Below are 117,500 nucleotides of genomic sequence, written 5' to 3'. Positions count from 1 at the left end.
GACCTTTCAGAAACAAAGGGCACAGGGTCAGCTGAAAGCTTAGTCGTTCCCACCTGCCACACACACACACACACACACACACACACACACACACACACACACACACACACACACACACACACACATCTGTTTACCATCAACAGAGATAACCTCCTGACCTGAGTAGTCCAGAAAACCCACAAGAAAAAAAGAGTAAGACAGACACAAATCAAACAAGAGATAGCAAGAAGGAAAAATGTATTCATATTTGTTTTTACAGTTTAAATTTTCTATTTGCACTCTACTGCCTTAAAATTGCCTTATTTTTGGTATATTTTGTATATTTGTATAAATTATTATTGTTTTTATTATTTTTATTTTTTTTATTAGGCTATGTTACATTTTTTTAACATAGCCCTCCCTCTTATCCCTCGCTCATATCTGTCTTCCTCCCCACAGTGATGAGGAATAATGTCTGAGGTAACAGCACACATTAATCAGGACCAACAAAGCACAAGCAGACATTCCTGCCCATCTGTCATCGAGCCGTCGCTCTCTGTTTATAGGAGAGGGGGCTGATCCTCTTGTCTCACAGTTTTGTCCCATCTGGTAAGAGGAAACATGGAGCAGCATCCACGTGTACATGTGTACGCCAGATCATCATCTACAGCACTGTTAATATGTCAGATCAATAAGCTGCAATTAAAGTGTGGTGACACATGTTTCTCTGAGTGTGAAACCCACCTCCAGGAACTGGGCGCTGACTTTAAACTCGGGCGGCTGGCTGCCGGCCTGCTGGGCGCGCTCCCTCCGGCTCTGGATCCCCTCGAACAGATGATGAACGGCCCGCGGGATGATGCCCTGCTCCTGCTGGCTCAGGCCTACATCAAAGCCCGTCCCCATGGTGTAGGTCTTTCCCGAACCCGTCTAAAACAAATGAAGTCAGAAATCCTTTCTCAGGGTCCTCCAGACATCACACATCTGTCTCTGTTTCACTGTTTGTGGGAATGTCCACTGATAATCTGCTTCTGGGAGAAGGTGTTGGACTCGTGCAGTCGCCTCTTAACCCTAAACTGTGTATTCTTAACATCTATCCTGATGATTTTGCACTTTCAAATAATGTCAAGTATCTATTCGATGTTTGTTTCCTGGAGGCCAAACGATGCATTGCTTGCTCATGGAAGAAACAGACAACCTGTGGAGTCTCTCAGTGGTTGAAAGGAATGACTCTCTTTCCTCTTCTTAAAAGGATAAGCTGTTTCTCAAAAAACAAACTTGACAAGTTTTGGAATGTATGGACTATTTTTGATAACTTCCTGTGAGGGTAGGAGAAGACATCACACATCTTACATTTTGTGTGATGGGGTGTTGTTGATTTGTTTTTGAAGTGTGGGTATATTCTTGTGTTTTACACATGTATAAAAAACATGCCGTGCCCATACTAATTAGATAAGCTAATCCTATTTCTATGTTATAAGCATGACATTGTACAATATTACAGTTTGTTCTGTTTTAACAACAAAGTATATTGGACAAAAATGGCTGACTGTAAGGTTCCACATGTTTGCAGCTGAAAGATCCAATGACACATAAGTTGAACATTGTTCTCTTCCATGAGAGCTTTATGTTATTGAAACATGTGTATCACTGATGGGATAAAGAACAGACTAAGTTAGGTATTTTATTTGCTCCCATGTTAGTTTTTTTAGTGTCACTTCGAGAACTTACTGTAAGAAGAAAAACAAAACTCTCATAGAACCACATGGTCATAAAAACATTTGGATACAGCCTATTCACTACATACAAAAGATAAATAACAAAACCTATGAAACCTTAGTGTATGTCCTTAGACAATAAATCTACGGCTCTGTGTCGTACCTGCCCATATGCGAACACGGTGGCGTTGTAGCCCTCCAGGCAGCCCTCGATGAGCTTGTACACGCAGGCCTGGTAGATGTGCTGCTGCTCGGAGTTGATGTCAAACACAAAGTCGTACGTGAATGCTTTGTCCTTTCCCAGCAGGACTTGCGGTTCTCCAGGTGTGACCAGCGTGCACACATGGCAGCCCTCGATCTTCTCCTTGGCCATCTGAGGACGAATCCTGGGAAGAAAAGAGCGAAAGAATGTGTCAGTGGGACGATTACATCGCCATATATCAAAAATTATACGGTTTTTAACGATGTGCACATTAAGCATGACAATGTGATTCACACAGTACAAGACACACGCTCTGCTTTGACCTCAAGATCATTTCAAGTGCAAACTAGAAACCGTGAGAATATGACAGCACATAATGACCGCCGGATAATGGAAAAGACGCCCGCCGCTAAGCTATGACTGTTTATTCATAATCCTGAAAGACACTGCAAAGACATTAAGAACATGTTGTTGTTGTGAATCTGAGCTCACTTTACGTGTATGGAGTGTGTTGTTAAAACATTACTGTTTACCTCCATCATCACTGCTCACACAAAACGCAAGTCAGATCACGTCAGTCCTCACAAAGAGGGGATTACAGCGAGGCAAAGTTACGCTGATTTTCTTCAGTCAGCTGACCACGAAACTGTAAATCTCACAATCCACTTTTTAAACATTCAAAACTGTATGCAGCAAGTACATAGATCAGTGCTTCCCAAAGTGTGGGCCACGGCCCCCTGATGGGCCGTGTGGGTACTGCAGATGGGCCCCGAAAAGCCCTCCACCAATTTTAAAAATAAAATAAATATCACAATAATGATGATTAAGCATGAGTCAACCCTTTAAGTGATTAGTAAGGCCTGTAATGACTTTTCATGGACATAATGTTCAGTAAACATTGGTGTCTATCTTTGCCATAATATCATGTTGTCATGTCCAATAATTTACCCTTACTGAAAGTTATAGCAATAGTCATATAAAAAAAAAAAAAAAAAAAATTATAATGGGCCCGGAGTCATTTTGTATTTCAAAGCAGGCCGCGGCAGTCTTAAGTTTGGGAAAGGATGACATAGATATTTTCTGCTTTTATTCCATGTGCCGTTACTTTCCATCCCGAGTAACCACAATGCAACTTCATCTGAATACACTAAACTGTAGATTCAGGTTTGTTGGTAAACTCTAGCCATGAGGAGGGGGCTACAGAGGTCTGGTAAGCTCACTTTTATCTTGACTCCTCATCACACCTTTTCTCCCATTTTAAAACATTACAACGTCAACCTTGCCAGCAGCAACTCAAGTGACATCACTTGTATGTTTCCTCCTGGAGTGATCCTTTAGAGTTGATGATTTAGACAAAGTCAAACATTCTGAATGCTTTCTCTTCTGTCTTTTGGTCAAATAATTTTAAAATGTTCTGCACTGAGAAAAGCAAACTGTCTATGGTTGAGATATGTACAGACAGACACCCTTTTATATCTTTCATTTGAAAGCCCGAGAGTGTAAGAAAGTCATTAAACGTTGGTCATATTACTCGTGATTACCCGTTCAGACCAAACCATTACGTTTAACTGCAGGAGGAGAAGAACAGACCTCGTCAAATCTATCGTCCAATACTTCAAAAACAAACAAGATGTTCATACAACTTTACAGAGTGGAACTAAACAGAAATGTTAAACTGAAACATAAACCCTGAGGACAAATACAAAAACACATCAATGGCAGCACTAGAAAATCCGCAATGAGGCAGGGAAAGGCACAGTTCTGTTCTGGAGAGAAACTGGAGCAAGCTGAGCCACCGGTGATGATAAGGCAGACTCTGGCTGATAACTCATTATTACATCAGCTGTTAATCCTGCAGCGCGGGACTCACAGTCCTCTGTCCTGACAGGTAGTTCACTACAGTCAATTGCTTTCACCTGACTTCCCAGTTGTAAAATAATCCCTGATTAGATGAGTCCAAAAGGCGAGCAGATTGAACATCTTTGAACTTGGTGACAGAATGACGGCAGAGTGTTTTAAATTTAGTGTCATTGGAAGTTGTTTTCCAGCAGAATGGCAGAAAGTCTTGCGAGCACCATGGCTCATTAGCAGAGATCCACTTAAAGAAGTGACACTTTTTATATGCTTCTGCTGCAGCACTGATAAAAAATGTAAGAAAACTGAATTCTACAGTTCATTTAGCAGTATAAACAAACCTGCAGATCTGTGACACAGCCCTGTGTTAATCTTGAGCTTTCAGAGGTACAATATGGACAGAGTGGGGAGCTAATCACTTTAAGCTGCAGAAAAAAGCCATGAGCAAGCAGTATGTCCTGCTAAACCCCCCCTCTGGTTCAATCTTTAGGGGACGCAAATCAACCCTCCTGCACACAGAGACAGCCCCCAAAGACTCCCCATGGAATGCTTGAAACCAAGACACACACACACATATACTGTAAACAGAGAAATCCCCAACCACATCCAGCTGCTGTCAAATCACAAAGACCCATTACTGTACACACACAGAACTCAAACCTACTGTACTATCGTCAGTTCACACATGGTTCTTCTCAAGCATGCCTTGAGAACCACACCCACCACAAACACTCAAAATAATCCCTCCACCACACGCCGATAAGCAGCAGAAACACACACACACACACACACACACACACACACACACACACACACACACACACACACACACACACACACACACACACACACACACACACACACACACACACACACACACACACACACACACACACACACACACACACACACACACAGCTGACGACAGCAGTTTTTGGCCCTCTGTCAGGCCCGGTTGCATCACTATAGAGGGTCTTCCAGGAAGTGTTAAAAGGCTGTAAAACAGAAACGGCGTGCTAACCCCCTGTCACGTTTTTAACGACAGGCAGTGAGACAGTCAGAGAGCAGCCTGCAGACAGATGAGACACTTTAATTACTGGAGGTGACCTTGACACTGAGGGTAATGCATCCAAAACCACAGGTCCCATATGTGTGCTGTTTAAGCCAATTATTAACATAAAGTGGATGTGGAAGAGGAAGAGGAAGAGTGATCCAGAGCCGCAAAATGAACTCGTCAGAGGAGTGTGAGTAGCTGATTAATAAAGACGCTGGAGGTCACTACTCTCTCTTTCTCTCTGTTTATACTCGATTCTATCTAATGTGTGTGATATTTATAAGTCTGAAGGGTAAGGTGTAACACTGAAAAAGAAAGAAAGAAAGAAAGAATATAAATGTTCAATCCTAGAAAAAAATACCAAAAGAAAGTTTCTGAATGAAGATTTAAAAAAAAAATACCTAACGTTTATGAAAGAGATATTTTATAGGTTTTGGAAAAATCTGAAACTTCTGTTGACAGAAAGCTTCTGAGATGGTTTTCTAGAGTTTTCTGTGATTTTTCACACTTAAATGTAGAAATCAAGTATCTCCTCTGAAAATAACTCTGTGAGTCATGACTGTCTACAATGGGTGTAACACCTGAGTCCCACTGTCTGTGATGTTTTCAGAGTTTTCAGAGTCCTATCTTCAGTTTGTTTACATCGTTGGGACGGCCGGCTGACTCCTCCCCTCACGTATAAAAGTAGTTTAATTGAGGGACTAGAGAAAAGAAGAATAACATACTGTACTCACTGCTTAACTGTGTTTCTAGATCACGCTCATTTCAGGTAAATTTACATGCAGTGTGAAGATACCAGCATAATAAAGATCGCTAGCATTAGCATGCTAACACAACAATGCACTGCGAGTTGTTTTGGTTTCATGCTGGTGCTCAAGGGCGACATCTGCTGGATCAAAAAAATCACATGTATTGGTGAGAAAACTTTATCAAAGGAACGTAACAAAGAAAAACTCCAACAATATTACATTCATTTACAGTGGACATGTGTCCTACAGTCATGTAGTTCAATTCTTTTCCAAACTTAGTTCCCCAACTCAGCGTTTTTTGGACACCAATTCAGCAATTTGGTACATTCTGGATTTTATTCCAGATACAGAAAAATAAGTTTGTTCATCTAATTTATCATCAGTTTCAGATATTTGTGATTAGTAATAAGATTTTTTTGCATGTTGACTCTAAACTATGATGATGGACATTGCAAACATTATGTAAACATCAAGTAAGCATTGTCAGTGGGTGAAGTTGGGATGCTAGCATGAGCATCTGGCAATACAGTACCTCAGGAGCATACAGCAGTGTAGAGTGGATGGCATGGCTAAAGGTTTGAAGTCTTGTTGAATTATTTTAACCATGGCCTTAAGTGGCTTTCATTGTATGTAAGAAAGTTGGACCTTCAGCAGGTTTTTAACAGTCCTATAACTACAGCTCATCAGACCCTGAAATACATATTACTAATGTGTTAATATGTTGGTTGAAAAGTAAAGACCTCAACAGTTGCGTGAACATTTTAAGAGATGTATCAAACAGTTACACTGATGAGTGGTCGAAGCTTGTAAAATGTGCGATTTAGTGTTTTTCTCAAGGCCTCTGGGGAGTCGGGCAAGGCAATAGTCAATAGTCAGACATTTTCATACTCTCAACAATAACTGATTGATTAAAGACAGACAGAAAAAAACTTTACTTCAGCTGCTGCCCTACATATGAGCAAATATGTTTCTGCATTTGGTGCTCTACCTCCTTCTTCTGAGTGTCTACCCCCTTATCACAGAGAAGAGAAACCTTCCCATGACAGTATGACAGGATTCAGGAAAGACATGAAATCACAATACACAAACATTCACAAACAAAAACAATGACAGCCTGTCAGGGAACCACAGGAAGAAGAAATGGACCAGCTATAAATAATCAAGACACGCACGCACGCACGCACGCACTCACACACACGCTCACTCGCTCGCTCACTTGCGCACGCACGCACGCACGCACGGGGCTCAGCTGGTAGATGGATGTTTAAGCCAGCTGCACCAACAAAAGATGGGATCCATAACATTGATCCATCAAATGACTCTCTCACACCCACACACACACACACACACACACACACACACACACACACACACACACACACACACACACACACACACACACACACACACACACACACACACACACACACACACACACACACACACACACACACACACACACACAAACACACACACACACACACACACACACACACACACACACACACAGACTAAGACAACAGACTCACTAAAAGGCATTTAGCAGCTAAAAATAGACAAAAGGAGCACGATGAAATGTGTGTATGAAACAGAAGGAGAGAGAAACACAGAGAGGCAGACTGTGGATCCCTGATGCAGGAAATGTAGATGTCTATATTGCCTCCTCTTTGAACACTTAGAGGAATATGGTTAAAATGCCATCAGGACAAAACAGTCCCTGGAACCAAGACTGCTGTCTTGAAAATGTTTGAAGTCTTTGAAGGTGTGACAAAGCTAAATATGATCTTCTCTGCGTAGTTTGATTTTCAGTTGGATTTTCTTATTAATGCAGGGTCTTCTTTGAACAGGGCGGGCGAACTGGGGCAGTGATTTATTCGGGACGGGAGGGGGGGTAATTCCAACAGAATGTTATATTGATGAGGATACTATATTTATTGTGACACTAAAAAGGCTGTTTTCATGCTGCCTCACTTGCCATGCTGTAAAGAATGCTCTCGCAAATTAAGAAATTAATTCATACGTTCAACAATATTTTCACTGTGGACAGAGATTTAGAACACTAACAGAAATAAACAGCTTTCCAGTTGTTATTGTTCTCCCTGAGTTGGCTCATTTGAAGAGAGTTTGGTTTCCCTGGGAACTGCACACACTGCTCTGGGACTTCTAATGTGTAATGACTGCTTGTGTGTTCCTGTTTTGGCTTAACACCAGGAAAGTGTAATATGTGTCAAGTGGTGTTCAAATTGCAAATTGCAAAATGCTATTATTACCCAATATATATATATTATATATATTATACCCACCTTAAGATTCAACCATTGACCTGCCATCCAATCAAACTCCAGGAAATAGCCAGGACCAAATGCCAGAGTACCAATAAAATCGTCCCACTGTGATCGCCGCCAATAACAGCGAGTGCCAGTAATGCCTGTGTGTGCATTATTATGTGTGTGTGTTTATGCTCACTGAACCTTCAAAGAACAGGCGGCTGATGGCCAAAGAGCTCATTTCCTTAATGTAAACACTTGAGTACACACACACACACACACACACACACACACACACACACACACACACACACACACACACACACACACACACACACACACACACACACACACACACACACACACACACACACACACACACACACACACACACACACACACACACAGAGTTAATTGTATTCTCTCGAGCTGTGAGTGTTTCTCTTGTCTTTCCTCTGGCACAGAGCCAACAGAGAAAGCTACTTCCTGTAACACTCTGACCATTTATCTACTCATCTTTAAAGAATGAATAAATCAGAGGATATAATACCAACATGACTCCTCCCTCTTCCACTGTGTTTTATGCTTTATCATCACTAAACAGGAAAACATGACTTTTCTCCTCTTTTATCACTGTGCTTGTGTCCTCCTCCTCCTCTTCACACCTTGGCCTGGTTTGTCCCTCACTTTGTTGCCAGTGAAAACACACCATCAGGACAAAAGCCTGAATGGCAGACGCAGCACAGGGGCCCTGTTCCATTTCCTTTCCCCCCTCCCCCGATAACAGCACAGACTAATTGTTTGTGTGGCTGTTTCATTGCTGCCTTACTTCCTCCCCTGCCTGCTTCTCTTTCTTTCTAACGATCAAATATTGCCTTCATAATGGAAACAACGCATATCCATCAGTGTCTTTTTACCTAACAACTGTTTTAAATGCAAACACTCAGACCCCCCCCCCCCCCCCCAACAGGAACCAATAACTGTTGACAAAAAGCTCAGTAGTGAGCATAGCATCCAGGAAAAGCTGAGCTGACAGGTAGACAATGAACGCTCTACAGGTGACTGACTGTGCTGCACAGGGAACGATCAGCAGATGGAAGAGAAGTGTAAACATGGTTCTCTACACAATAAAGCCTGCATAGGGAGGCTGTGAATTAGAATTGATTTTGTGCTTTAAGCATCAGGGTTAACCAGGCAGGGACTGCACTGATCTCAGATCATTGCCTAAATCCCCCACGATATCCTCTCAATGCTGAGGATCAGAGAACAAAGTGTCCTGATTCATGAGGACACAATCTTCTTGTTTACTTTCACTTTCACCTCTGCAGGCTCCCCAAAACAAAAGAGCAGTTTACTATCTTTCAGCTTATTGTTTTGGTTCATGCAACTTATTTGCACTGCCAGCAATTTTGAAGTAGAAATGCTCTAAAACAAGTTTGTTTTATACTACAAGCTCTATAACAAATTCAAGCTATTAAAATCAAGTAGATAGCTGGATCACTGTATTTGGCACTGACCAAAATTGAACAATAAACATAATCAGACTTGCATTTGTCAGCTGGCCCAAAAACTCAACATGAATTGCTTTGTATTTTCTGAATGCATAAGAAAGCAACTGTTTCCAAACACATTCACTGTATTATCATTTTAAGGTGACAGTATATACACATTGTGTTACTTCAGCTTGTTCAGCTGCCCCTCAAGTGGACAAAAAAAACACCTTTTTAATATCTCCAAGAACATAAAAAAATGGCAATCTTTGTTTTAAATTCTGCTTGCAATTTCTAGTTTGGCAAAAATAATTTGGTAACTACATTTCTATCTCTAAAATTATAGATGCCCTGTAGGTGTCTGTACTGTAATATCCCAAAACAAATCTCTGTCCTATGTTGATGCCGTCCTCCCTTCCCTTAAATGGGCTGACAAGGTTGTTATAAAAACTTGTGTGACCTGATATCCCTCTTTTGTCACGACACTCACAGAAAGAGAGACAACTGTACAACCTGTCATCACATCCTTTCTATTCCCTACCTCTTTTCAAACACCTCATTTCCTCTATGCAAAGAGTCCATAGTGTGGAGAGACTGCCTGCTCAATACAAAAATCAACATTTTCTAATGGTTCAATAATGCACAACAAAGTCTACAATGGAAGAATCATTAATTATGGGAAGCCTGCCTCTTGGGTAATGTAATAAAGACTCCAGATTGAGCACATACAACATGACTAGATCAAACACATACCCACAAAAACCTTTGAGAAAACATACACAACTCAAAACAATTCTAAATAATGCTTCTGAAAAAACTTGTAAAGGTGTTTCCCTCTAATTCCATGCCTGTCTGTGCCTGTCGGTTGTTTTTCCAAACTGCTTCAGGATGCATCCCCTGCTGACTTCTCTGCACCACACAGCCCTGCCACACCATCAGCTGCCAGGGTGTTGGCTCCACACACACACACACATCACAGGCTCCACTTCTCGTAAACCCTAATGGTACTCAGCAGTGAAATAATGCACAAACATCTCCAGCAGGGATCCATTTATGAAACAAATCACTCAGGCTAATCTTCAAATGAGAAGGAATACAAGTTTTCTTGAAACGCTGCCAAACTCAAAGCCTTGAATATTCATAAGAATACAGCATACAGATGCCCAGTGACCACATTTAAACCTATAGGATAAACTTACAACAAAACCACAGTAACGTAGCATAACATGACTAGAACTATCTTCCTCTTTCCGAGAGAGATTAACTTCAAGCAGCCAGCGAAGCAGAGATTACATAAACAGCAGGACAGTGTCTCCATCTGGATGATCTGTGTGTGTTTGCTTGTACCGTACCTCGATTAGTGCTTTGTCATCCTCATGAGTTCAGATTAGGATTAAGAAAAAAATGACACAGCAATCTGTGTTTGGGGGTTGTTGTCTACACTGGAAGAATCAGAATCAGCTATTTTATTCTCAAATGTTCTATAACAGTAACATTTCCCAATAGGTGTAAAAAGAAGGGATGTGTATGTGTGGTGTTAAAAAGCATTTTTAGAAGACAGGTTAAAATACATTTAAAAAATAATCTTACATTTCCAGGAATAAAAACAGACAGCTTTACTGAACTTGAATGTGTTGTTTTTTTCTGGCATTGCACTGCCAAAGGGAGCATGCCCATGCCCTGTTCCCATAGCAACAAGAACAAAATAACTCAAGTTTACAACCAAACCTTAAAAAATATAATTAAAAAATACTAAAGGCAAACTACAATGAGACTTCTGACTGGAAATGACTCCGGGTGAACATCATTTCAACAAATAGACAAGGCAGTCAGGGTCAGTTAAAATGATTGATTAGGAAATGGTTCATTTCAGAGATAATAGGACAGAGACAGTTGAGGACACTGACCTCTGGCCAGATTGAAACATCTTTGACAACATCTTTGACCCTTTTTGGAAATCATTTAATCGGCTACATGAATGGTCTCCTTCTTGGTTGCTTAACAGTTGTGTTTTATTCCTTCAAATCCATGCTCTCTTTTTAAAGAGTGTCACTCTATGGAGGTATTTAGGAATGTCCTGCCAGCAGCATATGATGGCATCCTTTGTCACACTGTTCACTGCACATCCAATACAACACCTCTGACAGACACCCAGGTGGAGCCTGTTATGCTCTTTTGTCTGCTCATTGACGTTTCTTTGTACCTGTCTCTTGAAAGAGTCAGAATAAATAGAAAGAAAGTGTGAACACAAAAAAAAGATGGAAAATGAGAACGAGAACAAAGAGGGGGATTGGCCCGCGGCAATTCATGAAGATTGTCACGTTTGACATGAAAAGCCCTGAGAACTCAGGAAATTGGCTCGGCCTATTCTGGGTTAGGAGCTCTGGGTATATCAGTGACTGTGGGGATGAAATGAGAGACGCCCAGAGGTGCAGCGATGGAGGGAGGGGCAGGCAGACCAGTGGCTGATAAGGTCAAAACTGGAAGGAAAAAAAAAAATCACAAATGATTCACAAAACATAAAGGATGTGAAAAATACATTTGTTTCAAGATCAATGATTAAGATTAAGTTTATTATGTAATAAATGAATATTTGTTCTCCATAATCTTGGAATTTCCTTTTTTTGTAAATAGCTGATTTATACCTGCCATGCATAATCTCAGGAGTAAAAACTAAAAAAAACATGAAACTCTTTTTTAAAACATGACTTGAAATGTCACTACATACAGTATTCTAACATAATAAGAGTATACAGCCAAGCTAGCAGCTCTGTGCTCATGCTAATGCTAACAGGAACAATGTTGACCATGGTTTAAAGTCTCAGTTTAAAAGACACTACATGCATTCACTCTTCCAAACAAACTTTACACTAATGTTGTTGCCCTGCAGGCCCATCGTCCTTTGAGTGCATCTTAACACATTCAAACACTGATCAGGAGCAACTCACTAACATCTCCTATCTTACATCTTTCATTAATGAAAACCTATCATGTACTGCAACACTCAAACACATACCCAGAGCAGCAGCAGCAGGGCACTATTTCTGATGATTGAGCCACAGTAGGCATTTCTGTTCCTGCTGCTCATTTAATCAGTCGTCACATTGATTTTCTGAATGAGCTGTCTGCAGTGATTCTGCTCATAAAAAAAACCAGCCACTGTCTCTACCTCTGATTGACATTCTCATCTCTCCATCTGTTTGCTGCTCCACACAATCCATCTAAGAAACCCCACCCCAATGTATTTTAGAGTGCTCCTACAGTAATCAGTTAAGTATGTGTGGGCATTGAAATAACTGCACACAAATTCCCATAATGCATCAGGAAGAAGGCCATTCACTATAAAATCTGTCTATCCCTTTTGGCGTCCAATCCTCCACATGGGACAAACATCCCAGCAGGGTAACGGGCTGTTAGCCACACATTCATACACACACTAGTCCAGAGTTCACATCCAGGTCCAACACTCTTAGGGGTTGGCAGAAATAAGCACAGGGCACCTGACTGCGCCGTGTCCCTGGCAGACTAAGGCCGTGTTAGCCATGAATTAAACACTAAGGCCTCAGATGAAAGTGAATGACTTCAGAAGTTGCTTTAGCTGGTGTTGACCCCCCTCTCCTGCAGAGTTCAGAAAGTAAATGTCTGTCTCTGGTGGGAGCTTTTAGAAGAGGATGCATTAATAAGGAACACTCGGATGGACTGAGGCAGCGATGCATAGAGAAGAGGAAAGCTGACAAAGTGTACAATATGTAAATGTGAAAGTAAGGGGAATATTACACAAGCAGGAAATGTATGAGAATATGTAGAGGAGTGGGATAGCGGCCACAAGAGGCTGCATGACGCTGGGCATGGACAGCTGGCTTCCCCAGGTAGTGGCAGGCAGACTCAGTCGACACCTTCTGCCACTCCTATTTGGTGTCTGTCACCACACTGATGAACATGTGCCAATTCTCCCAGAGCTTCATGCCTGCTGCAATGTGTCTGTAAGGCCACCAGGGTGAGGACCACTGCTCTTACTATAAGTTAGTGATGAAGAAATATGGATGTTTTTTGTATGCAGGCTAGAGCTGAAATGATTCTTTAATTTTTCACACAATAGACGACGGTTTTCAATTTACCCATTAAATTCATCATTTTTTCTGTCAAACTTTCAACATTTGTGGCTGCTAAGGTAGTGGATATTTAGTGTTTGTCTCTGGTATTCATTCTCGTCTCATGTGGTAGTACATGAATACTTTTAGGTGACAATTTCACATTAGATCTTTTTGCTAAACTTCTTATAAAACGGTTTAAGTTCAAAATCCAAATCCTGCAAACACATCAAGATCTCCTTGACAATGTAAGCTTAAAAAAAACATGAGGTTAAGCTCTTTAAATGTATGAAAGGATTTTGGATTCCGTTTGAATAAAACAAGACAATGACGACTCTCTCTGGCCTCAGGGAAATTTTGATGGACATTTCCCATCAGATTGTTTGATCTGATGAACAATATTTTCCACTTTCATTACAATAATTCAACACTATGAATTTAGCCTCTGACAAACCGATTGGTATTCTTCACTTTTTATGATATGGACTTAACCTCTCCACTCAAAGAATATTTCCTGCTCCCATAGACTTGGCTGCAATGCAATTTCGCACTCTCATCTGGTGCTGCCGCAGCAGTCTTCACCACCGCAGTCACACATAGATGCAATATGCAATACATGCAAACCCCCTCTTCATAGCCTTTGTATCAACCTTATCTATGGACAAGCCTCACAGACTGGCAGCCCTGTAGCCCGAGGCTCTGCTGACGATTGGTAACCAGCGATAAACTAGATCAGGGCTCACATGTATTGTGCTCATTGGTTTGACTGGGTGTGTTAAGCATGAGCTGGAGAACAAATGAGCGAACTGGTTCATCCATGTTGACATGAGCGTTTTTTTAACTGAGCCGGACTTTAAAAAACGAAGCTGTCCTACATCGTTTGGAAAGGGCCCGGTCAACTGTTCAAGAAAAATCAACTAACTGAGATGCAATCTCACATCATCTCCGTCTGGAATTTAGCTCATAAGAAATAAAAGTGTCTTCATAAGTATAAGGTCTCTAGAAATATGTACCGGTGGCCTCATTGATTTCCTTTGCTATTGCTGTGGCTCTTCCAAGTACCGTAAAAGATAAAGTGTGAAGTCAGGCCCAGACTGAAGAGAGTGGGTAATTTGGTACACAGGGTTTTCCATTTCACATATTTTGTGGGACAGAAATGTGTGGGAATGTGTCACATGGCTACACACGACATTTGATTACTACACACAATGTGGTGAATACATCAGCTGTGAGAGATGTTAGCCATTGGCTTTAAACACTGCACTTGTAATAGGCCCACATAACACATAATCAAACAAACCTACTGACAGTTTCCAGACAACTTGAGGACATTAAGGTCCTGACATTTTCCACAATTTCCTTTTATACTTGTCCCACACATCGGGATATTGTGCATATTAGACATGCAATGACAACTCTAAATACTAATGTTTGGAGTCACTGAGTTTTGCAGTAACAGAAGTCTTTGGTAATGGGGACTGCTTCTGGTTTCCTATCATTCACATAAGGACAATTCCAGAAGGTCAATAGGAGAAAACGTGTAAAACGGCAACTATACTAAAGAGCGTTAATAAAGCAAAACTCCGCTCAACGTGAACGGCATTGCCTGCCCACTTTCTTGTGATGAATGTTGGAGACCATTACTACCTGCTGCGTACAGAAGCATAGACGCCTCAAGCATTCAACAGACAACACACTCTTTACCATATTATGTAAAATTCTTCAATATAAAGATGTGATTTTGGTATTCACCTTGAAATATAACCCATTTTAAGGATGGTAAGAAGTGTGCTATAACAAGAGTGAATCAGGAAATGTAAATCCAGCACAGTCCTAATCATCGCAGTATTGATAGCATGAACTGTATCTTTATTTTTTTTAAAACTTGCACACAGCTGTCAAAGCCTAATAATCATCACTCAATTTCAGATGAGCATCTCTCATTGTTACAAGGGCACATCAGTTCGCATCAATAGATCTGATTCTGGGTCAATCCACACCCCACTTCCTCACCCCCCCTCATTTCCCCCTCTCTCTCCCCCTTCGTCTGCTCTGTCTGCTGCTCGATGGGGGGAGGTAAAGGCAAAAGAAAGAACCAAATTAGCTTCTTTCCTATATGACAGATGGCCTTGTCAAGGTCAGAAAGATGCCACTCAATTTATGATTTACTCCAATTAACTTGGAAAATGAACTAGCTGTTAAAAAAGGATTTGTGTTGCTTTTTGTGGACACTGTATTTTTTTTTTTAACCAAAATGCCTTTAAGCAACACAATCCAGTCAAATTAGAACATTACCACACAAACACAAAATATCTGAAGGTACATATGAAGTGATGTTTTTTGTTTCATACCTGAATATCACACAGGAATTTAAATTACTTATTAATCATGATACTTGTGCATATGCCTTAAAAAATAAACACGTCAGCCTTGTGTATGTGTTCACCTTTATCTCCACATACCCTGCTCAGCTGCAGACTGTCTGCCATGACTCTGCTTGTCTGTCTGCGTCCCTGGAGGGCTGGTTAGCATTATCACCAGCCCAGCCTCCTGCTCTGTCGGACGGTATTCAGCATGAGTGCTAATGCAGCAAGCCACAATGTCTGTACGTCGGAGGGAATGCTAAATTAGCCAGGGGTTGATGACATTTTTTTTCTTCAAAAGCCTATATCCTTGAAATGATGTTAATTAATCTAATTAGTAGTAGAGATTACAAGATAATATAGACTACAGTTTTGGCTATCTTAAACTGCTAGTCTAACTGGCAGAAGTAAAGACAATAATCCTTTTGTACCATTCAGAGCCTTAGAATGATTCCACTGTTATTTAGAAACAGTTAATATCAATGTAGCAGCTGTGGTCCTAACCTGGTTGGATCGATAAGATACTAACATCAATCTAGGTCCTAAAAGAGTATGCACCTTGAATGACTCACAAAAGGAGCTGGTGTTGGTTTGAACAGTTGACACTTTCTAATGCCTTTCTCAGCATCAATAAACATTTAAAGTAGTGCTGTGTGTATAAACATAGAAAAAATAGAGTTCTGTGAAAATAAAACAAAACCAAAAGAAATTGTCCTTTCGAGTTGGACTCCCAGCTCGAATGCTCCTCTATAAAGAGTATGCAGTAAATATAACACTACTATATCACTTACCAAAGAAAACTGAAGCATCAACTTCTCGGATGGTCTGTTAACCGCACAGGAAGCCATGTATGTTGTCGGATATGTGTTAAACAAACTCTCCAAACGAAGTAAAAAAGAGGAGAAATCAGACGGATCAAGCTGTTAGCCTCCTGACCTCCTGACCTGACAGACAGATGCAGCGCGCAGAGCTGTCAATCAAATCTGACACAACCAAATATGGGCATAGTCGTTTTCCTTAATAGAATAAAATCCGATGAGTTATAAAAAAATTCCCCCCCCCCACAGTGTGAGGAGAAGGGGCCGTCAACTTCTCAGATACATCTCGTTTTTTGAACCAGGCTGTAAACATTTTGATTCCTGTGGTAAAAACGGGCTTTTTTGGCTGTGGGCTTATGGCACTTCCGGCGCTTCTGCAGCCAGCCTCAAGCGGAACCTCGAGGAACTGCAGTTTTTGGTACTTCCGCATAGCCTTCATTTTTCGAGACCGGAGGTTGCCCCTTGGTTACATCAACTTTCAACCTGCTTAGCATACCTTCTCAGCAGCTATATGATGTAAATAAGTAAGTGTTTAATTAGCTTCTTTCCCCTGCAGTACAGAATCGGCTTAGCCTCTAGCTTAGCCATGCATGAACAGTCTAGCTAGCCAGTATCCTACAGCTAGACTTCCCTATTTTTCATTGTGACGTAAAATGTCTTATCCGTGTGTAATTATTTTAAACAAGCAGAAATAGAGTTTCAAAGAAGAATGTACTATGTTAGCTACTCTTCACAGCTAAATGCAGAGCTGTGGTATGAGCTAAATGCCAACAAGTGCATGGTAATGTGCTTACAGTGGCGGTTTTAACAAGATGATGCTTAGCTGGTATAATGTTTCATTGTGTTAGTTTAGTGTGCTAGCATGCTAAGATGCTAATAAACCCTTAACCCAGAGTACAGCTAAGGCTGCTGAGAATGTTGGTTTTGATAGCTATTTAAAACCTTAAGTACTGGACAAAAAATATTGTTATGGTCAAACCAAATTTAGTAAATACATTTGTGACCCTACAGTTAATTTTTGTGCTGAATTCAGCTGATTTAAATCCTTCTGTCTTACTCTTCGTTCACAAACAATAAGACAAACAAACTCAGAGACACAAACTCCAGCAGTGATTAAGCTACTTAGCACTGAAGGTGATTATGGACCAGCTGGTCTCACACACACACACAAACAACCAACCAACCCCCTCATATCTACACAGTATGAACTCAATATATGCCTTAAATTGGACTTCCAAAAAACATGAAACATGTTTGTGCAACTGAAATCGTACCAAGTCGATATTTCTCGAAGTCCAACTAAACACCTAGATAATAAATTGGGGTATAGAGTTACTCTTGCTTTTATCAATTTCAATCGGCCCCAAACTGGCCAAGGTGTTTTGCACATCCACCACACTTCCCGCACAAGGCTCTGAGCCACAAGTTGAATAGCATGAATGTGTAGAAGAAAGCCGGGAAAACAAGATAAATGTATTGTGTTGAGTATGTGACAACCACGAGGTCGCCCTGACTGGTGTGTAGTTTGTTTCTAACCCCGTGTTTCTATGTGGCCTGCAGATCATGAGTGGAGCGAGGGGTCGTTAGACTAATGAAGCACACCTGGCTATTGTTCTGTTCCAACGTTACAATTCACAGAGTCCGTGCTCGGCCGTCCTCTGTGTTTCCCCACAAAACAGGATATCTGATCATAAATACTGAACACGTTTAACATTTACGATTTCAAATCTGCCAACGAACACACCAGCTCCCTACCTGAACACACACACACACACACACTGTTACACTCATCCATACACACATTAAATTACTGATCTTTCAGATTTATATAATTTTCTGACTTTTTGATTGAGTTAATGGCAAAAAATAAAAACACTTAAACCGCTGACGTTTGTGTGAGCTTTGTTACAAATAGGAGCCGATTTGTAACAAATTGGGGCTCAAAGGGTCAAACCAGGTTTGCGCCAAAGTCTGCCTTGAGTAGGTAAATCAAACTCTTCGATGTTTTCAAGGACTGGTTAATGTTGATAGTGGTTTGAAAAGAACACCACTGTTTAAATGTATGATCTAGTCTTTTTTAACAATAGCTATTCCAGCTTTTTGTGGCTATTCAATGTCTAATGTTCCAAAGATTTACCTGATTTCTCCAGATAAATCTAAACTCAGTGGCTCTCTTGGTATAACTTATTAATACCTTTAATGCAGTTCTGAAAACCAGTCATACTTTAAATTAATCTCCTTAGTGTGTGTGTGTATGAATAAATCACCCCGAAGTATTGATTAAAGCAGTATATCCGTGTGTTCAGAAACGTCAGTCCTCAACACAGTCGGGTGGAATTGGCCGGATATAGAAACGTCAGACCGGTTGGCAGGCATCTCCTTTTAACTCAGGCTTTCATTGGCTACTATAAGCTTTAAACAGTGTGTCAAGGTTTTTAAATGGCCAAGTGAGTTGTCATTGAAAGGTCAGCGGAACAGGATGTTTAAATCTTTCATTTGGATCGCTGCCAGTGCAGCAGGACTGTTTTTTTGGTTTGAATATTATGGTCAGGAGGAGGGTACAGTAAATCTTCAAATGATAAGTCAAAAGTTCGTAAATATTGTTTTGGCGGTGGTCTGATGGATGTGTAGATTGTGGCTCCTGTGGTGGATATTCAAATATAATTTAACGAGGGGGCAAAACCTGACAAATCCGGTTCAACTTATAGTCTTAAAAAGTCTTTACACCACAAGTTGGACATACAGTATTTCCCTCACATCTTAAATCGATTCCTGAAGCACTGGGCGCTGTAAGACGGCCAGTGATTCTGTGGCAGAGCTTAACTGTGCTCTGTTTCTTAAAGTGTCCATCTGAAGTGGATTTATTCATATTTTCAATGTTTATCCTCCTGAATTCAATTTAAGGGAAATGTATTCAGTCTTGCATGCCCTTCGAGGTTGACAAAATTGGATTCAGGCAGAACAGGAAGTGCACACATTATGGACAAGACAAAAGATGGGGAGAATTGAAAATGTGTGCACTTGTCTCTTGTGTGTTTGTGCTGTCAGTCAGTACAAGTCCAGTCACTGTTATAGCTCGATTAGACCTTTTAAAAAGACTTGATTCAGTGAGGGAAAGATGGATTAAAAAAGGAATCAAAGACATAAAGCGATAAATAAAATAGAGACACAGGAAGACAGGTTCTTTCTCCCCCCCACTCTTACTCGTTTTACTGGCAGGTCATCTTTTATTTCTAGTTTGTGGATTAAAAAAAAAGCAGAGACAATGTAATTTTATAATGCTGAGAAAGAAGATTCAACATCAACTCTATAAAGTCTAGACACAACACCTGAGGGCTCCATCTCTCTGCCTCCTCCTCCCTCCACGGGAATATGGCGGCCACGTGCAGCTGTGCCCGAATTATTCATACACGCAACGCTCACACACACACACACACACACACACACACACACACACACACACACACACACACACACACACACACACACACACACACACACACACACACACACCACACACACACACACACACACACACACACACACACACACACACACACACACACACACAGCATGTTTGGCTAGGAGCTCATATTTGCACGCAACAGTGGTCCAAAGTGGACAAAAGACGACACACTTGCTCCTTTTTTCCCAGTCTGCCGCCAGACACCCCCAATCCCACCACCCCAACCCCACCCTCACTCTCCTCTGTCTCTTTTCCTCTTTGATTTGACTTGTTTTTGTTGTGTTGAATTGAATTGCAGGAAGCTTTGCTCCTTTCTGAAGTTGGAGAGCAGTTTATAAAAACAAAGCAGACGTCTGAAATGCACTCTACAAAGCGCGTTCTCTTTCTCGTCAAACGTGCTCACTGAAAAATATCGCCTTTTCTTCATCCCCCATTTTACCCTCCAATTCTCTGCCCTTGCTAAGTGTGTCTTTATCTTTTTTGGTGTGTGAGTGCAAACTCAGCAGAGAGCACAAAGACCTGCAGTGACATCAGACTCATTCACAGTGTGTCCTCTGTCCCCCCCCCCCCCACACACACACACAGTGATTTCTAAGTGACCACAACAATGTCAACACAAACAAATTGGCTATGTAACTCATAAAAAATAAGCCGACCACAGACATGTTTTAAACTCTCAATAAAGCTAAAGAATGTGAAAATTTAACATTGCTGTGATTAAAAATAAATAAATAAAATTTAAGTCCCAGCAGCGCGACTGATTATGAAAAAAAAGAACTGTTTAGAGGCCAGCTCCAGCTGACTTATGATGAAGCCCCGATTACAGAATAAATGCAAATGTTCAGACTGAAGAGCCTTTCATTTCTTTCTGGATGAATGCAAATAAACACAGGATTGTATGTTTCTGTGTGTGTGTGCACGTGCAGGAGTGGGCGAACAGAAGAGGAGTGAGTAGAGGGGGAGAGAGAGAGAGCTGGTGAAATTCCAGCTTTTTTGGTCACAGTTTCACGCTTTATTTTGCTCACAGTGCAGACAAGCTTGAGCAAGAGAAAATAAAAAGGATGAGGCAAGCATTTAGAGGGCAGTCTGAGATGACGTGCCGTTACTTAGTTAGCAAACCGGATCAATGTGGATATACATTTTTTGGTCAGGCCGCAGAACACAAAAAGATATACCATATTTGAAGGATTTAATTCAGAGGTCGCATTTTCTCTCTGTTTTATAGACTCACTGATGATTCAGTATTAACTGAATCGTGTCAGCAAGCTCATCAGCAGATGACAAAGCAGGAAGTGAACAGGAAGTGTGGATAGTACAGCGAGAGCCTCTCAGGAAGTCATTCTGCAACAGCAGCAACAACATTTGGGAGGTTGTTTCACTTTACAGGGAGAAGTTCATCAACTGAACAGCTACACAAAGCCCATGCCATGTCCCTAATATTTCGATTGTATTTGTTTATACATTCTTAAGTTATGGGGCATCTATTCCATCCTGTGATCTATATAACCAGCACCACTATCCTGCTTCTGAATGGCTGTACACCTGCCATCAGATGTGTCATTAAGAGGGGATGTGTTGTTGGTATAACCAGGATTAAGAAGTGTAGCCTGGCAACCTCAGTCACTTCTTTGTCCAGCAGACCTTTTCACCTCCTTGGCCACGATCTGATTGTAAGCGTGATTATGCAACGTGTACTAGCAGGCCCTGAACTAAACACCTGGTGTTACTCTGGAAAACAACAACATCATGCCTATAGAGGGGGAATGGAAGGGTAACATTCAAGACGATACAAAAACAAACGATTAAAAATATCACAAAACAGCTATTCTGGAATCATTTCTATATTGCAAAACAATCAGAATATGTCATGAGATCTCGGCCTGGGAATCGTTGGGTGTCTCACGATTCGATTTCAATTCAGAATCTATTTTCAATTCAAAACGATTCTGGATTCATAGATCCATTGTTACAAAGTCTATTTCTGAATAAGTTCATAATTCAGGATCTACTCAAGTCATTTGTGAAACTGTCTGAATTTCTTGCTGCCCCATTTGGCATTCCCCTGGGTTAAAAAAGCTAGCCTTAGCACTTAGCAGGGAGTGACTAATTAGCCCCAAAAAACATTTTTGGAAGTTATTAATCTATTTAAAATCTCAGAAGATAAGAATCTCGATATTTTTTCCCACCTCTAATGAGATCTGATTATATGAAGAATTTGAAAGTGCAGGATTCCTTCATGTTGATTTATTCCCTCTACTTTGGTGTTAGTTTGACCTCTTATCACACTTCATCCTTTAACCCTCTTATCACCGCTGTCCAACATTATATCTTCTTCCTCTTTTTTATTCATGATGTCAACTTCAATGTCAATGGCCAATTGACCTCTAGTCAAGTTACCATAATTCCTAAGTGCCACTGTGAGGGCTCAGAAAGTAGGGACGCAGTGAGTCAAATTGCAAGGGGAATCTGATTAGAGCACCATATTTGTTTTTATTGAAATAACGACGTTTGGCACCAGTGACACAATAATCGTATCACATGATGACAATATATTACTGCATCGATCATTTACTCTTAATAATGAATGTAACTTACATCAATATGTTATGAGGTCAAACATGGACCCATAATGTTCCTGTTACTAAGCAGTTCTGGAGAGACAGCTTCTTGAACACTGCTGCCACAAAAGACATTCACATACAAGTGTTAGATGAAAGAGGCTAGAAGAACAAGAAGAGAAAGCATGTGACTAGCAGGCCGGTGTTTGGAGGAAGTGATGCCCAGGCTGTGGACAGGCAATTTGGGCGTGTGCTCGGTCGGGTTTTTCCTGCTCCTCTTCCTTTGGTTCAGGCTAAAAATCACTGATTAGAAGCAACTTCAGTGCCGAGTCGTATCAACAAAGTCAAACAGCTTTCACTTTTCACTACAGCTGGGGGCTGAGGGTTGGGACTAGGTGTAAGAATGCACCCATGGGGAGATTAAATACAGCACTAACCTGTGACCAGTACGGCTGTAGGACGATCGCATGCTCACAAAGACAAACATAAACACACGATTTCCCCACCAGCCATTTTTAAAAGGCAACCCCCCCGGGGAGGTGTGTAACCCAGACAGAGCCTGTGTGGCAAACTGTTACAGGAAACAGGCGAGACTGGTAGCCGACACAGGACATACGTCCAACAACAAAAAGCTTTTTTTTTTTTCAAAACCTCCCAAATAAAGCCTTTGTGTACCAGCTGTGAGGGGGGGGGGGGGGGGCCTTCCGCAATCGTATTCTGCTGCTTCTGGTTTGTTTTGAAGCCGGTGATTTGGTCATGAGATGGCAAAAGTCTGCAGTCCTGTTACACATGACTTATGAATTTTTTTTTTGTATTTTCTGCAAAGCTGTATTTCTGACACGTTGAGCAGAGAGATAGAAGATAATGTTTTTCTCAACTGAGCTCCCATCGCCTTTGAGCCAAAACAGTCTGCGTCATAACGGTCCAAAACACACCACATTTATTCATGTTTCAGGTCAGGAAGAACACAGATTATTTTGTGCTCCATTTACACAAGATCAGCTGATTCTTATGGGGAAAGAGATCAAATCGGAGCGAGGGGAAAGCCTCTCGGATGAGTCTGTTATAGATGAGACATCAGGCAGCAGTCACAGGGTCACACAGCTCTATCTTTGTGCCTGTGTGTGTGCACTGATGTGGAGGCTGATTTTGCACTTTGTTGGACGTCAAGAGTTGTGGGTCGGTCTGAAATGAGTAAGTGGCAAAGCTGCAGAAAAAATAAAACAGCAGAAGAAGGATCGATACGCAAATGGAAACACATAACTCTCATGTCAAGTTACACCTGATTAATGAGCACACACAAAAGCTGAGTTATAGACATTTATAGAGGCACATATGCAAGCTTCGAGTTGGCCCTAACGTAAAGCTTTTTAATCTGGGGGAAAACTCAGCACTCAACATTAGACTGACAAAAGGAGGAGGAGGAAGTGAAACTGCACGCATGTCTTTCCGAGATGAAGAGTGTGTGTGGGGGTTCAAATGTGTGAGTTAGAGAAAATGTAGGAGTCTTCTCCTTCTTATAGCGTGTTTGCATCAGACTAAGCTTATCTTTTAAGTGAGTGCAGATGTATAAAAAAGAAACAGCCAAGCCAGACACAATTTAATGATTGCCACTTAGCAGGGAGTTACTTTACACGTTTAACTTGACTGCAAAGCAGTGTGTGTGTGTGTGTGTGTGTGTGTGTGTGTGTGTGTGTGTGTGTGTGTGTGTGTGTGTGTTTTCCCTTGGTCCAAAAGCAGGCTTGTAGGTCATGTCACTTGTTATATGGACATTGTTTAGGGAAGGCTCTGCAGACATTCAGGAAGTGGATGCCGGCGACATAGACTACGTGTGTGTGTGTGTGTATGTGTGTGTGTGTGTGTGTGTGTGTGTGTGTGTGTGTGTGTGTGTGTGTGTGTGTGTGTGTGTGTGTGTGTATGTGTGTGTGTGTGCATTTCTCAGCCCTCACAATAACCCCACTGCCCTCTAAATACATACTCACATGCACCCACAAACTATGAGTTGGGGTCTGCCTGCGGGGCTGCACAACATGGGAGCAATTAAACACCATCCTCTCTTATCAGCAGCCGACTTTCTCAGGGAATACGGGAGAGAGAAAAAAAAGATGTAAAGGGGTCGTTGGGAAAACCGTCGCTTATATAGCAGGAAGTTATTCCTCACTGTGTGTTTATTTATGGGCTTCCCATTTCCTGTCAAAATTACAGACTCTCTTGGTGGCACTCAAGAGGGCATGTAAATCCACACACAGATCAGACATGATAAAATAGGGGTAGAAATGTATTAAACATGAAAGAAAAAGAACAGCTCAATGATCAATGGCAATATTATCCTTACTCGTGGTTTACATTTATTTAATCGCTGGTGCCATATGGATTCCTTTATTTTTTTTAAACAACTTGTTACAGATGTCCGGTGGTGCTTATGATTGATGGTAATGTGAATGGAAGTTAATTAGCCAAAGAAGAATCTGACGCTGGGATAAAGAAGAAGAAAAAGACAGACGTGAAAGAAAGTTGGAAAAGGTGAAACTGTTACCAATATGCAGTGAATAATAGAGTATTCCCGCACTTTTGCTTTTAAGGGTTATTTTGTCATCTTCCACTGATCAGATATCAATGTAGCATCATATGATTGGTGTGCCATTTCAGTTATCGAAGTATCGCTGTATCATGATATTACCTTTAACATGGGCCAATTTGCGTATTGTATTTTGAGATACCCTGGTTTACCCATCCCTAGTTCTGTCTGAAGTGATTTAAAGTTACTCTTGTGAATGAAAATGGGGACCCAACATTAAAGGGGACATATTATTAAAAAAATCCACTTGTTCAGAGTTTTTAAACATATGTTTGGGTAACCTGAGTGTCTACTGATCCACAAAATGTGAAATAAACCCATCCAGTCCTTTGTTTGTGGTCTGCATAAGTCTTACAATACAGAGAAAAATGCTCCGTTTCAAATTGGCTCTCCTTGTGATGTCACAGTGGGATTCTGGTAAAAAAAAAAAAACCCTGATATCTCCACCCATGGACTCCACCCCCAGCCTAGAGCAAAACTTTTGCGCAGGTCCGCCATTTTTATTCTCGCTACAGAGGAGTGATGTCTACTGGTAAAACTCAGGGGGGTCATTGCATTTAAAGAGACACACACCAAAACGGAGCGTTCTGAGAGAGCTGGTTTATACCAGGGTCACAAATCTCCTCTGGTGCTTGATTCATGTTATATTTTGATAAAAGCACAGCACAGATGTTTCATTTAAACCACAGGGGGACTGTTTGAAAAGGTGGAGGAGGGGTATAATATGTCCTCTTTAACCAACCAATGACAAAGCACTTAACAAAAGCAGCAAGAAAAAAACCTGGGGCAGAACCTGATTCATTGGTGGGCATCCTTCTGCCACATACATAAATGTGGGTTTAGTGGATGATAGCGATGAAAATATGCTCGTACACACTGACGATCTTGTTGCATCGCTAAATAAGATAGAAACAGTTGAAGACGCAGGCCCATGATTAAATGTTCATAGATACATCTGTCACCTTCACTCATTCACTTACACTCTGTCAACAAGCCTCTCTGCAGCGTCCCAGACTTTAAATCAATAACTTCAGCTGAGCAGCAGGCACCAGCTGTCTCTCTCTAACCCTCTTTTCACCTTTTCTCTTTGCTTTTGTTGTCAGCGCCACCCACCCCACTTCCTGTTACAGTTTGACGCTGTGCACAGTCACAAAGGAGATTCACTACTCAGCGACTGATTGACAAGTGACTCTTAAATTCTCCCCCAGGGGAAACAGGGCCATCGGTTGGAAGGTTCATGTTAAAAGGCTACTGCCACACAGAGCCGACCCCCAACCCTCAACCCCCAATAAGTTGAAGCCACGTCGGGCCTGAATGATGAGTATTTAAATTTCACTGCTACAGTTTTGACCATTCATGTGTACAATACTGTGCTTCTAACAACATCTACTTGTAAAGGACCCCATAGTGTGACCAAGTGGGACCAGCTCATGTGACAGAGTCTGGGAGGGTCTGGACAAGCCCCTCAGCATCACAATCTGCTAAATGGGCATGAATACAGGCGCAGCCTCCATCACACTCACACCACAGCCATGCTTTCCAGTTTCAGCGGCATCCAGAGCCAGCACATGCACATTTCTATGATCTCTTTAAATCAGCTTTGAGTCTTGGCACACATAATCAATGGGCTGCTAAATATCTCCTGATGTGGATCCAAAAGCTTCTGTCCTGCTTGCCTGAGCTTTTTGGGTGCATTTTCAACAAAGGCAGTGAATGACACAGCTCTGAAGGAGAGCATGTCTTTGTGCCTACTCTTCTGCAGAAGCAGGATTAAAAAAAAGGCAAAATGCTCTGAAAAAGGTGATTCAGCCATACATATAAGAAGTTCACTTAACATTGGTAGATTATGGTGAAACTGCATGTAAATGCATGTGAGAATAAATAATACTAACATTGGTTTTGGGGAGAAACGCCCATTCTCCTCCCTGCACCTGGCTGCAGCTGTCCTTGTCACTTCACCCTGTGTCACATACTGAGTTCTTCACACACACACACAGTGGACTCATGCTGTGGAGAACTTATGCCCCCTCCATACATGCAAACATCATCATATGCAGATATCGCGGTTTGCCTTATCAATACTGTGCAGAGCACCACCACCCATGTATTACAAAAAAAGGTGTATTACTCTTCTCTGTTCCGGATATACAGCATGATTAAAGCAGGGGCATGCATGAAATAATATATGTGTGAAAGGAAGCATTTAATTGATCGCCAGCAGGCACAGACACAATGTGGTCTGCTAAGGTCGGCAGATTTCTAGCAAACAGACGCCGCAGACTTACCTCAACGCAACCTTCACGGAGCAGTCGCCCTGGCTCGCCATTATCTCTTTCAAAAGGTTCACCGACGGTCTGTGGAGTATTCCGGCTGTGTTGAGTTTTTTTCCAGTGTCTGGTAAACTGTGCGGCTCTGCAGCGGTGCAGGGAGCCCCTAAGGTCAGCGGGAGCAAGACCTGCCCGCGGTGCGCTGCCTCAGCCGGACTCCTCCTGTCTGCTTGTCCTCCGCTGCGGCGGTCATGTCTGGCTCACCCCGGTGTTCGTCACATCACAGAGTGTAAACCCGCCGTGTGTGTTTGTGTGTGTGTCCGTGCTCTGTCTCTGCAGCTACATCCTGTGTGAAGAGAGTGTAAGTGAAGCATAGAAGCCACACCGCTGCTCTGAAAGAGACACACGATCACGTTGACGGAGCGCTCAGACAGTAAACTCCAAGAGGTACTGATGCATTCATGGGATGTAGGAAATATTGGTATCACATTTGGAAGCGTTCTTGCAGGCAGCTGTGGGCAGTGGCGATTCTAGACCACTAAACTGGGGCCAGTTGTTTTGTCAGAGGGAAACATTAAACCCAAGTGAAAAATAGACAAAGATGATCGCTTTAAAAAAAAAAAAAAAAAAAAAGCCAAATAATAACGCACATCATAAAATACCATGATTTATATTTGTTTCAATAACAGTATTTAATTCTAAATTGTGAGTCCGGTTGTTGAGTCAAATACTAGGGGGGGCTCTTCCTTTTGGAGGGGTGGCCACAGGGGGGACCAAGCTCAGTGTTACAGGGGCACTGGCCCCTGTTGGCCCCTGCCTAGAACCACCCATGGCTGTGGCCTCAAAAAATCACTAAAAAGTCACAACTTAAAGTCCACTGAGGGATCTGTAGATAGGTCTACCAAGAAATAACAACAGCTGCCATACTCAACATCATTACAGGCCTACCTCTGCTTCTCAGTAACATTTTGCAAAAGCTACTCCATGGGTTTGAAATAATCTCTCACTCAGAGGGTTATTCCAGATATTAACATCACTTCAATAAAGTATGGGGACCCAAAAGAGACATTATTCATTAGCATTGTTTGCCTTTTTGCATAATTTAACTAGCAACTCTTTCTGACACATTCATCTGAATTTGAGGTGATAAAACAGTGGACTACCTGTAGTAGCCTAATACTGCAATAAGGCAGGTAAGCCTATAAAGTGGAAGAGTAGAAGAGTGGGCTAAATGTAGGCTACAAAACAATACTTGAGTAAATATATTATGTTAAATTACTCAACACCACACAATTTTCCCCTTAAATGCACTCTTTTTTGACTGTACAATAATACGAGGAGTCATTGAACGCAGCATAGTCACATTGATTGATTCGCTGTTCGGCCAACTGCTGAACTCGCCCCTCCTCTATTAAAACAAAAACATCCAATCAACGATGTCGATGGACTCGTGTGGCCCCGCCCAGCGTCACACCCACTGTAAAGATTACAAACCTGCAGCACACACCGACTGCCAGCGGCGACATCTGAGGTCCGTTAAACTGAACAGAGGAGGGCTGTTCCCGTGATGACGGAGAGGAGGGGCCACCACTTTACACACCTTGAGGTCAAAGAGCTGAGGTTATCATGTCCATGCGGAGGATGGAGTTTGATCTGGGTTAGATGGGAAGTAGCAGTCTGCTCACTTCCTCCTCTTGCTGAGTCATAATTCTTCAAAAGAGGAAATTGTAAACATTTCTCTTTGTGGAACTAATATTAGTCTTTTTTTACCATTCTGTCTCAGTTTTCTCTCTCTATACAGTCAACTATATATAGGCCTATACTCATCATTGATTCTGGGTCCACTGTTCTCCTCCAGTTTAGTTTCCTCTAGCATGCTACTGATAAAGCCAGGTTTATGTTTGACTGCTTAAAATGATCTATGCAAAGTGTTCAGTGCTACAGCTCAGTTTGTGATGGCAGACTTTCAACTGGCAGGATTCAAATCTACAGCCGCATGGAGGAAACTCAAATTTCTCCAAATCCATCTCTTCCTCCTCATATATGTGACTCATATTCTGACATGAACAGGTCAAACAGTTTGCCAATGACAGTCACATCAGAACTGCAGCAAACAGATTTCCCAATATGGTGCAAACACAGTCCAGTTATTGATTTCATAACTCTAGACAACAAGTTAGTTGTTCATACATTTTTTTTATGTATGACCATAAAGAAACCAGCAGCTGTTCAATGGTAATATATAAGAAAAGGAATTCTGACTGGATGTAGAGAAAAAGTATCTCCACTGTCACATTCACTTTTATGTAATGAAGCATAGTCTGCCAACGGCTGCATGAGCTATAAAGCCATTCTGTGTGCACAAAGGAGCTTATGACTTTAACCATGTGTTTGTGTGTCCGTGTCCCGAGGAGCAGGTGACGATGTAAGTGCTTCACACACTATGTTCCCCAGCAGCAGCAACTGGAATCTACACAAGATTAACATCCAGATATGAGGATAAAGCTACAATCCTGCTAGATCTGCTGGGAACCAGCCACTGACTTCCACAACTCGGATGACAAAAACACACAAACAAGGGTGGTTCACACTTAAACACACTCACCTTTCCATGTGGGCTTTTTAAGACCAGCTCACACAAACTGTTACTTAATGAGGCTGCACTGTTCTCCTAGGCATGTGTTAAGTCCCTTTCATTCCTCTTCAGGCCTGTGTACGCTTTTTCTTTTTTTAAATCCTCTCTGCCTGAGATCTCTCTACCTCCTCCTCAGCACATTCAAATGTAAAATTCAGATTTCATAACAGTACTGTGTGTTTTTTTAAACCCTTAAGATATCTTAATATTGCAATTGCCAAACTGTAGCATAATCCCTCTATTTAGGGCTGCATATAGTCAAAAAAGCACCCTAATTACATAAGAGGCGTTCAAATACAATCACTCCCTCAGCCCTCAGGTTCCTCTGACAGTCACAGTGAAGTCAGAATTAGTTCTGCTGCTTGGATTCGGCATTTTTCTTCACACACACACACACACACACACACACACACACACACACACACACACACACACACACACACACACACACACACACACACACAAATACAGTTTATGGGCCCTCTTCTCATTTCTGCATTAGGCCTATGTGGTTATATTTTGAACTAATACATAAAATGACTAATAACCTTAATGTACCTTGATTTTTCTGTAGCTGTTTTTAAAGTGCTATTACATCATTTTGAAATGAGGTATTTATTTTATGGCTACAATGATGGAAATAACATTTAAAACACAAATGATGCTCCAAAACAAAAAGTATTACACAATGTGCTGCTACACATTCTTACCTGCTAAACCTTGTATACCAGCCTTGTTTATTGATTGAACTATTCCACATGACTGAATGTCCAACGCTATATGCATGTCAGTGGAAAAGTGGAGAAACGAGACAGAGGGAGTCAGATGGAAGATGAAACTTCTCCCTAATGTATTCTCCATCTTATTCTTTGATATGTCTATAATCCCTCAAATGTGTTTTTCTATTTTTGACTTTGAAGTTCCATAAACTAATCCTCGATTCTTTACCGTAACAAAAGTGTGTGAATTGGCCAGGATTAGATGAACACGCATTTGACTATTCACAGGCTGGTACTGAAAGAGGTGCATCACAAAAAATGAAACATTATGCAGTTCAATTATGTTCAGTTATTTCACTCGAGTTCATCTGCTATGGGAATTCATGTTCGAGTCTAATAAGTGAGAGCACAGATGTTTGATGGTGTGTGTCTGTGTGTTTGCATGGGTGTAACACAGGAGCTACTTATAAGTGATTTAGATTTATGTGCGTCAGCTGCAGTGGTACACAGTAGAGCATGTCCTTGGCTGTTCTTGGAGGTGCTGGACCCGCTGAGGTGCTTTGTCCAATCAACCTGCAAAGTGTGCATTCACAGCAGTGGAAATAGTGATGGTATTCAGATTGCAGGCAACTTAATGGCTATAGCCTGTTAGCTTAGTTTAGCATAAAGACTGGAAAGGGGGAAACAACTAGCTGGTTTGGTACAAAAAAAGACCCCTACCATTTAGACTTTAGGCTCACTCAATATCTCGTATTCTTTAACCCTGGAGTTTTGTCAGATCTGTGATAGTAGCTGTACAGCTCTGACTGCACCGAGCAAAAAAGGTGACCTTGGGGACCTGTCTTATCCCTTAGTTTGTGAGCTGAAGTACTGAAAACGCAGGTGCCAGTTCGTTGGGATTAACACAACACATCTTCATGATGGTTTTAAAATTCAATTTTCTTGAAACTACAAGAGAGGACTGTTGATTCAACTGCAGGGTCATTTTCAAGAATAGGTTTGTCATGCTGTTCTTAACATGAATAAAAGTTGTTTCTGTAATTCAGCCTTTATTCATTGGTGTAAATGGAATTGAGTTTAAGGGGTAGGCTACTGCTAGTGTCATTAAGTTAGGTTTGAACTGGAGTGACGCAGAGATCAAAAAGCAGCACTGACACATGCCATGTCACATGGAAGTGCCAATTTGGAAACAGCGGCATATTACACTTTATGTTGTGGAACATGGAAGTGCTGATCTGCGAACAGCGGCGTGCCGCTGGTATGTCACGTGTGCCATGGCCTGTGTCATTGCCGCTTTTCAATCTTGGCGCTACTGTTGAATTGAGTGAACGGGAGTGTGAGAGATTTTTTTTCAAAATTAGGCCCTATGTTCCCACATTTCCTTTTTCGTAAATTTGTATCAGATTTTATCCCCCTTTCTCCCAATTTGGTAGCCAATTACACCCAACCTATTATCCAGTCGCAATGGACTACAGATGGAATGTAGCTTTTAGCTAAATCTGGTGCGCCCATCTCTTTGTTTATTGAAAACATTTAATGTAAGTGCACATTGTCCTTTTAAATAAACAAACTAAACTAAGTAGCACAGAGGCCTCGCATTGACTAGCTTCCTGTCAGATCAGTTGAATGAAGCACAGCAACTGGACGCAAACCATAGTTTGCAGTGCATCAATACCTGTGGAGAGCCGGCTTGACATAGAGAGGGGGAGCTCCTGGGATGCTTGGAGTCACTTTCCAGCCCTCTGGAGGCATCGTAGGCTCATGGAGGAAACGTTAAGGAAGGCTTACACGACCTAATTTTTGTTTGCATCAGCCTCTTATCTAGAAAAAAAAAACATGACTTGTATCAATCTTTTCTTTTAAAGTTATATTTTCAGGCCTAATTTAACTTGCCTTTATTTGTTACGACAGCGAAGAGAGAGGAAATGTTGGAAGAAGAGATCGGGGGATGACATGCAGCAACGAAAATGGGAGGTTCAACATAACCACTATGGCTATCGCCCCGTCGTATAAATATTTTATCCAACTTGTCTCTCTCTAATTTTTAATTACTTGTAGCTGATATTATCTGTAGGCTCATTGAGTTCCCCTTTAACTTAGCTAGCTAGCTGTTTCCCCTTGTTTATTGACTTTATGTTAAGCTAATCAGCTGCTCATGCTATCCTCCTATAGCATTAGATATGAGTGGTATATTTTATCCAACACCAGCCAAGTGTATTTATTTAACCAAAATATTACACATTTTTAATATAAATATAGACTATACTAATTTTTAACAGCTAAAGCTAACACACTCATAAGATGTACAGACATTTGAAAACGATGTTTCCAGGTCTATCAAACCTGTCATGTCCCTTATAGCTTAACATAAAGAAAACTTACAGAAACTCTTTTATTCCCACTGCAATACTCATTTTAAACAAGGCTAAATAAGCAATGTTTTGTAAATGCTGTGCATATGTGTTTTTACCTATTTAGGGTACTTTGAGCTATTTATGACCTAATGGGAGTGTTAGTGTGAATGTTTGTATGTTTTCATGTTGAGCCTCAACAAAAGGTAATTTTCTGTCACAATGTGATAGACAATTAAGTTTTTTGAATCTTTGAATCTTCAATATTAAGAAATAGAAATGTACTGAAAGGATAAACATGATCCCCTGAGTTTGGCTCATGTGTGAGTCTATATGTAGATTGTTCATGTGTCTGAATGCAGATCACTGTCATTGAGGGATGCAACTGCAGTGAGAGATCATCAGTAATGTAGAAATGAACATGAGCCCTTCTCGAGCAGACCTACATTCCAGCTTCCATCCCCAGGGCACAGGCTGACCCACACTTTGCTCCCTTTTGGCCCAGACTCTAAAGCGCCCTGCTGGGCTGCGACCGTGCTGAGGCTGAGGGTGGAGACTGTTGGCTGGTCTAGGGTGCTGCAGCCTCAGGGTTGTTCAGAGAGGTATAGTGACATTCATTGACTGATTTACTGCTGCATCACAGGACATGAGGTCCTGTGAGTGTGTGTGGGGGAGACGATAGAAGGAGAACAACAAAGAGTGGTTGTTCCTCGGCCCCGAGCCTGAAGCCTATTACATTTATTCACACATTCCCAGAAGACTAATAGAGTCCATCTGTGATAGCAACCCCAACTCCACCCCTGTAAAGTGTATCATATAACCCAAAATAAACATTTTAAGGTGTTTAAAACATCATATTATTAAAAGTTTTTCACATTTTGTATTTTAGTTTAAAAAAAACAAAACATTTCCTGGTATATAAATGAACAGAATTTTCGTATGAATAAGGGAATTATTTTCAGTAACATTCATGTCATGAAATTTGTATAACTGGCTGTTTCCTCTTATCTCTATTTCTGTGTAATTTTCCCCCCGTTACCTATCCTCTCATCTGGTGTCCCGTTTCTATGGAGACAGCCTCTAAAGGAGGCAGGCAGAAAAGGGACAGGAAGAGGTGCTGAAATGGCAGAAAAGCCTCTTTGTGCTCCGAGAGGCTCTCAGAGTAAACAGGCCTAAAGAGAGTATAAAGGGTTAATCACACACACATGCACACACTACTTCCACCTCAGGCTAAATGGAAGATACTATGAGAAGTATCACTGGACTAGAAGCAATAACGAAAGCTGTATGGAAAACACGGAAAAAAAAGACGATTTTTTTAGTATACAGAACATGAACAGACCAGGTTAGGTCTATTGAAAGGTTGACATCACCATTAAAGATGATTTATCTACTTATGGAGCGTATAACATTACATGACATTATACAATCGTAGGACAAACTCTCACATCCACACACGCACGCACGCACGCACGCACGCACGCACGCACGCACGCACGCACGCACGCACGCACGCACACACACACACACACACACACACACACACATAGACATACAATCTCACTCCATTCTCTGAGAAAATTGGATTGCTCCTTGTGAATAACTTGATTATAAACAGCCTCCATCTCACTCATGGGGCTGTATCACTTAATAAAGCTAAGTGCATTGACACACTAACTGCCCACACCTACACACACACAAAGACACACACATTGCTGCAGATCGATGAATCTCTTCCATGTAACCTATCAACAGTAACAAAAAAAGGAGTTCTTTAATGGGACTAAAACAAAGATTAAAAAGATATCACAGGCACATCTCTCATTTTAACTCTAGGTTCTACAATTCTACAATTCTACAATTCACTTAGCAGACGCTTTTCTTCAAAGCGACGTACATCAGAGAGTAAGTACAACACAAGCAAGGATCTAGAAAAAAGGGAACAATGTCAGTAAGAGCAAACGATCAGCTTTGAGTCTGATTGGACACACAGGTGCTGACAGGAACAGAGGCAAAGCACAACATTGAGGGCAGTTCTTGAGAGCTCTAATCAGTATAGAAACCATCTTATAAGTCATCGTTATCAAACAAAAACCATCGTCATTCCCAACATCATCATCAACAATATGGAGACCATCATCATTAAGTTAGTAGGTACAGAGGAGACAGAGGAGAAGAGTCTAGTCGGCTAGTCAGTATGCAGACAGCTCGGGTCTTTGGACATTAAAATATTTGCTTATCTCAAAGCTTCCAGATATGTCAGTATTACGTACGTGAAATGGCTCTATTATGTTATCAATAAAATCATGTTTTTAAAGACAATTAGTAGGCCTATGGCAGCCAACACAAACAAAAGCATTAAAAATTGTAGAATATTCATGAATTGGGTTCATTACAAATTACAGCTTTTGTTGTAAGTTCATCGAGTGACAACATTTACAGCCCACATGTGACTGTTACACAAAGCACCACAAACATGCTGTCCCCCCATCTCATTGTCTTAAATTATTGTGACATTTTGGCTGAAATGAATACAGTATGAGAGGTGATATCCTGCTGTTTTTTAATCTCTGGTGATGAGGATCTTTGAGAGTACAACAAACATCTGTTTAAAAGAAAATGAGGGTATGACACAAGAAGCTAACATCCTATTACACTAGTCTATGGGTTTATAGGCCACAATATTTAAAATATTCGACCACTATCTGCATTGATGTAAGCCCTAAAGTTAAGTCATGCAGCATATTAAGACTCAGACCCTCTGAATTAAACACGTTTAGACCGATTGCTCTGAGTTTTTATGAAATGTTTTGAGTTTGTCTGACATAAAGTCTGAAATAACAGTCAGGTTTAACAAACTGCATACGGAGCAAAGAGATGTGTTGAGGATGCAACGGTCACATTTCTTAACCGAGTTTATAAACCCCTGGACTGCATACATAAACAATATTAAAGATGGCCAGAATAGGACTTGATATTGACAAGCAGCTTGGTATTAAACAACCCAAACTTCTGTTTGTGTAAAGAGCGATTAGGGGGGAAGCTTGAAACAAACAGATTATAGTAATCTGTGATAAAGTGATGAAGTAACACTGAAGCTCAGTAGCTCCCTCTAGTGCTAGACTGTAGTAAATACTGAGGATGTATTTAGTCCCTTGTGGGGTTTCTGTCCATCAGTGGCTCAGTCACTTGTTAGAACAAGGCTGCTGTGACTAAACTCCCTCTAACTGTCCTAAGGACTCAGTTTTCAGTAATGACACAAGTGTATGGAGAGTAATCATAGTCTTTTCTTTGACTTAGGTAACAAAATCAACAATCCCACCTGTGTGAATAGGACGTCCTAAAGTTATAGGTATTATGCAACATTCTGAATATTTACAGCAAAAATCAAATATACCTTTTGTGAATATATTATGGAGTAATGACTCCCTAAACTAGAGAGTTCAAACTAGAGAGTGGGGGATTACATGCAGCAAAGGCTCCCAGGTCAGATCCAACCCACAGCAGCTGTGATGAGAACTATAGCCTCTGTACTCGGAGCAGGCGGCATTAGTTTTCATGGAAAACACAGAGTTCTAAGTACAGAACCTGGTGGATTTGTATAGAGAGCTTTTTAATGAGCAGTTATCAGAGTTTATTATGAGTCATGAGACATAACATGATGCATCTGTTGTTTTTTTCCACTGTAAAGGAGACTCCAGTGTGCTGTGTTAGTCTAATGGATACCGACCCAGTGCTGGTGCTGGTCCATGGTCCACATCCACTGTACATAAAATACACACTATTGATAAATGTTTTGGGTCAGATTTAGAAAATTTAAGCCAATCATAAAATGTTATTAGCCATTAAAACATGGCCTGACCCAACAATCTGTCTGCATATAAGACTACTTGTTCTTAACTACAACGACAAAATAAACAAATATGGAATCAGTCTCTTAAGGAACAGGTTGAAATCCTGACTTTAAAAGTGAAAGGAGGCCTGGCTTGCTACTTGGAGATGCTAGCTGTGTTTTGGATCTGTTGGCCATTAAACATTCATGATGTGGAGACTGCAGTCTCCCCTAGAAAGGAAACACTACCTGCTGATCAGAGGGGTCAGAAACATCCAGCCACAGTAACAAGCAGATTGATGTATGGAGACTAAAGACTGTGGAGGGGAACTTCTTTTCATGTTTGATTCAGCAGTGTGAGGAGAGAGTTAGGGCTGTGTTCAAAAAGTGCCATCAGTTGTCCTTTTTTTTAAACAAGGATCTTCAAGTCTTTACCTTTTGGCGTATTAGCTCCTCAACACAGGAAAACAGTGGGAAAGAAGGCTTTCAACCCATAATTAGAAACTTTAAGATCCCCTCCCGCCATGCTGCCGGCTCAGGAGGCCGCCAAAATCTACCACACCAACTATGTGCGTAACAGCCGGGCGATGGGCGTGCTGTGGCAGGTCTTCACCGTCACCTTCGCGGTCATCACCGTGGTGGTTTTCATCCAGCCGTACTGGATCGGGGACAGCGTGAACACCCCGCAGGCCGGTTACTTCGGCCTTTTCCACTACTGCATCGGGAACGCGCTCACCTCGGAGCTCACGTGCAAAGGGAGCGCGCTGGACTTCGGCTCCATCCCGTCCGGAGCTTTTAAAACGGCCATGTTCTTCGTGGGGATCTCCATGCTGCTGGTGGTGGGCAGCATTGTCTGCTTCAGCCTCTTCTTCTTCTTCAACGCGGGCAGCGTCTACAAGATCTGCGCCTGGATGCAGCTGGCCTCCAGTGAGCACCAAAAGTTTAGCTGTGAAGGCTGTGTGGCGGTCACTGTAGGAATATAGGAACACGATGTGAGGGTTGATACACATGTTATCATTTAATTTATTGATTATCTGCAAAATATAGACAAATTCCTAAATAGAGAGTCTAAAATAATCCTGATATAAAACAGACAAATTGTGAGAAAATGTAATCGTTTCCCAAAGTTACAGCCTATCCTATTTACAAGGCCTATTTAAAACATGGCAAATATAGATATAGAAATATAGATATCCCCACATTTCAGAAGTCTAAATTTCTTATTGAAAAGTGAATTAGAAATAGCCTACTGTCTTTTAGAAATACTTGGTGATTAGTTTACTTTCATTTGACATATCCAGTAATCAAGCAATAACAACAGTTCTCGATGATTTATTTGCATTTCATCTCATAGAATGACCTCTTAAAGTACATTTGAAATAAGCTTTCAGAAAAGTAAAAAAAAAAAAAGCTAATTTGTTTAAAGGCTACAAAAATAGCGTATAAGCTAACTTCCTTTGGTCATTAATATGAAATTATTATTAACTTGATTTTAAATGATCGGTTCAATGTGTATGTGAGTATGGCTTTATCTCTCTTTGCTCCTCCATCTTTACACAAGCACTCTTGTGGGGGGGCATCTTACTACTTAACACTACTTTACTGTTACCAAAATGTCTGATTGTGACCCTTGAATTTGTTAGCTCAAACTCATTTTAGTTTCTGGGTTTGATCAGTTTTTTTTCATCTTACATCACAAAGCTTTTCTTGTGACTGAAAGTTAAAGAAACACTGTAAAGCGTATATTTTATTAATGTTATAGTAATTAATGACACTTCTACAATCCAACACATGCACACCATCCAGTCAAATCCCTTTGGGTTGAAATAGTGTAATGTACAAACATACTGTAGGTATACAACTAATTTAGATTATTGTATAGGCATATAGTGTATGTGCGCAGTTCAGACAGAAAGTCTGTCATCCATCAGAGCGCACACACACACACACACACACACACACACACACACACACACACACACACACACACACACACACACACACACACACACACACACACACACACACACACACACACACACACACACACACACACTGAACAGCAGGTGTGCAGAGAATGGAAAAGGAGAGGAGAAAGTGTAACAGGGCACCTCGGGGTTAATCTCATTATTTGTCTAATCTGAGGCTTGTCCTTTCACTTGCAGGTGCTTCTGTTCAGAATCAGGTTTTATGTCAGTGTGTGTGAGTATTTCTGTCTGTTGGACTAAATCTAAGACATGGTCTTTCATGGATATTTGTCTGGTGTAGGGTCATAAGGGTTACTTTTGTGTCATACAGTGGTTTGACAGAGCAAGTGGATTCATTATTTTACTTTAATAATGTAAATGTTGTGCTACTATACACCAACAGCACTTCATTTGAGAAGAACATATTGAACTTTTACTCCACTAAATATATGTGACAGCTGTAGTTAGGTTTGTCATTGAATATTTTATTCTGCCTCAGGGAATTAAAAGCTTTTCTTTTAAAGTCTGTGATTGAAACTCAACACATATGAATGACTTTGAGTCATTGTTTACGGGTTGTCGACATTTCACTTCCTGATGTGTTATGAAATTTAAGATTATCAAGATTGAAATTATAGTTTAAGACTTGAGTGAGTGTGAGAACTTTGAGAAAGTAAAAGGTTGAGTGAGGCATGAAAAGTGAAAGTGATTCCTGTGTGTGTGTGTGTGTGTGTGTGTGTTAATTACTATCTGGTCACATACTGTAATAGTACACAGGGCTCTTAATGCTAATATGGCTGTCTATTAACAGAGTCAATAATAGATGAACAAGCTCATCTATGTGGAGTCAAATTGCTCTGAAACTGCTTGGCAACACACATTTGTGTGTGTGTGTGTGTGTGTGTGTGTGTGTATTTTGTTGGATTGTGGATTTGGAGGAGTTGGTTTGTGATATTGCACCACCAATATTATTATTGGTATATTGGTATATATATAATATTATAATTATTTCAGCAGTGGTTTTGGAGGAGTTGGTTTGGAGCAGAAAGATGCTCTTGTTAAAGCTCACATATTGTGCAAAATACACTTTACTATGTTTTTTGGTCACTAATATGTGCCTGTCTACAAACCCTCTAATTATGAGAAAGTCCATCCTCTCCGTCTTTTGCCTGCTCCACTTTTTATAAAATGTGTGCTCAAACAGGCCATTTGGCGATTTTCCCTTCATGACATCACAAAGGGCAATAACCCCTCCCCCAGGTGGGTGACACTCCCACAGCTAGGTGTTCGGTTCTTCCCTCTGAGTCTGCCTTCTCACCGTAAACAATTGGGCATGGAGTGAGAAACCCCGAGCCCTTCCAGAGAGGGGGCGTGGTCAGACACAGCTCATTTGCATTTAAAGCAATACAGACACAGAAACAGCCTGTTCTGAGCAGGGCTGAAATAGAGGGGTTTATAGGCATAAATACAGGATTGGAGTGGATTTTTAGCAAGAAACTTCACAGACATGTTTTGGAGACCTCTGAAACTTGTATGTGACATTTAAGTGAAAACGGAATAAAAATCAAACACATTTCTGTTAATTCCCTCAGGTTTCCTAAATCTAAATCTTGAAAGTTAGCTGTATGAATGACTGAAAGTTGACACCGTGCCATATGTGGTGCATCTCTCGCTCTCAGGCACCTGCATGGTGATCGGCTGTATGATCTATCCTGACGGCTGGGACTCGGACGAGGTGAAGCGCATGTGTGGCCAACGGACCGACAAATACACCCTGGGCAACTGCACGGTGCGCTGGGCCTACATCCTGGCCATCATCAGCATCATGGACTCGCTCATCCTCTCCTTCCTGGCCTTCAGCCTGGGCAGCCGACAAGACAAGCTGCTGCCCGAGGACTTCCAGGTGGAGGGGAAAGGTAGGAGAGTGAAAATACACATTCCTTGTATTTTGTATAACAAAGTTGGTTGGTCTTCTCTGGCACAGAGGTGTGATAAACACCTGTTTCTTTTTATCTATGAATCTCTTAGATAAACAGTGACAGCTAAATGTTGGCATCGAAAATAACATTTGGAATTGAAAACACACCTCAACTGAAATAAAGAAAGATTGGCATTGAAACACTTGTAAAAATGTGCATTGGCACTGAAACAGATATTGGCGCTGAAAAAAGTTTCAATGAAGAGCAAAGAACATGCATTAAAAAATATTTTATTTTATTTTAACAGCTTTTGCATTCTGGTGTGTTTTTCAGTGACTCTCTTCTGATGTTTTCTTCTCTTCTGATGACAGATTTTTTACGTTGTGTGCGGTTTTCGGTTTCAGTTCTCTGTCACCTTTCTGGCGTGGAGGGGAGGGTTTGATGGGAGGGGGCAATGAGAGCGTAATTTACATATAATCTGCATATCAACGATATATCATGTATATATATAAATATCTATATAGATATATATATATATACTGTATATATCTCCAGCTTATCTGTTTCAGTGCCAATACACATTTTTACAATACAAGTGTTTCAATGCCAATCTTTCTTTATTTCAGTTTCAGGTGTGTTTTCAATTCCAAATATTATTTTCGATGCCAACATTTAGCTGTCACTTATAGTGCACCTCCTTATATAACGTCTATGCTGAACTGGTCCACTGGACCGTACCATACTCGCTCTACTGCCCGTCTATTGCTTCAAGTCCCACAGGTTCACTCTGAATAGGAAAATCTGCTTTTAGCGTCTTTGCCCCAAACATGTGGAACCTTGTGCAAAATACTCTTAAGATTGGCACTCTGATGTCTCTTAGACAAATTGAGTAATTTATCTGAAACCTCAGTGTGTGATTGTATTTTATAAACACAAATACACACAAATTGTGAATGTTCTTAACTGTTGCAAATGTTGTAAATTGTTTGTTTTGTATCTGAACATCATTGTAAATGAGGGAAAAGACAAGACAAAAAAAGACAAAGGCTTCATAAGGGTATCTAGCTGTAGAGAAGTGAAGGCGATGGTGTTTCAACCAAGATGAAAAAAATGCAAGAGGAAGGTTAAAGGTTTGAAAGGGTTTGCTGTATAACTTAACTTCTTTAGCTGGAGATTTTCTTTTTAAAGTTGAGAAGCAGAGGATGGGCAGCCTTGAAACCTAAAGGACCCCAGAAAAACAATTTTAACATTGACAATTTTTACTTTAAAGGTCCTCTAATATTCCCAGACAACTCACTATGGCGTTGACATTTCCAATTCAAAGTGAAATAAATGGATAACAATTACTCACACTTTGAAAAGAGAAGGCCTGTATTTTTCAACCCAGGACAAGTTTATTTATATTTAGCAGTTTACACATCTAAACATAGAGCCATGGTAGAAAAATAGGTGACAGGGTATCCTCTTTAACTAACTACAACTAACTTGCCATGAAATATGGTGAAGACAACCATTGTCATCAGAGGATGATTGTAAAACAGTCCTGACTTTTTATCAAGTCAAACTTTTGGCATACTAAACTTATGTAATATATATTCAACCTGCTAAACAGGGACATGTTAGCATGATTATTGTGAGTCTGTTATTAAAATGAAAATGTCTACTATGATATTTTTTGTGTGGAAATGCTGCAGCTGGATTACTGATACACTGACACAGAGCATTCTCTGAAATAACAATGACATATTGTTCTCTCTGTTGCCTTCCTCTCCAGATAATGCTTAGTCCCCGTGTGGACAACAAGAGCAATGACGTACAAGACTTGGAGGTGAACTTCTGTCTTCAGGGACTCAAAGGGTTTTTTTACGGTTTTGATAATTAACAATTGTAAATTACAATCTCAACATGTTGGTTTTTTTTTTTACAAGGAGCTCCTTCTGACTGGGAGTCTTAGGACCACTGTTTTTAGGTCCTAGTTACTTTGGAGAGATACATTTAATCAACTATTACTGTAACTGGCATTTGTGACATAACCCAGAAAACTTTATTTCTTTTGCACTGTTCCGACAGCATTCACCTGAATATGTATTTATAAACGAGGGTTCATCATTTGACATTCTAACCAATATTGAGATGTATTTAAGGAGTAATCAGTTCTCAAAATAAACATTTTTAGATCACGAGTGTTCATGTTTCAACCTGTGCATATTTTGTGGTGGTAAATTGCAGAGATGATTAAAGAGACAAATACTTTCGAATTAGATTTTGAAAAAATGTTTATTATTGCCTACAAAAAAAGACAAATTAAAAGGGGAGACATGGACAGACGACTTTGTAGAAAAAACAGGCAAAATGGTTCAAAGGGATTTTTTAAAGCATCACTACAGATTCTGTTTTTAGTACAATCTATTATTCTTAGACACGACGCCACAATGTGCAGTGAAAGAACGTGAAATGAAGCTCAGATTTTTTTTTTCTTCTCATGGCTCGAAATTAGCTTTAACATTCTTCAAGGCATCTTCAAAAAGTGTCAAATAAAAAAGCAAATATTTTGGGAAACTTGCAAGTCTCTTCTAGAAACCGTGCAAATCTTTCTCTGCAGAGAGGAAGAGCCTGAAGGGACTTCCTGTTGGTACACGGAACATTTAGATAAAAGTGGGAAATGACATGAAGCCTTTATGAACATCCCGGAATGACACCACGAGTCCTGCAGACTCTGAATGTACAGCAGGAGTTTATCATACTATAATGTGCCAAGTCTTTTTTTGACAACTCAAGAAAATGCTGAGGCTAAAAAACGAGATTACAGATGAGAACAGTTTGATTTCTGATTTCTCTCAGAAGATCCAGTTACTATTATAATTTCTTATAATGCTGTTTTTTTCTGTATATAAATGTACAAAAGATTTCCAGATTAAGCCATGTTGACAGTAATGAGATCATTTCAAGTCTCTTACCATGCCCGTTAGCAATATGCAGTTAACAACTGTGAGCACTTGGTAAACACTTGACGGCTAAAAAGGGCTCGCTCAGCTATCATAGGTGGTAGAACAGAGACATATTTGGCTCACGTATGACCTAAATGATTAAATGTAGAAAAGTGCAATTCCTTTTATGTGTAGCTAAAAATAACTAATGTGCTTCTGAGAAAGAGCTGGAGTCAGAAAAACAATTGAGTGAGGTGGATAAGTTCTAAGCAGCCAGTAAAAAAAAAAAAAAAAAAAAGTCATAAATAAAGGGGGAAGCCCAAGAGTTCCTTCTATCACCAGTGTTATCCAGAACAAGACCAAGACTCGGCAGCAGCCTCTCTTTATATTGTGTTCATGAACGTGTGTGTGTGTGTGTGTGTGTGTGTGTGTGTGTGTGGGGCGGCCTCTCAGGACTACAACAGGAGGATGCAGGCACAATGCAGTCACAGGTTCTTGCAGACATGAATGTGTTTGCTAACGGGATGTTTTGAAGCACAGGATCGTCCTTTCACAATGCGAGGGTGACAGTGTGCACGGGTGGCCTCTAGGACGTGAGCCATGGGTGGATGAGGCACTGGGCCGCTGTGGCCCTCCTTTCAGGCACCAGGTCCAGCATTGGCAGCAGGAAGCTGCTGAAGTTGTGTGCCTCGTCTTTGGACCACTCGTACTTTTCCACCAACACTTCAAATAATCCCCATGGCTTCAGCTTGGTGATGTGACGCAGGTCGCCTTGGAGGAATACAACGTTTAAATAAGAACACTTGAGTGTCAAAATAAATCAAACAATTTGTGTTGTGTAAGGGTGGACTAGATGTGAGCTACATAAAGCGTGTGGCCGGCTGTTTACCTTTCTTGGTGAAAAACTCCTTAGAGTATTTGCCTGCCAAAGTCAGCTTCCGAGGAACTTTACCGAGCAGCTCTATGATCAGCGCGATGTGATCTACAGTGATGGGAAACAAAAGTCAGACAGTCCATAAAGACACTGAAACATTAACAAAGTGCACGTTAGTGTGTCCACTGTATGAATCCCCCAGTTAAAACTTGTGGTGTGGTGTTTGGGGAAAGGTGACCCAGAGGAAACTGACCTTCATCTCTGGAGTAGTCTTCTCCAGAGTGGGGCTCAAACAGATAATCCCCAGTGGCAAGCTCGAAGGCCTGTAGTAAAACATGTTCATTATTATTATAGCCCGAGAAGGCATGATTGTTATTTATAATTTGTCTGTTACAGTCTGTCATGCCAAAACCAGGAAACACTTTCATATATATAAACACATATATACATATACATATATACATATATATATATATATATATATGTGTGTGGTCATACATACACATCTCTTATCCACCTGTATTACTGTCTAAATCTGTATAGTATGTTCATATCACCTCAATAAGTTATCGACCTGTACAATATGTCCATATTCTGTTTATTATCTGTAATCTATATATATCTATATATTTATAGCATCCCATTAATCCACCCATCCATGTATACCCAATAATTCACTTTTTTTTTGTCTACATCTGTAAATTCTGTAATTACTTGTACATAGCACAGATTGTTGCACCTTCTGCTTATTGCACTTCTGGTGAGATTTCGTTACTCTATACTTGTGTATGTGTAATGACAATAAAGTTGATTCTCATCTCATCTGTGTTGTATCTCATGTCTTTATGACCTGTGTTCAAATGGACATTATAAACATTTCTGCCTCCTGCAGTTTTACTTCTGATGTAGATCATGCACAGAAAAAACAAAAGACATCACATGTGGTTAGAAATTCAACATGTTTTCAACCAACAATCAAAATGTAACAAATTGACTTGAAGCTTAAATACTATAACAGTTTCTGACACTGCGTCTTCATAGTGGTACAGTGACTGTGTATGTGCATTTTACCATGCAGGCTGTGCTCCAGATATCTGCTGGTGTACTGTAGCCAGCTCCCGTTAGCACCTCTAGAGAACGATACTGTCGTGTCTGGATGTCGTCTGTGAAATGTTTGTGCTGAAAGATAAAAAATAAAAAGAGAAATGCTGAGTAACAACCTGAGGGCGAGGGGGGGGGGGGGGGGTGTTGTGTGCGTTTACAAAGTACTGCTGACTGATTTAAAGCCCAGTGGGGATTTGAATCCTAATAGGATCCCTTCATTGACATTCAAAAAAAGTGGTATTTTTGCACTCACCACCCAGCAGGCGTTTCCGAGGTCAGCGATCTTAACCTGAAGCTTGTCAGCATTGAGAGGCTCCAAGGGGTTTACTAACAAATTGCCTGATGAGCATGTTGAAGAGAGGAGAGGCAGAGGAGGGCGAGATAGACGAGCAGAGGCAACAATGTTAGAAAACCTCTGACACCGGAGAGACAAGGAAACTCTAAGACACTCACAACTTTCCGGTTTGAGCTGAATGATGAAGTGAGGCATAAAGGGATGCATATGATTTATTTATGTTTGTTGCATTCATAACATAATATTTAAGAGTAATTGTTATTGATGTATGAGACTTTTCTCTTCTGATACAGTCAGTCACTTTTTCTGATAACAGTAGAGCCCACTCTGACTAAGTGAAAACTCAGTTTTATTTCCTCAATTAAAACTTGCATGTTGTGTTTCTGGACAAATTAAAGCAAACTTTTGCTCAGAAGATGATCAATTACATGTCCGAGCTTGTTCATATTATGCTATTAAATGTGAATCAGCTGTCTAAACAGGTATTATTCAGTCCAAAGTTTGTTATACTTTAATGAATCAAGCTTCCTGTGGCGTCATTAAATGACTGAAATAAACAGTTACATAAAATGAATACTGCTTTCATTTAACTTACCACACTGGCTGTCTTCTTCTTCTTCCTCTCTTTTGGTCTCCCCTTGAGTGTCCATCTCCTCCTCCTTCTTCTCCTCCTTGTCTGTCTCCGTCAGCTCTACACTGACAGATTCAGGACAGAGAGAGGCCGGGAGCTGCTGAGGGTCGGCGTCTTGGTCCTCTGGTGAACCGTTACAAGTCTGATGTTCCTCTTTGTTACCTAACGTGTCCGGGGAGTCTGTGTTACTGTCAGGTTGGTTGGCATTCTCTTGGTCCTCCTGCTCCTCCGTCGACTTCTTGGTCCCTTGTTTCTCTGGACTGGTCTCGCTCTCCGGTGGGGAGGCAGAGCCGTTGCAGTTCACCTCCATCTTGTTCTCCTCCACCACAACCTCACTGTTTTCATTCAGCTCGGGCGTCTGCAGGGGCTGCTCATCAGGAGGGGAGTCTGAAAAACACAGATTGTGAGTTATTCAACTGCTTTATTAATTTCTGCATCAAGTTTATCCTGATAGTCGAGCCCAACTGATATGGGACTTTACCAATGTGAAAAATGAATTGATTTTACACCAGTATGAAGTTGCTCAGAAGGCTCAAAGAATATTTAGTCAAATGATACATAATCAACTTATTTAAGAATAGATCTTTGTCTGATCAGCTGTGGTGCTCTGCTACATGTGCTGCACGCAGTAGTCAGGACTACTGGAGCATCTTGAGATTAGACTATGAGAAAAGTAGAACTTGTGGAGGAAGTACTGAGAAGTTGTACTTGAGAAACCAGAGTTTAGTAATACCTTTATCTAAAACATCTTAAAGGTTTTGCACTGCACTGCACTGCACTGAAAAACACTTCAGTAAAAGTACAAACACGTTTAAGTACTAAGGATAAGTCATAAGACAGAATGACCCATTTCAGAATATTGAGTATTATATTTAAAGGCTTTATATGCGATTTTTTGATCCAGCAGATGTCGCCCTTGAGCACCAGCATGAAACCAAAACAACTTGCGCTGCATTGTTGTGTTAGCATGCTAATGCTAGCGATCTTTATTATGCTCGTATCTTCACACTGCATGTAAATTTACCTGAAATGAGCGTGATCTAGAAACACAGTTAAGCAGTGAGTACAGTATGTTATTCTTCTTTTCTCTAGTCCCTCAATTAAACAAGTTTTATACGCAAGGGGAGGAGTCAGCCGGCCGTCCTGGCGATGTAAACAAACTGAAGATAGGACTCTGAAAACATCACAGACAGTGGGAGTCGGGTGTTACACCCATTGTAGACAGTCATGACTTACAGAGTTATTTTCAGAGGATATACTTGATTTCTATTACTTTTAGGTGTGGAAAATCACATATAAAGCCTTTAATTCAAACTCTAGACAAATAAACATGTCTTTCACTTCTGTTCAAAAACTGAGTTGTATACATTTGAATTCCTTCAGCATACAATAAATCTGTAGAAGCAATGAAACGCTTTAATCCTTGAGGGCTCTGAGTGCTGTAATTTAAGGAGTTGTTGCCCTCTGCTGGACAAACTGTGTGATGACACCATTTCTACATCACCCAAAGTATTATTTTCAGCATTTGTTTTTTCTATCTTAAAATAAAATACATATTGAAAAAATATGATATACATCTTTGATAAGATCACACCATCCAATAATATTGGCCACCATAAGTATTATTCTGTCTTCACTTAAATGCACAGTATGTAAAATCCACCGCCAGGGAGCTCTCAAAACAATAACAAAAGATGACGTCGAGACTAGCGGGGAATCATGGGAGTTCTCTATTTGACAATACACGTCCCGTTACAACTATAAAATTATGAATTTCTCTGGTTTTGATAACTGTTGGAAATATTTGAGGTACTCGACAAAAAATTAGGTTTAACATTTTGTAATTTTGTATTAATTTAGGTATTTTAATGTAAACATTGTAATACAATTCTACATACCGGTACTTCTAATATGAATCAAATATGCCTTGTCATTGATTAGCCTTCATTTCCGAAGTGATCGACTGTGCTCCAGTCAACACAGGATCTGGCTGCTTGTTTACCTGTGACAGTATGGCTAGAGATGTCCTGCAGGGTAGCTGACATGGAGAGTGTGGCTGAGGAGGGGGTATCTTCAGTGGCCTCTGTTGTCGTCTCCTCCTCATCCTCCTCTTCTCCTTCAGGTACTGCTCCTCCCTCCATGTCCTGTATCCTCTTCTCTAGAAGCTCTGCCTGCTTCTTTTGCTTCTTCTTCATCTTCTTCTTTTTGTTCTTGGACATTTTTGCCATCTTAGAAAATAGAACAAGAGGAGAGAGAATAAGAACAACATGTTTTAACCTGACATGCCTCTAAATGCATTTGTACGGTGTTCCTAAAAACAGAACTTACTGGTTTAGGTGCTGGGGCTGTGCTCACTGTTGGAAAGAGGAAAAATCAGAGGGTTACATTAGTTGATGATATGCATATGCTTTGCCTTTCTATAATTAGTATTCTGTTCGGGTGGCTGAGTTGATTCACTATGAGCTGCTTTAATAGAGCGGCTCTGCTGTGGCACCCAGCTCGTGGGAGTCACACACTCCTCTGATCAAGCTGGTTATTTCCATAACCGATCCAGCGGTGACTCATACCAACACAGATAAACACAGCTAAACGCTCCTCCTTTATTAGAAACCTTCCAAGCTTTATAGTCCAAACTCTCACATCAAATACACAGAGGATTAAATCACAGAACTGAAACGTTTGTAAATGACTGTTCTATGGGCTGTGTTTGCCTCTGGACATTACAATCTTTAAAACGATTAAAGACATTTAGTCAAATCAGCCGGTTGGTAATGTTCGCAGTGATTGAGTGATTTAATTTGAAAACCACAGAGTGAATAACATTTCAGTCTAACACTGAGGCTCAGGACTTTCCAACCCTTATGTCATCAGCAACTTGCCGATCAAACTACAAAAGCTGCTCAGTGGAGTGCTGATGAAAGCAAAGGTTGTGACCTGCAGAGCCCGAGGGAGGCGCAGCGCCAGACTTTTGCCACTGTGTCGCTTCAGCGGCCATTTTCTTGACATAGGGCTCGTTGACAGTCAGCAGAATGTTCTCTGGTTTGATGTCTGTGTGGATGATCTTGCACTTGGTGTGGAGGTAGTCTAAACCCTGCAGGACCTGCAGAGAAGAGTGAGAGTTACAAAAAGGCGTTCAGTGATCTTACTCCTGGATATGCCAAATAATCAGAACATAAACTCATAATGTAAAGAAAAATTCTGTCTGTTTAGACGTGCAGTACCTGTTGAATGATGCTCTTAACACAAGGTTGGGGAAGGCCTTGATAATTGGACTTGATGATCCACTTCAGGAGGTGATACCCAAGCACCTCAAATACCATGCACACATCTGAGGACAGACAGGGTCAAGGACCAACAGCACAATACTTCTCTGACCATCTACAATGCACCATCAGCAATTCATTTTATTATATATACAAATAAAACCTACACAAAACTACACATTTTCCTTTGAGAGAAAACACCATATTACTGCTTTGAAACTTAAACTTGTATGTTAGAAACATAACTTCAATTCCCATCAGGCAACTCTACAATTCACTTAGCAGACGCTTTTATCCAAAGCGACGTACATCAGAGAGTAAGCACAACACAAGCAAGGATCTAGAAAAAAAGGGAACAATGTCAGTAAGAGCAAACGATCAGCTTTGAGTCTGATTGGACACACAGGTGCTGACAGGAAGTGACCAGAGGCAAAGCACAACATTGAGGACAGTTCTTGAGAGCTCTAATCAGTATAGAAACCATCTTATAAGTCATCGTTATCAAACAAAAACCATCGTCATTCCCATCATCATCATCAACAATATGGAGACCATCATCATTAAGTTAGTAGGTATTCATGAAAGAGCTGGGTCTTTAGCTTTTTCTTAAAGGTGCAGAGGGACTCTACAGATCCAATGGAGTTGGCAAGCTCGACACCTCATGCAACCATGTGAAAAAAGTTTTTTTAATTCAACCAATTAGTCTTAATGCACCACACATCCTTGCTTATAACCTACTTAATGCACATAGTTGGACTTCGGTGACCTTGGAAAAGCTCCACAGTCATAAAACTGATTTGCTCCGACTGTGAACAGTCCTTCAATAAATGTAACTCGATTAACCTGAGGATATCTGGGCTTGTTGCCTGAACACGCAGCGACAGAGTGGATGGCGTGGGAGAGAGAGATAGAGAGAGTGTTAGTGCATCAGGGACGGGCGACACTTTCAGACGTGCCAAAGCCAACAGCTAAGCGAACGTAGGATAAACATCTGTGAACCACTTATAGCAGCAGCGGGTGTGAATAGGGGGGGTGTAATAGAATTGCTGGAGACATTAGACTGCTAACTGACGGGCAAACTGTCACGTCACTGCAGAATATATTTAAACTCATAACTCTGGTAGAAAGGAGGCGGAGAAATGTTAAACGTCAAAGAAAAGACTAATGTGGCCTTCAAAGCAATAGAACGGATGAGCTTATTTACTGTTTAACCCGCAGCGTCTTTCCTTTGCACATACAACACAAAAGTAGTGATTTGGCCTGGAATGAGTGTAATCAGTATGTCAAATCCATCACAATGAGACAGAAACAGCTGGGGATAGGAAATGGAAAGAAGCCAAGCACGTTGGGCCCTGTTGCCAACGGTTTACTTCCTTCACAGAAAGACTGCACCAGAAAACCTTTTATGTTAACTTTCACTTGGCACAGCCGGGTGAGAACGTATCTTTTTAAGGACAATCAGTGGAAAGTTTCAGCTCAGTTTGTAAAAAAAGTTTCTTCCTCAACAAAGGATACGAGTGCCGTTCATGCCAGAAATTTTGAAGTCGTCTAGAAGTTGCACTACTCTCTCTCGGTTGGGGTCACTGGGATCTGTATTTCTCACCTAGAACACAAACATGCACACAACCAAAAATAAATAAGCAAGGTTATGAAAGTAGCGAGTGCTGGATTATCTGGAGAATAAGCCAATATAAAAACATGTCACGAAGGGATGCGCCCTTACCGATTTGAGCAGCTTGATCTCATCCAGAGCCGTCTCTGTGTAGTGCTCAGCACTTTTCACAACTTTCATGGCCACAAAGCGCTTTTCCCTGAAACAGAACAACAGAAACACTGTGAATGAGCTCATCAGACACTAATTAACTTTTCTTTAAAATTGTCTTATTTAATGTTCTACATGGCTTACAATATCGTCAAACCTTTAAGGCCATTTATTTATAGAAACTGTAAGAATGACTTCTTATATGTCTGCTCTGCATCTTTTTACAAAGATCATTCAGCATATAATCTATAAAAACACACAGGTAATACATACATCAGCAGAAGCAAGACATTCCTGGTCTTAACTATTGACCATTATATATTTCTGCATGCACACTCCTTACCCTTAAGCTACAGCTAAAGACCCTCACACTATTTTAGATGCTTATTTTATATAGAAATAAAAGCACACTTCACTGTGATATTGTAGCAGCCATTGCTTTGTAAAACTATAAATCTGTACATCGCAGTCTAAATGTCACACAGTGAAGTTCAGGAGTCAACTTACTGGATGTCCCAGGCCAGCCACACGGTGGAGAAATGCCCCCAGCCCAGTTTACGGATCACATGATATCTCCCATTGAACAGATCCCCAATCTTCACATGGTGATATCCACCTGAACAAAAACACATGCACAAAAGTCATGAAGTTTAGTAATAGTTTATTCACGGTGTGTTTGTATAAAAATGAAAAAAAGAACAAGTGTGATTTCTGAAGAGCATAAAATTGCGGTGAGCCCTACCTCTGCAGTAGTCGTTGGGGTCCTCCTGCTCGTCGTCATCAGAGCCCAGAATCTCTTCATCCTGCTCTGGGAGCGGAGAGTCTGCCTGGCCCGGCTGAGAGCCACTTCCATGACCATGAGGCTCTGACCTGAGTGAGAGAGAGAGAGAGAGAGAGAGAGAGAGAGAGAGAGAGAGAGAGAGAGAGAGAGAGAGAGAGAGAGAGAGAGACAGAGAGAGACAGAGAGAGAGACAGAGAGAGAGAACAGTTTCAGTAAGAAAGAGAAGACACAAAGATACAAAAATGTGTGACACTGAGAAAAAATTATACACATTTGAGATTGTGGTGTCCATGAATGACATTTAGAACACAAAAAAAGGTAAAGAAGCAGACGACAATGTTTCACTCATCAGCAATGTAGTGGATTAGGAATCATTGTTATATTACTAAGAGTACCAGTGGGCAAAGATCAGGACCCCATTAACAACATTTTCTTTGGGAACAAAGCAGTGACATGAGTGGGGGGGAGCATATGGGAGAAAAACCTGACACTTTCAGGGCTGAAAGGCGTAACCATGCTCCCAAATTGATAAGAGAGATCAGAGAATTGACACCCTGGCGTGAGATAAATCACTATCAGTCACTGTTACATGACTATTAACATGTCAGAAGTAAAAGCTATTTTCCAGGATGAATCAATGTATTAGTGGAATCACTGACAGCATGCACTGCGGGTATATGCAAAATACAAAGTCAGAAAGCCCAGCACAGAGACACCAATGGCCTGTGAAGGGCACAGACACACTGCAGAACTAAAGTGGATCAGAGAAGGAAAGTGTCCTGGTTAGAAGAGCTGCAGCACAGCAGGACTTTTTCAACTCAGTCAGGGTTTTTCCCTCAACAAGAGAATCCAAAGTCACTCAAGCCTTTGTGATACACTTCAATTGAAAAGGGGGAAATGTTAACAGGATGCCAATTATCACAACAATTGTAAAAAATGGAGAAAAAAAAGCACCTCCAAGTATTTCAACACAGTCAAAAAGATCTGATGTTATGAAGACTGACACTTATCGGTGAAAACAGCAAATCCAGAAAAAGATAACTGCTTGATTGTGGGTTCTAATTCCTTCAGTGTTCATCTTCCTTTTTTTTTTTAATAAGTCCATAGGTTTCAAATAATGTTATTTCTTTTCATTTATTTGTTTTCACAAAAGATTTAACGTAACCAGGCTGTACACATTTTTTTCATTTTTTTTCATACAGTTTAAGAAAAAATTGCTTTTTTTTTTTCATACAAATTGGAAATTCTGTGATCAGGATAAGTATCAGCAGGAAACAAATGTCTGTAAATATTTCCACTAGTCCTCTGTACCATATCTCCTTCTACAATTGTTTTGCTTTTTTATGAGAAGTTTTATTATTATTATTATCATGCAATGACCAACTCACTCACTTCTATTTCAGAACACACAATGGCATTTTTCTTTAGAGACATCAGTGTGACTTAAATTTATACAAGACGTGAAAATAGGAGGTAGAGGGAGAGACGTGGGATTATTTGTCTTCAGAGCCACCTACTGCGCCTGGAGCATTAAACCAAAATGTATGAAACAACGAGGCTCCTTCCACCAGGACCTTATATCATCAAACATTCATTTTATTGCTGAATAACTGATGGTGATTTAACAATGCTTAAATGGGCATGCTGTGTTGTGCGATTCTAAACGTGTTGGGTTGAATTATTCAAACGAGTCCTACAGTTACTCAAAGAGGAAAGCTTGTTGGAGACTGAGTTACAGAGACCATGTTTGTTTCAAAGAAAAGATTTACACAGGAGTCTTGTTAAAAAGTAAACAAGTAAAACAAGAGGCCCCTGCAGAGGGGACGGTGCAGCATGAAAACGACAACCAATCACAGGAGAGCATACAGCTGCACAAACTGTTAACTGGGATTATGGCATACTCTGTCAGTAACTACTACATGCTGTGGTGGACCTAAAAAGAATTTCACACATCACCTTTCTCTGTTTTTTTTGGTCATAACATTAATTATTGTTTCCCATGCACTGAACTGCTTTTGGTTGGTGTTACGATGCAGTCTCTTGGTGCTGTCCATGGTGCTGAAAGAAAGGACTGCACTTACACATGTATGCATTAAAACACTTGTACCCTTAACCAATCAGAAAAGTGCTCAAACTAACCATACGTCATGTATGTGAATTCAAAGCTTACTGCAGTAACAGCTTTTAAATAATGATTTAATAGACCTAGGTAAGTCTTCCATGAGCAAGCAATCAGTAGCAATGGCCTCTTTTTAAAAGGCAGAAATCTTAAGCACAACCTGACTTATTAGTGGACAGCCATCAGACTTGACCTGCTGGTTGAGAGATGAAGTGAGGGAGAAAAAGATGGATAGAAAAAGTCAAACTGTGAGACATACAGGCAGCATAAATGTGACATACTGTACCTGCACACACAAAATTAGGTTAGCGTGAACTATGGGACCGGGAACTTTATACTGTGCAAAGATGGAATGCTTAATATCAGATATCAATGACAGGGATAACAATACAGCCCGACGTTATGAGGCAATCTGTTATGAATAGTATCTGCAGGGATGTATATGCTGCTTCATGCTCCGTCACTCTCTTTTTTTCTTCTTGGCTTCTCTGTCACAGTCCTTTTCTGTCTCTTAGCCTCAGCTATTGTATCAAATAGTACCAAGACCGGCTAACTGGCTAGTGCTATGAAGCTGTCCGCACTTCTTGCAAGAGAACTGTGACCTACTAATCTTACATAGTGCTGTAAGCAGGCGACCAGGGCGAGCGGTGGACATGGGATGGACTCTGTGCTGCCTGTTGAAAGTCACCGTGCTATTAGATCAGCTTTGAAACTAATATTTCAAGATGGAAAAGTGACATATTTTTGCTTTCAATTCAAACTTTCGCAATGTGTGGATTGCAAATGCTCATACATCATGATAACAAAATTGTGATTGATTGCACAGCTCTAGGACGGATATGTTTTTTTAATCTCTCAAAATATTTAAACATCTTTTTGGAGTTCTGCTTCTGTGAGGTTCTCTCAACAAAAACAGTTGTGGGGGGGAAAAAAAGAAAGAATACCTACAAAAATCAGGATTGAAGACTGAAGACTAAATAAACAAGACAACGAAACTGAGCAAACACTCCTGAGCCCAAGACAAAGTAATCCCACATTCTTTGTTTTTCTTATTAGGAGAACCTCATGAGTCTTAAGACACTTTAGTGAATTACTGCAGAGGGCTGAGTTCACTTTGCACTGTGCAAGTATTAACAGCCAACAACTCCCAGCATCATCCTGCTCTCTGCATGCAGATCAGATGTTTTCCCCGCAACCAACACTTTCCTTTACTCTTCTTCTCAAAGAAACACAGAAGGCTGGCAAACAAAAACCTATGACTATTTTGAGAGTCAGAGAGAAAACACATTTGTGCTACAGCTTAAATGAGTGAGTTGAGCAGGTAATCCTGGATGGTGCTGAGGAGGATTTGGAGCTAATTAAAGAAAGTCGCATACTGCAGTGTTTCCCCTACCATTATATTGGAGGGGCGGCCCAATATAATTAAACAATTTTAAAGTCACTAGGATTAACATGACTGAATAATCAGTTCATTGGCTTAACTCTGAACAGAAGAAGCACTTCGGAGGCATCTTAGCAAATCATGCTTACAGAGCTGTGTCATGCTCAGCCGCTTGCACAACTCCACTCTTTGTTTGCACTCCTGAGGGGGAATAAGGCAGATAATAATAGGAAAGTCATAGTCACGACCAACTCTACGTTATTGATGCAGAGACTAATATAAAAACAAGAGAGTACATGCATATAGAAAAGCAGCTTCAAGCACAGCAACTGCTTTTTTTGTTTCAAATCCAAAAATCACAATAATATTGGCCTTGCAAATGTGACGTCCTAAACAAGTGACAAAGAGTTGTTTCATTACTGGTTGCTCTGTGTTCACAGATCTACATTTTCACCCATCTGCTGTGTGATTTCTCTTTTAAATGTTCAAAAGGAAAAATGGTGCTGCTGGAGCATGCTCAAACATTTAGATTTTTCTGAATGTTTTCAATGTGTGTGTTTGACATGATAATTATGAGAGAAGACACAAAATCTTCTTCAAAGGTTTTAAGTTTTATAGTTTTATATTTCATTACAGATACATAAAGTGTTGCCTCTAGTCTTTCTTTGGCCTTGACTGTGATTGTGGCTTATGACACTGACGCCTGATTTATACGATACACTGCATTGTCCCCTTCGGGTAATTTGTCTTGGACTCACTTCCTTCTAGCTTATGTATGTAGCCTGAAAAGCACCTCCTCAAAAATGTAACTATGTGTTGAAACGACGCAACCGCAAGCCCACAAGGCTGTGTAGCATCGTATTTACAACATTTACAACAACTCAAGTCGTTTTCAAAAGTCTGCAGAGAGAAGAACACAGTATAATCAACTGCTGCTCAATATTTATCAGCTCCAACTCCAACGTAATACGCTAACATTTGGTCGCCATGGTTTACTGTAGACAAACAAGCAGAGAATGTTAAGAAATGAAAAGTGCCGACATAACAAGCATAAAAATCGGACTACCAGTATTGCAGAGCTGCGTAGAAACACCAACACACAAGTATGTAGTGCTAACTATGGCGTAGGTCAATACGGTGTAGCTACGGTGTAGATTCGATGCAGAAATATAAACCAGCTTTTACTGGGGGAGCTTTGTCAACCCACACAGTGTTGCAAAGGAAAAGTGACTCCACATTTGTTTTTTTGTATGTGCACCTTGTAAACATGGATTGGAACGACACCTAGTTTAGTCTTTTGTTTTTATCCAAAGTGATAGACAATTTACATTTCACTCTCCTGCTTTGTGTCTGAACTATAAATAACAGCAACAACACATCAGGTTTAGAGTCTTCTAACACCCATTAGAAAAAAGTTGTGAAAAATCGTGTCAATGACTCTTCAACCCGAGAAAAAGACGAGATAATGACAAGATGAAATGCACCTCTTCTTAATATAAATCTGTTCATCTTCTTCATAACGCTGTTGATTCTGTATTTCTACAGCCTGGCTAACGTGAGGAACAAGTTCATTACAAATATTAAGTATCAAGCACGATGCACAGCCACATGGACCCTCAATCCCCCAAAGGGGACTGTATCTAAACATAGCAGCAAAATGAAACCTATTTTCGGGAAGTAGGGAGCAGAATTCGAGTTGGGGGGACAACATGATGGAGGTTAAAGGGACGATGAGAAAAAACTGATGTATTTTGCAAATGTGCATGACATGAAAAGGAATCATTTTGAACCAAACGATAGCATTAATGCATAAAATACCAAAATACATCAGATGATCATGCCTTTCTAGGTTGTGCAAGTTTTTGCCCTACTGCAGTATAGAGATAGTTCAATGCCCTACGATAGCCAGACAGCACGTACAAAAAGCAGGGTGATTCAAGGCAATGCTTTAAACACCTGCACCTATCTGAAGATGCCCTCTAACTGCCCACGCTCACACGCAAACACATCCAGCTCTTACCTGCAAGAAGCCCGGATGCCCATGGGATGTGATGAAGGGAGGAGAGGACAGGAGAGAGAGAGCTGGTGTTGACAAATGTCTCAGTTCATCAGAGAGGGAAAAAGAGCAATCCGAGAAACGAAAGTGGAAGGGGATGTAGAGTAAAAAGTAGCGAGGATTTAGGAGAGATAACTGAAAAGCAGAGATTATGGAGGAAAGCGTCGACAGACAGAAGAAGTAGAGAGGAAAAAGAGAAGGGTGCTGGAAAGGAGCAGTGAGTCTGGAAGACAAGTGCAGAGATGAAAGGAAGAAGAGATGAAGAGGACAAATGAAGAAACTCTGCTGCAGACTTAGTCCTGGAGCACAAGGCGCCACTGCACACTCTCTCTCTGCCTTTTTCTCTCTCTCACTCACTGGCTCTCTCTCTCTCTCTCTCTCTCTCTCTCCTTGGCTGTCGTCAGCCTCTGGCCCAACCCCCTCTACTGACAGCTGGGAGATGATTGGGTGATGCAGACCAGCACTGCATTGCAGGTGAGGGACGACATCCCCCCTCGTCTAACCAAAACAACACCATTCCTCTTCCCCCTCCTCTGTCCATCAGTATCAACCTCATGTTGTAGACCTGTCATTCACACTACCTTTTACTCATCCTTCTTTTTCAACTGAAACAGCAGTGCTTATCAGGACTTTGTGTGTATTATGGTCTGACCTCTGCAGAGTTTGCTTTGCCCGAAAAATGACTTGATGAGCCATGTTATTAATTTATTATACACATTTGTAATAATAAACCCTTACATTGAGAGGCGGAGACAACAAGAACTCAAGTAGCAGCACTGTAATTTTGACCACCCTAAACTGTTGGATATTTGTTTTTAAGTCTGTCCGCTGTCTCTGGTTGCACATTGACCAATCCTCATACATCCATAATTCAGCACTGGAGGTAGCTATTTGATGAGAAGATGCAAACAAGAAAATATATTATGTCATTTTCTTTCCCTTCCCACTACAGATTCTGACACCTGGATTTAAGTATTGGCTTAGACAAAGTATACCTCTAACACCTACTCAATAAAAACACTATACTGTCATCGGTTAAAAAGCAGCACTCAAACTAAAAAGAAATACTTCCTGGAAATATCCAGTACCTTTCAAATCTTCCATAGATTTTTATTATCTCTATTTATGACATGGATATTCCAATTAATTACTGCCTTTCTTCTTGCAAACGAAGTACACAGTAAGATCAAATTCAAGACAAAAAAAAAAACTTTTTTTTGCAGAATTATGAAAATTGTTGGTAGGGATTCAGAGAAGGGGTGGGTCGAATTGGCTTTTAATGAAAAGCTTTCTGACTTAATTAAGAATTTGGAATATTAAAAACTCCTATACAAGATTTAAATGTTCAACTGGAGAATCTCAGTGTCTGTGCATGTCAGTGACATCCAGGCTTCAGTGTTGATTGGCTATTACTTGTGTGACATCTAGCAATCAGATCGAGTTGTGGGCAGGACATTAGGCAAGACAGAGTGGTGGGTGAAAACAGACCCAGAGGGAAAAACACACCTGCAGCTGAGCCAAAGAAGAGCACCTTTTAATAAATTAATTTGATCTGCGATCTGTAAAATGAAACATAAATAAAAGATAATCTGCCAAATGCTAAATATCGACCCCGATAATCTATCAGGCTGATAATTGGTTGACCTCTAGTTTAAAGCTTTTAAGTGCAGCCTCATTCCAACAGGACCTCACTACTACATTCCCAATCCCACTGAATCACACTTCCCTATGGGGAAGTGATTGTAACACTAAAGAACCAGTTGACATCCCCATCCCTCCTGTGCACACATCTGACATGACAGAGTGTGTCAGTGTCTCCCGGTTTCTGCTGGCTGTTTTGTTTCCACCCATCCAGCTCTATCAGATCTCTGTCTTAAAATAAACAAGGGCACCGAGGGAAAAAATGCTCTTTGGGATGGAATGTGGCCAAAATGTCAACATCCTCCACCCCTCCCTCCATATAAAATCAATGCCAAGTGTTGGGGCAGCAGAATGAAACAGCAGCACAAGGTAACGGTGATGTGGGTGCAATGCACACAAAAGTGTAAATGAGTGTGCAGCAGCACCTTCAATCTCAGCCCTCCAACACCTGCTAAAGGATGCACATGTCTGACAAGAAACCATAGTTTATTTCAGTCTTCTTTGAATTCAATATCAAATGATATATCAATTAACTAACGTTCAAATCATGTTCTTTTCCCTTTCGATATGAAATGCTGAAGAGTAAAACTCCAGAGACAACGTTTTATGTTAGAAGCACAATATCGTGTAAAATTGGCCTCCATGCAGAATGACTGAGAGGACACTACAGCTTTGTGATCCAGAGCACAAGTTAAACCACTACCGGTTTTCTCAGGTCATAAAAACAAATCTACCCTTCACAAAAAAAACTAAAAAACACAGCCTCCTCATCCCCTGAAGCTAGCCGTCTCACTTTTAAAGTCAACACACAAATGTTTCAATACATTTGTGCCGCAGATGGGATCATGTGAAAAACGGCTAATAGCTAACCTGGAGATGACCTGTGAGGACAGAGAGCAAGAGAGAGAAGCAGAAAGGCAAGGCGCTGTAGTGGGTTGCAGAGGATAAAAGGTTTGATGGGTTATGTAATGAGCTGCAGCTATGGCTGGGACAGAAGAGGGAGCAATGAAAGCAAAATACAGAGAGCAAAGAAGTGGTGAATACGCTGCAATACTGCCTAGTCCTCTTCAGAGTCTTGTGTGCACAAAACTGCATGTTCCAAAATGACATCAGAGAAACAGACAGAAATAATAAAGAATAAAAAATGATGCAATTAAAAAAGACATAATAATGCAAACATAAAATAAAATGGAACAAAATATGAATATCTCTTTCAAAGGCTGGCAGCACAAATTCCTTGGGGAAATCATCCATTCTGTTCTTGCTCACTTGCAAACACACAAGCAAAACACACTTTAAAAGCAGGTTGTCAGGCACCTCACAGAGCAGGAATGGTCAGCATACCTGCCCCTTAATAAAAAATGCATCAATTCATCAATAAGACAGACTTACTCTGTTTAAATGCAGACACACTTGCACACTACTTTGCTGAACACCTCCAACTTTCACAGATTCAACAAGTAGGACACTCGTGAGCTCAGATCTGACTTTAACGTCGCTCTCCTTCAGACTTTAACACACACAGGACTTGTCACACTACTCACTTGCATGTCAGACCGCTGGCTAGCTTCACCACAGCTGTATTGATGGAGAAGATCCAGTCCAGGAGCCACATGGCCCAGAGGACACACGGCTACAGCTCTGTAACAGCAGCCTGTAAACTGAACTGAAGTTTGCACTCGGAGCTGGTCTGCTCTTGTCGCCTCTGGCTCTTGGACTGAACAGTGGCTGCTGCGTCCTCTCAGCACAGCAGCCACAACAGAGCGACTGACACGAGCAAGTGGGAGGGAAGGAGTGTGGTGAGTGCAAATGCAAGAGAGAGAGAAAAAGAACTAGAGGGAAAGAGGGGGGAGCTGATTTACACTTGGTTGCTCAACTCTTTCTTAGTAGTCATGAGAAATGTTGTATTTTTTCACTGAAAAGCCAAGTACCCCCTCACCTTCAGATATAACATTTTGAAGTGTTGCAATAATGACAGGAGAAATACTGAGTGTTTATAATCTCTATCTAGGCTTGAAGCTGAGATTTTGTGCATGCTGTCCATTTAACTACTGAGAGTTCTCATTGTTGCTCTGCGTAAACATGCCAAACCATCTGGCAAAACAACAGAGCCTTTATAGACTCACTTAAAACCCTCTGCTCCCCTTTGCCTTGCACATAACGATTATATAATGTTCTCCAATCTGATAAGATTTCCATATCTAGTTGAATCTGTCTAAGAATTCATGGGCATACAGAAAACTTGTCAACTTCACGACAGCAAGGAGGACAAACCTCAGCCTACAAACAGCTGGACAGAACATCCTTTCAGGTTTAAGCATTCATTTAGTAAGTGTTGATGCTGCTGTGTAAAAAAAACCCATTACTTTAAGACAACCTACTAAGACATTGTAGAAGTGGTGATGGTCCCCATTACTTGAAAAGCTTGAGGAGGATATAAGAATATAAACACTTATTGGACTTGTGACTAAATATAACACTTGACATGTTATGTCATTTTCACCCTGATGTCATGTTAGTTTGGATGCCCTTCCACCAAGAGTTATGATATGATTAATTCTGTGGTTACTCTATTTGTGCAGAGACAACTTTCAAGATTATTAGCAACTAAAGCAAAAATAAAACAGAGAAGACGAGCGTGGTGTTAGAGATGACAGCCATGAGAGGAATAGCAGCAGGTAGATGTAGTTAGATGAATGCATCTCTTATGAGTCAGGATATTTAGAGTACAGCGGCAAAAAATCCTAAGCACGCTTATTTTTGACTGAGGTTGAGATCACGATTATTAAACACGATTACACATCAATTTACAACATCTGCATGTGAACCTACAGAGTCTTAACACTTTTGACAATGGTCAGGTGCCCTGCTCTGTTTACACAACTCACGGTTTACTTATGGAACTTTGGCATGATTTTATGTGAGTATAATGGGTGTGAATGTTTCTTGAGTTGTTTGAGCCTCGAAGCAAAGGTCATTTTTTTGTCATATATTAAAAGAAACAGGCTTTTTAAAACAAACAAAAGAAAACCAACAATATTATCATGTATTAAAAAAAAATATTAAAATAAAGAAGCTATGTTTTTGAGGTTCTATTAATGTACTCTTGTGGCCCAAAGATATGACAAAACAAGCACAACACGGCATGCAGCACAGAATCATGTAATCTTGATTATCTTGTTCTTATGATCGTGGGAAAACAAAGAAATTAATATAATTAAGACTAATTGCCCAGCACTACTCAAGACTGTAATTTATAATAAAACGAAACCAAAAAATATCACTTTCAAGTCATCAATTCAGTGTATACAGACAAAAGAAGCGGGTCATTTCAGACCACAGTGGGTTTTATTCCAGGCTATTTCATTTGTGTTAGTTTTGTCAATGCATGGACATTTAAGGAACTTATACATTAAGTTAATTTATCTCAGAAAACCACCAAACAAGACTGAATACTAAAAATATTAGAGGCCATATTTGCAAAACTCCTAGTTTAAAAGGCAACTCAGAAAGAATGGTGAAGGCTGATGACCTAAACAACACAGACTGTAGCTATGTTTACATGGACACAAATGATCGGAATAAAAGTGCTTCATGGAAACACGTCAATCAGAAGAGGCTGATCTGATTTGGAAAGAAAGGTCAATTTGAACAAGAGGGCTGGTTTTTGCTTATCGTTGTTCGGATCATTATCCATGTACACTTGATCTGATCATGTCTTCTTGGTTGGGCTAAAACAATTCTTACTGCACGTTTGCCCCTTCTCTTTAACTTTGCTTGTCTAGGGGTCCTGCAGATTTTAATCTCCCCATGTTAAAAGATTTCGGGGAACATTGTGTACTACTGAGCTTGCAGTGTAATTAAGAAGAGAAGAAGTAGAAAAGTAAGAAAAAGTTCAAATCAAATACAGACATCCAGAGTCAGAGACGCGAGAGAGGAGAATAAAATTTCTGTTGCATGGCGAGGGGGCAAGTGTAATACATAATGATTGGAGGAATAGACACTTAACAGAGAATAAGTTCAGTTTGAAATAGATTTCACTCCGGAGAAAAACGTATTTTACACAAGCCAATTCATGACATGTGCCTATTTGGGCAAATTAGACAGATTCTAAAATGCATGGAGATGCATTTCGATTTTAAGGGCTGTTAAAACGCATAATTTGAGTCATGGCCAGCTACTTCCTTTTTTTTGGCCAATCTGAAAAAACATGGCAAAAATCTGTGATCCGAACTGAACCATGAGATCATCTAGAGGCAGAATTTGGGGTTCCCATGGAAACAATAAACTGTGACAGAGCGACTGACATGACAATGCCAACATTTCAAAATGATCGGCATTGTTTTGCACGTGTGTCTTGTTCTTGTGAACCCAATATCTTATACTGTCCAGTCAGAGTCCAGTTGTGAAGGTGATTAAAACCCTTTCATCTGTTATCACCACTAATGTTGGCGCTCTCCAGTTTTGTGTGAGTTCAGCTGTGCTTTTGACTTTTTATACAGATGATTGTCGGTCAGAGACACAAAGTCAGTACACTCTAAAGTATTCTGACGATACAGCTCTGATTGCTCTGTTAAGTAACTCTGATGACCCTGGGCTGCACCAACATGCTGTGAACAAAATGGTCAAGTGGAGTGACAAACACGCTCTAGAGATCAATACAAAGACAACAAGAGGAAATTGAATTCTGTTTACCATCTGATGCTCACAAGGCCCCTATTTTCATTCATAATAAAACAATCAAGCAAGTGCATTCTTGTAAATATTTGGGTGTAATGATTGACCATCTGTTGTCCTGGAAAGATCACATTGAATATGTAAAAAGACAAAACCAAGAATTTAAATTCCTCCACGGACTGAGATATTTTCGGAAGAGTCGACAAATTGTAGTTTTGTTCTTTACTTCTGTGATGTGTCCTACAGTACTTTAACACCTCATGGTGTATGTGTATGTCTGCAACTTTTAAGTCTAAACCGCTCTAACAGCTAAACATCTGCTCAAAGACGGTAGGCCAACAAATGCAAAGAATGAATCAGTCAAAGATATAAACATGTTGTGGTTTGCTAACAGCATGGCCTCTGATCCTGACCACGCTCAACACACAATATGAACTGTTACCATCAAACCGGAGATTACACTCCTATGTTCACCAATCAATTCTAAAATTGAATACAGAGTTGAATCCCAGGTCAAGGCAAGTTCAAGGCCTCTGACTATTTGTTTGGTGTTTAAATGTTGTATCTTGTCTTCTTTTTTATGTTGCAAATGGAGCAGCTGTGAGGCAAGACACATTTCAGATCATGTCTGACAATAAAGTTCTATCAATCAATCAATCAGTCTCATGTAGGGATTTAAGTGGTTTAACCAGTGGTTAACCCTCATGGTTAATAAATGCTCAAAAGGCTCTGCTACACTGCATGTTTATGTTCTCACTTGGGAAAAAAGAGGGGGGCCAGAAGTTTCAGTGCAACCTGCATGGAATCAAGACAGAGTTACATCACTTGTTGTGCACCAGCGAAACGTGCCGTCGCTTAGCTTTACTATGTTAGAGGGACAGTGCAGCGAAGCTTTGTATCAACTTAAAAGAAAAAAGTGAAGTCAGCAGTGTGGGGGCATTTCAGGTACACCAAGGGGAATACATAGTTAAGATGTAGCTTATATTGAATACCCAAGAGACACAGACTTTGTGTTTCTTTTACTTTCATTATGAATTTTTATCACTGTTCAATTTTTATCTATTGTCCAAAAGGCAGCAACAAGTTGAAGTGATTTTTTTTAACGTCACTTTTTTGTGCTGAATGATTTGATAACTTTATTATTTCTGTTTTTAAAAATGAAGCACATTCATACACATGTAATTTATCACAGACTGTTCATGTGACTTTATACATTAATAATGTTGTGAACAGAATGCAAAATAATCATGATAATCGTGGTACCGGATTATTCTTAAGACTATAATCAGGAGTTCAAAATCCATAATCATTGCATCCCTAGTCTCATGAGCCGAGTGTATCTTCACACCCTTAGTAAAGAGACATTTGTTTCCTTAGTTCTTCAAAACAGCCCAGCTCTGGCCTTGAACTGATACAAGGTGTAACATGTCCAATCAACAGGTCAAGTTCAAAATGTACTACTAATTGTTATTGCTTATGACATTTGTTACCTATATATCATTCAGTTAAACTGGTGAACATCTGGAAGATGTAAAACATTTTAAATCTCATCATTTGATAAACTGTCGGAATTTTGAACACCGTAATTAAGCATCATTTAATGGATTAAAGACGTTTCACCACATGAGGTTTTAGTAAGAATATAGCATTATTTTATTATGATGATTACACAACTTCAGATGATATTTAAAGTTTGTTTGTCTAATCAGAGTTTTTGTGATTTATTTTACAGCATAAATAACAAATAAGCTATTTGACAGAAGGGTAAAGAAAACCTACAATGAAATCCAAAATAAACTACCAGTACTTAAATGTCAAAATTATTGGTGTTAGTTTGGTCTTAACCAGTAATGTAAAGGGGTTTTAAGTCACAAATTTGCAAAATCATTGTGAGGCTGCCTCCACCAAAAGTTGTGTCAAAAACACACTTTTGTTTCACAATATAAATGTTGGACAAAAACTACACACACTACTATTTCACTTTAAAATGTGAAAACCAGCTATAACGTACACAACACAGCTGATATGTGAAGCTGAGGTGTTCTCAACCAAGATCAGAGGAACAGGTGGATATCATAACAAGTAGGAAATAGTTACTACTTACTTTTTACCAGGTTTTCTGGGCCTTGTCCTCTTCTTCCTTGCTTGCATTGCGAGTACTATAATTCAAAAAGAAAACAATGACTGTAGGTGGAAAAACAAGAGCTGCAAACCTCGCTGATGTTTTGTGTTTTTTTGTAAATGTAAAGGCTGTTTATTTACTTTTCAGACAGACTACGTGGAGCATCCCGAGCAGCAGATTTAAACTTTAAGGACATCCATAGCAGCGGTGTGCAGAAAGCATGTTACAATGTGCTCTATATAATCATAGGAGTAGACCGGCCTTGGCGGTGTGTAACTCTGTAAGTTAGCTGCTAACAGTAACGTGGTGCCTCTCACTGCACATTACAATAATTATATTATTATATATCTGGTCTATTGTGAACACTGGTATAATTGTCAACACGTATTGGGACACTGTGTGTTATCGCTCACTCAAACCAGGATAAATATTTTTGGCGCATACTTGTACAAGAGCAGATGCTAGTTTGATGGCTATAGCTAGCTTACACACATACACACACAGCAGAGCGCATGGTCTACTTTACTTTTCGACTGTTACGTGGACGTTACGTTACAGTCGTTAGAATACATGTACACTTAATTTTCCAGAGGAATGAACTGAATAAAAGAGTGTGTGTTTAAAGTAGCAGGTGTAAAATACCGCGGAGCACTCTGAACGTTACCTTTTCTTTCCATGCTGGTAACCAGGCAGAAGACAAGCCGCGTTCAGGGGCTGTTGGAAATGTCGAAATTCTAAAGTGCGCGAAAGTGAATTACCCAGCAGAAGAGTGGAGTAGTAGGGGGCGGGGTGTATTGAGATAGTCAACAGCAAGTGCTTTTTATGTTCTTACGAATACAAGCAGTTGTCTCATATCCATTTATTTGAATCGCAGAAAAGCAACGCGTGGAAAATACACATTTCAAAAACAGCTGCGTGGTTTGCCGTAGCAGGATTTACCTGTTGTCTGTGAACCCAGGGTAGAGTGTTCAGGCCGGGTAAGTGTGGCCCCTCTTCCACCACAAACTTTGCAGTTGTCCTATGTATTTTCTATTGACTTCTGTCTCTACGGTACAATCAAACACATAAAACCCGTACTCATGTTGAATTATAACGTGTTTGTTTGTTGTAATTAAAGAATTACATATGAGATGACAATTTGCAATGGAAAGGTAATTATCTTATTCCTGCATTTTGACTCAGGATCATAAAATGTGCTAATAAAGGGCAGAATGACCCCGAATACTGTTAAAAAAAAACCTACGTCAGTCACGCAAAACAGACCCACAATTGATTTAAAAAAAAATAATAGTAAGATTTTCTGCACAGTGAGCCTGATTCAGTGCTTTGGGAGAGAGAACAGTGACTTTGAAAATAAAATTTGACATTGGAAACTTGAATTAAAAAAACACGGCCATTGGCTTGAAAACGCTTATTTTATTTTGACATTTTTTTCCCATGCTGGTGTTTTTAAATTGCCTACTATGATACTTCCCTTATGACTTTTTTTATAGATGTAAGCTGTTTTCGGTTAAATCTTTCCCAAGATCTCACAGTTTTGGGCGTTGAGGAAAGGGTTGAAGGGGAGGGGGCAAGGACAGGGTGATTTACATATAATCTGCTAAGAGGGAATGCATGTGACATCACTGTGGGCAGAAGCATTTCAGGAACTAGTGGGAAGTAAGTAAACAGCTTTAACTCATATAAAACACCTTTTCAGTAAGTATTTTGTTGACTCAGTTCTTTGCACGCATGTTAATCATCATGTGTGCCTTCAGGCTCTGCTTTTGGTACTTCCCTGGCTTTGAAATCAGGTAAATATAAATATCAGGAAGGCTGATTACTGGTCACATATCAATGTCCAAGGGCACCATGTCTTGCTCAATTGTAGGGATCATTGTTGAGTCCAAATGTTCTCATTTATAACATTTTATTTGTTTACTCAGATTTTGTTGTTTCACCTTCTGAAGAGTCATATTCCACCTGAGATGGCATGGTCAAAATGTCTTATCATTATAAAAAAACAACTTTAATTGAAAAGAGTCACATAAAGAAAGTATCAGAAGATAATCATTGAAAAACACCAGAATGCACAGAAATAACAAAATGTAGCAAAAATGATTCTTAATACCTGTTTTGTTCATCAGTTAAACTTTTTTCAGTGCCAATTGAACTTTCAATACTAGTGGCTCAATGCCAATATCCATTTTTTTTAGTTCAGGGTTTGTTTTCAATGCCAAAATTCAATTTCACCTGATCTGACTCCAACGGTCGAGGCCTCCGGGCAGCTTTGTTACTGTTTTTGAACAGTTATGTCCAGTCATTGCTATTCTGAGTCACCATCTTACAACTTCTTTTTAGCAGTGTTCAGCAGAGATTATTGTTGTGATTGATAAAGTTTAAATTTATACTAAAGAGAGCTCTATTCAAGAGACAAAACAGAAGTCCGCTCAGTCGAGAACAACCTGTTCAATCTGCTCAAAATTGTGATGGAGCCTGGTTCAGTGTTACAAACAGCAGCAACATTGCAGCAAGTAGCAAATTGGGGGTGATGGTCAATGCAGAAAGGTTCATGCAAATAGGAAAAAAAAAGTCAACTATTAATTCACATAGTGAATTTTATTGTTATACTTACTTACCATGGGGCGCTGGTGGCCCAGTGGTTAGAGCGCGCGCCCCATGTACAGAGGCTGTAGTCCTCCAAGCAGGCGGCCCAGGTTCAAATCTTTGGCTCCTTTCCCGCATGTCATTCCCCTCTCTCTCTCTCTTTCCCTGATTTCCGACTCTATCCACTGTCCTGTCTCTCAATTAAAGGCACAAAATGCCCAAAAATAAATCTTTAAAAAATATATTGTCAAGTTTTTTGGTGTGTTCTCGGTTTAAATAATTGAAATGGGGTGCTTTTCCGATTCATCCAGTCTAACCAGGATTATAAAAAAAAATATTTACTTACCATATTTCATACTCCTTTAACATTTTAAATATTCAACTGGCATGTACCTGACAGGTACTTAAGTATGAAGACTCACCTGTTCAGGCAGGCATTTGGCTAACTTTCAGAATCAATTAATGCGCTGTGAACATACTGTTCATTCTATTTTGGGAACTGTTTTTTGTTTTGTTTTCTTATGTGCTCTTGTTGTTATTATTCCTATTACAGTAATTCTAACTACACCATTATTACTACTGTTTATTGTATTTTATGTCTTTGTAAAGCACTTTGTGGCTAATGTCTGTGAAAAGTGCTATATAAATACAATTTACTTACTACTATTTAGAGTTTAATTTCCTCTTTGACATAGGAAGAGACTCATTGATAAATAACTTGCACCATTAACAATGTTGAGGTTTTATTAAAAAATACTTCCTTTTTGCTCTTCCTACATGATCAGTTATCTCCCTCATCAGCACAGGTTTTGATCTACTTGCACTCTGCTGCCCCCCAGTGGCGGGATACCAACACATACAACTCACCAAAACACGCTGCACACTTTTCCGTTTGAAAAATAGTAGCCTTTATTTTCTAATGGTGGTATTTACAGGTGGCGTGCTGCCTCGGTACATGTAGTAAATCACATTGTAAAAAGATAAGAACATATCTCGGGCAAAGAAAGCATCACCAAAATTAACTATGGACTCTGGGATACGGACAAGATAAATAATGTAATGTATGCAGTCGTTTTAAAAACTACACAGAGTCAGGCTTCAGCTTCGCCCATCAGCATCCAGTGAGTAAACGAAGAGTCTTTCCCACAAACATGTGCCCTGCTAAATCATTCAAATGCATGACACATATAGTTCCAAAACAATCGATAGTACAGAATCACAGAATAACATCAAATCTTGATTTAACACACAAGAAAATAATACATTAGAAAAAGTACTACATGAAAACAAGCAGATGCAAATGAAATATCGAAGACACTTCTTACTGTTGCGATGATAAAAGCAAAGACGGACCGTGAGCCCGTTTGTCTCATGTGGATGTAACCTTACTCATATAATGGATCTTACAGAGAAGATAATAGATGTTGTACTCAACTTCAGTGGTTTGTATATCAATTAAAAATAGATTTTTCATATTTTTTGCTTTGTTTTCCTGAATCTGTATTTGAAAGAATGATACTTTTGGAAGGCAGTGGCTATGGGAACCAAGCTAGATAAATAATTGTTGATAACTTCTTTCAAACTTTTCTCAAAGAGATTTTAAACTCTATGCTCGTCTGCAGCATGTAAATAACACGAGTTGGCTCTGATACAAAAGCTGTCACTGCAGTCACCACGGCTTGACTGATGTTTATTGACGATGCAGTGGCATGATACAGTAAGCTCTCCATAAATAATAAAAAAAGAACCTAAAATTCTGACAAATAATATTCTCTTTTACAGCGATATACAAACAACATAACAGAAGATCATAAATACGAGGCAAACTGGTGCCTCCAACATTCAATAAACATTAACAGTATTGAATTTGATAAATGATTAAAGTACATTGTCAGGTGGTGTTGTGGTGGGACACATTACACTTAAATAAACTGATGAGCCAAACCTGGCTTGATCATGTGTAAGTGGTATTGTATATGCTGACAATGGTGACTGGAACATTCTTCTGAAAACAACACATCAGAAGTGCTAAAAGATGAATTCATATGGAAGGAATGCGAGGAGCTTCTAGGAGGAGAAACTGATAAATAAGCAAGGTCCTGATACTTCCTAAACGGATTTATGCACTCCAAGCCTTTTAATCTAACAATTGGAACCATGAAGCCATTTTCATTTAGAGTAGAATATTTGACATATCCTACCCTATACATACTTGTAGTAAATGACATACTGTGTTGTTTTAAATAAGATTATAGACTAAACTCTAGTGAAATAATCCATACTGTCAAAGGGGTGGGCTGAGCTGACTCAGCACTTTTGACTACTACACAATTACTGTAACTGGTTTGACTGAAGTACATATGTACAAATACTGTAGATCATATTTACACAGTTCTATGCATTGGTAGAAATAACATTTTCAATTTAGGATATGGAGGAAAGAGAAATCTTAGACACACCGCAATTTGAAACTTTTCATTGCAAGCTTCCTATAAGAGTTACAATAATTACTGCTAAGAAGCATTCTTTTATAAAATATACATATCCAGTCTAATGTCTCCAATTTGCCATAACATACCGACATGTCATTTCTAAAAACAATCTTTAACCAAAGAGGGGATCGATATGGACTATAAATGTCTGAGATAAAAACTTCCTAGTCTGCCTTAGTGCGCGGGGATGCAGAGTAACAAAAACACCAAAGCAGGGGGACGGAAGGAACAGGATGTCAAGTTTACTCCCTGAAATCGCAACGTCCCCCAGAGATGAATAGTGACAGGCACTTGAATGTCATGTGTGCGTGTGTGAGGAGGAAAGTGGTGGATAGTCACATGAGACTGATAGTCCTCAAAGAGGGTTTCTTGGAAAACAAAAGCTGGAAGAAAAGGTGCCGCCTCCTCCTCCTCATGACTCCATCTCGTCTCCATCGAATGATGGTGCCACAAAGCTGAGGACCTCCTCGTATGTTAACCCTGAGAGGTGACAAAAAATAATGTTGGACATTTTGGACGTTTTTTTTTAAACACAACCCTCTGATGTTCTCCCCAGCAGATCAGGTTACACCACGGTTTAATAAAAGTGGCAACTTACTCTTCCATTCTTCAATTTCCAGCTCGCGGCTTTCAAAGCTCTGGTCGTAAGGCTCAGCTTCTGGCTCGTCATCTGGATCGTGGTACTGGGCAAAGTATGAGTGGGCCAGAGCCTCAGACGCTGTGATCCGCTTGTCTGTATCCAGCACAAGCATTTTTTCCAGTAAGTCCACCGCTTGAACAGAGAGACGAGAAAAAAAGAATGAGTATGTGGAAAGGCAAAGAGAGAACAGGGAACACAAACACTCATAAGACCAGTGGTTCCCAAAGTGGGGGTCACAAGCCACCTAGAGGGGGGGTCGCGAGGATGCTTTCCAAAACTACTAACTGATAAGAGTTTAAAAATAATTTAAAATTGCACATTTTATATATGGAAGAATGACTTGTATTCTGTTTCAAGTCTTTCTTATAATCAGTTACTAATAAAATAATGTTGTGGTTTTATGGTGTTACACGCTGTTGTGTAACCAGTGTTTGGACAGGCCTATTAGTGTGTGTGTGTGTGTGTGTGTGTGTGTGTGTGTGTGTGTGTGTGTGTGTGTGTGTGTGTACACTGGACACACAAGTAATCAAACAGAACAGCAGTGACTTGATGAAACCACTGGAGGGACTAAGTGAGTCAGGATTTGTGGATTTGTGCCATCCACGGTGTGATGCTGAGGCAGGAACTTACCAAGAGGGTTGGCTCCAATAAACACATCAGCAAAGTTCCTCTTTGGCATGTGGGGAAGTGAGTTAATGTAGTTCCTTGCCTGTAATCAAAAATGAAACATAACAGCAAAATTGTATAAGATAAAGCTGTACAGGGGGAGAAAGGTTAAACTTAATGACACTGCATATTAAAATCTGTAAAAAAAAAAACAAACACACATGATTTTCTAAATTTGCCTGGTATAAAAAAAAAAAATTATACAATACTTCTTTCCAGTTAGGCATGCTTCAAACACTTCAATAAGAACCTAAATCTACCACATTTGCAAAGCGTAGTGCCCTATTTTTCCTGAACCGATGTGTCACCACAAACAGCTCATCAGAAAACACTTGCAAAGCACTCTGGAAAAGCCTTGCTGAGACAAGCTCGGTGAGTCAGAGAGGAAACGGGGAGTGAGAACAGGGAGAGCAGAGGCAGCTGACTTAAACATAACACATCAGGTCTAACTGTATCTGCCTGTAAAACAAGACTGTGGGTATATCAGCTGGGGGGGGGGGGGGGGGGGGGGGGGGAATTCGAGTCTCACCTCATGGCTTGGCATCCTGCTTATGAGGGAGGCTGGGGGCGTCCCCGTCAGGCGCATTATCTGCTGCAGCTGGTTTATATCTACAGCTTCTGAGTCAAGGGTCATTGTAACATGAAGGTCAAAGAGCAAGGGGTTTTTTTGTGGCTAGGAGATGGGATTGGGGGGGGGGGACTTAGGGTGGATGAAGAGAATGTAACAGAGAAAAAGAAAGAGCTACAATTCAAACTAACACTTGCCTACCTATAACCTAACATGAAGGGTCCAGATTTTGACAGGTTTGTTTACCTTTTAACCCCTCTTAATCAAATTAAGAGATTTGCTGGAATACATGCTTACAAGAACTAAGAATCAGAGCCTTGTACTGTAGAGTAAATAAAGCCTTAAGAAAACACACTTAGTTCAAGGCAAAACAGGTGCAGCTTGAGAAAAGTGGTGCCAATACAAAGTAGTTCAGTACGCCTTCCTACTCTTGCAGCACAAACAAAAAAAAAAACAGGCAAGAGGGAGGGACAGTGCAGAGAGCTCGGCAGGATGGATTTTAACACTCACAGACTCCGAGGAGATTTTCATCATGAGCTCGGGCCCTGGGGTTCCGATGATTACCATTATAAGCTTCAACTGATCAATGTCTATCACACTCGCATGAAGGAAAACAGAAAAGGGATGGAGGGTGATGGAGAGGGATGAGACACACACAGGAAAATACTTTTACATCCAACCACTCTTAAAAGGGTCGCACCATCAGGAGATGATTTACATTTTGGTGGGAGGCGCATATTTAAACACACAACACAAGAGTGTGTGTTACTGTTTGTTTTGTATTAAACATTGTTGTGTTCTGCTGCTGTGTAAGGGAAGCGTTGTGGGAGGGAGACGGGTAGATGTGCTGTATCTTGAAGAAAGTGTGAAGACAACAGTGAGCAGAGCTGAGTCATAGACCACAGGGGACTTTAACTCTAATCACATGCACACACACAAACCCATTAGTTTTCTGGCACACATCACATCACACATAAGTCAGTACTAAGCTGTGCTCAAAAGTGTGTGTGTGACACCTGTCATTCAGTGTGTGTGTGTGTGTGTGTGTGTGTGTGTGTGTGTGTGTGTGTGTATGTGTGTGCGCATGTCTCAGAGTCCTGCACAGGGTCGGGTACCCAACGGGTTACCCGCAAAATGTTCTGTTAAGGGTTAAAAAATACAATTATGGGGCCCTGGTGGCGCAGACGTTGGAGCGCACCCCCCATGTATGGAGGCTGTAGTCCTCTGGGCGGGAGGGCGACCCGGGTGTCGAAGCCAGTGGCTCCTTTCCCGCATGTCATTCCCTACTCTCTTTCTCCCTGATTTCTGACTCTGTCCACTGTCCTATCTCTCCAATAAGGGCACAAAATGCCCACAAATAAATTAAAAAAAAACAATTATATAAATTGGGGGGAAAAAAGAAACAAAATGCGGCAGGTGTAAAAAGACAAAAATCAAAAATATTTGCAGTATAACAGTAGCATGCATTCAATAAGAGTGTGTGAGAGATAACGCAACAACTGAAAAATAAAGCTGTACAACTAAAACATACAGTAAAAAGCAATGGTCATACAGCGGCCGTTATCATTGTGTTGCACTTTTGTTCTCAATTCCAAGCGCTTCATCCAAGTGCTTTCTAGCACACAGCCAGCGCTTTTCTACTTAAAAACAAACAAACATGTAGACACAGGCCCATATGATCCCCTTATTTTTGCCTCCTACAGATCATGTTGTGTACCCTCACGTCCTTCTTGCTCCGTGTCTGGTCAGAGCCATGATAGCAGCATGCTGGTCACTTTTATTAAACTCTTCATCCAGACAAAGTAAGGGGGCAAGCGTTCTCCATTTGATGCTCAAAGGGAGGGGGATAAATGATCTTAAATATAAAACATAGAGCAAAATGCAACCGAGCAGACTGTTGTCATAGAGACCAGACGCAGGTGCAGTGCTTTTATTCTCAGCACACATGCATTTCATCCAAGCAATGAAATCAACCTCTAAAGTCAGTGACTGTGATGCCATTGAGTTTAATCGCAGGTCAGGTTGGATCGCGGGTCATATATTTATGGGTCAGGGCTGGCACTGATTTGACATGGGGGATAATTGCGGTTAATGAGTCAGATTTCGGTACTGAGCTTTATGGGTACAGGTGGATGCAGGTGCAGGACTCTGGTGTGTGTGTGTGTGTGTGTGTGTGTGTGTGTGTGTGTGTGTGTGTGTGTGTGTGTGGTCCCAAACTGTGTGAGAGCGTCAAGTACAAAATCTCATGCTCTGTAGCTGTAGTCACATATATATATATACATAAAGAGAGCAAATATCTTTCAGATATACAGAACACCTTCAGTAAAGGTTAATTTTTGCTTGGCGATGATAGCAGTGAAAGGATACGGTCTGTGCCGGGGAAGAGCGTCCGTCCTGTCAGTAGTTCTGCCATGATGCAGCCCACTGACCAGATATCCACTATTAACATGTAATGAAGAAAAAAAACATCCTTTAGAATATGAAGCTTTGTATTCAATGAATTCATTGTCACTTTTGCTATAACTGTATAGTATGTATATCAAATGCAATGCTACTTAACACGTGTAGACAATTCAACAACGCAGCTTGTTTCTTTTAAAGCATCTTTTCAAACAGCTATTTATTAAGTGCATTGCATCTGCTACATAACTACTAAAGAACTGGACTCCTACATTATAGGCTTATTATTTAGGGCACCACCATTTGTTTGCCTCCGAAACTGTCTGGTGCAGAAGTAATGCTTTTTCAATTGGGGAGGTAACAATTTTAAAAATATGGAATTTAAAAAAAGGAGCTCTATCAAAGCCTGGGAAAGTGTTTGAGGACAGAACTACATCCTTTGACCATTCATGCCTGGACGTCATAGCCCAGTTACTAAACGGATTTGACTGCTTTGGCCAGCGTAGCACCTTTTAGTCACGTTGAATCCAGCAGAAAATTGAAATGCTGACCTAGTTCATCTAAAATAACACTCATCATTTCTTATGTCAGCAATCTCCATGAAATAAAAAAGCTACATTCATAAAAAAGACACAAATGTCCAGTGAAATGATGGAGTTTTATCTATATTTTCTGAGTCACAACAACCCCCATCACACAGATGATAGCATGCTATTTCAATGTGATTTCAAAGTGTGGAATTGAAAGGTGTAATGATGCATTCAGTTGTGAACTTGATGGTTGAATGTGTGTGCCTGTGTGTGTGTACCCGTCATGTTGTAGTGCATCCAGTTGAGCATGATCTCTGGAGCTCTGTACCACCGGGTGGCCACGTAGCCCGTCATTTCATCATCTGTGTGCCGCGCCAAACCGAAGTCCAGGATCTGAGGGATGATGGGGTTTTCATTATGTAGGAGAGGGAGGAAGAAGAAAAACATGCTTCTTTAGCATAATGAGCTAAATCACACACAGAAATCCTTTTTATGAATGAGCGTTTTCTCACCTTGAGTTCGCAGTCTTCATTCACAGCCAGATTACTGGGCTTTAAATCCTGAAAAGAAAAGAAAAAAGGAGGGGGGAAAAGGTCAAGCGAGGGAAACATAACGGCATGTTTATGTTTGTCAGATACACTACAGGATGTTTGTGATGTGGTATTCATCATTTTGTTCTTATTGAGCTACAGAGGAGTTTGCTAACCTATCAGAGACATGAAAGAGTGTGGACTTACTCTGTGGATGATATCTGCAGAATGGATGTACTGATGGAGGGGAAAAAAACAAATGACTTATTCTTAACTTGAACAAACTGAAATTGTGTTATTGGATGTTTTTACATTCTCTCAGTGAAACATTGCAGTGATAAATCTAAACTGAAGTCCTGTGTCACTGACCTTTAAGCCTCTGAGGATCTGGTAGATGAGGAACTGGACGTGGTCATCGGTCAGCTTCTGACACTTGACGATGTTGTTGAGGTCTGCACCCATTAGATGTGTCACCAGGTATCTGCAATCATAAAGTACAGCCCATCAGATGGGAGACGGCTGTTTGTGTCTCTTTTTTATTTTCATTTTTTTGTCCTGTACAGTTATCTTCAATTCATTTGTCATGATCGTTATAACTTAAGTGTGCTGTTATGGTTCATAAAAGGGCTTTGTCATTTTCTAGGTGACACATTTGCAAGAACGACTAAATGAAACATTAAACTTTAAAAGCTTTCTATGTGATTTTTCTCACTTAAATATAATAGAAATCAAGTATATCCTCTGAAAATAACTCTGTGAGTCATGACTGTCTACAATGGGTGTAACACCTGAGTCCCACTGTCTGTGATGTTTTCAGAGTTTTCAGACTCCTATCTTCACTTTGTTTACATCGCCAGGACGGCCAGCTGACTCCTCCCCTTGTGTATAAAAGTTGTTTAATTGAGGGACTAGAGAAAAGAAGAATAACATACTGTACTCACTGCTTAACTGTGTTTCTAGATCATGCTCATTTCAGGTAAATTTACATGCAGTGTGAAGATACCAGCATAATAAAGATCGCTAGCATTAGCATGCTAACAAAACAATGCAGCATGAGTTGTTTTGGTTTCATGCTGGTGCTCAAGGGCGATATCTGCTGGATCAAAAAAAATTGCATATAAAGACTTTAAAAGACTTTATCAGACTGTGTTAGGGATGATAGAGTTGTTCATGCATGTTTCAGGAAGTGTGAGGGAGTGTGGAAAACTCACTGATGAAGAGTAGAACATTTTCATAATAGTGGAATGTTTTTTTACAGGGAACAGATCAGCTGAGTGTAAATGTCTGTTTATGGTATATCTGCTCTATCTGACCTCATTTGCCTTATTTTTTGTATATTTGTATACATTATTATCGACAGCAAAGAAAGAATTTCATTGTACAGGGAAACATGTTTCCTACTGTGCACATGACAATAAACATTTTCCATCTTGAATCTCATACCACACAAGACCAGTCGGTGGCTCACCTACGAACATGTGCATGCATATTTGTTCTCTTGCCTGGCAGTATAATGATTGATTTGTAAAATGTTTCTAACTTTACTGTTGATCACATGAAAGAAAGAAGGTGTGACATCTTTTACTATGTGTTTGTGGAGCTTCATCTCACATTTCCATAAAATGTGCGACACGGTGATGACGCCACAGCATGTGGAGAACTCAAGGACACTGATTGAGTATTCTGTGCACAAACACACACACACACAAGCCCCAGAGACTGCCAGATGGCTGTTACCATGGAGACTAGCTGCGATGTGTATGGTGCATGTGTCCCATCTACATTCAGCATCAGTAAAACCTGCTTTACATGCTTGACTCACGTTAAGTCATAAGAACAACAATTTGGTCGAGTTTGTAACTCAAGTTTCAAATTTTTTTTAAATCACAAAGTCATCTGCTGATTTGAACATTTTCCTTTTGATTAAGAGGGAGACGGAGAAATAAACCGTGCAGCAGAGACAGAAGAAATCCTTGGAGACAAGAGTAATAAAAACTTGACTTACACGTCATTGAACTCCTCTAAGCTGGTCGCTGGAGTAAAAACATCTAATAGACTAATCACCTGGAGAGAGAAAAGAGAGATACAAGTTTAGAAAACATTCACTAATCTCTATGATCAGCATCTATGTTTTAAAATGCAAAAACATGCTATCAGTCGTGTGTGTCACTGAGGGGAACATAACAACTGGGTGACATTTCTACTCTTTGCTGGATTAAACTTTGCAACATTTTCAGTTGAAGTTAATTCAGCCAAACAAACAGATAAATTCTGCCTTGTTTCACTGCTCCAGTATCAACGCCTAATGCGCAGTAATAAATATGACATACACTTGGTTGGCCTTGTGCAATGTTCTCACTAATAAGTGGTTTAATCAAATAGATACTGGCTGAACAACCACAACAGATAACATGTCAGAGAAGGAAGAGAACATTATCTATTTCTGTTGAGCATCAAGATGACAAGACAGGCACCAGCATCGTGTCAATGTTGTGTCTCAGGGTGTTGAAAGCAAAATACACACTTACGCACCAGAAGCATTGCATCATGTTGGTGTGTCTACATTTATCAGGCTTCACTTGCTTAGTTGCATTTTGACATTTCGACTTAAGTGAAAAAGTATGACAGGCTGCATATAGAGTAAGTTAGTTTGAAGGTTTGAACTCAGCAAAAGAAAAGAGAAGAAGGACAAAGTAGAAATCATATTAAAGGAAAATCATCTGTGTGTTTTTATCTACAGTACATGTATATATTATGCATAAATCCATGCAAGCTGGTAAACTGGCAGACTGTAGCCCCCCCGAGTGCCCACCCTACCCCCCTGGAGAGAAGAGAAGGAGGTTTGGTAGGTATTGTAAGAGGGAAAAAAAAAAAAAAACATTAGAGCAGCCCACCCACACAGGGCACAAACTCTCAGCTGATTGGTGGGCTACTGCCACAACAAAACAGCTGATTGGTCCACTCAGGCTTTTTCCAAAAAATCCAAACCCAGGGAGTCTCCTGGCAACAGTGTGAGCAAAACACAGAATCCCTCTCGGAGTGAGGAATAGTAGCTTTTAAAACCCCTTTGATCGTTAAAAAACATAAAAACACAGCAGAACCTGGCAACAACATGCTCATTACATATCACAAATATAACCTTGAAGGTAAGCTGGGATAAAAAACAGATTTTAATGAGACTTGTGTGCTATTTATTCGCGTTATTTGTACATCTTGACATCTTGCATTTGGATCAGTGACACAGGCACTGATTCTTTATCAATTATCTACGTAAAAACCTTTTCTTTTTTTTTTTCAAACAGATGCACTGACCCAGTTTAACCAGCAGCACTGGTGCACCATGCAACACTAGTTGTAAAGTAGTAAAATTAAGGCTTTTATAGAAACGAGGATCCAGAAGATGTGATGTGTGAAGTCCTGTACGATGTAAAATAATACTCACAGGAAATTCAATTACCAAGATCTGCAGCTTTGTTGGTCTGTGTCCGTTTAAGAGGCTCTATACTTTTCAAGCTGCAGTTTATTTTATCCCCAGAGGAAATGTTTTCGTAAAACTGTAGTGTTTTTAAGCTCCTGCGCTGATAGCATGTCAGTTATCAGTAAGCTATAATAACATGCTATTTCTACCCATTACTATGGTGTACAGTTTTTGCAACTCAAACTACAAGCACCAACAGACACATCTCATCTCACTCACTGACTAACACACATCATTGAGCCGTGTAGCTGCTCCCACATAGCACACACAGACTCCCATCAGCCACTCTCCAGCTTGAGAAATCAGAAGCACTTATATTACATAACAGCAGAGGATTGGCGCTGTTTGGTTGTTTTTTTGTAAGTGGGCAGTACCTACACTTACACACAGAGAATAAAAACTACCCACAGGATCAGAAGGAGAACTGATGATTTGATGTCGCTGCAGCAACAAAAAAAAAAAAAAAAGAGACCAAAGGCCAAAAAATGCCACAAAATAGTGTTCAGAGTGCAGCTGTAGACCTGTTTGGTGAGTTGATATGTAAACACAGTGAACATGCTTTACATGCATGTTCATGCGTGTGTGTTGTTTATGTGGTCAAACATGAAACTTAAACAAGAAGCTTCTTTCCTCTTTAAATGTTCCTCTTTTATAAATCCACCTCTTCCCTTTAAACCCCTGCTGTTCGATTTGGAACAGAGGATGGCTCTCCTCTAGAGTTCTCTCCTTATTCATGAACACTGTACATTTGGACAATTCATTAAATAATCACCTGGGAGTCTCTTGGTTGTTTTCCTGCATTTTACATTAACAATTTTAACACTTGCTCTGACTGCATGAAGCATTTCCCTTTGTAGTCAGTTCCTTATTAAACTCTTGTATCACCATGGTCTCCATACACACAGACACATTCCTGAGGGCAGACCTCCAGCGAGGACTCACACAGCATAACAATGTAAGCAGTGGTGTGAGTAAGTACATACTGTGCAAACCTTGTGTGCAACTTCATGTGCACACATATGCAATCCTTTCATAAGAGCTTAACTACAAAACAATGCATACATTATACACAGGAGGCTGTGTGTGTGTGTGTGTGTGTGTGTGTGTGTGTGTGTGTGTGTGTGTGTGTGTGTGTGTGTGTGTGTGTGTGTGTGTGTGTGTGTGTGTGTGTGTTGTTTGCAGGTGACTTACATTCTCGTGCTTCATGTGTTTGAGCAGCCGCAGCTCTCTGTACGTTCTCTTTGCATGGATGATGGACTGGAAGGGTCTGGACAACTTCTTCACTGCTATCTTCAGGCATGTCTTCTCATCATACGATGAGCTGAAAGAAAAAAGGGGTTTGAAACTTGTCAGACATTATTTGTATAAAGAAATAGCATCACATCAGGTGGATAGTGTTATTCAGATCTACACCATTCACTGTTTTAACTGAAAGGGAGATTTTTTCACTGGAGTGTGTGGGCGGCTTTAATGGTCCTTAACTCAAATAAATAATAATTGCATAACATGACGCTCCTGGTTTCGCTTCTTATTTTTACTTCTCAGCCTAAGGCCGCTCGCAGAACATGACTGAACCTGCTGCATTGTCAAAAACAAACAACACAAGTGGGAAAAACCCACCAATCCTCAAGTGTAAGAAGAATGAGTAGGACAACACGTTGGTCAGTGAGTGTCCACTTGAGAAGAGAATTTACAATCTACTGTTGTTTACATGTTGCAGGTGTTTGGTTGGTGCACCAATGAAATCAAACTTATTATTCTGAATCCATTCAGGAAATGAACTGCTGGCCTGAACAGACTTTACAATCAATCCATCAAAACATAACGTAGTCATATTGAGTCTTTCAGTAACGTGGACGTAAAAACCTAAATATTTTATGACACAAGAGCTGAAACACTGAAATGACATAAATGGTTAGCTGATTAGCTCTGTGACACAATTTGTCTCTGGTGCCGAACTAAGCGTTTACAACGGTCGATTGTCAGTTAACTTTGAATCTGCACCTCCCCTTCAATCATGCTGGTGTTTAGTCAGCAGTCTTCCTTTCATGTGAGGGTGTAACAGTATTCATCACTGTGACTGAAGAGCCCGTGCAAAAGACAAAAAGAAGATTACAAACAAGGCGTGGCTGAAGAACACAGAGAAGCTGAGAGTGAAACCTTTTGAACATTTTTATTTTTTTATATTTTACATTTTTAAATTCTATTTTATATATTGTAATAGCTTCTTATACTGTATAATTTAAGTTGTTGCTAGTTCTGCGTTATTTACTTGTTAATTGTTTAGCACCAAATTCAAAGTCAAATTCCTTGTATGTGTAAATGTACTTAATAAACCCCGATTCTGATTCTGATTCTGAAATGTGCTATAGTTCTGTTGATGTAAAATAAGAAACAGGCACGTTAAGGATACATTTGAACCGCCCTCTTGCCTGGTTCATCGACTTCGTTCACACCTTTATACCGCTAAAAGACAGAGACACTCTTCCACTAACAAACAAATAGACCGGGTGATAGAAAGCTGGGCATGAAGAAGTGTGACATTGCTGCATTTCCTGTATCTGTACAGAAACACAACCCACTCACAGTAAAAACACATTTTTTTTCCAGGTCACTCATTTAAGCTGCATCGCAAATGGCAGATTGCAAAAGGAGAACAAAAATTTTTTTTTTTGTCTTCTAAAGTGCTGTTTCCTCTTTTATGGTTAAACCGTGCGGGAGGAAATCTTTTAAATGTGTTATTTTCTTTGTTTGTCATGAAGGTACTTTACTGCGAGAAGTGATTAAATACTGATCGATATTTGGGTCAAACTACCAAACCTTCCTGAAGAACTACTGACCCGGTTAGAGGGTAAACTCAAAGCCATGTCATCATGACTTCTTTCTCAACAAGAAGGGAGTCTTTCCACTGAACATATTTCACTCGCTTATTTAGACATTTGAACTTTTGATCTTGTCACCACACCACTGTGAATTCAGCAACTGTTTACTCACAGATTCAGCGTTAAAGCTACTATTGGTTGTGTTGCACGCTGAAAAACAAGTCATGAGTGCCAAGCATCCATTCTAAAAACATTAAGATAAAGCAGCATGGCTCTTCCAGTAAGTGAGAGATAATCTCCCACACCCACTGAACTCCTCGTTCCAGGCCTGCAAAACAATGTGAAAATGTGTCACTCCTGAGGTAAATACGCAAGTCAACACAGAGTACACCAATGCTACATTGGAAAACAAAGTCACATGCGTACTGTCTTCTAAACTGCTGCTAATCCGCGAGACAAACATGGCAGGTCTGAGCATACACCGTCTAATTAGTGTGTAATAAATGGAAGTGCAATAAGTGGTGGCCATAAAAATGTGGGCTGTAAAAAAAGGAGCAGAGATCTCAGGGAAGGAGACATGGTCAGCAGTATGTCGACTAACTGAAAGAGTGAGCACACCGGGTGAATTACTTGTTGAGATGTTCTCATTATCATCCTGCACTCACGACCCAACAAACTCTCTGCAACCTCTGCAAAGCCAGTGTTTGGAAAAAAACTGCAGTAACACAGCATACATTTTACAGAGGTCTGAAGAAGGTGCTTATCTAGACAAAATAATACACACCAAGCTTTCATAAAGAACTTATTCTCGGTGCAGTAATGATATTCTTCTAAAAAAAAAAAATCTGACACGTGGGCACAAATATGCTGAAGAATAACTGGTAGTAAGAGCTGAACTCTAAGAGAACCTCAAAGAGTGCTACTGTAAGGATTCAGATTTTCTTATTGTGTCCTATAAATGAGGATATACTTTTGTTAATTCTCTGTACTTTTTAGATAAATATTGATGAAGTCTGAAAGGCCTTCTTAACAAGGAAGCATGTAGCCAAAAAGTCAATGGGCCTTTTTAGAGCTTTAAAATGGGATTATTCCCCCCAACCTATTTAGCAAGCATTTCAAAGTTCAGACACGTCATCCATACACAAGTCAAAGAACAATGGAGGTAATGACACCTCCTCCTCCTCCCGTCCACTTCAGTCGACCACATAGCCAAATCCAGCTCTGTGCAATCTATACTGAATGTTCTGTCAGAAACAGGAATAGAAAATAATCTGGGGTTTTGCATTTAGTTACTTCATCAGCACATTTTTCAGGCTCATTACCAATGAATATTTGACAGAATCATTTAGTGCATGGATGCACTCTCTGTGCTCACTTTTGAAGCGGACTTGATCATGAAAATGTTCTCTTAGTAACCACCGACAGGCAATATCAGTTATAAAGGTCTGTAGTAGGGCGGGGAAATATATCGCGTTTTTAAGATATATCGATATATTTTCAAACAAGATATAGGGTTAAGACAATATCGTTAATATGGATATAGTTTATGTTGCATTAAAATAACGTTATAGAGGTGACAGTTCACCTTTTTCTCATCTCAATGATGATGACTGTCTGTCTGTCCTTCTTAACCTTGCTCCTCCTCTCTCTCTCTTCTATTGTATTTAAGGAACATTTTTATTTTATATTATTACTTTTTAAATTCACAAACAGGTAGTTTATTTTTCCATGTGTTTTCACTGTTTTCACTGTAGTTAGTAAGACTTTTTTTTTTTTTTTTTTAAATGTCTTTATGATTATGACAGGAACTAACAGCTATGAAAGTCAGGGGGGAACATTGTGGGTTAGAAGGTAATATAATGAGAGGGGAGAAGCAGAAGTTAGTGTTGATCGTGTTTCAGATGTTTGGCAGTAATCTGTTTTCACATTTCTCATACACATTGGTTCCCAAATGTGATGTCCAGGCTCCGGAGGACAACCTGGACTGATTTGAGGTTGTCAAAAATTAGAGTTCAAGTTCAAGTTTATTTGATTGTCATTCATTCCATATCTATATATCAAACTAACATAGCTTTTCTTAGATACAAGTAAGGGGGGGCTCCAAGGAAAAAGGTTTGGAACCACTGCTCAAACATACACAAAGCATGCATAATGATTTTAATACTGCAATGTTTAAAGAGCCCTGCTCTCTGTGATATAACCTTGTTACCATGTGTATATAGCAGGAGCAATAATCTCCTGTTCCTACCATACAGCTTTAATTGAATTACCCAGGTGAATACAAACACAGTAATTTTTTTTTTTTCCCTTACTTCTCCGCCTACCAATGTGTGAGTGAACAACTTGACTATCCCTCCTGCATCTCCCAGATTAACTGGTTTTCAGGCCTTTGTGGTCCAGGGAGTTCTGCTAGCTTGAGTTTGAGAATCAAGATTGGCAAGTTATGTGATACCTACAGTGGGTACGGCAAGTATTCAGACCCCTTTACATTTTTCACTTTGTTTCATTGCAGCCATTTGCTAAAGTCAAAAAAGTTCATTTTATTTCTCATTAATGTACACTCAGCACCCCATCTTGACAGAAAAAAAACCAGAAATGTAGAAATTTTTGCAAATTTATTAAAAAAGAAAAACTGAAATATCACATGGTCATAAGTATTCAGACCCTTTGCTCAGTATTGAGTAGAAGCACCCTTTTGAGCTAGTACAGCCATGAGTCTTCTTGGGAATGATGCAACAAGTTTTTCACACCTGGATTTGGGGATCCTCTGCCATTCTTCCTTGCAGATCCTCTCCAGTTCTGTCAGGTTGGATGATGAACGTTGGTGGACAGCCATTTTCAGGTCTCTCCAGAGATGCTCAATTGGGTTTAGGTCAGGGCTCTGGCTGGGCCAGTCAAGAATGGTCACAGAGTTGTTCCGAAGCCACTCCTTTGTTATTTTAGCTGTGTGCTTAGGGTCATTGTCTTGTTGGAAGGTGAACCTTCGGCCCAGTCTGAGGTCCTGAGCACTCTGGAAGAGGTTTTCTTCCAGAATATCTCTGTACTTGGCCGCATTCATCTTTCCTTCAATTGCAACCAGTCGTCCTGTCCCTGCAGCTGAAAAACACCCCCATAGCATGATGCTGCCACCACCATGTTTCACTGTTGGGATTGTATTGGGCAGGTGATGAGCAGTGCCTGGTTTTCTCCACACATACCGCTTAGAATTAAAGCCAAAAAGTTCAATCTTCTTTCTCATAGTCTGGGAGTCCTTCATGTGTTTTTTGGCAAACTCTATGCAGGCTTTCATGTCTTGCACTGAGGAGAGGCTTCCGTCGGGCCACTCTGCCATAAAGCCCCGACTGGTGGAGGGCTGCAGTGATAGTTGACTTTCTCCCATCTCCCTACTGCATCTCTGGAGCTCAGCCACAGTGATCTTTGGGTTCTTCTTTACCTCTCTCACCAAGGCTCTTCTCCCACGATTGCTCAGTTTGGCTGGACGGCCAGGTCTGGGAAGAGTTCTGGTCGTCCCAAACTTCTTCCATTTAAGGATTATGGAGGCCACTGTGCTCTTAGGAACCTTGAGCGCTGCAGAAATTCTTTTGTAACCTTGGCCAGATCTGTGCCTTGCCACAATTCTGTCTCTGAGCTCCTTGGGCAGTTCCTTCGACCTCATGATTCTCATTTGCTCTGACATGCACTGTGAGCTGTAAGGTCTTATATAGACAGGTGTGTGCCTTTCCTAATCAAGTCCAATCAGTTTAATTAAACACAGCTGGACTCCAATGAAGGAGCAGAACCATCTCAAGGAGGATCAGAAGAAATGGACAGCATGCGAGTTAAATATGAGTGTCACAGCAAAGGGTCTGAATACTTATGACCATGTCATATTTCAGTTTTTCTTTTTTAATAAATTTGCAAAAATTTCTACATTTCTGTTTTTTTTCTGTCAAGATGGGGTGCTGAGTGTACATTAATGAGAAATAAAATGAACTTTTTTGATTTTAGCAAATGGCTGCAATGAAACAAAGAGTGAAAAATGTAAAGGGGTCTGAATACTTTCCGGACCCACTGTATATCAAAGAATACAGTTCAGATAAGCAGTTTGCCCTTAAATTCCCTGAAAAGCAAAGAAAAAGGTGTACTTTAAGTTTGCTATACAACAGATGACTGCGTTATTAGCCGCTAGGTAAAATTTCAGTAATGAAATAAATTCCAAAGTAACATTTAAAGGGATACTTCACCCATTTTCATAAAGCTTTGTATCATTAGAAACCTGGTAGTATTTTTGAATGGTCGTGCATCCCGCCCTTATTTTCCCCTGAGATGGGAAATCTTTGTATTTCTGAGTTTGAAAAGGAGCTTCCAGTGATGCAAAATGACGATTTTTGCGTGGTTAGCGGGGTGAAACTACAACGCTAGTTCCTCAGATTTTCGACCACTGAAGCTACAGACCAATCACAGATCAGTGGGTGGGAACTCACTCCCAGAATTTAAACTTAACGTCCGCCATATTGCTTGGAAGCTATGCTAACAGGCTCTATGGAGAAAGCTGATAATGGAAGAAAAAATATAAATATAGCGACGAGGAAGCTGCTGCCCACAGGCCGGTCTTGTGTTTTGGCTGCTGCGGCCGCCGCTGCCAGCTCAGCAGCCGAGACATAAGGCAAACCGGTGAAGTATCCCTTAAAGTTTCAAAATCAATTAAAATCGAGCATTAATTTCTGCTCTGGGATGCTGTGTAAGTTGCTTGTTAATTAAGTCAGACTCGTGCCAATTCATCCTACATGTTTTGAAAATATTTTGAAAAGAAGAGCCATTACTATTTCGTGCAAACTGTTTGCCTCTTGTAAAGTACATTGAAGGAATTCTATGAAGAATTTCATTCTTTTTTAACAATCAAAAACACTTAATAATAAAGATTCTTATGGTGGCAAGTAAAAAAGCGATTACTAAATGTTGGCTTCAGAGAAACCCTCCTACCATGAGACTCTTGAGGCACATTGTGAATTCCATCAGCTTTATGGAAAAAATGACTTTTGTCCTGCAACTTCAAAAGGAGAAGGGAGAAGAATATTGGAGAAAATGGGATTTATACAAAGATAAAGACTCGTAAATATATCTTGTTTCATTAGAATTTACCATCCATTATGTACTGTACCTGTGCCTTTTACATTCTTGTATTTGATCTTATTCATACTGTCTTGCCCTAGTCCTCATTTGTTCTGTGTTTCTTGTAAAACAAAAATGAAAAATAAAGTAGAAAAAAAAAAAAACCTTAATTTTTACGAAATCAAAATGAAAAAAAAAAAAAACTAAGCACTTGTGATGTCTTGCAAGTCATTTTGGAGCTCTTGAACCCTTACTCATAAGCTGAAACCAAAATGATTGCTTTTACTCGTCGTACGTCATGTGAGGTACATGTCTGAATGCTTGAGTTTTAAATCTAAGCCTGCTGTTTGTTTGGAGAGGTTACAAGTCAGTGCACATGTCTGCCAGGTTAAAACCTAGTGCACCAGCCCGAGCTGCCCACAGTATTACACCTGCTCACCATATAATCCTTTCTTAAGTCAGAAATATAGCAGAGCAGACAAAAGAAGAAGGCTATTATGTGGAGACATGACATCATGTAAGAGGCTTCCAACGACCGGTGAACTGATGAAGAAATGCATGTAAAGCTGCTTGCTGACACCAGTGAAACGAGATTCAACGGTGGCGATAAAGAGAAATAAGAAGGATCACTTTCATGCAGGATTCCAGCAGAAAACATTTTGAATACAAAAACACAACAAGCACGTTTGAGGCTGTGCCACTCTGTGTTCTCCATTTCCTGTCTGTACAAAATCAATTAAACTATCAAATGTCAACGTGTTTTGAGGAGAAGGGAACATCCAGAGAACAATTACATGTTGCACTCCAACATGAGTTCCCAATTCTGAAATCAATAACTGCTTTTGATGATTCATCGAATGTCCGTTTTCAAAAGCTGGGAATTATTACAATGACTTCATCAAGGCCTCAAAAATTCAGATGTTATCTTTTAGCCGTAATTCATTATCCAGCATGAGCTATTGATTTAATATGCATACACGCCCCGTGGGCCTAAATCTGTTACATAGTGGTTTCTGCTCCGATGGGAAACACAGACTACAAAAACATGAGGCTCTCAGCAGCACACAGACTATTCTGTGATAGCAGTCAACAACAGTATCAACTGTAACACTTTTCCCTCCATGTCTGACTTTTAAAATTGAGTAAAAGGTCAGAAAAGTTGGAGAAAGTTATGATGTTTTCTTTATAGAAGTCCCGAGGTTGACGTGGGAAATCATTTAACAGCCCACATAGCACATGCTTGGTATATTAAGAATGTGGAGAGAATTCAAACAGAGAAACTGATGAGCGTTATGGCAGAAACAACAAAGACTCGGCCGGTTGAGCGAGTGAGAGTGTGTGTCCAGCTGACCAGCAGTCGTGCCATGCTGGAAGAGCTGCTTTGAGGTTATTCATTCCTGTCAGATATCTTCTGGAGGGTTTTAAATGGCACCCTACTGTTTGGACCTATTTTTGCCTGCAACATTTATAGTGGTATTCCAAAGGCTTTGTAACTATGCGCTGTATAAAAGAGAAAGGCTGACAGCTCCTTGTTCTGGTTGGTGATGTAGCTAAAAAGACCGGAATTTCCTCAAAAGACTAAAAAAGTAGCAGCAAGCCCTGCATGATGCAGCTTGCTTCTTTTTTTTTTACCCCGTAGTGCTCCGACTCTTGGGGAATCCTTAAAGTGACAATGTGATACTCTCTCTGGTGGAATAGGAAAATCAAAAGAGAAGCTGTGAGCATGAAGCTTTTCAGGTTAAAATGTTTACTTTTCAAACTAAATTTCCACATTTATGGGAACAATGTATAAAAATAGCAAATTACTGACATCAGTCTTTAGATCTTAAAAAAAAAACAGAAGTAGATATGTGTTGTGGAGTGATGGCGTGGGTGTGTATTTATTTATAAAAGCAACTAAAGATCTGAGAGAGCACAAGACAAATTCTGAGCTTTACTGAGTCTGGAAGTCGACTTTGGGAGTGCACGGGGTCGTAACATTAGATTTAGATTTGATCTTACAATCCCGTTCATACGTTCGGTCTTTCTACTCCCTTTGTTTCTCGTTCTGTTTTTGTTCTTTTGACACTTATACACCTGAGCATCAGAGTCACAAAGTCTGCTTTTGAATATGTTGCTCCTCTATATGGAGCAACTGGGGATCTTTTGACTTTCTAGAACAACATGTGATTCACAAATTGTGTGCTGATAGTGTTGGGCCTACTATTTCAACGATTGTGATCACGTGGATCTGCACAGTCGATCACACTGATCCCCTTACTGTCAGATAAGTATTATAGCAAGTTGGATTATTCTGGAGAGAAAAAAACACTGGAAATCTGAATGTAGCCAGAGCACATGATATTATTATTCCTATTTGTATGAATCGTTCTTTTTTTGTAGCCTATATGTTTAGTTTGGTCAGATTTCAACAAACTCAACCATTTGATGTTTTTTTTAAATTGTGAATCTTCTTGGGTTGTTATGCTATACTTATTTTTTTCTGTCTGATTTTTAAAGGACATACATGTCACTGAGCTGTACGTTTCTTTTTCAGTACATTTCACCTCTGAGGTAAAATAAGAATAATATTTTATCTTACAACCCATCAGACTCGTTAAATCTTGAGGGCAGCGTTCTTTTATAGAAAAGAAAACAAGTTAGAAAATAAACACATAACATAAAAGCTAATCTTACACTGCAAATGTGAAAAATAACTACTTTTAAATGAAGGCCACTCAAAATTACTTCCACAATTCAACGATTCACTTAGCAGACGCTTTAATCCAAAGCAACGTACATCAGTCTTTTGCAAATAACCTTCAAAAAATAATATTTGTAAAACATTTAAAAGCTTTTCCATTTTTTTAAACAACACAGACATCAGATAAAGCTACTCTCCATCTTTTACAAAATATTATGAGAATAATAATAATGAGAATTATGCAAATACTAAGCTTCTCTTGCAGGTTAAAATTGAAATGCGTGACCTCGCCTCTCAGTTTGGACTTTAAATTCACACGAGCATCCATCATCAGGAGTGTTTACTTTGTGTCTGGCAATTACAATCCACTTATTACAATGTTATCAATAACGTTACAAACACAGATGACTTGCATTTGTTCACTAATTCAGAGTTGACGGCTAAGTAACATATTTTTTTGCATGGAGGATAACCTCTTTTGGGCATGAGAAAAATTGCATATTATCTATTTAAACATCTTATATAAAGACATCATTAAGTATCCCTCTTATGCCACTAAAGAGTTCTTGGTTTGCTCACACACTCGTGATTGAAACCATTTACTGCTCAGTTAAATGAAGGTACGTTCCGTCCCAAACATGACTTCATGATGAGTAAAAAAAGCGTCACAGCTGAGACCACTACCTAACCTCGGGAGTGTGAGTCATGGGGTGTACTACAACGGGATAAAGGGTGACATCATTCTAGAGTCACCATCCTCTTCGAATGGGCTCCTATAGAAAGCTCTCACTATGTATGAGGGGGGGGGGGGGGGCTACTTTCTGAAAACCACGTGACCTTCTGGTACTCTGCAAGCTGCACCCAACTAGAAAATGCTAAGTGCATGCAATGTGCGGGGTGTGTAAAGTGCCAGGTTGTGCGAGCAGGGCTGAGGAGATTGTTTCGTTTGTTGTCGGTCGACCCGGAATGTTTAGTGAGCACAGATCATATCTCCCGAGTATAGGGACCACTTCGGTAGATGATGCAAGTACTGACCTGCCCCTTATGATACAGCCTTCTTCATAAGAGACTGTTGAATTATTTTTTTTAAATCTGTTTTTTTCTATGTATTTTACTCTGGGATCTATTTAAACTTGACACTAAATGCGCAAGTATGTTTACTGGAAACGATTGGTACACACAGGTGTTAACACAGGACTCAAAACAAAAAAAAATATGCACAAAAACAAAAATAATCCCCACCCACCCGAGGGAATACGATCTATGCCAAAGCGTGCACGATGGGGACATCAGTTCCAAAACAGACTTGTGATAACATGTAAACACAAAAACTACATCTGAGGATTCACCTTTTCCTCCTCTAAAAGCATTTAGAGCTCTGAAAAGCAGCCCGTGTGGAGGTAACTCTGACGGGCCTCTGTAGATGGTGGGAACCCTGCTCGGTCGTTGTGCAATGTGTTCTCGACAGTGCTCTGCAACAACTGCTTACCATACGGATCCATAAGCACCGGAGCCGACGGGTGACAAGCTCTGGTACCGCTCCGGGACCTCCCACACGATTTTGTTGAGCTCCTGTCGGTAGAAAGTGGGTCTCTCCTTTTGCGACATTCCTGCGGAATTTACCAGCCGCGCAGCAGCGACAAAACAAACCAGCGGAAACTTCTGCTCGCTCTCTCTCTCTCTCTCTCTCTCTCTCTCTCGCGCTCTCTCTCGCGCTCTCTCTCTCTCTCTCTCTCTCTCTCTCTCTCTCTCTCTCTCTCTCTCTCTCTCCTCTCCGTGTGGCACGACGTGGTATGCTGCTGCTGCTCTCTGCAAAAAAAAAAAAAATGAAACTGCAGGCGGTTCTGAATTCTACTAAACTTCAGCAACCCCCGTCGGTGCAGCTGTGCAAAACAATCCACACCTCTACGTGCACGTCGGACCGCTTTGGCAACAAACTTCCTCTACTAACCGCACTCAGGTCAGGAAGCTCACACTCTCTGGACGAGCTTTCGCTGAAATTTTCGCCCAGTTCTCTTCTAGGGCGCGCTGCAACGTGCACGCGTACGTCACTGCGTCACGGCGCTGGTCGCGGCAAACACTATTTCCTCGCGAGAACTGGGTCGCTATTAGGAAACCTGGGGATATCCCGTCCCTGCTGTGGACCTGAGTGGGAATCTCCCTCTGTCTATCACATGAACATGTTTGGCCTGTTTGAATGACTCATTTTTTATCTCGTCAATAACACTTGTGATTTTTCTACTGCATGAAGTCAAATGTCTTGTGACTTAATAAAATAGATTAAAATAGGTTGAATAAACAACTGAAATATGTCAACGTGTTGTTCTGTGTTGTTAGTGTTTGTGACCATTGACCAGGCTATTAGCAAAAGAAAGTACCAAGAGGCTTAAGACAGCTGACAGGTATTGGGTGGCTCGGAGGGCAGTGGCTTCAGTGGTTGCGGAAGCAAAAACCCGGGTGTGGGAGGAGAGAAAGACTTTCGGTTGGCCTCAAGGAGCTCAGGAAGGCCCCAGGCTGTTATCAGCAGGGGTGGAGGGCTTCTGACCCGGACTGGGGACATTGGGGACCTTACCACTAACCTTAGCATAGGTCACTGAGGCAGTTAGAAAGCTCCTCAGTGGCAAAGCGCCAGGTGTGGATGAGATTCGCCCCGAGATGCTAAAGGCTCTGGACATTGTTGGGCTGTCTTGGCTGACGCTCTTCAATGTCGCGTGGAAATCTGGGACAGTGCCTGTGTAGTGGCAGACGGGTGTGGTGGTTCCCATTTACAAAAAGGGGGAACCGGCCATTTGCTCATCCAGTCTACATGTGTTTTGTGGATTTTTTTGAAGGCTTTTTGACCGTGTCCCTCGGGGGATCATGTAGGGGGGTACTGCGGGAATATGGGGCCCGGAGGGCGTTGGTACGAGCCATCCGGTCCCTGCATGTTGGCCTCCACCAGCGTCGTCCCTTGTCACCGGTCCTGAAATGCCGAAATGAGCTTCCTCTGGAGGGTGGCTGGGCTCAGCCTTAGAGATAGAGTGAGGTGGTCGGAGTAGAGCCGCTGCTCCTCCGCATGGAAAGGAGCCAGTTGAGGTTGTTTGGGCATCTGTTAAGGATGTCTCCTGGACGCCTCCCTTTAGAGGTTTACCAGGCACGACCAACTGGGAGGAGACCCAGTGGCAGACCCAGAATGCACTGGAGGGATTATATATCCCGTCTAGCCTGGGAACGCCTCGGAATCCCCCAGGAGGAGGAGCTGGAAAGCGTTGCTGGGGAGAGGGAAGTCTGAGTTGACATAAGCGGACATGGGGTCGGATAAGCAGAAGAAAATGGATGGATGGATGGATAGTCTACCATGATGCATGCTGGGGATAATAATTAATCAGGGATTTCCTGCAGGATTCAGTCAAAATGCCCACAAATTAAAAATCATTAAGAAATTGAATATGTCAGAATAGTACTTCATTTTGAATGATTTTGAGGGCTTATGTTCTGTTAATTGTGGCCACAGATAAACATCTACTGTAAGTCAAAAGTTGATATCACTATAAAATGAAAACAACATTTATATTTTATAGGCCATGAAGGTCACTTTAGACCAGACTTTGTTTATAAATGAAAAAAAACAAACACAGAAATAGTCTGATAAATGTTTTACTTAAAATTGCATTGCATCCCTTCCCAAAACCCAATATCATTCTGTAAAAAAAAAAAAAGAGTGGCAAAAATAAACCCAATAATACAGAATGTAATTGTGATTGCATGAGAAGCATTTGGCTTTGAATTAAAATTTCCAGACAAGTCTGATTAAGCAATCCAGTTGAAAAGGTTCCTACACTTCTATTCCTGTTTCTACATTGTGACTTAACAGTTTAATCAGTTACAGTTTAATCTGCCACAACTTATGACATATAAAACATGTTATCTTGTAACATGTATCAAAATAAATGTAACATAAATGTGTGCAAAATAAGTATTTCAGACCTAAAACTGAGTTTTAGAGATGCCAACCAGCTCTGTTAAGGAAATATTAGAAATGCAAAAAAGGAAAATATAATGTACACATGAATATCTTCATATATTAGCTTTGTTTCTCTTCCCCTCCACCTTTGACAAAAGAAGCGACCGGAAAAAAAAAACAGCATAGCTGGGAACAAGCAGAATTGATCATTTTCAATTTGATCACACATAACCTCTGGCAAATCTCTATTGGTCATATTCCAAATATATACAGCTAGGCTAATTTCAGGTTGTATACAGCTTTAGTTTATTGTGCACAGACTGCCCTTATAACTTCTGCATCCTTCACTATAAATATTCATGGGTTGTGGATGGAGACAACAAACAGCTTTACGGTACAATAGAATGATAACATGTGACCCGACAGGCTCTCTGTGGAGTATATCCAGGATACCCTTCATGTCTGTAGTGCACACACATTACTAAGGGAGGAGTTATGTACCCAGTCACCACAAGGGGGCAGCACTGGCTAGTCTTTCACATGGGTCCACCCTTCAGGGCCTTCAGGGCTTCAACAGTCATGTAATCCAAGAGGTGTCCAACAACAAGGATTAGCACAGGACCGCATAAGTGAGTTCATCCTCATCCAGTCTTCTCCAGTCCAGTCTCATTCTATCATTTTAAAAAGACAATGTAGAAAGCCATGGCCAAACAGGAAATCGCCACAGGGATGTGAAGCCGCGTCCCAATTATCGCAGCTGGCAAGAGAAATTAAGATTAAGATGGCGAGTGAAGAAAATACATGTCATAAACATACATGCAGATCAAGAGGAGTAACGCAAACCATGTAAATCAGATGTGTTATAAGGCGAGTGATGTAAACATGGAAAGTTTATCAAGAGACTGTGCAACATTTAAGAGTCAAGAGTTTGAAATGAAACAATGTTCGAAGCTTTTTGTTTATATTTCCCTTCATATAATGTCTTTACATCAAAGACGATGTTACTTATTATAGTAGGATTAGCACACGTAAACCAATAACATAAACAAATGCTCAGATCTGTTTAACTATAAAGAAGGCTAATGAGCCTCCCAACCTGTATATTACGTCTGTGACATGTCTAAATGACTGTGTGAATAATCATGGCCGAGTTTTTTTAAAGTTTTTTGTTTTATTTTACAAAGTTTCAAGTGCAGACTTCATTTTGATTGGACAGACGAGAAATAATTTGATCCAAAAGATGTTGTGCCCAATATATATTTGCATCATGACAAAAAAAAGTGCAAACCTCACACTGTGGATGTTTGATATAAAATCTCAATGTGTATAAAGTTGAGACAATCAATACTGATTGACTGCTTTTATGCTCTACATTTTTCCTCTACTTGTTTAACCCCTGCACTGTCAACTGCATATTTTCCCAAGTGTGACACACAGGAAATGTCTACGGACACTATTTGGCATCTTCTCCCCCCTAAGGATATTTTTACGTTAAACGAATAAAAAATAATGCCTTTTCATTATTACACTAGGGATATTTTGTGGTATTATGAGCATGTCATTCTCTATAGATATACCTTTGTAGAAGACGCCCCACACTCCTTTCTTCTCTGACAGCAGCCAGCTGTTGATGCGAGGAACCTTTTTGAGGTACGCACAAGTGCAGATGAAAAGCAGCCCAAACACCAGGATGCCATCGAAAGAGTACACTGTAAAATACAAAAATGACAGCATAAATCAGTCTGCCTCATCAGCAAATTAGCTCAATGCTAGGTTGAAATTTTTCCAATAAACTAGATCTGATAGCTCCTACATTTGCACTTTGAGATTTTTTCCAAAAATATAAAGAGCATTACAAATCAAATGTATTATTATTATTATTATTATCAGAGGTAGGTGTGGCTTACTTTTGATTTGTGAAATTGGTAAAGTCTCGATGAGAAGAGAGCGACAGGTGGGATTACCAATATTAAGTCAATTAACAACAAAATACTCCCTTTTTTCTCACCATGTCAACTGAGATGCGTACATGTTTTGATTTTGTTTTCCACTTAAGAAAAAGTATATACAAATTTATATATGTGTTGTGTGTGTATCATGTATATATGTGTTGTGTGTGTATGTATGTATGTGTTGTATGTATGTATATATGTGTTGTGTTGTGTGTGTGTGTGTGTTGTGTGTATGTATATATGTGTTGTGTTGTGTTGTGTGTGTTGTGTGTGTATGTATGTATGTATATGTGTGTATGTATATATGTGTTGTGTTGTGTGTGTATGTATGTATATGTGTGTGTATGTATATATGTGTTGTGTTGTGTGTGTGTGTGTGTTGTATGTGTATGTATGTATATGTGTGTGTATGTATATATGTGTTGTGTGTGTGTGTTGTGTGTATGTATATATGTGTTGTGTGTATGTATATATGTGTTGTGTGTATGTATATATGTGTTGTGTGTGTATGTGTGTTGTGTTGTGTGTATGTATATATGTGTTGTGTTGTGTGTGTATGTATATATGTGTTGTGTGTATGTATATATGTGTTGTGTGTGTATGTGTGTTGTTTGTATGTATATATGTGTTGTGTTGTGTGTTTGTATGTATATATGTGTTGTGTATGTATATATGTGTTGTGTTGTGTGTTTGTATGTATATATGTGTTGTGTTGTGTTGTGTATGTATATATGTGTTGTGTTGTGTGTATGTATGTATGTGTTGTGTTGTGTATGTATATATGTTGTGTGTGTATGTATATGTGTGTTGTGTTGTGTGTGTATGTATATGTGTTGTGTCTATGTATATATGTGTTGTGTGTGTATGTGTGTTGTGTGTGTATGTGTGTTGTTTGTATGTATATATGTGTTGTGTTGTGTGTATGTATGTATATATGTGTTGTGTTGTGTGTTTGTATGTATACATGTGTTGTGTTGTGTGTTTGTATATGTGTTGTGTTGTGTGTTTGTATGTATATATGTGTTGTGTTGTGTGTTTGTATATGTGTTGTGTGTTTGTATATATGTGTTGTGTGTATGTATGTATATATGTGTTGTGTATGTATATGTGTTGTGTGTATGTATGTATATATGGGTTGTGTTGTGTATGTATATATGTGTTGTGTGTGTGTATGTATATATGTGTTGTGTTGTGTATGTATATGTGTTGTGTGTGTATGTATATGTGTGTTGTGTTGTGTGTGTATGTATATGTGTTGTGTCTATGTATATATGTGTTGTGTGTATGTATGTATGTGTTGTGTGTATGTATAGATGTGGTGTGTTGTGTGTGTGTATATATATGTGTTGTTTGTTTGTATATATGTGTTGTGTGTTTGTATATATGTGTTGTGTTGTGTGTGTATGTATATATGTGTTGTGTGTGTATGTATATATGTGTTGTGTTGTGTGTGTATGTATATATGTGTTGTGTTGTGTGTGTATGTATATATGTGTTGTGTTGTGTGTGTATGTATATATGTGTTGTGTTGTGTGTGTATATGTGTTGTGTGTGTCTGTATATATGTGTTGTGTGTGTCTGTATATATGTGTTGTGTGTGTATATGTGTTGTGTGTGTGTATGTGTTGTGTGTGTCTGTATATATGTGTTGTGTGTGTATATATATATGTGTTGTGTGTGTATGTATATATGTGTTGTGTGTGTATATGTGTTGTGTGTGTATATGTGTTGTGTGTGTCTGTATATATGTGTTGTGTGTGTATGTATATATGTGTTGTGTGTGTATATGTGTTGTGTGTGTATATGTGTTGTGTGTGTCTGTATATATGTGTTGTGTGTGTATATGTGTTGTGTGTGTATGTGTTGTGTGTGTCTGTATATATGTGTTGTGTGTGTATGTATATATGTGTTGTGTTGTGTGTGTATGTATATATGTGTTGTGTTGTGTGTGTATATGTGTTGTGTGTGTCTGTATATATGTGTTGTGTGTGTATGTATATATGTGTTGTGTTGTGTGTGTATATGTGTTGTGTGTGTATGTATATATGTGTTGTGTGTGTCTGTATATATGTGTTGTGTGTGTATGTATATATGTGTTGTGTTGTGTGTGTATGTATATATGTGTTGTGTTGTGTGTGTATGTGTTGTGTGTGTCTGTATATATGTGTTGTGTGTGTATGTATATATGTGTTGTGTTGTGTGTGTATATGTGTTGTGTGTGTCTGTATATATGTGTTGTGTGTGTATATATGTGTCGTGTGTGTATATATGTGTTGTGTGTGTCTGTATATATGTGTTGTGTGTGTATGTATATATGTGTTGTGTTGTGTGTGTATATGTGTTGTGTGTGTCTGTATATATGTGTTGTGTGCGTATATATGTGTTGTGTGTGTCTGTATATGTGTTGTGTGTGTCTGTATCTGTGTTGTGTGTGTATATATGTGTTGTGTGTGTCTGTATATATGTGTTGTGTGTGTATATATGTGTTGTGTGTGTCTGTATATATGTGTTGTGTGTGTATATATGTGTTGTGTGTGTCTATATGTGTCTGTATATATGTGTCGTGTGTGTCTGTATATATGTGTTGTGTGTGTATATATGTGTTGTGTGTGTCTGTATATATGTGTTGTGTGTGTCTGTATATATGTGTTGTGTGTGTCTGTATATATGTGTTGTGTGTGTCTGTATATGTGTGTTGTGTTGTATGTATGCTGGCTGCTGGAACACCTAAATTTCCCTGCTGGGATGAATAAAGTATATCTTATCTTATCTTTATCTTAAATAATAATCCGACATCAGTAACAGTCGACAACCTATTAAAAGGGTTGAATTTTCTGTAGTAACGTCGATTACATGGAAATAGTTTTTTCCTTGCCTTATTCGACTTTCTGTGATATTAATCTACCTAACATTATTAGCATTAGCTACTCGAGCTAGTTAGCGAGACTCATTGTAGCTTAGTTCAAATACGGGGTTACCAGCACAAGACATTTCAAGACAACAACCTTTAAGGAAAAAGGCAAACTGTGAACAATATCATCCCAGATAGTAAACAAGCTTCAATGTAGTTGAAAATAATTATTTTTGGTGCTGCCCGGAGCCACGTCTACAGCTAGCCTCACTTCTTCGTTAGCCTAACTTACACGAAAAAGATACCAACACAATACAACACACCTACCATTGGTCATATTCGCAGTTTGCTCTGTGACGATCCTATATCACTTTATCTTCATTTAAATTAGCATTTCATCATGTTATATAAAGTGAATATATAGTTAGTGCAACCACTTCCTCTCGCAGTCAGTCGGTTGACATTTCCGGTTTCACTGGTCTCCGATTTTCTTCTACGTTTCAGGTTTGTTGTTGTCCTTCTGGCAATAGTGCCATCTAGTGGATGATATGGCTTAAAGCCGCCTGTACTCAAGCCTGAAATAGTCCTATAAACTTCAACCCATTAAATCATTTAATCTCAAACATCTGATACTTGTATCATTATCACTATTTACAAACACCAGGTTACCATTAGAATATTTTAGATATTTATATATTATGCATATAACATTTCCTCTTTTTTCAATATACAATATTACATGCAACTCAAACAATATTGCAAAGAAATTACATTGTTGGATATAAAAGTGAATTGTTCCTAACAGACCTTGTAGCATGTTTGTATATATTATTATTATATACTGTATATATATTATTATATATTATGTATATATTATATTATCATATATATATATATATATATATATATATATATATATATATATATATATATATAATGTATATATTATTTCTCGATTTCATCCATGAACACAGAAAACTTCTAAAATGAGGAAACTAACCCTTTTTTTGTTGTTTTTTATTGTTTGGAGAATGTATTAAAACAAGAATACATAATGCAGGAAAAATATTTAGGAAACTAAGGTCTTAAAATCATTCACATCAACAGAAGTATGCTGGCGCTGCTATAGTTCAGAACCAATGCACACCTTGGGCTGTGCAGAGAAACAGATGAGGACTATGTTGAATTTCCACCCTCACTCCAATGAGTACTCGAGGTACAGCCACCTAGATCCCATTCCCACATGTAATTTTCATTTACAACCATTCCAGAGTGTTTTTTTGTCTAATTAACCTCAAGTTCAGAGAGAACTGAAACAGTGCTGTAGTACAACCTCCTTTTGTTACTTTTAAATTTACCCTAGACTAATTGAGCGCTAACCTACATATACATGATGTTCCAGTATGTCAAACAGTATATAATAATGTTCTTAACTTACTGTATTATTGATAACATGAATCATATACAACAACAGTTTAAATGTGGACTCAAATCAATGTGTAATGCATATCAGTTTCATTTACACTTTGCTGCATTTTTTTTTTTACTTTTACTTAACCAACGTTTGTTTTGTCTAGTTGTTTGCCTTTGCCACACTGGTCTGTTCACTCTCTCTCTTTCAGTGCACTATATTTAAATCTCAAATTAGATTTGAAGGCAGCAGGGAAGTTGTGTGTAATTATATATTCATACAAATTTATTGTAGAAATTAAAGATAAATAGATATACTTTGTGGATCTTCCTTTTTCCTATCGGTTGGATCCAATTAGATCTACAAAAATGTGTTTTGATGGTATTTCATATCACATTATCTCTCCATCATACTTTACACAATCCTGCCATTAAATGTTTCTCCTTCCTCAGACAAAGGCACGGAAATAACTCCCTCTGTCTGACCCAGCCTAGCTTTTGTAAACGTAACCCTTCATCTACAGCTATTCTGCCACAGAAGGTGTGAAAATACCTGAGCACTGTGCCTGCTGTTTCTTATCAGGTCAGATATGAGGCACCTGCTGATCAATGCAAACATAAATGAATAGATTTAAAGCGGCTTTGACTCAGTATCTTTTTACTTTTGCCATGTGACATTATTTCAGTGCAACAAAATAATCTCCAGGTGTCAGGATCAGCATTTTTTTCCATCGTGCCTCGGTCAGACAATCTTCTTAGGTTTGTTTAACACTGACGATTCAACACCTCACACAGGATCCCGGGTAATCAGTACCCTCACTTCTTTATAGTCTAACACAGTGGTTCTCAAACTATGGTACCACCGGTGGTACGCGGGCTCCCTGTGGTGGTATGTAAAGAAATCTCCACAATATGAAAAAAAACCTGTTCAGCATAAAACGACATTTTTAATTTTTGTCGTACTCTTATCTTATCTGTCTTGTATCTATTGGGTTGTATTTATATCAAATGTGTTTTCCCCTCTAAATTAATCTAGTTTTTGCAACAAACAACTTTAATCTGCTCAATTTTTGCTCGCGCGCACACAGACATAAACAACAACAGGAGTACACCTCACGTTTTGAAAAGTTCCACTTGATATTCCGTTATAGTTCAGGACTGAAACAACAGCAAGCAGCTGTAGGTCTACATTAACAGATATTCTGTTATTTATTGGAGATCAGCACAATCGGCAGCAAGCAGCTGTATATAACGGAGCCAGGAGAAGCTTCAGTTTTTGATGCATGTACGGACAGTCACTCACCCTCTCTCTTTTACTCTGAAACTGATGTGATTCTGCTCTATTTTGTTGTCTTAACAATCCGCAAGAGTCGATAGGGATTTTTTTTTTAAAAAAGCAGTTTTGCTATGTTGAACACAGAGACTTATAATACAGCGGCTCTGTATGCACAGAGCCTGCGGTGCGCGCGCCTGCACTCTCTCCCTCTCTCTCCCTCTCTCTCTCGCTCTCTCTCTCTCTCTCATGCCCTTTGGACCCCTGGAATGTCTTTAAAACACGACCCAGGAGCCAAGAGCTCCTCGGTGCTGTCCACTATGATGACAAGGTCGTTCAGGCAAAGGTTCCTTTTGGGGTGGTGCCACTTGTTTCGCTGTTGTAAGATTGGAAGATATTCTCTAATCCATCTCCGCCAGAAGAGATCTGCTAGGTACTGTACCTGTCTCCATCTTCTCTGGGAGTACAGGTCTTCCTTGTGAAAGAGTCCAGGCAGCATGATTGGTTTCGTTTTGAGTTGAAGGAGGTGGTTTGGTGTAAGGGGTTCAAGGTCGTTAGGATCACTTGACACTGTTGTTATCAGCCTATCGTTCATTATTGCTTCGACCTCACATAGTGCTATTTATAAAGTTTCATCACCCAATATTTGCTCCTTTAAGACAGAGTAAAGAATCTTTTTCACAGGTCTGATTAGCCTTTCCCACACTCCACCGTGATGGGCTCCAAATGGTGGGTTGAATATCCATTTTACGCCATCCTTCAGTAATGCATTTTCCACTTTGTGATGGTCAAATTTTTTGAGAGTGTCTTTAAGCTCCTTCTGTGCCCCCACAAAATTTGTCCCATTGTCTGTGCGGATGCTTGTCACTGTTCCTCTGCGACACATGACTTCTAAGTTTACAGCTCGACTCACCAGGCAAGTAAAGATAACACCCCAGCGTTTAACATTTGACCGGCCCCGCTTCACCTCTGTTGGTCCAAAATAATCAATACCCACATGTGTAAAGGGTAGCTGTGGAGACACTCTGTCCTCCGGAAGATCAGCCATTTTCTGCTCGCCAACCTTCGCTTGCATGCGGCGGCAGAGGGCACAGTTCTAAATGATTCGTCTTGCAGATGAGTTTGCATGAGGCAACCAGAATCTTTGCTGTAGTCTGGAGAGCATGTGGCTTCTCCCTGAGTGCCCAGTCTGCAGATGGATATTTTGCAGAAGTAGTTTGGATATGTGAAAGTTTTTGGGTAGTATAATTGGATTTTTCAAGTCTATAGGCATTGCTAACTTGCCTATTCTCTCTCCATCTCTCAGCATGCCTTCATCCACCATTGGATCCAGTTTACAGATTGCGCTGCTCATTTTCACTTTCCTTCTGTTTTCCAAGCGTGTGAGTTCCTGTGAGAAAAAGCGTCTTTGCTCATAGAGAATGATTGACCTTTCAGCATTTTTCATGTCTCCTACAGACAGATGTTGTACTTCACAGATTATCTTTAAAAGGTTCATTTTGTCTTTCAGGGTTTTTGCAGATGTCCAGCTAGAGTTTAGGTCAGTTTTTGCAGATTTTTTTCCTTGATTTAATAAAAGAAGAAGTTCTCTGAACTTTAAGATCCAAGCAACACCTTTTTGTAGTCTGTTCCATGATGAGTAATACTCAATCAACTTGCTGGTTGGATTTTTCTCCACCATGCTTAGACTATTAACAGATGCCTCGTTTTTTTATCTCTGGATCATCGGCAGGAATTTGTCTCAATTTCTTAGGGGTCTCTGGCCAAGCTGTTTCTTGCAGTTCCAGATACTTGACCCTTGAGCCATCTTGACTCTAGGAAGGGTTCAACATGCAGCCCACGTGATGCCACGTCTGCTGGGTTGTCTTTAGAGCCCACATGTCTCCATTGTTTTTCTTGAGATAGGTCATGGATCACTGAAAGTCTGTTGGCAACAAAAGTGTGGAATCTCTTTGTATGATTATGAATATATCCTAGCAAAGAGGTGCTGTCTGTCCAGAATATAGAGTCTTTGATTTCTACTTGTAGTTCTTTTTTCAACATCCTGTCCACCTTTACAGCAAGTGTTGCTGCTGTCAGCTCCAACCTGGGGATCGTAATCTGTTTGAGAGGAGTGACCCTGGATTTCCCCATAATGAATACGACATGGACTTGTTCAGCAACATTTGTAAACCTGAGGTAACTCACAGTGCCATAACCCATTTCGCTCGCATCACAGAAGTGATGGAGTTCTGTAGTCCTGATTGGGCCAAAATTCTCAGGTTTTATATACCTGTCCACTTGAAATCTGCTGAGCTGATCCAAACCAGTAACCCAGATCTGCCATTGCTTAGCCAGTTTTCCTGGGATGATTTCATCCCAACCACATTTTAATTTGCAGAGTTCTTGGAGTATTTGCCAGGCCTTGAGAATTAAAGGGGCAAGGAATCCCAACGGATCATAGATTGAGCTAACCATGGAAAGAATACCCCTTCTCGTGAGGGCTTTGTTCTTGATGGAGATTTTGAAGGAAAAGTAATCACTTTCAGTATTCCATTGGATCCCAAGAGCCCTTTCAACTGGCAGTTTCTCTCTGTCCAGTTTTAGTTCCTTGAGATTCTTTGCTCTCTGATGTTCAGAAATACTCATCAGAACTTGGCGGCTATTACAGACCCATTTGGTCAATGAGAAGCCTCCCTGAGAGCAAGCTTCTTTGAGGTCTCTGATAAGCCTGATGGCTTGATCTACTGTGGCCACTGAGGAAGTCCCTATGGTTATCATTAACCATTACCTGATAGAACATTGCCTCATTATCTGCCATGAAAGCTATTTGTTCCTGGCGAAACCTGAGTAGAACTCCAATGAGAGTATTTGCCAGGTCAGGACCTTGGAGGAGTTCTTTGTTCAAAGATGTGCCTTCGTAGGATGAAGCACAGGCAAACACAACTCTTAGTTTTCCTTTCTGACGATGGTAAACACCATGATGAGGTATGTACCATACCTGTCCGTCTCTCCGATCTAGCTGTTCAGTTGGCACTTTCTCTGCAAATCCTTTCTTGAACACATCATCCATGAAACTTTTGTACTCCATTGCATAACCTTCATCCCTTTTGAATCTCCTAAGAAGATTTAAGGTGCTGTTCTGCCATTTCATAGTTGTCAGGCATTACAGTCTCTTTGTTGCGAAAAGGCAAAGGTAGGTGATAGTGTCCATCCTTTTGTACAACTGAGGTTGATGCTATCTTCATGAATCTTCTGTCCTCATCTGACATTTTTCTCTTCACAGGCCTTTTGAGGGAAGTCCTGATTATATTGTCTTATCAGGAGATCCTTTAGTTGACCAACTGATATTCGATTGGCCATTGCTACCACGGGTCCAGATTCCACAGCAGAACAAGAATAAAGTGGCCCATTTACCACCCATCCAAACACTGTCTTGACTGCATATGGTCCATTTCCTTGGCTATTTATTATGTCCCATGGTTCCATTGCTTTAGGCACATCAACTCCTATTAGAAGATCAATATCAGCATCAATTTCATTCAGTTGTATTCTGTTTAGATATGGCCATCTTTCGAGATCCTTAGAGGTAGGTATATTCTCCTTTGAGACAGGTATCTTACTTTGTGTGAACACTTTGGGTAGGTTAAGGTAGGTGCTGCCCTCCAAGTTACCCATCTCCAATCCAGTGAGTTCATAACTCTTTACAGGCCTTTCCTGCCCCATGGTTTTTAAGACAACCGTAGTTCTCCTTGCTTTAGGGTTCAGCTGCTTCATCAGATTCTCTGCAGAATGATGCAGAGCTGCCAGGATCGAGGAATGCATAAGTTGAGATGAATTTATTTCCTTTATCAACTTTTACTCTGACTGGCACAATGGCTAATGCGCAGTCCCTACCGGCCCCAGTTACTTCATCAGCTGAAACAAGAGCACTGCTGACGGATGCTTCTTTTGTTTTGGTAGGGCTAGCATTGGGTTTGAGTTCTTGATATGTCGTTCCTATGCCTTCTATGTGTAAAATTGTTGGGTGATTCCTGTTACACTTTTGACATGTCAGCCTTTGTTTGCAGTTTTTGCTTATATGTCCTTCTATTAAACATCCAAAGCAGTGACCATTTGTTTTTAGGAAATCAACCTTTTTCTTGTGTGGAAGGACTTTAAATTTTACACAATCTGTTAGTACATGCTTGTCTTTACAGAAAGTGCATTGAGAAGCAGAACTGCCACCTGCTGGCTGCTGTTTGAATGTGCAGTGCTGTCCCATACCTGGGTGTGAAGCACTGCCTTGAAAGTCTGTTGTTAATATAGTAGCAAAGCTGTTACCTTGGCTCTTGTGTGCTTTTAGGTTCACTGTTTGGTTTCTTGTTACCATCCTTTTGTTTGACAGGTGGTGGTCTTGAATATTGAACAGTGGATCCAGAAGTTTATTTGCTTGTTTTTCCATGAATTCCACAAGGTGTTGGGATCTAGCTCTCCTGTTTGTTCTTTGCAAAACATCATAGGCTGCCATTTGCCATCTTTCTCGAAGTTTATAAGGAAGTTTGGATGCGATTGACCTTAAAGTTGAGGGAATATCAAGCTCCTCCATGTGCTGCAAATCCTGCATAGCATTACAGCATCCTCTCAAGTACATTGCATATGCATTCTGCGCTTCTCCATCATCAGCTTTAATAAGCGTCCAGTTCAATGCCTTTTCCAAATAAGCACAGGATATTTTGATTTTGTCCCCATAGTGCTCCTTTAATAGTTGTTTGGCTTTTATAAAACCTCTTTGTGCAGCCATATCTATACAGCTTCGGACAAGACTTTTAGGCTGGCCTGAGGTGTATTGCTCAAGAAAATAGAGCCTATCCTGGCTGCTATTGGTTTTATCCTCAATAAGGTGTTTAAATGCCTGCATAAAAGATTTATATGCCATAGGATCACCATCAAATATTGTTATCTTCATAGTCGGCAGCATGGCTAGTTTTTGTTGCATTATTATAAGTTCAGCAATGTCGTTCTGTCTTTGCCCTGTGTTAATGTTATCATGATTGTCGTGGCTATGCTGCTATAGGCTTAGACTACCGGGGGAACTGACACCTTGAGCTCCTCTCTCTCGCTCTCTCTCTGTGCATACAGTACATCATATTACTGCATGTATCTATCTGTAAATCTCAGTCACTAACCACCTACTTTCCTGGGAGCTCTTGAACTCTCTTAGGCTCCTCAAGGTCGTTGGTTGACGGCCTGCCAGAACAACCCCCCCCCCCCCCCCCCCCCCACCGGATTGTTGATGGACGGTCTGCCTCCCCCCACTGCTGCCTATCCCTCTTCTTGCATCTTATCCCATCTCTCCCCCTTTCCAAGCCCAGCGCAGTCTAGTCCTGTGAAGGCTGTTTTGTCATGAGCTGGGGATCCGGCCAAAGATTTAAGGCAGTTTTTTCTTACCACTGTAACTTTTGCTGCTTTGCTAAAGTGCTCATGATGGATAGAATAGAATAGAATAGAATAGAATAGAATAGAATAGAATAGAAGAGAAATTGTGGCATTACAGCAGCAGGTTATCCAACACACAATATGAGTAAAAAACACAATGTTAGCAATCTAAACACAATATAATATTAACTACAAAGTAAATAATTACTAAAAGATATCAAAAATAAGAATGTGAATATATACAACCAGGATTTCACTAAGCATTACTAGTCTTAAATAGGAAGATTAAATATGGAAGATTGAATGTAAATGTGCAAAAACAGAGTTGTAAATGGTTGTAAATTAAATATGAAAGATTAAATGTAAATGTGCAAAAACAGAGTAGTAAATGGACAGTATTGACATAAGTTAAAGAACATGAGTGTAGACATATTATAAGCAGAAACTATACAATATAACAGCGAGTAGACAGCCAAATGAAGTGAACATGAGTGCAGGGATAATTTGTAAATTTAACATGTGCAGAACAGATTAAAGTATAGAGAGACAGATATTATCATGATGACAGTACTCTGCTCGCATGAGGTGAGCTGTTGTGCAGAGTTATGGCCTTCGGTAGGGTGTGCAGAGGGTGATCAGGATTATCCATAATGGATAACAGTTTGTTCAGAGTCCTCTTCTCTGTCACCACTACAAAAGAGTCCAGCTTGCAGCCTATCACAGAGCAGGCCTTCTTAATGAGTTTGTCCAGTCTCTTAGTGTCACCAGCTCCAATGCTGCTCCCCCAGCAGACCACAGCAGAGAACAGTGCACTGGCCACAACAGACTGATAGAAGATCTCCAACATCTTGCTGCACACGTTGAAGGATCTCAGCTTTCTCAGAAAGTAGAGTCGGCTCATTCCCTTCTTGTACACAGCCTGAGTGTTGGCCTTCCAGTTCAGTTTGTTGTCTATGTTGACACCCAGGTACTTGTACTCCTCCACCACAGACACGTCCTCTCCCAGGATGCACAGCGGTGGTGGCTCTGTCCTCTTCCTTCTGAAGTCGATCACCATCTCCCTGGTCTTATCCAAGTTCAGAATCAGGTGATTTCTTCCTGTCCACTCCACAAAGTTATCCACCAGCTCTCTGTACTCCCCCTCTTGCCCATCATTTATACACCCCACCACTGCAGAGTTGTACTGAAAGTCAGGTGTACAAGGTGAAAAGGAAAGGAGACAGCACAGTCCCCTGTGGAGCTCCTGTACTGCTCTCCACCATTCCACTGAACACTGCCAAGTCGGACAAACTGTGGTCTGTCTGTCAGGTAGTCAGTAATCCAACGCACTGACTATGCACTGGAGAAATCAAAAAATGTGATTCTCACAATGCAGCCGTTTCCCTCCAGATGTAAGTGCGCACGCTGCAGCAGGTAGATGATGGCATCGTCCACTCCCATGTGTGGCTGGTAGGCAAATTGTAAAAGGTCAAGGGATGGTTTCACCTGCAGCCTGAGGTGGGTCAAGATGAGCCTCTCCAACACTTTCATCACATGAGATGTGAGAGCCACTGGTTGATAGTCCTTGAGATCAGATGGTGTCGAGCAGGAGGTTTTCCACAGCACTGGTATCCTCGCCTGGCTCAGACTCAGGTTGAAGAGGTGTTGCAGAATCCCAGACAGCTTGCTGGCGCAGGTCTTCAGAACCCTTGGGCTGATGCCGTCCGGGCCTGGAGCCTTACTAATGTGTAGTTTCTCCAGCTGTCTCTTCACCTGGCCAGTTGTTAGAATCAGGAGGGGGGGATGGAGCAATTCACCTCAGAGGGGGAAGTGCATTCCTGTGGTGCGAAACCAAAGTCTGAAGAGTTCACCATGGGGGGTTGGGGGGAGGGAGAAAATACAAAGGGAGACAGGGAGGTGTGAAGTACAGGGGTGTTGTTTGAGGTGGGAGAGGCAGATGAAGGCTGTGCACTAAACCTGCTGAAGAATTCGTCCTCTCCAGGCTGCCAGAATGTTGTCTTTTTCTCCCTTTGAAACCAGTGATTTCCCTCATTCCAGTCCACACATCCCTCATGTTGTTCTGATGGAGTTTGGCCTCCAGCTTTCTCCTTTATGAGTCCTTGCACTCCCTCAGCTTTTCCCTCAGATCGTGCTGTATCCTTTTCAGCTCCTCCCTGTTTCCAGAACTGAAGGCTTGTTTCTTTTTCTTGAGAAGGGCTTTCAGGTCACTGGTGATCCAGGGTTTGTTGTTAGGAAAACAGCGTACAGTCCGGGCCGGTAAAGCAGTGTTTTCACAGAATTTGATGTATTCTGTGATGCAGTCAGTCATGCTGTTAATGTCTTCACCATGTGGCTTGCAGAGTACATCCCAGTCTGTGGACTCAAAGCAGTCCTGCAGTGCCTCATTGCTCTCCTGTGTCCACCTCCTAACAGTCCTTGTGGTCACAGGCTGTCTTTGGACCAGGGGGATATACTCTGGTGTCAGTAGGACCAGGTTGTGGTCCGATCTGCCCAGGGGGGGAAGGGCAGTGGTACTGTCTTCCTTAACGTCAGCATACAGAAGCTCCAGTGTTTTATTTTCTCTAGTTGGACAGTTAACATATTGATGAAAAGTGGGTGGTGTTTTGTCCATTTTCACATGATTAAAGTCCCTGGTAATGGCTACAAAAGCATTTGGATACTTAGTTTGAAGCAGTGAAACTGTTGAGTGAATGGCATCACTTGCAGACTCGGCATCAGCTGACGGTAAACAGCTATAACAATGGCGTACGTGAATTCCCTGGGCAGGTAATATGGGCGCATTCCCACAGCTAACAGTTCAATGTTCGGGCTGCAGAGACGTTCCTTCACACTAACATAGCCAGGATTACACCATCTCTCACTCACATACAGTGCAATCCCTCCACCTTTCTTTTTACCGCTCTTAATAACGTCCCTGTCCGCCTGAAAAGTCCTGAAGCCGGGTACCGTCACGCTGTGGTCCGGGATGTCCGAGTGCAGCCATGTCTCCGTGAAGCACATAATACTGCACTGGTGGTATTCCCACTGGTGCCGACAAGCACGTCGAGTTCGTCCGTCTAATTGCCCAAAGACCTCACGTTCCCCATAATCACCGCTGGTACAGAAGGCTTACGTTTTCTCTTCTTAGCTCTTCTCTTAGCTCCAGCTCTGCAACCTCGGCATCGCGTCCTCAGCTCCTCCGGAATTACAGGCCTTGCTCCGGGCAGTAGCACCGTGGAGAGCGCCATCAATATAGCAATAGCAAGTAAGGTCTTTTACCTGCTTTCTGTCACATAACAATGAGTAATGTCTTTTTACCTGCTCTTTTTTAATGTTAACAGACAAAGAGTAAGGTATTTTATCTGCTTTTTGTAAAGTGTCTCGAGACACAAAAATTGATTGACTGATTGATTGATATTCCCCTCTGTTGCAGAGCCCTGGATTTTCATCTGGTTCTCCATCCTCAGACACCAGGGTAAGGACTGAAAACATATCAAAAAGTAAAAGGCTACAGGAAAAGCTAAAGCCTGGGCTTGAAACTCTGATTGTGGGTGACTTTGATGTACAAAGGATGTGCGATAAAAACACAGAAGTACTATGTTTTCCCAGAGATATGGTCTCTGATTTAGCAGAAAGGATCCTGCATATTGTGGCTGAACACCCGACTGTGAAGAATGTCATACTCCACATTGGGTCAAATGATGTCACAAAACAGCAATCTGAAGTCTTGAAACAGGACTTCACTAGTCTGCTGAAGTTGGTCAGCCCCTTGGATGTGGATGTGTTTATCAGCGGCCCCATACCACCAGTCAGAAGAGCAGAGGAGAGATTCAGCAGGTTGTTGGCACTGAATAACTGGCTTACAACTGCATGTAATGCCCATTCAGTGAATTTTATTAACAATTTTAACATTTTCTGGGAACGCAGACATCTTTTTAAGGCAGATGGATTTTGCCTGAACATGTCAGGGGTGAAACTGTTCACCTCTAACATATTTTACTCCCTGCCTCAACCATCAGTTCGCTCTGCCAAGGACATGAGACAAAAGAAAACAGCTTTCAAGAAAGACAAAACACAGCGTGATGGAAACCTTCGTCAAGAATCACGTCTGACGGTATCTGAGGAGAGACCTAAAGAGGAGAGACATCGGAACAAAGAGGAGGGGTCTCCATCCACCTTCGGCCCCCTCACCAACACCTGTGAAGTCTCTTGCCCCCTCGAACCTTGCCTCCTCGAACCCCGATCAGATCATCATCTTCCTCCCTAATCACCCTATCTCCCTCCTCCCCCCACCTGGAGTTCACTGACCAGATGAAGGAGCTGGTCAATGCTGGATTAAAAAGTACCCCCCGCCCTTCTCCCTTTTTCTCTTGCATAAAAACCCGACGGCGCCCACCATCGCCCGTTCCGACACGGCTCTCACCCCCCCTGTCCCTCCCCGTGTGTCATGTTTTGTCAGCTTGATAAGGATGAAATGCAGAACATTCAGAGGTCAAACTGATGTGTTTTGGGTCCAGGCTGCAAGGATATCAGCAGTCATGACTCTCTCCAGGATAAGCCGGGGCCCTGCACGTCAGTAGGTTCCCAAAATGTTTTTAACTGAAACTTGGTTAGATCAAAATAGCAGTGCAGCTGTTCTTATCGAGTCAACCCCTCCCAACTTCATAAGAGTGCATAAGAGAGGAGGAGGAGTTGCAGTTTTGTTTAATGATTCCTTCCAATGTAAGCAATTATCTTTTGGAAGTTTTGCTTCTTTTGAATATGTGGCCCTTCAGTCCACCCCCAGAGCCATGTTCCTAAATATTTACAGGCCACCTAAATACTGCGCAAACTTTTTCACTGATTTCACTGAACTGCTGTCTGTGATCTGTATTGACTTTGACTGTGTTATTATTGCTGGTGATTTTAACATCCATGTTGATAATCCCCAGGACAGAGGTACTAAAGAACTGTTTCACACTCTTGATAGCTTTGGGCTGACTCAGCACATGACAGAGCCCACACACAACATAGGGCACACTCTGGACTTAATCATCTCCAAGGGCTTGGACATCTCCAAGGTTGTTGTTTCAGATGTTGCCCTCTCTGATCACTCCTGTGTTTTATTTGAGAGTACTATGTCAGTGTACAAAAGTATTCAAACAAAAGTGATCACAAAACGGTGTATCACTGAAAACACCAGTGAAATATTTAACCAGGTTTTCTCTTCCACAGCTGCCCTGTCCTGGGGCTCAGTCAGTGAGTTGGTAGATAACTTCAATTCTAAAATCACAAATGTTATTGATTCCATTGCTCCCACTAAGGTGAAGGTTGTCTCTGGTAAGAAAAAAATCTCCATGGAGAAATTCGACACTGGTAAGAAACGGAAAAAGAGATTGTCGAAAAGCTGAACGCAGGTAGCGTAAAACTAATCTTCAGATTCATTATGACATCTACAAAGAGAGACTTCACACTTATAATTCACAACTAAGGAATGCAAGGCAATCTTTCTTCTCTGACATCATCACCAGAAACAATAATAATGCTCGTGCCCTGTTTGCTACTGTCGACAGGCTAACAAACCCTCCTGTGTCAATAGCATCTGAGTTTCATTCTACCAGGGCCTGTAATACATTTTCCACCTTCTTTACTGAAAAAATCCAGAAAATTAGACAAACTGTCAGTAACTCATCATCAGGATCAGGATATGTGTTGTGTCCATTTAAAACCAACTTAAGCACCATGACACAATTTAATTAAATCAACCTTAAAAACCTGGAGGACATTATACAACAATTAAATTCCTCCTCCTGCTGTCTCGATATTCTGCAAACAGGTTTTTTCCAAAAAGTCTCCCAAGTCATGGCTCCAGATCTGTTACAAATTGTAAACCAGTCTCTTCTCTCAGGTGTCTTCCCACAGGCCCTGAAAACAGCAGTCATCAAGCCACTATTAAAGAAGAACAATCTAGACAAGTCAATAATGAACAATTACAGGCCTATATCAAATCTTCCTTCTTTAAGTAAAATAATCGAAAAAGCTGTTTTTAAGTTAAATAACTTCTTGACACTGAGCGACTGTTTCGATGTCTTCCAGTCAGGTTTTAGACAAAATCACAGCACCGAGACAGCTCTGGTTAAAGTGTTTAATGACATCCGTTTAAACACAGACAGTGGCAGAACCTCAGTCTTAGTTTTACTTGATCTCAGTGCTGCGTTCGACACAGTTGACCACAATATATTACTCGACCGACTGGAAAACTTGGTGGGAGTTTCTGGCACAGTACTAAACTGGTTTGAATCCGACTTGAAGGACAGGGACTTCTTCGTGTCTATAGGTAACTTCAAATCTGAGCAAACAAAAATTACTTGTGGAGTTCCCCAAGGTTCCATCCTGGGGCCTCTTCTGTTTAATCTCTACATGCTCCCACTAGCTCAGATTATAAAAAACAATAAAATAAGTTATCATAACTACGCAGATGACACAAATATATATTACAATGTCGCCAGGCAACCATGGTCCCATAAAAGCACTGGGTAAATGCATAGAGCAAATCAATGAGTAGATGTGCAAACATTTTCTCCAGCTAAACAAAGACAAAACTGAGGTTGTTGTTTTTGGAGCAAAGGAGGAGTGACTAAGAGTCAGCAATCAGCTTCAGTCAGTAAGACTTAAAACCACAGACCAGGCAAGAAATCTGGGCGTAGTGATGGACTCAGACCTCAATTTTAAAAGCCACATTAAGACATTTACAAAGTCAGCCTACTATCACCTGAAGAACATATCAGGAATTACAGGACTTATGTCCCAGCAGGACCTGGAAAAACATGCTTTTATCTTCAGTTGTCTTGATTACTGCAACAGTGTCTTCACAGGTCTGCCTAAAAAATCAGTCAGACAACTGCAGCTGATCCACAACGCTGCTGCTAGAGTCCTTACCAAAACCAAGAAAATGGATCACATCAGTCCAGTTCTGAGGTCTTTACATTGCCTCCCAGTCTGTCAGAGAATAGACTTTAAAATCCTGCTACTGGTTTATAAAGCGCTTAAAGGTTTAGGGCCAAAATACATGAGTGACTTCCTGATTAATTACGAACCATCCAGACCGCTCAGGTTGTCTGGGACAGGTCTGCTCTCTGTCCCCAGAGTCAGAACCAAACACGGAGAAGCAGCGTTCAGTTTCTATGCTCCTTATATCTGGAACAAACTCCCAGAAAACTGCAGGTCTGCTGAAACTCTCAGCTCTTTTAAATCCAGGTTGAAGACACACCTGTTTACAGCTGCCTTTCATTAAACAATTTTAATTGGATTTAAAATTTAAAATTTTAACTGCACTGTAACTTTTAACTCTTTTTATATTTTTACTTTACTTATTTCAATTAATTTCATTTGAATTGTTTTTATTTGAACATATGTTTACATTTAATAATTCCAGTGATTTTTATTTTATTTTTAATGTTCTATTTTAATGTTTCTTTTCTTTCCTCTGTCATGATGCTTTTGGTGTCTTGTGTGAATTTTGTCAGTGCGACATCATTGTCAGTGTGAGATCACTGATCTAAGCCCATTGGCTCATTGTGGCAAGCCCTGCAGCTCATGTTGCACACCCGTTAACTTCTGTGGCACGCCCACGATATGCCATAGCCTGCGGTAGCACAGTCGTGCTAAGGTGCTAATGTTTATACTCCCCTTGGACGGAGCCAGTGGCTGCATTCCCAAAATGGTAAAAGAGGCGGGACATTTCCGAGAACCGTGCTGAGAAACTGACCAATAACGACAGAGCGGATCGGCAGACCAATCAGAGCAGACTTGGCCCACGTGGGGTCTAACAGTGTGGGCTCAGCAGAGTGCAGCTGACGGACTCAGAGCGTAGAGGGAGCAAGGAGGAGCAGTACATGAAAACAGACACTTTTTTCGAACTTTAGCAAACGTACAAAAGTAGGTACATAGATTAAATATACGAACCCTAAAAAGGGCATAATATGGGCTCTTTAAATAATCTCCGGTGCCCACAATATTACCCAAATACCTAACAAAAATACTAACACAAAACTAAATTTACTAAACAAATAACTAGCAAAAAAGAAAACGTTACCCAAAATCTTTTCTAAATAAAGAAAACATGTAGAATAATTAAAGAAACAAATAAATAAACAACACCACCCAAATATTAGTAAACTAAATACAAAAACTCATTTAAATTATTCTCGTAATTTATTGAATATTGAAACTAATTTATTCACCAGAAAGCTTATTTGAAAGTAGTCAGTACACCATAGGCTAAGTTATTTTCACTTTTGGTAGGCTACCCAGTAAAACACTAAATCAATGTTTTGATTAGGCTATTAAAACATTTTTTTTCTCGTAGGTTACCTCTTATTTTTTCTTCTCCTCAGAGGAACATATTTCTGTACAGAATTAAAACAAAACAATAAAGTCAAACATGATTAGGATAAAGTAAAAATGAAAAGTCCAATATATAAAATAAACTATACTCTGCTTACTTGCTTTAATATTTTCTGTAAAATACCTGTAATAATAACAATCAGGTACCTACGTCATTACTGTTTTATTTAGGCTACATAAAAATGCCTGAGAGTATCCGATTCTCAATATAATAATAATAATAATAATAATAAAGCTTAAAAAATGGAGGTAGATGTCCTTTACACTGAAAAAAAATCACCTTTGTTCGACATAAAAATACAAATAATAAAATCAATTATAAAAGAAAACTAAAAAAAACAGTAACACAAATATTTTTTAACAATCTTTCACTCATTAAAACACTTCTGTACATAATTTAAACTAATTATATGTTTCACATGTATTTGACATGTTTTAGCATCATAATGTATCCTGCAGCCTTTATTTCTATCTTTAAAATCATATTTAAATATGTTTTTGGACATGGGGAGGGTAATAAGAGCTTTTAAGTCAAATATCAAAAGTTAAATAAATAACCTGGTAACCAACAGCACCTACTTTCAGTATTTATTAGTGTAAACAAATAATCTCCTCCTCTGCTTTGAAGGCCAACTAATTAGAACAAGCAAGTGTTGGTAAGAAACCTTTTCAACTAAAGCGCCTTGGCTGCTGTTGTTAGATCTTTATGGCTTTTAAAAATATCATACATACCTACTAGGTGCTTCATTACTGGGTGATTTTGTTCCAACATTTTGGGCTAACCAGATGCTTGGATGCTCCCTTTCTCTGACGTCCATTATACTTTTTTAATGAACATACATTGTTCTTTTTCTGAGGAGTTGCAGTCAACCTGAAATAACTCAGAACATACTGTACTGTGAGTGCAGGATTTAAGGCCTGCCTGCCTTCTCTGCATCAATCTGAAACCATCACAACACTGTTGATTGTGTGTTCCTAGAAGCAGGCGGCCTGAGCTCCAGCATAATGCAATATAAATGTCCCAGGTGGTCCACTAATGACATATTGACCCACAGCTTCAGCTAGGGAGACATTTAAAGATAATTATTTTGACTCAACATGTGACCCAGTTACACAACCAGTGTCCCCTGAATATTTACTCTGTTCCTTTATACTCTGATATATGACATGTATTATTTCAATATCATTGGGTTTAATGATGGTTGTTAACCTTTAACTTCCCTGCTGTATAATTCTTGTACAACAATCACTATCGGTAAAGCTACTACAAAGCATCTCCTCCTATCACCGATGCTTTTACTATGACTGCAGCATTTG

At 40.3% G+C, this 117,500-nt stretch overlaps 5 protein-coding genes across 9 annotated transcripts in view; 1 reads left to right on the top strand and 4 right to left on the bottom strand.

Annotated features, from left to right (window-relative positions):
• kif21b (kinesin family member 21B) overlaps positions 1-27,864 on the bottom strand; it is a 69,229-nt gene extending 41,365 nt beyond the window's left edge. The window contains exons 1-3 of the mRNA XM_065954531.1: positions 27,470-27,864; positions 1,858-2,080; positions 724-906 (exon numbers count right to left, since the gene is read on the bottom strand). Of these exons, the coding sequence (XP_065810603.1) occupies positions 724-906; positions 1,858-2,080; positions 27,470-27,510 (447 nt within the window). The 5' untranslated portion in view covers positions 27,511-27,864. The remainder of the gene's footprint in view (positions 1-723; positions 907-1,857; positions 2,081-27,469) is intronic.
• Positions 27,865-36,167: 8,303 nt separating this feature from the next.
• On the top strand, positions 36,168-42,885 carry lhfpl5a (LHFPL tetraspan subfamily member 5a). Its single transcript, XM_020634256.3, has 3 exons — positions 36,168-37,915; positions 40,635-40,871; positions 42,649-42,885. The coding sequence occupies exons 1-3, from the start codon at positions 37,513-37,515 to the stop codon at positions 42,657-42,659; spliced, it is 651 nt and encodes a 216-aa protein (XP_020489912.1). The 5' UTR covers positions 36,168-37,512; the 3' UTR covers positions 42,660-42,885.
• Positions 42,886-43,132: 247 nt separating this feature from the next.
• On the bottom strand, positions 43,133-67,244 carry srpk1b (SRSF protein kinase 1b). 4 transcript variants are annotated; one of them, XM_020634346.3, is made up of 16 exons: positions 67,172-67,244; positions 66,490-66,544; positions 52,473-52,600; positions 52,238-52,346; positions 51,692-51,779; positions 51,484-51,571; positions 49,927-50,033; positions 49,640-49,805; positions 49,034-49,059; positions 48,708-48,933; positions 46,670-47,092; positions 46,033-46,118; positions 45,747-45,854; positions 44,929-44,998; positions 44,691-44,783; positions 43,133-44,572 (listed from the first exon to the last, which is right to left on the bottom strand). In XM_020634346.3, the coding sequence occupies exons 1-16, from the start codon at positions 67,182-67,184 to the stop codon at positions 44,388-44,390; spliced, it is 1,971 nt and encodes a 656-aa protein (XP_020490002.1). In that variant the 5' UTR covers positions 67,185-67,244; the 3' UTR covers positions 43,133-44,387. The 4 variants fall into 4 exon arrangements, with proteins under 4 accessions (XP_020490002.1, XP_065810602.1, XP_020490000.1 ...); XM_065954530.1 differs by lacking the exon at positions 67,172-67,244 and adding an exon at positions 66,648-66,687; XM_020634344.3 differs by lacking the exons at positions 66,490-66,544; positions 67,172-67,244 and adding an exon at positions 61,253-61,427.
• A 2,733-nt stretch (positions 67,245-69,977) lies between these two features.
• Positions 69,978-93,030, bottom strand: mapk14b (mitogen-activated protein kinase 14b). Of its 2 annotated transcripts, none has more exons than XM_020634293.3 (12): positions 92,483-93,030; positions 81,589-81,718; positions 78,925-78,983; positions 77,289-77,400; positions 77,127-77,156; positions 76,902-76,949; positions 76,668-76,782; positions 75,827-75,898; positions 73,970-74,049; positions 72,856-72,934; positions 72,184-72,357; positions 69,978-72,065 (listed from the first exon to the last, which is right to left on the bottom strand). In XM_020634293.3, exons 1-12 carry the CDS (start codon positions 92,599-92,601, stop codon positions 71,998-72,000), a joined length of 1,086 nt encoding a protein of 361 aa, XP_020489949.1. In that variant the 5' UTR covers positions 92,602-93,030; the 3' UTR covers positions 69,978-71,997. The 2 variants fall into 2 exon arrangements, with proteins under 2 accessions (XP_020489949.1, XP_020489948.1); XM_020634292.3 differs by lacking the exon at positions 73,970-74,049 and adding an exon at positions 73,421-73,500 and having other exon boundaries at positions 92,483-93,028.
• A 1,583-nt stretch (positions 93,031-94,613) lies between these two features.
• On the bottom strand, positions 94,614-100,230 carry tmem167b (transmembrane protein 167B). Its single transcript, XM_020634338.3, has 3 exons — positions 100,067-100,230; positions 96,514-96,645; positions 94,614-95,693 (listed from the first exon to the last, which is right to left on the bottom strand). Exons 1-3 carry the CDS (start codon positions 100,074-100,076, stop codon positions 95,611-95,613), a joined length of 225 nt encoding a protein of 74 aa, XP_020489994.1. The 5' UTR covers positions 100,077-100,230; the 3' UTR covers positions 94,614-95,610.
• Between the last annotated feature and the right edge of the window lie 17,270 nt (positions 100,231-117,500).

This window comes from Labrus bergylta, chromosome 5 (assembly GCF_963930695.1).
Source record: "Labrus bergylta chromosome 5, fLabBer1.1, whole genome shotgun sequence".
In the NCBI taxonomy this organism is placed as follows: domain Eukaryota; kingdom Metazoa; phylum Chordata; class Actinopteri; order Labriformes; family Labridae; genus Labrus; species Labrus bergylta.
Note: the sequence above shows the minus strand (reverse complement) of the source record. Positions and strands in the feature narration are given on the sequence as shown.

Coding starts and splice junctions, on each gene's coding strand:
- lhfpl5a (XM_020634256.3), top strand. CDS start 37,513: ATGCTGCCGGCTCAGGAGGCCGCCAAAATCTACCACACCAACTATGTG. Junction 37,916..40,634: donor CTGGATGCAGCTGGCCTCCA/GTGAGCACCAAA, acceptor TCTCGCTCTCAG/GCACCTGCATGGTGATCGGC.
- srpk1b (XM_065954530.1), bottom strand. CDS start 66,672: ATGCTCCACGTAGTCTGTCTGAAAA. Junction 51,572..51,691: donor AGATCAAGCTGCTCAAATCG/GTAAGGGCGCAT, acceptor TTTGTGTTCTAG/GTGAGAAATACAGATCCCAG. Junction 49,060..49,639: donor GCCTCCCTCGGGCTCTGCAG/GTCACAACCTTT, acceptor TCTTTCCAACAG/TGAGCACAGCCCCAGCACCT.
- mapk14b (XM_020634293.3), bottom strand. CDS start 92,601: ATGTCGCAAAAGGAGAGACCCACTTTCTACCGACAGGAGCTCAACAAA. Junction 72,935..73,969: donor TGAAAATCTCCTCGGAGTCT/GTGAGTGTTAAA, acceptor TTTTGATTACAG/GCAAGGAACTACATTAACTC. Junction 72,358..72,855: donor TATTGGAGCCAACCCTCTTG/GTAAGTTCCTGC, acceptor TCTCTGTTCAAG/CGGTGGACTTACTGGAAAAA.
- tmem167b (XM_020634338.3), bottom strand. Junction 95,694..96,513: donor GTGGGGCGTCTTCTACAAAG/GTATATCTATAG, acceptor TTCTCTTGCCAG/CTGCGATAATTGGGACGCGG.